The sequence below is a fragment of the Brachyhypopomus gauderio genome, chromosome 3, assembly GCF_052324685.1.
Source record: "Brachyhypopomus gauderio isolate BG-103 chromosome 3, BGAUD_0.2, whole genome shotgun sequence".
Lineage (NCBI taxonomy): Eukaryota > Metazoa > Chordata > Actinopteri > Gymnotiformes > Hypopomidae > Brachyhypopomus > Brachyhypopomus gauderio.
The window spans coordinates 5290278-5433336 of NC_135213.1; the positions used below are offsets into that span (position 1 = coordinate 5290278).

General features: G+C 41.0%; 5 protein-coding genes, 2 long non-coding RNA genes and 3 pseudogenes across 21 annotated transcripts; 6 read left to right on the forward strand and 4 right to left on the reverse strand.

Annotated features, from left to right (window-relative positions):
• The first annotated feature begins 10114 nt into the window (after window positions 1–10114).
• Window positions 10115–18480, forward strand: LOC143510067 (deoxynucleoside triphosphate triphosphohydrolase SAMHD1-like). Of its 3 annotated transcripts, none has more exons than XR_013129876.1 (13): window positions 10115–10168; window positions 11201–11361; window positions 11449–11564; window positions 11725–11786; window positions 12133–12273; window positions 12410–12501; window positions 12627–12723; window positions 12887–12978; window positions 13414–13523; window positions 13692–13837; window positions 16664–16738; window positions 16901–17028; window positions 17183–17319. XR_013129876.1 is itself a non-coding variant. In XM_076999066.1 (13 exons), the coding sequence occupies exons 1-13, from the start codon at window positions 10148–10150 to the stop codon at window positions 17318–17320; spliced, it is 1356 nt and encodes a 451-aa protein (XP_076855181.1). In that variant the 5' UTR covers window positions 10115–10147; the 3' UTR covers window positions 17321–18480. The 3 variants fall into 3 exon arrangements, 2 of the variants coding, with proteins under 2 accessions (XP_076855181.1, XP_076855183.1); XM_076999066.1 differs by having other exon boundaries at window positions 16924–17028; window positions 17183–18480; XM_076999068.1 differs by lacking the exons at window positions 16664–16738; window positions 16901–17028; window positions 17183–17319 and adding an exon at window positions 14494–15683.
• A 2324-nt stretch (window positions 18481–20804) lies between these two features.
• On the reverse strand, window positions 20805–26041 carry LOC143510068 (uncharacterized). 5 transcript variants are annotated; one of them, XM_076999071.1, is made up of 7 exons: window positions 25218–26041; window positions 23995–24088; window positions 23752–23839; window positions 22478–22591; window positions 21663–21989; window positions 21373–21489; window positions 20805–21303 (listed from the first exon to the last, which is right to left on the reverse strand). In XM_076999071.1, exons 1-5 carry the CDS (start codon window positions 25249–25251, stop codon window positions 21942–21944), a joined length of 378 nt encoding a protein of 125 aa, XP_076855186.1. In that variant the 5' UTR covers window positions 25252–26041; the 3' UTR covers window positions 20805–21303; window positions 21373–21489; window positions 21663–21941. The 5 variants fall into 5 exon arrangements, 4 of the variants coding, with proteins under 4 accessions (XP_076855186.1, XP_076855187.1, XP_076855185.1 ...); XM_076999072.1 differs by having other exon boundaries at window positions 21373–21509; XM_076999070.1 differs by having other exon boundaries at window positions 21373–21550.
• Window positions 26042–35784: 9743 nt separating this feature from the next.
• Window positions 35785–40867, reverse strand: LOC143510085 (uncharacterized). 4 transcript variants are annotated; one of them, XR_013129888.1, is made up of 6 exons: window positions 40441–40867; window positions 40165–40267; window positions 39488–39684; window positions 38410–39142; window positions 37716–37819; window positions 35785–37581 (listed from the first exon to the last, which is right to left on the reverse strand). It is a non-coding gene; the product is annotated as an uncharacterized LOC143510085 (long non-coding RNA). The 4 variants fall into 4 exon arrangements; XR_013129887.1 differs by having other exon boundaries at window positions 38152–39142; XR_013129886.1 differs by having other exon boundaries at window positions 37716–39142.
• Window positions 40868–40874: 7 nt separating this feature from the next.
• Window positions 40875–53408, forward strand: LOC143510081 (uncharacterized; annotated as a pseudogene). Its single transcript, XR_013129881.1, has 6 exons — window positions 40875–41124; window positions 46364–46420; window positions 48381–48429; window positions 48907–49718; window positions 51639–51710; window positions 51783–53408. The product of XR_013129881.1 is annotated as an uncharacterized LOC143510081 (transcript).
• On the reverse strand, window positions 51823–52866 carry LOC143510084 (toll-like receptor 4; annotated as a pseudogene).
• Window positions 53409–62279: 8871 nt separating the features above from the next.
• Window positions 62280–82585, forward strand: LOC143510077 (uncharacterized). 2 transcript variants are annotated; one of them, XM_076999084.1, is made up of 3 exons: window positions 62280–62537; window positions 73462–74668; window positions 81579–82585. In XM_076999084.1, exon 2 carries the CDS (start codon window positions 73542–73544, stop codon window positions 74652–74654), a length of 1113 nt encoding a protein of 370 aa, XP_076855199.1. In that variant the 5' UTR covers window positions 62280–62537; window positions 73462–73541; the 3' UTR covers window positions 74655–74668; window positions 81579–82585. The 2 variants fall into 2 exon arrangements, with proteins under 2 accessions (XP_076855199.1, XP_076855198.1); XM_076999083.1 differs by lacking the exon at window positions 81579–82585 and adding an exon at window positions 76291–78359.
• Window positions 82586–88662: 6077 nt separating this feature from the next.
• LOC143509602 (toll-like receptor 4) lies at window positions 88663–89248 on the reverse strand (annotated as a pseudogene).
• A 15617-nt stretch (window positions 89249–104865) lies between these two features.
• Window positions 104866–107426, forward strand: LOC143509603 (uncharacterized). The gene is made up of 7 exons (XM_076998459.1): window positions 104866–105217; window positions 105317–105545; window positions 105640–105820; window positions 106191–106343; window positions 106454–106680; window positions 106779–106906; window positions 107005–107426. Exons 1-7 carry the CDS (start codon window positions 104872–104874, stop codon window positions 107424–107426), a joined length of 1686 nt encoding a protein of 561 aa, XP_076854574.1. The 5' UTR covers window positions 104866–104871.
• A 7864-nt stretch (window positions 107427–115290) lies between these two features.
• Window positions 115291–128626, forward strand: LOC143510075 (uncharacterized). 3 transcript variants are annotated; one of them, XM_076999081.1, is made up of 3 exons: window positions 115291–115568; window positions 122548–122607; window positions 125704–128626. In XM_076999081.1, the coding sequence occupies exon 3, from the start codon at window positions 125786–125788 to the stop codon at window positions 126986–126988; it is 1203 nt and encodes a 400-aa protein (XP_076855196.1). In that variant the 5' UTR covers window positions 115291–115568; window positions 122548–122607; window positions 125704–125785; the 3' UTR covers window positions 126989–128626. The 3 variants fall into 3 exon arrangements, with proteins under 3 accessions (XP_076855196.1, XP_076855197.1, XP_076855195.1); XM_076999082.1 differs by lacking the exon at window positions 122548–122607 and having other exon boundaries at window positions 125704–127013; window positions 127427–128626; XM_076999080.1 differs by lacking the exon at window positions 122548–122607.
• A 147-nt stretch (window positions 128627–128773) lies between these two features.
• Window positions 128774–134756, forward strand: LOC143510088 (uncharacterized). Of its 2 annotated transcripts, none has more exons than XR_013129893.1 (5): window positions 128774–128979; window positions 132756–132845; window positions 132954–133038; window positions 133456–133612; window positions 133949–134756. It is a non-coding gene; the product is annotated as an uncharacterized LOC143510088 (long non-coding RNA). The 2 variants fall into 2 exon arrangements; XR_013129894.1 differs by having other exon boundaries at window positions 133485–133612.
• The last annotated feature ends 8303 nt before the right edge of the window (window positions 134757–143059 follow it).

Below are 143059 nucleotides of genomic sequence, written 5' to 3' on the forward strand. Positions count from 1 at the left end.
CCCTTTCTATTTACACTATACACCACAGACTTCCAGTACAGGTCAGACCTTTGCCACCTACAGAAGTACTCGGACGACACTGCAGTAGTCGGGTGCATCATGGACGGACAGGACGGAGAATACAGGGATGTTGTTAACAGCTTTGTAGAGTGGACTGCAAAGAACCATCTACTCTTCAATGTAGATAAGACCAAGGAGATGGTGGTGGATTTCAGCAAAAGGGGGTCACAAATCAGTCCCATCAACATCATGGGTCGGAATGTCGAGTGAGTGGATACCTACAAATACCTGGGTGTCCTGCTCGACAATAAACTGGACTGGAAGGTTAACACAGAGGCCGTGTATAAGAAAGGGATGAGCAGGCTATACTTTCTCAGAAGGCTCAGATCATTCAATGTGTGTAACAAGATGCTGGAAATCTTTTATCAGTCTGTTGTTGCGAGTGCACTTTTCTATGTTGCAGTTTGTTGGGGAGGCAGCATCAGGAAAGCGGAGGAGAAAAGACTAAACAGGCTGATCAAGAAGGCGGGTTCTGTTCTTGGCTACCAATTGGATGGTTTCGAGGTGGTGGTTAACAACCGGTCACAGAGCAAGCTCACAGATATACTGGACAATAATACACACCCCCTCCATGGGCTGCTGGTCGGACAGCAGAGCACCTTCAGCAACAGACTCCGACAGCTCAGGTGTAGAAAGGAGAGGTACAGGAGATCGTTTGTACCAACAGCGGTCACACTGCATAACACACACAGTGCCAGGACACCAACAGACACCAATAACTCTCTGAATAATTGAGCACAAGCTGGACACTTTAAACTTGGACACTTTACACTTTTGACACTTTTGAAGGACTGAGCATGGGCTGGACACTTTAAACACTTAAACTTGGAAAAAAAATTTAATTTATGATACGGTTATTATTTTATTACTTTATTTTATTTTGTATTTTATTATTATTATCATTCTCTTTAATCTTAAGTTTGTATAGTGTATTTTGTTTTTGATTGTACTGGAGTTGCTGCAATATGTGAATTTCCCACCGGGATTAAATAAACTTCTTTCTTTCTATCTATCTATCTATCTATCTATCTATCTATCTATCTATCTATCTATCTATCTATCTACAGGCATGAAAATGGGTCAGGGGTTAAAAAGGTGAGAAACCGGGGGGCGGGGCATGTGACGTCATGGGGATACGGCGACGGGGCGTTGACATGTGACGTCATGGGTATACTGCGACGGGGGGGGGGGGGGGGGGGGGGCTGCTGGTGTACGGGGAGACAGCGACAGGTGATGCCAAATATTACGGAGCTCGTAAGGTGACGTCATGTAAAAAATATAATACCTTCCTTGGGCAGTCAGTTCGCAAACATCCCTGGGATCTGCTTGCTTTGCTGTGAAAAAATAAACTTTGTTGCCGCGTGTGAAAGGCGACGTTAGTATCTCGTTCCCACGCGTTAATAAGTCGTGGCCACGCGTTATTTATTTATTTTTTACATGATGTCACCTTACGGGCTCCGTAAAATATAGTAAAATCCTTTTTGACTGTCATGTCAATGGATTCAAACGCAATCCGTAAACGCAAGAAGCCGCTTTCGCCATTCCGGATGGCTCAGTCAAAACCATTACGTCTTAATGAACCAATACATACATCAGCGGCGAAAATTATTGTAAAAATACCAGGTTTACGTGTTTTTATTTTCTAACATGAGCTAAAGCACAGGGTAGACTCAAACGACAAGAGTTTACAACTTCATCTTCAACCTATTCAGCCCTGGTGCGAATGTGATCCTCACACGTCCCTGGATTCACCAGTTACAACTACAGACACACTAGCAAAAAATCTTGTTTCTTATTTTATGTCACCGTTAACTACACGGGGTTGACGCGAACTTAAATAGGTAGATAGATGGGCCTATTATCACAAGAGCTTGTGGTTAGATCTGACAGTGTTCAACGCTGTAGCGAACGGCAGTAACTTTGTTTTACCGCAAAATATGAAAACGATTGAAACCATTAATGACCCAATTAAATCCACCCAATTAAAAATGTACGATCTGGTAAATGTAGTGGTAAATGTACGATGTGGTAAATGTAGTGGTAAATGTACGATCTGGTAAATGTAGTGGTAAATGTACGATCTGGTAAATGTAGTGGTAAGTGTACGATCTGGTAAATGTAGTGGTAAGTGTACGATCTGGTAAATGTAGTGGTAAATGTTCGCTCTTCTGACTTGTCCGCGGTGTAGCACTAGGTCCTGCTTCTCGTCCCGCTTAGCAGTAAATGAATAACATGAATGAAGAACGTTGGTATGATTGAAACGCTATTTGGCCTCTATGATGGTTCTGGGCGGAAACTGCTGGCCACTGTCATTGAAATAGCCAATTTCGGAAGTGCTCTGTTTGCTAATTAAGTCAATATGATAATTAAAATATAATCTCCCGACCCCCCCCCCCCCCCCCCCCCAACAAAAAACTCATCGGATCTACACGATTCACGTAGGTCACCCTTTTCAACTTCAAAACGGCGAATTTCGCCGAAAGGTGACAGATTTTCATGCCTGTATCTATCTATCTATCTATCTATCTATCTATCTATCTATCTATCTATCTATCTATCTAATCACTGTTTTTACTGGCCGTATTTTTACTGACAAGGTTGTCTCTGACAATGGTGATCCCTGATTTCTGTATAGTACATATATGCAGAGTTGTATAGTACCGAAGTAGAACTACTTCACTACTGTACTTAAGTACTAAAATGCTGTATCTGTACTTTACTGGAGTATTATTTTTTCTCTTACTTCCACTTTTACTTCACTACATATTTTCGAACAGTTTAATATTTTTACTCTGATACATTTTTTACGTGCTGTATAGTTACTCGTTACAATTATAAACATGTTAGCTGGCGCTGTCTCTGGGTCTTATGAAAAAACTGCACATGCTCCGGTCGTGTCTCGTTTACTCTGCTGCTGTCTTCACTGAACACTTGAACTTCGTAATCTAGGTTCACTTGACACGTCATGACTGCCGCAAGGGTCCGCGCAGCAAAAATGACGCAATCGCGGTGGCTCCACCCATGCGTGTTGCCAGTTACAAGGTGGAATTCATGCACTTGTACGGCACTTTGAAGGTCCATTTTCAGTATTTTCCAGCACCTTCAGCTTAATTTACATATTTATACAAATACACATATACTCGAAATTATTACAAATAATTCACTTTTTTTCATTAAAAGAGATGGTACTGTGTTTGGTAACTGCAGAAGAGCAGCATAAGTGCTGCATAATAAGCTTGTTGCCGTTTTAATGTACATATATTGGCACCTTCCACACCTTCAACATTGAGTGATCAAGGCGGTGAGGGTGAGGAAGGAGACCACCCTGGCCCTACCTAGAGACAGTGTTTGCATTTGCTGGAGTGAAACTAAATTCCTATAGGATGAAAAATTCACCTTCGAACTTGAAGAAACACATCAATGTAAGTTATAAATATAACACATGATGTCACGCCGAGTTGTGTTTTTAGCAACAGTAAGCCGTGTCTCTTTTCGTGCTGACTAATCATATGTCCATTTTTATAGTGTAGTGCAGGGGTGCCCACACCTTTTCAGCTTGCGAGCTTATAAGATGACCAAGTCAAAATGATGTACGTACAATAAAAATGCAAAACAAATGTATTTCTTCTATATTATCATTATTTGTTATTATTATTACTATTTAATTTTGTGTACTCTTTCTTTCCTTTTCCTTTTAGGAAAAAAACAGGTATTTTCTTCATTTATATTTATATTTATAAAGTATTTAAAATATCGCTAATTGTAGCGAGTACGGCACTCATTTTTATACCCTTTGTTGTATTTAGTTTAAATAAATTGGAGGCTAGCTACGCAGCAAGCTAACGAGTTAACACGGTTTAACGCGCATGCGTAGGGTGTCAAAAGTTCAGACATCCGATTGGCTACCCAGTATGTCAATCAAAAGACAACCCTCAGTGCAGATGGAGTATAGCCTGTCATTCATCTCTTTTTGTCATTCATCCCCTATTTTTAATGTCATGTGATCTACCCACACTTCCTTCGCGATCGACCAGTAGATCGCGATTGACGTATTAGGCACCCCTGGTGTAGTGTTTTTATAGGGTAAGGGCATTTATTGAGAGTAAACACAGGGCAGTAAGCTCTCCCTTAGAACCTGACGGACGGATTTTATGTCCAAAATACACCTAGTTTTCTCAGCTAAATTAAGGCGAACTTGTACTTCTGCATCAAACCTACGACGTAAGCAGGACATAAGTTATGATTTTTGTGTACGAAGTGTTAAGCTCAGTTTTTAACTTGCTACTTGTTTGTACATACAGAACACTTTGACATGTTTGTGATATATAGTGATATATAAAAACAATTGATAATCAAACGTTCTTTAATTAATTCAAAACACAATACTTGTACTTTTTACTTTCAGTACTTGAGTAATACATTTTTGAATAAACTACTTGCAATACTTAAGTACAAAAAATCCTGAATACTTCTGTACTTCTACTTAAGTAAAGTTTTTAAAGAACACTTCAACTTTTTTGATAGAGTACTTGTACTTTTACTCAAGTATGGGTCTCTAATACTTTATACAACACTGCATATATGTACTATACTATATATACTATATAATGTTATATAATGGCATTTTATTAGAAAACATAATTTACAAAACAGTTATTATTGTTTTATATTTGTTACTTAGCATGTGTATTGGATCATACTGACCTATGCCACTTTTGATAGCAATGAGACATTTTCTTTTTTTTAATGATGAGCAAATGCAACGGGAAGGCAAGACAACTAGGGAAAGGGAAAGCACATGGTAACATTACAACTAAACGCACTATGAAAACGCAAAGGGGAGAACCATCATACTACAAGGGGAGCAGAGACTAAAGGGAGAGAGAGACTAAATAACAAAACCAGGCTACGGATGAATAACTAAACCAGACTACAGAAAAACGTAACTAGAGTTAAACATAGCGAGGGGAAACTAACAACACAACACACACTTTAAACGAGTCAGACTACACAGAGCAGGGAGAAGGGCAATGAGGAGAAAACATAAAACCACAATCAAAACTAGATACAAGACAGAGAACATGAACAGACCAGTGGGGAACCGTCAGGGCCCTCTACGCCCTCTCAGAGGGCCTAAAAATATACTTCAAACATAAATATCCAATTTTATTTTATCTACTTACAGTTTGACAATCGACATCTAAACAATTACAAAAATATAAACAAATAAATTATTCACCCGTGTCTATTCAATCTGTGTTGGAAGGTGAGGGGTTAAGTGGAAGCCTGTGAGCCTGTGTCTCCCCCTATCAGGACTGTGATGCCCGCTGTTCGTTTACAGAGGGCCTGGCAGTTATAATTCAGCGCAATACCAATTTCAAATGACGGTAAAATTGACCAATTATATCTTCCCACTTAGTGGGCGGGCTTAACTGTATGATAATTTCCGCCCGCTTTGGCGACGCTAGCTGTCGTTAGCGTACCACCGCTAGCTAGTTTCGATTCATTCATTTGATGCCCTTGTGCGCGTTGTTTACATATTCAGATGTGAACCTTATTTTTTTGGAACCTTATTTTGCTTAAGAAGTTATCTAGTACAGATGTTATTGTTTATTGCGTTTCTAAAGCTGTACTATCATCTCATTTGTTTCTTTATTGCACTTAATTAGGAGAGGAAACAAATTTTTTTTCGGGGGAGAGGGATGGTAGCGAGCCCAGGTTTAATGGTCACGGTTCGCTACTGGAACAGACAGAACAATAAGCAGAGAACCATGAAAGAGCAGAGGGTAGTGATGGGTCGTACTGTGCTGAGGCTTCGGAGCATGTGCCGAGAAAACCAGGAAGCCTTTCGTGAAGCGCGTATTGAGGCTTGCTTGCTTCAAGTGACGTCACAGATGACATGTGAAGCCTCACCGTTTCAGGAAGTGGTTCGAGTACTGGCGGGATTTCTGAGCATATTTAAAGTGCCATGAGTCCCAGAAATATATGGGTGTTAGTTCTGGAGTTTTGCAAATTGATCTGTGACAGATTTTTTTTTCTTCATGGAGCCTGCTAAGAGGAGAAGGATTTCCCCTGTGTGGCAACACTTTGACCAGATTTCTCTCTTCATTGCTTATTGAACAGTGGGGAATAAAATCTAAAATCACAAGTCTAGTTACTGATGGTGCATCTAATATGATTGCCTGTGGAAAAGAGCTGAAGCTGCGTCATGCTGTGTGCATTGTGCATTGCTCACACCTTAAATCTGATTGTTAAAAAGGCTCTTGAACAAACCCTAGTGCTGGCCACCATCCGTTCAAAAGCAAGGAAGCTGGTGGGCTATTTCAGAAGCAGCACAACTGCTAAAGTTAGTAACATAATTTTTGTTCTAATTTGTTACACATTGATTTGAATTGCTACATATGTAATGTTGTTTTGTATCTAAATGAGAAGCTGGATCTTGTTCAAGAGCACATGGGAAAACAAAAGAAGAAACTTATTCAAGAAGTAGAAACCAGGTGGAACAGCACTTTTCAAATGTTGGAGCAATTGGAAGAACTCAGGGAGCCTGTGGGGGCAGCTTTGGCCGGCTTACAAACTGATAATACTGCACTGACCTCTGAGGAGTACAATCATGTCTCTGAATGCCTGTCTATACTGTCTCCTTTTCATGAGGCCACTTTGGAGTTGTCAGAAGAAAAACGGGTATCTGGCTCCAAAGTGGTGCCTTTGTTAAAAATGATTGAGAACATGCTCCAGAAAGAGGCAGCAAAGACAACAGGCCCAGTAGTTAAGGAACTGGGCGAGCATCTCATCATGCTACTTAAGGAAAAGGCCTACAAATGTTATAGCATGAGCATTTTTTCACTGGCAACACCCTAGGTATAAGACACTCAGCTTATTTAGCCCAACCAAGGCAGAAGAAGCAGTTAAATGACTTACTTCTGAATTTGCAAATATAATAGGGCCTGCACAACCACTGTCATCTCCAGCTGCAGCTTCAACTTCACATGATACTGCATCTGAAAGACCTGGTAAGTTTGTATTTTGGATTAAGAACTAATTTTGCAGTTATGACATTATTGATATAGTTAATTTTTGCTTCTCAGGTAACAAGCTGGTGTCATTTTGATGCATTGTTGATGGAGTCCAGAACAACTCATAATGTCACTGCTGATGCCACAGTTGAAGTGCAGAGTCCTCTCGAGGACTGGGAGAGGTAGAGGGGCATATATCCACACCTTTATAGGCTTGCTGTGGGATATTTGTGCACCCCTGCATCCTCAGTACCATGTGAAAGGATTTTTTCAAAAGCTGGAGAGGTCCTATCAAAAAAGAGAAACCGCCTGAGTCCAAGCACAGTGGAAAAAATAAAATAAAAATGAATAATATCCATCACACCAGTATTCACAAGCACAATCCAATAAAAACACCACTAAAATTTAAACATGAATAGACATATATTACTTTTACCCACCTAACAAAAATCATATATGAAATTATGAATGAATGAATGGATGGATGAATTAACTACACAAAATCATGTTAAGATGTTTTTATTTCTATTTTTGGCAGTGATTATTCCATGTTAACACTTGCATGGGAGGCAGGGGTCATCACATCAGTTGAAATGACAATAATAGTTTTGACCAGCAGGGGGGTTTGTGTGCAAATGAAGCCTCGAGAAATGAACCTTTTCTCGAACCAATTTGATGGAAAGCGTCAGGGCTTCACAAGGTTTCATCAGCCCATCACTAGCAGAGGGCGAGGAGGGACTCACGTACAATGACCAACGAGGGTAGACAGGGCAGGGGAAACTAAATACAAAAAAACCAGGGAAGTAAACGTGACACAGGTGGAAACACTGAGGACGGGGGCGTGGCAGACAGAAGGGAAAACCAAGAAACGGGGAAGCTAGGCGGGACAAAGGAGGAGGGCGGAACTGGACGTGACAACAATAATAACTGTTTTGTGAATTGTGTTTTCAAATAAAATGCGACATGTTTAAATTGATGTCCACAAGCTCAGTCTTTATTGTCTATCGTTTTGCATGCTTCCATCCAAGATGATTGCATGCAAGCACCTACAAACACCTGGGAGATGTTCTGGCTTGCCGGTGGATGTGCTGATGCCGGGGTTGGATGTGCTATTTCCGCAAGAGGATGTGCTGATGCTAGCTCCTACCTGAGGCTCACCATCTACACTGAAGGGACTGTGACTACTTGGCCGGGGAACAAGGACCTTAACTTTAACTGTAGAACCATCCTGCGCACCACGGACTTGTGCTAGTGGGCCGCCCAATGGAGGATGGGTTCCCTTTTGAGTCTTGGTCCTTCCGAGGTTTCTTCCTAATCCCCACCATCATAGGAAGTTTTTCCTTGCCACTGTCGCATTTGGCTTGCTCATTAGGGATCTGGACCCATACGATTGTACAGCTGCTTTGTGACAACATGTGTTGTGAAAAGTGCTATATAAATAAATTTGACTTTGACTTTGACTAAAGTAGGGATATATTATTATCATTTTTGCCTATGGTTCTGCATAGGTGTAAACATTAACATTTTAGTAAGAGATGTATGGGCCCTGTGTGGGCCCGTTTGGGCACCTGCCCGTGTATGGGCCCCTGCTCACATGTCTGACATGATGAATTGAAAGCATTAATGCACAGTTTGGGAGAATGTGTACATTCACAGAGACATCCACCCAACGTCTGCAGCAGATCTGGCACAATAGGGCAGATCTGGTGTGGGTGAGTATAGGTAGGGAAATGTGCAGATGAACCCTATAATTAGGCATGTTTATTTGTCTTTGTGTGTATGTTTGGGTCACTCTTTATTCTGGTTAGAATATGATTAGTCATATTGGTTTTGGTGGGTTTCGGTAGGGCAGTGTGTAGGTGAACCCTGTAGGTAGGCGTGTGAATGTGGAGCAGTGTTTAGGTGACCCCTAGATCTAGGCATGTGTCTGTGTGATCATGAGTGTGTGATTTTATGTTTTTTTGTGTAAATGATTTTATAACTGGTGGGTCAAAAATGACCCTAAGACATTATTTTGTACCATCGAGAGACTGTAGGAAAAGTCTCAGCAGTTAAATGTGGTGGCGGATCATTAAGGGTTAAAGCATCATTGATAAAAATGTACACAGCTCATGTGTCAGTGATTAGCATGTGTCTCTGGCAGGCTAATCTATAGCAGCATAACTAAAGGGAGGGGTTCAGAGGTGACCAGTCATGAGGGCTCACTGAGACATTGCTTTCCAGTGAAGTCATTGTCACAAAGACTTTAGTGTTCCAAAAATAATATAACAGGTGTGCTGTAATAAAAATGCGTGGTGGCCACTAATTGAATGCTGCAGACTTTCTGCAATGTTACGAGAAAAAACTAAAATATTCATAAAGAATAAAGAGGCAATGGTTGCACATCATGAGTTTTATTCTCCATGACAACAGAGAAACAAGAACGAAGAGGCAACAAAGCAAAGAGCAAGAGCTCATGAAGAGCAATTAACAAAAGTGAAAAGTAAGTTATACTAAGTCTTCTTCTTAAAGTGCAGCTTGCGACGAAGGCGCGTTGTCCTCAGGGAATGTGCAGCACTGGACTGCACAATCTGTAGGAAAATAAAGGGGTGCACACAGACAATTAACAGGTGTCAATAATCTGGTGATTCGGACCAGGGAAGTGGCTTAGTGCAAGGAGGCGTGTGCAGTGTACATGTGCAAGTGGGTACACATGCCCTCTGGTGGCCGACCCACCGTGACACATGTATGAAGGTTATTTCTTCAATTAGATTGGAGGTTTGAAACTCAATTAAGCTGTTTTATTTTAGGGGTTTAGTGAGGATGGGTCATTTTTAACCCTTAGGATACGGGGTGTATAAGACAACACGAGGATTAAGTACTGTGGACACTTTTCAACTCCTGAGTTATGATGACAGCAACACCAACATGACACCAAATGCCAAATACACCTCCGTAACTGGAAAGACCAGTTGGTCTGTTTTTATGCAAATTCACAGCTGATGGACACTATAAAAATGACAGCGTCAGTCACTGTCATGCATGTTATTTCCTGAGTGTGTGGGCAGAACTTTGAAAGCAGCAGGAGGACAATGGCAGTGGTACACAAGCAGGTAAGATGATCTGAACCACTGACTAAAGGTAAGATGATGAAAACCACTGACTGAAGGTAAGATGATCTGAACCACTGACTGAAGGTAAGATGATGAAAACCACTGACTGAATGCAAGGTGATCTGAACCACCTACATGAAGGTAAGGTGATGTGAACCACTGACTGAAGATTGAAAAGAATTGTACCTTTTCTTGCCATCTTAATATGCAGTGGAAGGATATTTCTTTGACACCCAGACTACAGAATTTCCACTAGGGTTGCCGCATCTTATTCTGCTGACAACTGCATTTAAGCAGTTGTCTTTGGCTCATTTTGAACATTAATTTAAGTTTGCACAGTGTTGGGTGGTGTATATTTGTGCAGCAGAAATTTTTTAAGTCAGTGGGTGTTTTTTTGTTGAATTCCCATGTGCTCTGGATGTGTGTGTCCACACTGCATGGATGGGTTAAAAGTGAAGGACAACTTCTGATCTGAATATAAAATCACAAATTGGCTTAATCTTAAATAATGATTTCAAAGCTGTATGGACAGAATAATAACATTTCATACCATGTTAATACAACACTGGATGGTAAAATCACACAACACAATACATGACAAAAACAACAAAAAAGAAACCCAAAAAGAAATCCATGGTGTCTAGAAAATGAAGATAAATAAATCCAGAAACACCTTGACATCACAAAGTATATGTCTTTAGTGTGATGGGCAGGGAGTGCGAAATAAAAAGGAAGCGATCACGTCAAGTCTCAGAGGAAAAGGATGGTTTATTGAGAAAAGTGCACGAACCAAAACCCGTGACGCAATCCAAATCAAGGATATAATGACCAGCAGTCAACTGGTACAAAGACAAGACAAGCAAACAAACAAGAAAAACATAGAAAAATAAACGACCCTCAGGTGAGATGGATCGCAGGCACCGCCCACCTGAGGGACGAACACAACTCAACCACAAGACAACTGCCGCTGTAGACGGAGGCGACTGGTAGGGGGCCCACCGTACTGTGACATATAGAGTCTCTTCATTGCAGGTCTTCAATGATTCCGTCCATGGCCACATTGAGCTGCATCCTCTGCTGGTGAAGATCGTTGATACTCCAGAGTTTCAGCGATTAAGAAACATCAAACAACTTGGAGCAGGATATTATGTCTTTCCAGGAGCTTCTCACAACCGCTTTGAACATTCAATTGGGTATGTACAACACTTCACAATGTTGAGTTTCAAATATTTCATCACTACTTGGTCATTTTAATAATATGTTGTGTACATTTTGGATAGAGTGGCGCACCTTGCTGGTAAGCTGGTTCAAAGACTGAGATCTTGTCAAGAGGAATTACGCATAGATGACAAAGACGAACTCTGTGTTCAGATCGCAGGATTATGTCATGATCTAGGTGAGATATTACTTAAAATTTTTCTCAGAAACAGAGTGGTACATGCCCATGCCCATAGAAACTGCTGATCTATTTCATATTCACATACAGTTATTTTGGATTTAATTAATATATGTGTCAAATATTACACACGTTTCCAATGAGATTTTCTATTACCAAGGTCACGGTCCATTTTCACATGTATTTGAGAGGTTGATGAAGAAATTACCTTATCAATGGCAGGTATATACTGTATATGAATCTATACATGGCACGTAGTGTATATGACAGCTTTTATTGTCATATGGACAATATTACTTCCAGCAATAATATAATTACAAATGTGTATATATATATATATATATATATATATATATATATATATATATATATATATATATATATATATATATATATATATATATATTTGTAATTATATTATTGCTGGAAGTAATATTGTCCATATGACAATAAAAGCTGTCATATACACATATACATATATATATATATAATCAGATAGGATTATGGTATTTAATAAACTCATCACAAAATTCTGAACATGTGTATGTCTTTATGTTTTGCTTGACAGCATGAAGGCGCATCAGTGAGGATGTTTTATCATCTCATCACAAGACATGGGATTAGGGCAGAAATGGAAAATAAATACAAATTTGAAAATCAAGATTTTAAATTCATCAGGGAGCTGATTAATCCACCTGCCCCAAAAGATGTGAGTGCTGTGCCATATTTTTACACACACACACACACACACACACACACACACACACACACACACACACACACACACACACACACACACACACACACACACACACAATCAATTCACTTCAATTACTCTTCTCCAGAGGGCAGGCAGACCCGATAAGTTGTTCTTGTATGAGATTGTGGCCAACAAAACAACAGGCATTGATGTTGCCAAAATGGACTGTTTCGCTAGGTGAGTTTTAACTGGGACTATGTCATCATCATTCAGAGTGTGAGTGAAATGCTTCATTTTTGTTGTTAACCATTAAAAGTTTGCTTTAAAAGTTTTGGATCATAATTGTATTTCCCCCTCTCCAGAGACTGCCACCACCTTGGTATGAAATGCAGCTTCTCCCACGAACGTTATTTGATGTTTGTGCGTGTTTGCGATGGGCATCTCTGCATGAGAGACAAGGTCTTCACAACTTTTAGATTGATTGAGTTTCAAAATCACAATGATTTTTCTAGTCTGTTGACTGAAAGCTATATCTTGTCAGTGCCTTGTGTGTACAGTACATGTTAGTTAATAAGATGCAGTAAGTTAATAAGATGCAGTAACCACTTTTCTTCCCATTTAGGAAGCACGGAACATGTTCAATCTTTTCCATACTCGCAATTATCTTTACAACAACATCTACCATCACCCAGTCAAAAAAGCAATAGAACTCATGTGAGTTCAATAAGAACATCAATGTAAATTAATAAAGTTATTAGTATTGGATTCTGTGAATATGCTTACACTGTCTAATATACTGTATATTATAACCTTTAGAACAGCTCCTGTCAGAATTACCACCCACTTTTGATCATCTACATTAACCAAATAAGTGTATTGTGTAATGGTGATATCACATCATAGTGGTATCACCTCTCCAAGTTATACATGTGCAAAATAATGTAATCTATATACAGTACGTTGTTAAGGCACTGATATCACAAATATCTCATTTTTTGGAAATTACACATGTATTGTTATGAAAATGTTTAGCTATTCACACTTTCTTCAAAGGGAAGTGAAGACAGGTATGTGGTTTAGTATAAAGCAGTGGTAGGCCAGCCCTCCATGAATTCTTGCTTCTGATATCTTTCCCTTTGAACTGTACAGGATAGTGGATGCACTCTTTAGTTGTTATGAGGAACAACCTGACATAAATAGATTGCACATTAATTTCATTGAAGCGGTGAATAACATGGAGTTCTACACAAAGCTTACAGGTTCCTTCAAATTTATATGTCCACACAATCATTTACAAATGAGCTATTTAACTTTCCATAACAACAGATAATAATTATAATATTATGTTTCACTTATTATTAACTGAAAATGTATTATATATTATACCAGAGATGACCTAAAATAATGAAAACCTTTGTGTGTTCTAGATGACACCTTTCAACCACCACTGCCTACCACATCCAATGAAAACTTTCAGAGAATCATTGAGCGTATACACAACCGTGAGCTTTACCGTTGTATTGGGGAAAAAGTGTTTCCAAGTAAAGAGGATGCCGAAAACAACAGCCAGCAAGTAAGGATTTCATTTTCTCAAAAATAGCTGATTCGCTCATTTCGCTGTCAATCAAAAAGGGATTCAGCATCAGACAGATCATCCAATCATCATGCAGAAGCTGAGCATCTAGGCCAGCCGAGGCCAGCCCACTGCCCCATAGACCCCCAGAGACGCTGAGCGTACGATGGGCGGGACAAAGCCCAGAATTTATTCAATGGCTCGTCTCGTTTCGCTGCACTCTTTGCTTCGCTATTGAACTCTGTAGACGCTCAGCGTCCACACCGTTTAAAGCACTGTGAAGCTGCGGGACTGAGTTAGAGGAAAGCCGCGTCGTTACCAGTGATAAGAAGCTGATTCTGAACAAACGTTGAGCGCGTTGTAGCGCATATTTAGTCAATGACATGTACACACAACAGTATACAGTTGTGATCAAATTTATTCAACCCCCAATGCTGCGAAGGGTTTTATGGAATTCAGTGCACATTTGTAATTGTGTTCATAATGAAATCTTACAAGGACTTGTTAAAGAACTAAATGCAACTAAGATAGCATCAATTTTTTTTGTCATAAAGTATTAAATGGCCTTTTTGTGATTTCTTCATTGACACAATTATTCAACCCCTTTACGACTACCACTCCTAAGAACAGAGGTTCATTCCAGTGTTTTCCATCAGGTATTGAAAACATCTGTGGATGTCAACGAGCAGCAATCAAGCATGATAAGCACCAATTAGGCAGATTTAAAAGGACTGTGATACTCAGCTCCTTCTAGACATCTACTGGTGTGTTTCCAAGCATGGTGAAGGCAAGAGAATGGTCCCAGAAGACAAGAGAAGAGGTTATTGCTCTTCACAAGAATGGCAATGGATATAAAAAGATTGCGAAGTTGTTAAATATTCCAAGAGACACTATCGGAAGTATCATTCGCAAGTTCAAGTTAAAGGGCACAGTGGAAACGTTACCTGGTCGTGGCAGAAAGAAGATCATGACCGCGACTGCTGTGCGCTACCTGAAGCGTAATGTGGAGAAAAATCCCCGCGTGACTGCTAAGGAACTGAAAAAAGACCTGTCAGATGTGGGCACTGAAGTTTCAGCTCAGACAATAAGGCGCGCACTGCATAACGAAGACCTCCATGCCAGAACGCCCAGACGCACCCCCTTGCTGACTCCAAAGAACAAGAAAAGTCGACTGCAGTATGCCAAAAGTCATGTGGACAAGCCACAAAGGTTTTGGAACAGTGTACTGTGGTCAGATGAAACTAAATTAGAACTGTTTGGGACAATGGACCAGCGCTATGTTTGGAGAAGGAAGAACCAGGCTTATGAACAAAAGAACACCTTGCCTACTGTGAAGCATGGCGGGGGGTCAATTATGCTTTGGGGCTGTTTTGCTTCTAATGGTACAGGAAAGCTTCAACGTGTGCAGGGTACCATGAATTCCCTTCAGTACCAGGAGATCTTGGAGGAAAATGTGATGGAGTCAGTCACAAACCTGCGGCTTGGGAGACGTTGGACCTTCCAACAGGACAATGATCCGAAGCACACATCCAAGTCCACTAGAGCATGGTTGAACATGAAAGGCTGGAACATTCTAGAGTGGCCATCGCAATCACCAGACTTAAATCCAATTGAGAACCTCTGGTGGGACCTAAAGAAGGCAGTTGCAGTGCGCAAGCCTAAGAATGTGACTGAACTGGAGGCTTTTGCCCATGAAGAATGGGCTAAGATACCCATAGGTCGCTGCAAGACACTTGTGTCAAGCTATGCTTCACGCTTGAAAGCTGTCATAACTGGAAAAGGATGTTGTACTAAGTACTAAAAAATAATGTCACTAGGGGGTTGAATAAAACTGATAATGATGTGAGCACAGTAAAGACATTTGTCGTTATTCCATCATAAATATTATGTTATGTTTGTCTAATTTATAAGTGCCTCTTTGATATAATTGTAAATAAGATGACTGAAATGATCAAAATCAATGTCAAACCGGCCAAAACACTTTATTTCAGTGGGGGTTGAATAAATTTGATCACAACTGTATGTTTGATCACTTTTACATTTTAGGGGAAGCTGAGCTTCCTTTGCAGTCTTAAGGCTAATATATACTTGCTGTTAACTACGCGTTCGCGTACGCATCATGGCTGCTTCGCGTATCCTGCGTCTGTTTGGCGCGTAGGTCTTGCACGTCCTCCAATAGTTAACGCGACTTATACGCGAACGTTGTCTACGCGAGCGCATGGGCAAACAGCAAGTATGTTTCCAGCCTTAAGCTGGAAACATACTTGCTGTTAACTACGCGTTCGCGTACGCATCATGGCTGCTTCGCGTATCCTGCGTCGGTTTGGCGCGTAGGTCTTGCACGTCCTCCAAAAGTTAACGCGACGCGTACGCGAGGTGCAATACACACAAAACAGCTAGGGGCAGTGTAGCCGCTAACCAGCGTTCTGCCCTCTAGTGGACGCCTCCAGTTTCACGCGTTGCACATAGGCTAGTATGTTCTCAGTAACGTTCACAACGCAGCCGGTTGTGTACGCGAACGCATGGGCAAACAGCAAGTATGTTTCCACCTTTAGAGCAATCGCCACTGGATTGCACTATCCCTGCAAATGAAGGGTCGGTGTGACTGGCCTTATAATGGCAATGTAGAAAGCCTTATTCTTTTAAAGACGTTTTCCCATGATAAAGAGGCCATATAATTCAAACCATGATATTTAGATCTTTTTCAATGATAAAAACATCGAGAACGTATTTTGGGTATTAAACACGCACACAGTGAAGTGAGACTCTAGACCACGACGAGCAGCACATACTCATGTTGTGTTTGTTTTCCACCTACCAACAAAGACTATACTGGAAACCATCAACAACGTGAACAGTGCACTGGACACACCTGTCAGTGAACAGGAATTTCATGCTGAGGTGGGCAACTATAAGACATGAATTTGGACAGACTGAAGCAGACTAAGATTTTATCTTGTCACTTTAAACTTGCACAGTTTAAAGCTCAACAAATCGAGCTAAAATGTAGCATGAATGATTAAAATTATCAATTTGAAAAAAATTATGAAAAATATTTTACAGGGTTCTTGTCTATATAATTGCAGTTCATTACTCTCGACTATGGGATGAACACAAGTAATCCAATTAAATTTCTCTGGTTCTATACAAAAGACCAAAGAAATATAGTGAGAAGAATGAATCCTGATCAGGTAAAATACAAACAAAGCACTTTCATTGAATTCAGCTAAAGCTTGAACGTTCTTTTTTTAATCAAAGTTTATCCAGTGACCAGCATTTAGGAACAATATGGAGATGCCCATAATTGTCTGAATTAAATTTGAAATCCTCTTTAAATCCCTTCAGGTTTCTTACCTCCTCCCCCAAAGGTTTTCCGAGACCAAAGCCATGCTCTTCTGCAAAACAGAAAACGCAGAAGTTATAAGACATGCGAGGGATCATGTCAGTCATTTGTGGGCACCATGGCAGGATGAAGCAGCTTAACCAAGCTCTCATTAAAGCATATAAGGAGACAAGAATTTTTAATTGCATATAAATAATGATTTGAAGTCATGCATATTAATCTTCCACTGACAATCTTGTATGCAATTGTGTTTGGGTCAGTGTAGGGTCAGGTTTACATAATAATAATAAATGTTTGTAAATAGTTGGTAAGCTTTATATATGATATAAATTTTACTTTAAGAAAAGAAACTAGTGTAAAGTAGACATGTGTGCCACTGTTTATAACAGAAAAGGCTGTTTCGCTCTTACCTGTTTTATGAAGGTTTATGGATAAGGGAACAATAGATTTTTGATTAAGCATTGTCAAACCATTTAAATTCATGTCAATAGAAGCCATGTAAAATCATGTTATCCATTATTAAATATTGATTGATTTAATGTTCACTGTGTTGACGATTTGTCGAGTTTGATGATTGTACGATTGTTGTAAGTAATGCAGCTGTGGTTTGTTTTGGTATTTTTCATTTTATTTCAGTTTGTTTCGGTCAACAGTCCAGGTCCTACAGGTTAAGCTGCAGTGAAGTCAGGTGTAGGGTAAATGCCCCATTAAGCTCACCCAAATATAAAATTTGATATATTTAAGGCAAAAGTCATTCTGTTTAGCAGGAGATGTTAAGTTAAAATGAAATATTAATCTCTCATGTAACAATGTTAATTTTAATGTTAATAGTTTTACAATTTATAATAAAGTTATTTAAAAAAGTCAAAAGTCTGAGGTACATTCTGAACCCTTTAAAACACCCCTGTTCCAAATAAGCTCACAAGAATATTTTACATTTAAAATTATTGTTAATGTAAATCATTTTGATAATTTTTATTTGAAATTGAATTTAAACATGGAAAGTCTGTAAAAAATTGTCACGGTCACAGCTTCGGACCCTTCCCTATGGGCGTGTCACTACGTTGTCTGCATGCTGTTATGTCAATATTAGTAGTTCTGTGGGTGTGGGTTGTCTGTGAGCATGTTCGTAGTCGCACCTGTGCCTTGTCTCGAGATCACGAGGGTTTGTATTAATCACCTATTTAATGTGCGTTCGAGCAAGGTCTTGTGCTCGTCTTTGTCTAAGGTTTCATGCCAGTGTGAGTGTTTCTGTACTGTGCTTGCACTACCGTATTGAAGCTACGTGTTTTGTGTCAGTAAAGTTCTGTTTGCACCGTTTCCGTTTTCGTCGTGTCTGCTCCTCCACACGTCACAAAAATAAGATATTGTTAATTATTTGACCCTAATTAACACAGAAAACTGACAATGAGAGTAAACGCCCCTATTAAGTTCACCCAAATCTAAAATTTGACATATTCAAAACAAAAGTAATTTTGTTTAGCAGATGTTAAGTTAAAATGAAATATTAATCTCTCGTGTAACAATGTTAATTTTATTGTTAATAGTTTTATAATTTATAACAAAGTTTTAAAGTACAAAAGTCTGAGGTGTGCTTAACACTAGAAGCGCCGCGCCTCATTTACATACTTATACCTAGAAGCGCGGAGGGCCGGTCATCTGACCGCTTTCACCACCTCCTACTAGCGCCGTGTTGTTTTCACCTACTTAAAGCACGCCTCGGGCGGTCAAAAGACCGCTGAGTCTTTACACAGGGGAGCTGGTACTGACACATAATTAACACTAGATGGCATTTTGCACAAAAAGAAGAATGAGCCGCCCAAACAAAATATTGTTAATGGTGACATTTGCACATAACGTTAATATGTTAACAAATTAATGTGACTAAACCTTTTAGAATCAGTGCCTTGTGACCTTGTTCTCAGTAGCTTCCCCATTGTCAGTTTTGTTTAGTTTCATATTGCATTTCCTGGTTTGTGCGAATATGTAAATGCAAAATATTGTTTCAGTTTTGTTTCTTGGTTAGTGTAATAGTTTGCTTGGTTAGTGTAATAGTTTGCTTGGATAGTGTAATAGTTTGCTTATTTGTCTGTTTGTTATTCTGTTGGCATATATGTCACTAGATTATCATGTTCGTTCGCCACACCACTAACCCACTGGCCCGCACCCCCACTGTGAAGCGTTCACGTCTTTTGTCTTGCTAATGCTACAGACTGCGCTGCAGCCTTGCACCCCCACATCCACAGAAAGCTTGTTCGATACTCAAAGTAGCAAAGTGAAGCCCGCAGACCGAGCCAAAGCAAGTTTATTTGTATACTCAATTAATGTTACGCCATTTCAAGTTTTAATGTCTAAAAGTTGTGTATGTTAGTGAATTGCAGGCTATGGTGAACATAACAAATCTACAAATAAATGTCTATAATGTTTTGTGTTAGACAAACAACAAAAAGGCACAAATAGGCAAAATTAATTACAAAAATATCATTATAAAAGGTAGGCTATGTACCTTTGCATAACAAAATGCAAAATTATTAAAATGATACTTTTGATTGCTTCACAAATATAGTTGCCTCTCTCCTCACGTCCTAACAACCATAGTTGCGTCCGAAATCGCGTACTTAAGCAGTACGTTCTAGATTTCGGTGCAGTACGTTCTTCCCAACCGTCAAAGCAGTACGTTATTTAAGTACGAGATTGGTCAGTATGCATCCAACTTCGGACATACTACGTCCGCCATCTTACCTGTCACATGACCTATGACGTTACGCTACTAAATTAAAAGCCCCATTTGACAGTTTTCTAGTTTATGGTCTGTTCGCGATTTACATTAGATTTGCTTCATTTACATTTACATTTGCTTCATTTACATTTACTTCATTTACATTTCATTTTACATTTACCTCGTCAAGACAGTTCTTGCGATGGTATTCTCTGCAAGACGGCGTCGAGTAGTAGCTCGGAGAAGATTCCTCAGGAATTTGATCATTTACCTCAGGAGAAATGTAAGTACCGCTATCGTCTTTAGCAATCGTAGCCGGCACTTACTTCATACATATTTGTGCTATATTACTGATTGGACAGCACAAATCAATGACATCTTAATAATAAGATGATTAAAAATACAGCTTCAAGTTATATTTCTAGACCAGAGGTCACTAACAGGCGGACCGCGGTCCGGATCATACCTGTCAAGTGTCCCGTTTTGGCCGGGACAGTCCCGTATTTTACTGCTCTGTCCCGGCGTCATCCCGTATTTTTATTTGTCCCGTATTTCCGATATCTCACGCCGAAAAAAATATCCAGTTTATTTACCTCAGATCCCCATATATGATTCAATACGTTACTAGTTCGCTAGCTCTGGCGCCATCCACTGGCGATATAACACTTAATCTGTGTCCATTTTACGCCCCCCTTAACTCTGCAAATTTCTATTTCCATGGTCCGCAACCAACGGACCCAAATGCCATCCCATCCGGACCCAGAATAAATTGTTTAAAATATTTTTTAATTTTGACGGGAGAATTAATTTTAAACCGGAGCATTTATTTCAGCGCTATTGAAAAAAACACTCCGTTACAAGTGTTACGTTCGCCACCTAAGCCCCCAAGGTCGCCGCCGCCACGATTAGCCCTGTTAGTGGAGCTAGAGTTAGTGGAGCTTCGAGCGTAGTGGTAAATATCTGGTTTGAATACCGCGGAGCAAAAAACATTCTTTGTGCTCATGATTATGAAATAATGTATAGTCAAACCACTTTCACAAAAATATTTATTCAATTAATTTATTTTACAGTAAATAAAAAACCAAATTCTAATTGGATCAAATAAATAAAGTATTATTATATTAATAATTAATTAAACTATGTGCATTGATTTACAGGATGGGAGCCTGACGTATTGTCACCTCAATACAGCTGTGCCCGTCTTGCAGCTGTATTTCGGTGGTGGAGACCTCAGGGCAGATTTCAGACTCTCCCGTGAGACCATCACCTCACTCAGTAATGCACTGAGGCAGGAGACTGATCATGGGTGGAGCAGGGACATCGAGCTGTTGGTGTTCCTTTACTGGCTGGCACACGCAGCATCCTATCGTGTGGTCTCCCGAGCGTTCGCCATCCCAAGATCTACTGTGTGTGACATTGTGCACAGAATGAGCAAAGCAGTCAGTGGCATTTTGAAGAGGGTCATCATGTTACCTGCTGGTGATGAACTGGATGTGGTAGGAGCAGGATTTGCCCAGTTGGCTGGATCGGCGTCCTTCAAAGTGGCAGTTGGTGCCATCGACGGGTGCCACATCAGAATAAAACCCCCATCTGCCAATGCACAGTGCTACCTGAACAGGAAGCTTTTTTATTCTGTGCAGCTGCAAGCGATCTGTGACCATCAGGGAAGGTTTATTGACATTTTTGTGGGTTACCCTGGGTCTGTACATGACGCACGGGTGCTGAAGAACAGCCCTATATACAATTAGAGGGCCTATACCCACCTAGAGGAAGGTGCATCCTTGGTGATGGGGGTTATCCGTGCATCAGCGCACCAATCCAGCTCCTGACCCCTTATCGAGAGCCTGTGCAGAACCCTGTACAGGCTCGTTTCAACAGCAGACTCTCTCGGGCCAGGAACATAATTGAAAGAACATTTGGAATGCTGAAGACCCGCTGGCGATCCATTTTCTTTAAAGCCCTTGAGGTGAGCCCTGTCTTCGCACCCGAGGTTGTGGCATGCTGCGCTGTGCTCCACAACCTCTGCATTGCTCACGGCGACATCATAGACCCAGATGTTCCAGAGGCTGATGACACTGACCCACCAGAGCCTGTCGGCACAGAACAAACATCAGGGGAAGATGCACGAGAGATTCTGGCTGCAGCTGTCTCAGCACCACAACATTGTGTTTTAGCTCTGCACGAGCATGATTATATTTAGGCCTTTCTCTTTGAGTGTTTAAAACATCGCTTTAAAACCCAACGGCTCTTTTAAGAGCCACCCACACTTTCGCCAAAAGAGTTTCCATATTCTAATTGTACATGCGGCACGACGACCAATACAGTTTGTAATTTCCATTTGGCGCCTGCATTCAGTAGGCCAGCATTTCTGAATTAATCATTATTTTTACATTATTTTTATCAAGTTTTCAATGAATTTTTTAGATATTCATTGGCTGTAATCATCAACATTAACAAAAATAAACACTTGAAATAGATCACCTTGTTTGTGATGAATCTATATAATATATGCGTTTCGTTTTTTTGTATTTAATTACTGAAATTGATTAACTTTTTGATATAATTTACTGAGATGCACCTGTATTAGTTTCTCTATCTCCCTGCTGTAGGCTGACTCATCCCCACCAGAGATTAGACTAGTGATGGTGGTATCAGCAAACCTCAAGAGTTTGGCTGCTTCACGGAGGCACAGCTGTTTGTGTAGAAGGAGAAGAGCAGGGGAGAAAGGACAGGGCTTTGTGTGGAGTGAGCCCTGATGGTCCGGGAGTCAGACACGTTTTCCAACTTTCAAACGCTGATTTATGTTGATTTGATGCCAAATTAAAATCATTCCAAATTGTACTCAGACTTGTTGGGTGTAAATGATGTATTACCTTTAGGTTATGAATATCATTTAGCATTAAAGTTTAAACAGAAAGCTTGCTCCATCGATACATTCAAAAGATCTATGAGAATTTCTACTCAGTGTGGCTACTGATCAGAAGACTAAAACTTGTTTAATTAATGAAGTTGTTTGGGACAAAAAGATCACACACATACTTTATGCATACGATTGAAAACTATGCCCTACCTATAGTATACCTATAGTATAAGACTTGTATAAGACACAAAATCTAAACATATTTAAATTAAATCTACAACCTAACTATTTCTAGTTGCAAATGTATTACTGTCATCATTCTCACAATATATAATAACACCAAAAGACTTGAAAGCTGATATACAACTATTTATTTTTTAGCTAAAATCTCCAATACATTTAAAAATCTTTCCTCTCTCTCTTGCCTCCCTATCCCTCCTTTCCTCTCTTATTCTAGCTTCTGCATCTCTCTTCTCTTCTCGTGCTATTGTTTCCCTCTCTCTTCTTTCCTCTCTTTTCAGCCTCTCTCCATCTTCTTTCCTCCCTCTCCTCAGCCTCTCTCCATCTTCTTTCCTCCCTCTCCTCAGCCTCTCTCTGTCTTCTCTCGTCTCTTTCCTCAGCCTCTCTCTCCCTCTCATTTTCCCTCTCTTCCAACTCCCTCAAATAGTCCATTAAATTCCCCCGCCTCTTCTTGGCAAGGGGTTCCTTTACAGAGGGCAGTGGCTCAACAGCAGCACCCTGGCCAGATGAGGCAATAAGGGTGGGTGGACTAATTGATGGCCTCCCTCCTATTGCCTCATCCATGGCAGCATACCATTTCCAGGATGCTGCTGTTGCTACACCACCCTCTGTACTCACCCCAGTGGGGGGGCACTTCAGTTCCTACAAAATTCATAAAAACACGGAAGAGGGAACGGGGGACAACACCTTGTATTATAACTAAACCTTCACTGAATTATTTTAATCTGATAAACTATCAGGAAGAGACTTACCTTATATTTTTGCTTAAGGTTCTCCCACTTTTTTTTTACATAAAGTGGAGAGATTGCCTTTGGCAATTTTTTCTCCAAGACGAAGGCTCTGCAAGATAATAGACATAACTGTTAACTACAGTAAAATGCATACACTGTCTTTTAAAACTGTTAATACTATATCTCTATTACATACAGCCTTTTGTAATTAATAGTGTACATGACCTGTAATGCAGATGTATTAATTTAACCAAAGTTACTTACTCAAAACCTCGTACTGCTGCATTTCTTTTACCGGTGAAGAGATGCGCATTGGCCACCCTCCACCGGATAAGGTCCCTGGTGTCTTCATCGGTCCCTGCAATAATAAACTTTAGCTTTAAAATTGATGGTTACTGTATCAGTGTAGCAAAGTTACAAAAATCAATAATCACAAAGCTAGATATATTTTTATAGTATAGAATATGGTAAGAATAGGTTAGCCTTTCAATAGTATTACTAAAAAGGTGAGGTGAATGCACGAACGTCGTTATATCAGTATGACAAACAACCAAGGTTTAAAATAAAAGAAAATGAACATAAAGGAATTCGACCTGCAAACCACTTGTAAACCAGATTAAGCTAGTCATGTCTTAAAATCATTGCGAGCAAAATGGTCTAAAATTGACGGATGCGCTTCAGATTTGTTGCGAGTTAATCGGTACAATTAGTATTAGCTTGACGGGTCAACTAGCGAGCTAACAACAGGCATGAAAATGTACGATCTGGTAAATGTAGAGGTAAATGTACGATCTGGTAAATGTAGAGGTAAATGTACGATCTGGTAAATGTAGTGGTAAATGTTCGCTCTTCTGCCGTGTCCCCGGTGTAGACAGCACTAGGTCCTGCGCCACAACACGAATGAAGAACGTTCGTATTTGGCCTCTATGATGATGTATCCGGGCAGAAATGGCCGATTTCGGAAGTGCTGTTTACTTAAGTCAATATGATTTTATATAAAAATATCTCCCCACCCCCAAAAAACTCCTCGGATCTACACGATTCACGTAGGTCACCCTTTTCAACTTCAAAACGGCGAATGTCGCCGAAAGGTGACAGATTTTCATGCCTGTAACAATATTACATCAGCTTGGACTCGCTGATGGTCATAAACACTAAAAAAATACAGAAATCCACAGCTCCATTCGGATATTCGCATATGCATATAAATCTAACAAAACCGACATTAATACCGCACATTTTTCGCGTTATCGGATATATGAGTTAATCGGTATTATCTAGCTCGGGTTAACTAGCGAGCTAACAAGATTACCTCAGCTTGGACTCGCTAGCTGTGTTAATAAAAAATTTAAAAACTATATATATGTAATCTAACAAATTGTATTTTTCATTCTCAGTGACACTACTTGTAATGTCACTTGGGTTGCACTTGGTTTGCACATCGTCATATTTTTTAAATGTTTTATTTTGTGTTTGTATCTACTTACACTTGTAAATTGCTGGCTCGCCGCTTTCCGCCATTTTATTTTTCTAACTTCGAACACCTCCGCTGCTCCAGTTGCATCATGGGATAGGACAGTGTGCTGCAATCACATACTTAAAAATGGCTGCCGATGCAGTACGTCATCCGGGTACGTTTCGCGTACTGGTTTAATGCATACTGTGGTTTCGGACGTACTAGGTTGCTCGCGTACTGCTTCTCGCGTACTATATAGTACTGTAGTACTCGGTTTCGGACGGACCGCATGTCACCAGTTGTTTGAAGATGGAGGTTCACAAGCAGCATTATCACCATTCGGCGATTGTAACGGAGCTCGTGCTGCGTAGCGAGGAGACAGACACAAATGCTGAGATGAGCGAGATTTATTAAAGGGAATACCATAATCGTCGTCAGATAACCAGTCCGGGTCGATAACGGGAGGGCAGTCCGAATAACAGGCAAAGACAGGCATATTAAACACAAGGAAACACAACCAGGCAGGGAGACACAGAGAACCAGAATAAACGGGCGAAACACAAAAGCACGGGATCAGACAATGACACAGGGGCGTGGCACTTAACAAGGGAATCACGAGACAAACGAGCGGGCGGGATGAACAGACGCGGAACACAGACACGAGGGAGTTCGGAGTGACTGCTACGGGAGGGGGGCATGGTCATACGTGACAGCGATTTACATTTATATTTATATACTTATATTGCATAAGTTTCGTTCCCCACCTAAAATTAAGTTCCATTTATTTAGTGAATTGTGAACTTGAGAAAAAACCTCTGTCGCTGTGGTTAATGTTCATGCACTGTTTGAACCGGCCTGCTTTCATCTTTCCCTAGATAGGGAATGGCGTTCAACATATATTTAGTTTCAACATCAGCGGCCACCCAGAACTTAATCCCAAATTTATCGTGTTTATTGGTCATGTACTGAGTGAAACGACAACGAGCTTTAGTTGGGAACAGTTGCTCATCAACAGTTATGTTCTCACCAGGTGTGTAAGAAGCAATACTGTTTTTCACAAATTTATCAAATATCTCCCGAGATCATAGCAAATGTATCAGTCACAAGGCGGGCAGCCCTTGTGCTCTTGTCATCAAAGCGCAGATAGCGCATGATATCTGAATGTCTGTCAAGACATTGTCTCTTTGAAAATGGGATTTCCCAAGTCAGCAGACCAGTATTTCATGCTTTTACCGGCTGTTATACCTCTCAAATAAATGAGACCCACAAATGCTGTCAGTTCGTCAGCTGTTAGTTTGAACTGAACATTATTTCGTTCAGCCTCTGCCTCTGTGTCAAACACAGTAAGCTGGTCAGTGGACTTTTAATTTTATTCTTGGCATAACACGTAGGCCCTGGGGTTTCTCTCACAATATTGCACTCTTGTGCTCTACCCCGAGGTTTGCCAGCAGTTTGTTCAAGCCATACCGTACCGTCTTTGGCCTGAAATGAGTCACCACCACACAGTTTCAGAGTCCGATTACAAACCGAGGAGTCACTCAAACTACGTTGCTGTTCGATCACCCAAACCGAGATTTCAAGCAAACTACGTTGCTGTTTGATCGCCCAAGCAATTTTCACTCCAACTGTGTAGCCGCCCGACGAATTTATAGTTCACGTTGCCTCATGAATGCTATTGTGAATAAAGTGTTCATATCAGCACCGCCCATGCTATCATCTCAGTTTTACATTGCTTGCAAAGTTATGCATTTACATACGTAACTTGCATTCTAATTCATTCATTTGTAATGCCAGTGTGTCAAAAGCAGCCATACATAATGTATGTATCTAACAGCTAGCCCTGGCGAAGAGAAAGTAAAGGTGGTTTTACTTTGGTTTGTGAGGGAGAGTTCCCGCGGGGACGAGGAGGTCGTGTGGAGCATCGGTCACGGAAATGACGCTCCTCGCCGCAGTAGAGGCAGAGTCCTTCACGCATGCGACGAGCCCTCTCCTGTGGAGTGAGTGGAGACCAGCCCAGCTGCATAGCCTCGGGGTTGTCACGATGTCTTTCTCCTGAGAACCGAGACGACGGGTTGGAGGGAGTGGACGGCTGTGCACCTACTAACATGGGACTGTGAGTAGTGAGCAGTTTATCCACGTTAACTGCTGCTTGTATGAACTCGGAAAGTATTTGTTCTTCTCCACGACAGGCTAGCTCAACCTGCAGATCCGTTCTCAGACCGTGGCGGAATACAGTCTTCAGGGCGGTCTCACTCCAGCCGCTACCAGCAGCCAGCGTGCGGAACTCTCGGGCGTAATCCGCCGCGCTGCATCTCCTCTGCATCTCCTCTGTTTGATCTCACACAACTGGGTGCCGACATCGCACCCAGCAGCCGGGTGGTCGAAGACGGATCGGAGTAGCTCCGAGAAGCTGCGTTCGGAATCAGGGAGGGATCTCCACTGCTCCAAAGGGCAGTAGCCCAAACACCTGCTTCTCCGGTCAGTTAGGATAGCATACAGTCCACCTTTTGTAGATCCGTCTGGAACTGGACCGGGTGGTATGTAAAGTACATTGAGCATTGCATTAGTAAGTTTTGGCAACGCTCCGGAGAGCCATCATACCAATCCGGCACGGCCACCGGGATGTTAGCGGCGAGCACAGTAGCAGTCACGGGAACAGGCGTCTCAGGGCTGGGACTTCGGACGCTCTGCTGCATGGTATCGGAAAGGGCACAGAGCGCATCCTCTTGCTTGCAGGCTGTCTCGGTGAGTTGTCGAATGTGCTCCGTCATAGCCGCGATAGTGGCTTCTTGGTGAGCCAGGTGAGCCTGGGTTTCCACAGGATCCATGTTGAAGGCGAAGTATTCTGTAACGAATAGAGCACGCAGAGAGAGATCCTGATGCGGAAATGATTTGTTTTTATTGATGCAATGCTGTACAGTGAGCCGCACAGACAATGCAGCGGTGTTATGCTGGTGTAGGGCTGCAGCGGAGTAGTGGTGGTCAGGATGGTCCAGGGTCGTGAGGCGAGAGCAGAGTCCGAGAAGGTACCAGGGATCAGGCGGGAGACGTGGTCTGGGGAACAAGCAGAGTTCGGTGCACAGAGAGACAGTCAGGAATAAAGGCTTGGTACGCGACAACATGGAGGCAATACTTTGCAACCAGGAAGTGTGGTTCTGGTGCTTAAGTACGTATGGAATGTGGGCGTGGTGGTGTAACAGGTGAACTTGATTATGTCATCGGCTATTCCTGACAGTTGTAGGTAAGTAAGTGAAATGTGTGGTGACATGGATTTTCATCCACTTGTAGGTGGCTACAGTCATCTTTCTCTGACAGACATTATTTGAACTATAATTCCAAAACATATCAAGTCTACCTCCTTTGTACTAATTTTGGATTTTTTTCTCACTGCAAAAGGTGACATGATTATTGGTCAAAATAGTTAAAGTTCAGATTTCTCTGAAAGGGTCTTTTCTTCTCCATCTGAGTCAATGGATCAACATAGCACACACTATCACCCATCCCCCCGTCTACCTAGAAATGGCTGCATGACAAAGGATGGCCTCATGGGATGCAAAATACCTCAGCACTGACTTTGGCAGGCTCAGGTAGAAATGTAGTAATGTTAGTAATGTTTTTTTTTTTTCTAAAAAAGATAAGTGGGTTTAAAATAACAATTTTTGAAAAAAATTACCAAATTAATTGTGTTGATCCACATCAAACAAGGTCATGCAAAAGTCTGTAAGCTGGTCCTGAGTGTGTCTGCCCATCCCCCAGCTGCATTGTTGTGCAGGGGACATGCATAAGGTGAGAGAGGCAGTCACGGCTGAGAGCAGAAGCTACAGAGGACATGATGTAAGTTTAGAAAAATACAATAAAGTTGAAATGTTATCACCAGAGCACTCACATACAATTATCCACTCAGTCTGCCACTCCCTCATTTGGGGAGAAAGCTACACTATTGTGGCTATTCCCCACTTTAGACAATTTAGACAATTTTTAATCATGGAGGGGTCTGAAATTTTCATCTTAGGTGCATGTCCTCACTGTATTTGAATATTTTATTGTCTGAGTGAAAGAGAAAAAAAATGGGGTCACTAAAGTGGGAATAGCCACAATACTGTAGCTTTCTCCCTAAATGAGGGACTGGCAGACTGGTTAGATAGTTGTATGTGAATGCTCTGTTGACACCACTCATGAACAATTGTGCAAGTGTGAGATGTGTCGACTGCTACAGATACACGTGTGGCAAATGTACCAGGGAGATACACTGGCAGTGCCAGGCATGTTCTGACAGACTGCTTAGTGACTGCTGAAGTGCTAGTCACACAAGAAGGACATGCCACTCACACACACATATACACACACACACACACACACACACACACAGCCCTGCACTGCAGCCTATTGTAAATATGTGTGGAATTGTTTTATTCCTTGTATTTTTTGTATAATTTTTATGGCAATAATAAAAAGCATGGAACATAAAAAAGCATGGAAACATAACAGTTGTTCTTTTATATGTTTCTCATGCTGAAATTTCAGTCCTCCTGACTTAGACACAAATGCTTCTGGTCATTACTCACAGTTGTACCTGGCTGTAAAATTTCTAATTCTCTATTTAAAATATTAAAAAATAATTTATTGTTTGTGCTTTGTTGCTCAGATAAAACTAAACTAAATACAATATATATAACCTTTATATTATAAAATACAATACAATGAATAGAACTAACTAGAAACTAAATTGCCAAACTCAATGGAAAACAACAATTAGTTGTGAGCTTAGGCATGCCCCCTCCTGTGGTGCGCCAATAATGGCCTTATTTACAAAACAAAAGTGCCTGCTCGCAGCTGATAATAGGGTGTTAGCTAAAATCCTTCAGCTCTCTGGGTTCCAATGGTAGAAGTGTTGAAAGACCCTTCTCTGGGCTTTCTAGTGTTAAAGAGACAGTACACATATTTCTGGCCGTTACATGCTTTGTGCTCTGCGTGATGTCTGCGCTTGCAAACTAGCCGCATATGTATTGCTGTTTCTCTTATTTCATCTCCTTATTTATTTTAAATTATATTTAGAATTCTTGAACCATTTAAAAGGTTTCTTGCAGTTAATTTTTTTCATGTTTGACCAAAGTTGTGAACCTATTGTTTTTGTAAGTTTTCAACACATCCCTAGTCAATATGGGGGGGAAGGGGGGTGTAGGGGGGGCGCAAAAATATTCTCATCTACTAAAGGGGGGCACGGCAGAAAAAGTTTGGGAACCACTACATTATATCATCGTTGTGTGTTAAAGTAATGTGAGTCGTTATGCCTCGCTGGTCTCGCACCGTCTGCGTTGGCGCAGTTAGACTGCGAGCTAGTTCCGTCAATAAATCAGCCTCTCTCCAGCAATTGTGTCCGTCTCCTGATTCACAATCATTACAGAATGTCTTGAACATATAACAATCGAAACATGTAACGTCTACTCCGCCCCAACGTATGTGAGGTCTTCATGTTTCCCTTAGTTTAGTTTTTTAGTTGAATCTCCATAGCGTTCCCCTGATCTCACTGCCCATTATTAGTCCGGATCAGCTGTTTATGTTTAACTCCTTGATGTGTTTGGTTTATATTCCTGTGTGCCCAGTCTTTCCTTGTAAGTCAATTTGGTTCATTTACTGTTGCGGGTGTTTGGATGTTCTGTTCCCTGTGTTTATCAGATCTGCCCTTGGTTTTTCTCCTTGATTGTTGTATGTTCAGCGTTTGGTCTATTCTATTAGATCTGTTCCTAGTTGTTTTCTTCATCATCCTATGTTTGGTTTTTGTGCTCTTTATTGAGTCTTCTCGGTATTGTCTCCTGATCGTTCTTTAGTAAGTTTTGTTACATTCGCCAGGTCTGTTTTGCGTTAGTCCGGTTAATTGTATTTTCCATTTTGAATGCGTTTGTTTGTTTACTGTTTGTGTTATAACCCGTTTGTCTTTTGTGTATTCTCTGTTGTGTCCGAGAGGTGTTAATCTATTAGTCTGTGTGCTATTATTCACCCAAGGATTTTTATAATTGCATTAGCAGTGTTTAGTTGTCTGGAAATTAAATATGTGTATGTAAATGTAATGCCTTGCCGTTCAAGAGCGATTCGAGCTGATCTGGTTAGGAGACAGGAGGTAACTCCTGCTCCTTCCAATAAACCTGACTCTCAGCAGCATTTGTGTCCTTCTCCTAGTTCTCGTTCATTACACATTACTTGGTAGCAACTAATTCACTGAAAATACATACCACTTTGCATTTATACAGTATGAATTACACTGTATTGTGATTGCATTATGATTCTCCCCCTGGCTATATCTCCAATAGCCATGAGTTTCCCTCCTTTTATGCCCATAGCAGCCAAGGACACAGAGGTATTCTTTGCAGAAAGAGATGGTGCATTGTCATACATGAAGATGATTTTGTTTGCTCCGAAAGGCATGGTTCTTCTTTTTGTACCATGGCAGAAAGTGGTCAGTCAGAAACTATATACTTTGCCACGGTCATTTTCACACCTTCAGTGACCCTAAAAGGAGCTTACAAGATCTCCACCCATCATTCCGGCCCAAAACATGACTCTGCCACCTCCTTGCTGACGTCCCAGCCTTGTTGGGACCTGGTGTCCATCCACCAACCATCCACTACTCCATTCTTCTGAACCATCCAGGGTTGCATGACATTCATCCATAAACGAAACTGTTTGGAAATTAGTCTTCATGTATGTCTTGGCCCACTGCAACCGTTTCTGCTTGTGAGCACTGGTTAGGGGGCCCAATAGTAGGTTTACACACCACAAGCCTTTGAAGGATCCTACACCTTGAGGTTCACTGGTTAGGGGGCCCAATAGTAGGTTTACGCACTGGTTCAAATGAAGTTTATTGGTCACATGCATGGTCATGCTTTGTACAGCTCAGCAGTGAAATGCCTTGTAGACTGTCCATTCACATTGTAGGGAGAAAGAAATGGGGGGGGGGGTGCAGCATTATCAACAAAAATAGAATAGACTTTAAATTTGAAAAATATAATAGTGCAAAAATATACAACGTATGCCAGGCATACTCAACAAAATTTGTCCGCGGTCCAATTTTGGCAGATCCCTGTGACCCGAGGTCCGGTGCGGGCGGGGGTGGCGAACGTAAGTTGTTGAGCGAGGGGGGGGAGTGGCGAACGTAAGTTGTTGACCGGGTTTCCATCCAAACCTTTCGAAAAAATAATGCGCAATTTCCAAGTTTCGGCAGAAATAAATGCGAATTAAGCCTTGTTTCCATTCATTACAGTTATGCGAATAAACTTTAGATCACGTGAGAGGACGCCAAACAATAGTGGTTTTACGTCCATCTGGCAGTTACGCATTTTTGCACGTTGAGGTTTTGAAACATTTTTTTCTTTTTCTTTTCTATACATGGAGAAGTTAAATTCAATTTTTGCTCTCTCCAGAACTGTTTTTGTATGCATTTGTCATCTTTACATCGCGATCATGTACAGAACCACATGACTTGAGGCATGATACATCATCGTTTATGCGAAAAACCCTTTTCCATCCAGTTTTTCCGAATTTTGGTGATGCGATAGTCTAACTTTTCCACCTCCTCCTAGCGTAAAAATCTTTTTGCGATATTTGGAGCTTTTTTCGAATTTTGGTTTGGTTTGGTTTTGGTTTGGCTTTTTCCATCCAGCTTTTTTCATGCGCATTTTCAAAATGCGCAAAAACTCGGTGGATGGAAAACCCTCTATAGATCAGAGGTAAATAAACTAGATTTTTTTGCTGCGTGAGAAATCGGATGTGTGGCGTGAGAGCGTGTGAAGACGGTCAAATGCGTGTGTCTCACGCTCAATGCGTGAGGGTTGGCAACCCTGGGTTCTGTATCTGAACTCAGGTAAGAGAGCCTATCTCTGTCACCATCATAATATCCAGTTCTATCTCAGCATGGATTGTGATTTTGAAGACATCTACATCGAGAAAAAAATATATTGACAAAAGTGGAGCGAGTTTTCAGCTATGGGGGCATCATTCTACGGCCTCATCGTGCACAAATGACATGCAGACTTTTGGCCAGTTTGGTCTTTTGCAAATGCAATGCAGAATAGTTTACTGAAATGTAAACGTTGCAGATTCCGGTTAATTGTTCAGTTCTTATATTTGTTTGTCTTGTGTCACTCACACATGGACACACATGTTCTCTAAGAAACCAGATAAGAGAAGAGAGGGAAAAATGCCGTTATGGTTCTTTGTATTGTACTGTGAAAATATCAGCACTTTTTATCAGGGGTGGAAAATAACTAATTACATTTACTCACATTACTGTAATTGAGTACTTTTTATGGGTAATTTGAAATTTTAGGAGTAGTTTTTAAATATGTAATTTTTACTTTTACTCGAGTAAATTTTGACCCAAGTAGTTTTACTTCACTACATTTGAACGCCCTCACATTACTGAGTAAAAAAATATTTATGGTGAAAAATTAAATTTAAACCTCTGAGTCCCAGAACGGAAAGTCAATTGCATGGCCTTGCCTTGCGCATGCCCTTTCCATTGTCTCATAATCAGGTCGTAATCTGGTGCACTTTTTTCTAAAAGGATGAGATTGTTCCATCTTTAAATCTTCTATCTATCAGGTTCTGTGGGATTCTGTGGACATTTTATTGTGAAAAGTGGAATCCTGTGGGCACTGAATTTTGAATAGTTGGATCCTGTGAGCATTTTAAATAGTGGAATCCTGTGCGCATTTTGTTTTATTTTGAGATGTGGGATCCTGTGGTCATTTTATATTTTATTTTGAGTTGTGACAACCTGTGGGCATTTTATTGTGAATAGTGGGATCCGGTAGGCACTGTATTTTGAATAGTTGGATCCTGTGAGCACTTACTTTTAAATTGTGGGATCCTATGAGCATTTTTTTATTTTTGATGTGGGATCCTGTGGGCATTTTATTGTGAGTAGTGGAATCCTGTTGCATTTTAGTTTGATTTGTGGCATCTTGTGGGCACTTAATTTTGTGTGCATTTTGTTTTTTTTGAATAATTTGTCATTTAAATTACTTTATTCTTATCATAGTGTTGTCCGTTGGACAATAGGACTGAAAATTGTTTGCACTTTATGGTACAGGTTGTGACTGTCCTTGTGCTGTGAGGAAGTATGTTCCTGAGCCCAGCTGATCTTTTTGCAAGTGTGGATGTGCACTTAAATACACTTTGAAATCGATTAAAACAACTTGTGCTGAATTTGGTTCATGATTCATCCATGCATTAAATAACTGAAAGTAACTAAGTAACTTTTACTCAAATTACATTTTAAATGAAGTAATTTTGTACTTTTACTCGAGTAAATTTTGAGATGGGTAATTTTACTTTTACTCTGAGTAGATTTTAGGCAAAGTAAAGATACTTTTATTCAATTACAATTTTTCAGTACTCTTTCCACCTCTGCTTTTTATTTGAACATGGAGTTCTACTTCTGACTTTTTCACAGAATATTTATTTCTGGAAAATTGTAGTTTAAAGTATGAATATTTTTGCAGCTAAGTTTAAAAAATGGAACTGTGCAATAAAGAGGTGTAATTTTGTTCTCCATAGAAGAACTGAGATTACAACTCCTCAAACACACGCGCATGCGCACACAAGCACACACACATTTAATCTCTCCCCCCTTTTTTAAACACACACACACACACACACACACTAGATACCCAGTCTTCACTGTAAATATACTGATCCTTGTTGATGCTGTTTGTGTTTTAGAATAGTTGGTTTTAAATAAATGTATCATTTAATTTCACCAAATTGTTTGTGTTGATGTCATTCAAAAATGGTTGTTGCCAAAACAGTTAAATCCTTCAGATACCAAACCATTAATTACCTTTAGTTGATAACTAAAGTTGTGGTTCTGGTATAATTCGAATATGAGACTGATTCAAAATTAATGAGACTGATTAATAATAATTAAGGTAAAACACATATCTACTTTAAAGGATTAGTAGATGAAACCACTACACCAGTATAATGAACATATACACAATTTTCTGTATTCTGGTGGTTTTTACTTTACAACTTTGGACAGATCCTGAAGGTAGTACCACAAAGAGTGGAGATGGGTACAGTAAACAACAAACAATATCACTTTAGTTAAGTATTTGGCATATTAATGGGTCGTGAATGTCCAAATGATTTGTTCATTATTTTGTACCATGCTTCTTTGTACCACAACGTCTTGATACTTTTTTTCCAAAATAAACTTTTTATTTTCAGATCAACTACAACCTCTCAGTCTTCAGGCCAAGAAGTATGTAATATTCTTTCATAGATGCCCCATCACAGATAATTTATATAGTTTGTTGTAATACAAATTGCTTTCTGTACCACAGAATACTGCTAGAACACAAGAAATGGACCGTCCAGAGCAGCTCAATCTACACAGCTTCTATAAGTATGTTTAAATATATTTGTTCATTTTTAAATCAAATGTAGTTATTGCTAATTCATTTAATCTAGTTAATTGTACTCAAATATCAAGCACATTTGTTTTCCTCTTCACAGTGAGTATACCAGTATCTATGCACCAATTGTCATTGATAGCAGTTCGGAGTCTGAGGCAGTTGTGGAATCAGAAGACAGGTAACTGGTGTTGAACACTTTTAATGACTATTCATTGTAATTATATCTTTGAAGAAAAATACTTTACATATATACAGTACATGTACTAACAAGGAACTAACGTATGTGCACTACTGGCTTAATTTTTTACTATGTCAGATTGCATTCATTGTTTTTTAAATGATTCAAAATGTACATGAAATGTGTGATTTAACCATAATTTTAAAGTTTGGCATATTACTATTATGCAAAATACTATATAATTTGATGAAGCTTGGACAGGTTATAAGTTGGACCATCCAAAAAGGTGGGCTCCCTCCTGAGTCTTGGTCCTTGCAAGGTTACTTCCTTATTCCAACCAGGGAGTTTTTCTTTGCTGCTTTCACCATTAGTTTATGATTATGGTTCAGGACCAAACCGTGTGATATTCGTGACAATTAGTCTGTGGCAATTGCTATCCATGATCAGCCATTTTTTGCCCTTTCTTATTTTAGTGAAAGTGAGCCAATTAACCATTTGTGATTTTCACAAAGTGGAATTTGTCCTCCACATTTAATAATCTTACAAGAAGAATTACAATTTCTAATGGATTATTTAATCAAGCTTCATACTCAGCTCAGTAGGAATTGTTAATGTCATTGTTGTAAATAAGACTAATATAAACTTCAGTTTCTGAGAAGCTTTAAGAATAAAGCTTTAAACAGCTTTGGAGTACTTGAAAATTGCTTCATTATATACTTGAAATTACAATACATTTTCTCAAGAAGAGAAGTTCTAACTTCTTCATCTGGTATGTCTTCAATAGGAGCGTCAATGCATTTCACTTTACCAATGAGGTATTGGAAAAGATCTGGGGAAAGACACAGGTCCTGGACCACTATGGACACTGCAATCATTACTTCTACATGGAAGTATTCATCTTTTTCTGCAACTAAAGATGACAATATTTCAGCAATATGATACATTTATATTTTGTAACATGACTACTATGTGTATGTAATCGGCTAAATTTTACCTTGACTATTGAATTCAAGATATTTTGTAGAGCCTCTGTCTTCAAAGACTCTGCGTGTCCTCATGGAATCCATTAACAGTGTCAGAAATTCACGTTTAGGTCCCCCTGTGCCTATACCCTCTTCTGTCTGCCCAGTGTCATCAGAGAATTTTACCATCATGTCATGAGATGGATTATATGTGGATCTCTTAAACCCTTGAATGGCTCCATCCCACACATTTGTTCTGTTAATGTTGAATCTGCTGCATGATGTTGTATCTTTGTTTAGTGATAGATTTTACACCACATCAGAGGCTTGCTGTAAATTAATCAGACAGTCAAGGCATGAGTTCATGCATGTTTTCATATTAACATGAATTTTAAAAATGAACTAAGTAATTGGTTGACTTTTTTTTAAGTTCGATTCCCAGCTAGGCCATGACTGAAGTGCTGTTGTGCAAGGTACTTAACCCCAACAGCTCCCCAGCTGACAGGACTAGGGCTGCCCATGCACTGCTCTGGGCTAGTGTGTGCTCACAGCCCCCTAGTGTTCACTAGTAAGTGTGTGTGTGTGTGTGTGTGTGTGTGTGTGTGTGTGTGTGTGTGTGTGTGTGTGTGTGTTGTCACTACACAGATGCGTTAATGAAAGTATATTTTTAAAGTTCTGTTTTGACAATGAAATTTGAAAAATTTATAGCAACTATCATTTCTGTGCATGATCTTCATGAATTAGATATCCAGTGCTTCATCTGTGAGTGAGCTAAAGAGATGCATAGATAAACACTCCAGCCTGCTACAGACAGCAGGACGCTTCCACTTCATGAAGACACTGGAACACAAGGAGAGAGTCATCCATGATTACATTCAGTGATGTTTCATCTACAGCAACCATTTCTCCATTCAGAGGTATGTGTATTTTGAGTTATGTGTATATACAATGTGTGACATAGGTATGATACGTACAACTTTGATGTGCTTAGCTGAGTTTTCCTTGTGGTATGTACAGCGTTACAGTCAAGTTGGAAGTATTTTATTTTCTCTATATTCCGTTTATGCCAAGTACACACCTGTGTATAAGTAAGAGGTGTTTATTGTACAGTAACTTCAAAGCACTAAAAAACTTAAAAAACACTTTCAAAAGACACTTCAAAACATTTATCCAACATTCAGGTCTGGTTGTCAAAAGAATACTGATGAAATTAGTAAATACAAAACCATAGTGTCAATTGTCTATCTATAAACCAAATTATACTAACATAAGTAATCTTTTTTTCTAGATTTAAGGAGGGACTAGCAACACTTGATGTAATCAATGCCCTAGAACAGCATCCATCACTCTTCAAGCCTTTCATGTGTTATTCTGGGACCAAGCTGACTGCAGATGCTGTAGAAAACTCACTGGTGAAGCTCAGTGTTCCTGGAAGCACCAAGTGACTAGAGGAGACAAGAGTCCTTGGCTACTGGAGAGATTTCCTGCTATATGCAGAAGGTATTGAATATTAGACTGTTGCATATGAAAGGTCTCCAAAGAAATGGACAGAGATCCATAATTTTATTATTTGAGGAACTGTCTGGCAGTTTTGTTCCTTGCTTGGAGTGAATAGGTGACATGGTCTAAGGTGGAAATAACTTCCAGAGAACACTGCAAGACACCCACCATAAATGAGTGATTTTGAAGGTTGCCTTTCCCTTCAGGATGTGCTGATGTTTGGAACAGGGTTAAAGGAAATTCCACCTGCAGCAATACAGCCACAGCTAACATTTGATTGGAGCTCACGTTTTCCTTAGGCAAGTACCTGTGCAAATACCATCAAAATCCCAATCTCACAAAGCTATGAGGATTTTCAAGAAGCCATGAACTATGGAATGCAGAAGTCCCCTGGATTTTGTCTTCTGTAAAGGCAAACTCTAAGGAAAACCAAGGTTCACTTTAGGCTTTAATTGTTCACATTTTAAAAATATATCTTATTGTTCTCTGTATCTATACGTGAATACATGCCTCCATTTGTTTTGACTGTGTTCGACAATAGGATGCTTTTCATTTTTGAAAATTGTATATACAATTAATATTAAAGCGTCTGGTTTTTTATCTTTATTTTATGGAATTGAGAAATGTAGAGGTGTATATAAAATTTTATTTATTTTCATTTTTGATCATATTCATTAATCTTTTTTATGGAATTGCTAAATGCACTTGTAAATATGTTGATTTGTGTTGGAGAGAACTGCAAAACTAAGACTGCAGTGTGAGTGTTCCAGAACTTTGTATTCATCGAGTTATTTTTGCAGGACATCCAAAAAAGTGTATTGTAGCAAACACGTGTTCATAGCTGCCATTGAATAGATGACTCTCTTTTAAATCACTGAAAAGATCCATCCAAAATTGAGTCCTAGAGATAAAAATGATGAAATTCCATTAGATTTTGTACAATAGAATTGGAAATGTGTTCAGTTAACATCTTAAGCAAGACATTTATAACTCATCATGACATGGGCACATTGAGGTGAATATGTTATGAAAAAGATTGGACCCATATGTTTTTAATCCATGTCTAGCAAAAATATTTAAGTAATCGAGTGAATAAAATGTCATAAAAGAGCACCTACAAATAACATGATTAATTCGCACAGTTTTTTGTTATAATAATGCAAAGTTCAGGTGACACAATTAGCAGCAAACGTCAACAATGTCAAGTACAGTCTGTTGAACTGAATATTATACCATTTTGGCTTACCTGTGTTTTCTTATGTGTGACCACCAGCTTTCAATGCGTTGATTTGAAACTGAGGATCCATACATATGACTTTGAGCTCCTGCAAATTCATCCACATGGCTGGATCTTAATGTACAGTGAATGGCAGCCATGACTCCATTCTCTGTTCCACAATCTGTGTGGAGGCGCATTGGAAGTACTCCAAACTCTGATAAACACTACATAGAATTTTGAGCAATGATCATTGTTAGAGCTTCCACACTTGAGCCACATAACGTTCCTTGAAAAAACCATTGATACAGCCACTGATAGCCACACCATATGGAACAATTGGTGAGATCAATATCAACATTATTAATTAGTCATTAATTGAATCTAACTATTGTAAATTTTATACATCATTGGATTCAATTAATACACCAGGCAGTTATCGCAGCAGCATAACATTGCAAAATGTAATGCTACACTTTATACTATTTTACATGTCAAATGGACAAAGAACATGTTCTAATTTGGTATAAGCGTCACCTGTTAGTTCTTATTTGTACTTTTTAATTATAATCTTGGAAATAGGTTGAATATTCTATCACCAAAAATGTAAATTCTAATATAAATTTCAGATAAGACTGCTATGATATTTTTTTAATGTCAAAACAAAACATGCAATATTAATAAGTAGTATTCAGGAGAAAACCTACCAGTTTCTTGAAAGGTTCTTAAAACCTGAATATTTCCACCACAAGAAGCACAAAATGAGGCAATACAACTCAAAAGGATTCCACAAAATGGACAAAACATGACCTAGGTAGACAAAAATAAAAAAAAATAGGATTTTTATCAGGCTTTTAAATGTTGCGCTATGTACATCAAAGCAAAAATACACAAGTAAGAATGGAGAGCACGAATAAACTAGTTATTCATTCTGTGTCATATAGCTATAGCTTACCCGTGATGATATCGGAGTAATCACTTACTTTTCACATCGCTGCTTTTTAATAGTTCCCCCAGAAACATTTCCGTTTTGTTGTTGTGGCTGGTTTTGGAGCATTTCTGAATTTGCAGCGTACGCGTCGTCATTTTTATGCATTTGCTTTTCGTACTTGCAGCGCGTTTTGCTTTTGCAACGCGATGGGCTTTCATGGCCACCGTAGATTAGCGACAACTCTACCGACTTTTTGTGGTAAATACAAATGCGTCTTCAGTGTAATACAAAATAAATCACTATTTAACTCACACAGTCTCAGTCAGTCACTCAAAACATATTTAGGGTATTTTACTCATTTTTCTCTCCCACAACGTTATTCTTTTACATCTTATATTATGCAAATTAGGCGATGACTCCATTTTGTGACTTATAGGACAGCCAATCGCGATTTTCCTTACTGAGGAGTTGGCAACGCTGCTCTTACAGACAGAGAAGAGACTTTGATGAATCCACGTACGCAGCAGTCGGTGCGTGCTGGAAAGTTAAAAAGATTGAGTATTAATCTTTTTTACACGAGCATTGCTCAAAATCAGTACCAGCGTTGGTATCGATCCGCCCACCTCTACCTACATTACAGACCACAGGTTTCCTTATTCTCAATATCAGCATCGGACGTTTAGTGGATTTGCGCCTATTGTCTCCTGTTTGGAAGTGTTGGGCTACTGGTTGACCTGTAAGTACTTAACTTAGTAATACGTACCACTAACACCTTTTAACCAAATCTTAACCACACTATTTTGTTCGTCCTGTTACCTCACGGTTGAATCTCGTGTCAGCTGGGCGTACACTGCAATTTTTGGCCCATTTTCAGCCGATTTTTCACTCGTGCTACTATTTTTGCGATCGGGCCGAGTTTCGGCTCAATCGCGTGTCGTGCATCGTATAGTTTACACAGGTAAACGAGGAGCGATTCACACCTCACGACCAACTCCCGATCAGAAATCGCAGCGTCGCAAGAATATCAAACATGTTTGAGATTCAAATCGCTCCTCGTGAGAGTATCGCACTGTTGAAGCAGTTCCACGAGCCGACTCTCGACACGAGCCGATTTAGTCGTACAGTTTGAGCTGGAGCTGAGTACACGATTTAAAATATCGTACAGTGTACGCCCAGTGGAAAATTCTACGTGTTAAACTGTTTTTATAATGGATGTTGTAGCGCTAACTAACCCAGCCAGATAACGTAGCTACTTATTTGCTACTATACGAATATTATTCTGTTTGGTTCTTTTGTTTAGTAGATCAGTGGTTCCTGTTAAGCTGGGCGTACACTGTGCGATTTTTGGCCCATTTTCAGCCGATTTTTCACTCGTGCGACTATTTTTCGATCGGGCCGAGTTTCTGCTCAATCGCGTGTCGTGCATCGTATAGTTTCAGGTAAACGAGGAGCGATTCACACCTCACGACCAACTCCCGATCAGAAATCGCAGCGTCGCAAGAATATCAAACATGTTTGAAATTCAAATCGCTCCTCGTGAGATCGCATGAGAGCGTCGGGTCGTATAGTGTGAGTATATGAATCGTGAGCTGTGAACTTTTAAACCCTGCGATTTAGTCGTACAGTTTGAGCTGGAGCTGAGTACACGATTTAAAATATCGTACAGTGTACGCCCAGCTTTACAAATATAAAAGCTTATGTTGCGATTTGGTCTCCTCCCTATCGCAGCATGTTCGTTTTAACAGGGTTCGTACGGTCATGAAAAACCTGGAAAAGTCATGGAATTTGAAAATAGCAATTTCCAGGCCTGGATAAGTTTTGGAAAAATAAAAAATACTCAAATGTTTTGGAAATTTGCTTGACACAATAAATGTATGTCGTTCCGATAACCGGAAGAAAAAAAAAATATATATAATATAGCCATTTTCTTTCATTGTGCGGACCACTAATAATAATAATAATAATAATAATCTTTATTTGTATAGCACCTTTCATACATACATGTAACTCAAAGTGCTTTACAGTATAAATAAAAGAAACATTAAAAGGATATAAGACAAAGACAAAAAGAAAATGTTAAAAGAAATTAAAGATAAAAATATTAAAATAACATAAAAAGTAAAAAGTGAAGTAAGATAATAAAAAGTAAAGTAAATAAGATAAAACTATTAAGACAGAGTTTCTTAACTAAAAGCGGATCTAAACAGGAATGTTTTGAGACTGCTCTTAAAACTATGCAGGGATGAAATGCCTCTGAGCTCTTCAGGAAGAGAATTCCAGAGCTTTGGGCCATAGTGGCTAAAAGCACCCTCGCCAATCTTTAATCGGCTTTTAGGAATCACCAGTAGATTACTGTTTGAAGACCTGAGAGACCTGACTGGAACATATCTAACCATCATTTCACTTAGGTAAAGAGGGGCAAGACCATGAAGACATTTAAAAACCATGACTAGAACCTTAAAATCTATTCTAAAGCTGACAGGTAACCAGTGCAGTGAGTGGAGTGCAGGTGTAATATGATCTCTCTTTCTCCTGCGGGTCAGAACCCTTGCAGCCGCGTTCTGAACTCGCTGTAGGTGCGAAATAGAGCTCTTTGGAAGAGCAGATAGAACAGCGTTACAATAATCTAGCCTTGATGTGATAAATGCATGGACAAGTTTTTCACTGTCAGCAGGAGAGAGCATATCTCGGACCTTAGCGATGTTTCGAAGATGAAAGTAAGCTGTCTTGCATGTAGTCATGATGTGTGATTTGAAGCTGAGCTCATTATCAAAGGTGACGCCCAGGTTCTTAACACATTGTCTGGCTTTCAGATTCATTTGACTTAAATAAGTTTGGACATCATTCCTTTGTGAATCACTGCCAAGAACAAGAACCTCTGTCTTCTGTTTATTTAACTGCAGAAAATTGTCAGACATCCATGTCTGTATATCATCTATGCAGTCAAACAGTGAGCAAATTGATTTTAGGGCTTTAGGTTCTAGCGAAATATAAAGTTGAGTGTCATCTGCATATTGATGATAACTAATACCATGTTTATTAATGATGTGTGGTAACGGAAGCATATATAGGTTGAATAGTAACGGCCCAAGAATTGATCCTTGGGGGACGCCACAAGTTATTTTTTGACGTCTGGAGGAAGAGGTACCTAATGCTACATAGTAATCACGCCCAGTTAGGTACGATCTAAACCAGTCTAAGACTAAGCCACTAAGGCCTACCCAGCTCTGTAGTCGATCAAGAAGTATTTCATGATCAACGGTGTCAAAAGCGGCGCTTAAATCTAGCAGAAAAAGGACTGAGAGTTTGCCTGCATCCTTATTCAATCTCAAGTCATTTACTACCTTAACTAGGGCTGTTTCAGTGCTGTGGAGAGCTCTGAAACCAGATTGAAAAGTGTCATTTATTTGATTTACTTTGACATAGTCATTCAACTGAATTGACACTACTTTTTCAATGATTTTGCTAAGAAAGGAAAGGTTAGATATAGGTCGATAATTATTAAGAATTGTGGGATCAAGATTTCTGTTCTTTAATAGTGGTTTAACCATTGCAGTTTTAAAAATTTTAGGGAATTCACCCAATTGCAGAGACTGATTAACAATCGTTAGAACTTCATTTGCTAATGAGCTCAGAACCTGCTTGAAAAAGCTTGTTGGTAAAGGGTCCAGTTCACAAGTAGAGGATTTTAGTGATGAAATCACATCAAGTAGTGTTACCATGTCAACTTCTTGGAAATAAGACATATTAAAGTTAAGCTGAGTAACTGATATAAGGGTTGATGGTCTATTAGTGCTTGTTGCTATGTTCTGCCTTATACTAGTAATCTTGTCCCTAAAAAATATAGCAAACTCCTCACATTTTTCAACTGAAACAGTCTCAGGGAAGCCACAGGAGGTGGGGTTTACTAGCTGATCTATGCTTCTGAACAAGACAGCTGAGTTATTATTGGATGAATTGATTAAGGTAGAGAAATAGTTTTTCCTTGTTGATTTCACTTCACTGTTGTAATTCTGCAATGTTGTTTTATAAATATCAAAATGTACTTGCAATTTTGACTTTCGCCAACGTCTCTCAGCCTGCCTACAATCTTGCCTAAATTTTACAATAGATGGAGTGTTTCTCCAGGGCATCTTAATTTTACCAGAGATTATTTTAGTTACCTTTGGTGCCACAGCATCAATACAGTTCCTAACTCTGTGTGTGAATGTTTCAACTAGCTCATTCCCATTTTCTGAGAGGGGAGGGAGGGACTGTATCATGTCTGTGAAGGCCACGGCACTGCCAGCACTGAGATAACGCTTGGTTATTGTACGCTTTTCACTGAGTGTTCTAGTAGATAATGACATGTTGAAAAATACACCAAAATGGTCAGAGATTGCAACATCAGTAATTTCAGTATTATTAACCTCTATACGTTTAGAAATGACCAAATCTAAAATGTGGCCATGCTTATGAGTTGGGCCTGATACATGCTGTATGAGATCAAAAGAGTTAAGCATCCTCATGAATTCTGAAGTGATTGGATTTGTGGATATATCCATGTGAATATTAAAATCCCCAGCAATTAAAACATAATCAAAATCAATTAAAATCCTTGAAAGCATTTCTTCAAAATCTTCAAGAAAATCTGCATGTAGTCTGGGAGGATGATGGATAACAATCAAAAGAACTGAATAAGTAACTTCACACGTTAGTTCACTGCGTTAGCGGCGGACTCCAAGCGGAGCTGTAGATTGTACTTTGATGTAAATCACGTAATGCTGGTAAATGCCGATTAAACAATGGCTGCTTCAGTTGGACAAATACAAGCTGTGGCTTGAGAAAGACAAGGACACGGGGCGTGCAAAATGTGCACTGTGTGGTTAACCAATCGGTTAATGATGGGGTTAGAGACTGAAAAGTCCGTCGTTAAGCGCGACCCTAGATTTAGATACGCTTTAATCGTAAATACAGTATAGAAAAAAACTAACAATGTTCTCGTGCGTACAACGCGAGAAAGAGCGATCGCGTTGCCGAGATGGACTGCGGTCGAGGCTGTGCTGCCTCAGCTTATCGTACACAACACACCACTACACTCCACACCACTCCACTACACCCCACAGTGTTGCCACTGCTCCTCCGCGCACCACGCGAAATAAAAAAAAAGTTGGTCGTAACTCCGGTTTATATTGATATTGAAAATACGGTAAATGTTTATTTTTTCAATTAAACCACGTGGCTTGTCATTAATTTATGATATACTGTGGAATTTTGGCCTGTATTTTTTCTTATTTTTCATGTCTACACATATGTTTAGAGAATGTATAGTCATTAAAATTTCCCTCAAAGTCATGGAAATTAATTGTCAAAAAAGTGTATGAACCCTGTTTTAACCTTTTATTACAACCAAGTTAAAAATACAGAGATCTCTGGAGAGTACACAACAAAAGCATAAACTACTCTACTCTGTGGTATTCGTATGGTTTTGTGTGTAGGTCTGAAAACAGACTGTTTTCACCTCTTCTTTATAGTAGAAGGGGGAGTATCGCCCCCACCCTTTCTGATGTGTGATTGAATCTCCCAATGTCTGAAAACTTGTCTGCGTGTTTCTCAAAATAGATTACATGTCAGTCACTCTGCCCCCCCCCCCCGTGAACTTGATTTGACCTTTCTACTGTTTTGCACTTGTACTCCGCCTTCGTCTCACAGATGCTGACGACCTGTTTTCAACTTAAAACATATTCTTTGAACTTGCACAGGTGTTGACACATTCTGTGGAACAACAGATACGCTGTAAAACTGACATGGCATTTAATAAGAAATGGCACGGAGATCTATGTTGAGGAACAGTTTGAATAAAGTAGATGTGTTCGATTTACACCACATGTGCATGTTTTTCTTTACCTGTTTTTTATGTGCATATTTTACTTTTTATGTCAATTTTAATGATTGTGAAGTGTGGAATTTTAAAATTATTTTATTATCATTTTCAGTCCAACAGAAATGTTGAAGTTGTCTTAACTGTGAGACATTTGAGATCTTCTGAAGCGGTGAGTTATATTTTAAAAATGCGACTGATGAATTTCTCAGTAAAATCCATATAAATAAGCAACAGTTTAAAGTAGGGGTGAGCTGCAATAGTCGCTGATTCGACTATAGTCGACTATACCCCCTAGTCGACTTTGAACGTCATAGTCGAATGTACCATTCTAACTCCATGGGGGTGCCCAAGAATGCAGCTAAGCATTAGTTGTTACATGAAATGTCTTTGTTTTTGTTATATATAGCCTTTTGTCAAATAAAATCATCCTAATTTCTGTTAATAAATAATAAAAAATGATGTTTGCGCATTAACAAAAAATCCTTAGTTGAATACACCCCTAGTTTAAAGCACACACACGGCCTACAGGTAGCCTGTAGGCCCAATTGTACCTTTTGGATTTGAATACATAATGCAGCCTTGTTTGTTTTTAGGTCTTTGAACAGGCTCCCAATCTCATTACACACACAGGCTGGGTTATACATCCTTTAACACAGTATTAACACAGTATCTCCCAATCTCATTACACACACAGGCTGGGTTATATATCCTTTAACACAATATTAACACAGTATCTCCCAATCTCATTTTACACACACAGGCTGGGTTATACATCCTTTAACACAATATTAACACAGTATCTCCCAATCTCATTATACCCACATAGACAGAGTTATAGACCCTTCTGAACAGGAAAATAACTCTGCTATGGCGTATAATAGTGCCAAATCTCACACAACATACATACACAACATATTCCGCAAATATACTATTTGCAAGCAAACATCACACAATTTTCAAATGAAAACCATGACTTACAACTATTGCATTTTGTATTTGTAAATTCATATGTGAGCAAATGCACAGCAACTTTCTATTACATCACACTACACTTACAAATACATACATACCAAAAATGTCCTTTGTGGATCATGTGACTTTGCACACTTTTAGCAGGAGTGCTTTCTAAAGAGGCCAACATAATTCTTACCTTCAATCTACCTGGAAACATGGCACATTGAGTAATCGTGTGCACAGGTGAATTTGTGATATGTTGGTGCTGCCCATAGATTAATTCTCTGATGAACAATAATTTAAAAGATCAAATCACACTGCTGGAACTCATAAGGAGCTTCAACAGACCAAAGCAGCTCTGCAGCACCATGAGGGAGAAAGGAAGGAAAAGAACAACTTTGAAAATAAAGTTGATGAGCCCTACAAAATAAAAGTCCCTATAGACTGGCATATAGAGTGGCACTGAACCAGAGAGAGACACGTAATCATAACATAGACAAGTGTTTTCATTTTAGTGAAGTAATGAAGCCTAGCGCTGTCTCCTGATTTTGAACATGGGTTAAAGGTCTCCGTCACCATGACGGATTTCCGTCATTTGAATTTTTTGGGTGAAAAATCTGTCAAATCATAATAATAAACCACACGCTGTCTGTTTTGAGGCTGAAATGTGATCCTCTCACTGGTGCTCATCAGCGCTGGATGGATGACGGCGGTGTCATTTGATTGACTTAAATTATTATTGAATTAATCATGCCCACATGCCTGTTTTTAACATTTTGTGTCTGTGTTAACAAAATCTTTAGGTTACAGCATTTTCTCAGAATATCAATAGAAATTTAGTTTTTTATTTATTTTCACCATAGTGATTACCTGACTTATTTATTAATTAATGTACAGATTAATCATTAAATATTCATTCATTCATTTTAAATATTATAATGTCATTTCCATACTATAAATTGACTACATTTCTAATTTTATTTGAATTTGTAGTGAAATATAGAAGTTATGGTTATTTATATTGAAGAATCTCTCCACCGATCACAGACTTTTCTTCATTTAGCTTTAATACAGCTGGAGAAAAAAGGCGCATTTTTCTTCCATTTAAAATGTCTTAACTTTCTTATTTATAACCAATTTTAACATGGATGGTGTTGTTCTGTTTGTATTTAAAGGCTCTATCCAGTGGTGTGATTTAAATTGCCATTTACCTACTTAAAGCAGGTAATCTAACTGCTTATGTTTTTGCGATAGTGAATCTGATAAAACCAAGAGAGCTTCATACCTTTTTAAAACTCACCAGGATTCACTAAATTTGACTTGATCTTTAAATAATTTTCTGGAGGAACCCCCGGATAACTCCATTATATAAATATTTGTGTACATTTATTGCTCAGGTGTTGCATTTTGTCTCTTCATAGATTCTCTCCTCTCCTTACACAGGCTGTTTAGATTAATATACTTTATAAATGTGTGTATTGTGTAGAATTAGGCAAAAGAGGCTGTGTCCCAACTACACCACATTTTCAGTAATTGATGGCATTGTCTTTTGCCAGGAAAAATTCAGTCAAATGAACATTTCTTGCTTTAACCCATGTTTTAGAATGATTGTCTTTAGCATTATGCAGAGCCCAAACAGTTCTTTGTCATGATTGTTTCATCTTCATCTAACAATGAATTTGCTATGTCTTTTTCCTCTAGGAATTAATGCTGTCCACTTTCCTAAACACACAAACTACATAAACACATTGATCTATGAGGAGTATGTCAGACTGCTGGAAGCAGTAAACATGGAAAAGGAGAAAAGGTACCACTGCTTAGATTGTGGAAAGAGTTTTACTAACCACAGTCATCTCAAGAAACACCATCGCATTCACACAGGAGAGAAGCCATATCACTGCTCAGAGTGTGGGAAGAGTTTTACTGAACAGGGTCATCTCAAACAACACCATCGCATTCACACAGGAGAGAAGCCATATCACTGCTCAGTGTGTTGGAAGAGTTTTAGTACACAGACTAGTCTCAAAAAACACCAGCACATTCACACAGGAGAGAAGCCATATCACTGCTCGGAGTGTGGGAAGAGTTTTACTCAACAAAGTAATCTTCAACTGCACCAGCGCATTCACACAGGAGAGAGGCCATATCACTGCTCAGAGTGTGGGAAGAGTTTTAATCAACAGAGTAGTCTCAAAAATCACCAGCGCATTCACACAGGAGAGAGGCCGTATCACTGCTCGGAGTGTGGGAAGAGTTTTACTCAACAGAGTCCTCTTCAACGTCACCAGCGCATTCACACAGGAGAGAAGCCATATCACTGCTCGGAGTGTGGGAAGAGTTTTACTGAACAGCGTAATCTTCAACTGCACCAGCGCATTCACACGAGAAGAAGCCATATCACTGCTCAGAGTGTGGGAAGAGTTTTACTCAACAGAGTCATCTTCAATGGCACCAGCGCATTCACACAGGAGTGTGCTCTGGAGAATGAACCCCTCCAAATTAACCTGCTATAGGTACCATGCTAAACCAACTTTTAATCTCTGATTATTTCAACAGTAACTCAGTTGCTTTAACTTGTGTGGCATCCTACTGATTTCCCCTGTACTGCAGAAGTATTGGGATAATTATTTAGCACAGTTATCAGACTTCACTGTTGCAGTCTTTTATCCAGTGTGCTAGTGTTTAGTTCCAGGTACCATAATCACCTTTTGCACAACAAGTTTCAATTTGACTTGTCTATCTAGGTATTACCCTTTTACCTGCCCACACTTGCCAGACATAATGTCCTGGCACATTAGCTAAGCCAGATTGTACTGAAGCTGACTGTTTTTTTCCCCCTTTTGAACTAGTCTATAGGTATGCTTAGACAAACCATGGCTTTCCTAAAGCAGAATACTTGTCCATCTTTGGTTGTTCAGCTCCTTCAGATGCTTAAACCAGGTTGAAAGCATATTGACAAACCTAAAGGACTCCTTTGAAGAGACCCCTACCGTTCCAGGTCTAGTTTTTAAAATGTTCCTTCTATGTCAGCAGCAGGCTACCCTAGAAGTACATAAGGAAAAATAGACTTCTTAAACAGGACACTGCTAAGTTCTGAAGTTGAAAGCCTTCGCCACTACCTTCAACTGACCACTCATGCGCTGAATGATGTGCTCACCGAAAGTGAACATCACATGGGCTTAACAGAAACTGCCCACCTCCAAAAAAAGAGTGAGCTTGCCCGTGTAAGAGTTCAAGACTTTCTTGCGACTAGGTCTGGCACCCCTAGACATTCTACATTAGATACTGTGGAAAGCCAACATAGTCAGCACTCCACAGGTGTTGATACACCTGTTGTACATCCTAAGGCCCTGGCTCCAATCCCCATGAATAATCTTAGGTTAGATGTAACTAGCTCTTTCTCAGAGTATCCATATGATACTACTGACTGTTCCACTTCTGAAGCTCAAAGTGAAGCCTCTGTGGAGGATCACCTTCCTAGAGCAGATGCCCCGTCTGTGTCCATTTGCTACGTGTCGGCAGAGCCCTCTTTCTCATCCCTAGCTTCTGCCCCCTTACTCTTGTGTAACAACGAGAGTAAAACTAATCCTGCTATTTCCAGCCCTGTTTATTCTCTGCATGATGTCCAGACCAGGGACAACGCGTCAGTTACAGCAGCTAGGAAGCCTTACTTAAATGCTGAGCATCATTCCACTGACCCACGCACAGGCTAGGAGAGTGATGTACATGCTCTAGCTTTTTCCTCAAGGAGAAATGCAGGTATTTCTCAACTTGAGATGTGCAAAGGCTCACTGTTGCCCCCTATGGACAGAGACCAGGAAGGTAGAAAGCATGCTGGTGACCATTACAGTACAGCCCCTGTCCCCTCCCATTTGAGCGTGTGTTTATGTCGTCTACGTCTAGACGTCTGCATCTATGTAGCTGGGTGTGGTTGTGTCCGAGTGTGTTCATCAGTCTCACCTGTGCCTCTTCTCGTCATCACTCGGGGATTATGTGGTCTGTCTATTTAATGTGCATTCGCGCAGTGTCCCGTGCTCGTCTTTGTTTGAGTCTCCAACACTTAATGTTTACATGTTTTACGTGCGCTGTCTGCGCCATCTGTGTTACAATTAAAGTGAAGTTTGTGCGTAATCGCTGGACTCGTGCGTGCCTTGTCCTTCGCCCTGCGCCTAGCGTTACATTATCAAGGTTTCTTTCTCTTGATCTCAATAAAGAATCAGTTGACATGGTCACCTTGGCTTGTGTGTTGGTCATTAGCAGTTCACTCGGATTCTTTAAATTTCTGTGAAGATGTATGATGAATCGTGTTGTTAAAAGCACCATACAAATAATTTTGAATGAGATTATTGAAGTTTTATGAAAGTTAAAACCTTAGTGAAAACCTTGGATGTCTTCACTACTTACATCTCTTCCCTGAATTACGTCCTTTCCAGATTGGGTTCCAGAGCTGCTCTCAGTTTGTGCCAGAAGCTCTGGGTGTCCTGTGGTGATCTGGGCCAACTGAGGTATGTGTGTTACTTAACTAGACTTCTCATCCTGTAGTATGGAGATAACTGATGTGTTGGAATATCTTCCAGGAACACCAGGATGAGGGCATCATTTTTTTCATCAAACAGGTGGAAACTTGCCACCTGGATCTCTCTGGAACATCACTGGCTGGAAGTCCCTGCTCCAGCCCTGCTCTCCCTAAACAACCTGCCATCTGAGGAAGTGATAGAGGAATGAACTGATCAGGGTCAGAAGAACCAAGAGATGAATGGAGATGAATAATAAAAACTCCATCAACAGTACAGGAGTTTATATCAAGATCTATGAGTCGACTACCTCTGAGATTGGATGGGTAGCTGCATGTGAACTGATCAACATTTACAACTTGCGTATCATTGTTGGTGATTGTCCAGATAATGAATCAGGTATTGTCACATTCACACGAAAAATCATTTACTTGTATTTCCAAATAGGATAATTTTGGAAGGGATTCAATCACAGTCTCATTAATAACACTTATTGAATTTCTTCTAATCCACAAGCATTGTAATTCGCTGAGGTTTGCCAGAATGTGTGTCCAGTGTTTGCATCCTTACTTGAATCATCATGAGACTACTGACTTTTGTAATTGGTATAAATATTTCTGCTGATAGTGACTTTAATTCGTTCTTGCTGAGATCTAGTCTCCACAAGTTTGGTGTATATGTAAAGGTGTCAGGATGGATAGAGTGAATATTGAGATTTCCAGCAAAGAACATTTTTTAAGATTTCAGACCTTGCAAAAAGTTTGAAGGAATATTTCTCATTCCTTCGTTACCCTGGCTAAAACTTTTTAAACAATATAAAGACTTAAAAAATAAAAAGGGTGGTTGTCTGAGTCTGTTCTGGTTTGAGTATGATATGTCATTGTTGTTTAAGAGCAGTGACTTCAGATTTGAGACCTGAGAAGACAGATGATCTAATTGAAGTTTGAGTGATCTTGTTTGATTGCAGATCCAGGTGGGTCAGATTCTGTAATCCTTTAAATGCTCCTGGCTCTAGATTTTTTATTTGGTTGTCTTGTAAAAGTAAACATTGAAGGGAAAGCAAACACTCAAAATCACCTGCGTGGATTAAATTTAGTTTGCTGTGAAACAACTCTAGAGAGAAATATTCTTTTAAAGTAAATCTACCTTAGCCAATATGGAGCCTCTTCAGATTAGATAATTGTTTGAAAAGACAAAAATCTCAAAATGAAAATAAGTTGGAAAAGCATCCTGAAAACACAACTTGTGAAATATTTAATCGACTTTTGTTTACTTAAAATATGATCTCATCATTCTATAACAGGGGTCGGCAACCTTTGAGACACGGAGTGCCAACTTTAACATGTCTAGTCAATGAGTGTGCCGAGTGGCGAACGTAAGTTGTTGAGGGGGGGTGTGTAAATGAACACAATTATATTGCAATTATATTATATAGCGATCGATCGCCAAGTATAAACGCCTCCGCTTAGCAGAGCGTTGAGGAGTGATTTCGATGTCGCATGCCACTGATTATGCCTCCGCGTGCCAAAGGTTGCCGACCCCTGTTCTATAACTTCATTTGCTCAATTTGTTTGCTGAGTTCAGATGTTCTTTAGAAGAGTCCAAAATGTGCTTAAAACCTTGTGTAAATGTTAAACTAACTGTAAAATGTAGCAAATTTGTCTAATAAAATTCAGCTAAAATGTGGAACATATGTATGGATTTTCATTAATGAAAGTGTTAAATAATATAAAATAAAAGACAAACAATGACAAGAAAATGCATTCCAGACAGTGGAAAACTTCCTGGTTCGATCCATGATCCATGAGGGCAAAAATACAAAATCCAAAAGTGACAGCAAAACTCCATTCAACAAACCTGCGACATGGCGATACAGTTTGTTTCACTCTTGTGCGCTCGGCACAGTGCTGACGCACCAGTGTCGTTCGTCCCATCACTACTAACCACTGGGCATAGATTATAAAATGGCATAGTTATTTGAACTGCAGACTTAACTAAGTTTTAGTTAAAACCTTCTCTGTTTTGTGTTCAACTTTTGTTTAGATAGTCTTCATCAAGATTTGTATATACAAAGTTCTCTTTGCTGTGCATGCAACAACCTCTCTTCTTTATCTGATTAAATTGACAACTGATATAGTGTTCCCCAGGCTCAGACACACCACATTAATTTTTAGTTATTAAGCCAGCTCCATTACCCTTTGTTCTGACCATGTTGGAATAAACCAGCTGAGCTCATTAACATACAGCCGCGCTGCTCTACTGTTTAAAGTCGGCGCCATATTAGTTGCATTGTTCTCCATAAGAGAACAGACTACAACTCCCACCTTATCAAACACACACGCACATTCGCACACAAGCACACGCACACATTTACTCCCCCCCCCTTTTTTTTTTTTTACTTACACACACACACACTAGATACCCAGTCTTCACTGTAAATATACTGATCCTTGTTGATGCTGTTTGTGTTTTAGAATAGTTGGTTTTAAATAAATGTATCATTTAATTTCACCAAATTGTTTGTGTTGATCTCATTCATGGGTGTCGGTGCCTTCGCCCTGACCCCTCCCGAGTATGAGTTCGGGAGCGGTGAGTCCGGAGAGGATGAGAGTCTCTCACACCCCCCCCCCCCTGTTCATTTGGAGGAAGAGAGCGAGGCCAGCTGCTTCCCCTCCGTTTCCGCAGCTTCCCAGACGTCAGAAGAGGAGAGGGTCAGCAGCCCGTCGTCGGTATACTCAGAACCGAGCGAGGAGGAGGACAGCGCCTCTGGGTGTTCGGGGGACACTGTTCACTCCAGGAAGGAGGTTCCTCGGTCCCCCTCAACGGTGACCAGCGTGGACCGTTCCTGCTGCACGGCCGCGGAGGAACCGATGTCCGTGGGGCGGAGCGTCTCCGAGTCGGAGGAGGAGATGGAGACGTCAAGAGGTGAAGCGCCGGTAACTCCGGGAGCGCGAGAGGGTCTCGGCGTAGCCAGAGGTCCGAGGTGGGGGTTCTGCACGCCCTTGGAGACGCCGTGGATACCCGTCAGCATGCGGCACGGAGTCCGGCCTCCGGGAGCGTCCAAAAAGGTGGCCGAAGCTCCCTGAGGGAGGCCACCGGGCGCACGGCCGATGGGAAAATCAAGCATTGCAACGCGCACTCGGAGTGCGGCTCCGAGGACCAGAGAGACTCCGCCGCCTGTTCCGTCTGCCTCGCCGGTGTCCCCATGAGGGGTCGTGCCACCAATAGCGCTGTGGCAGGCAGCCAGAATGTTATCGTGGCTGCCTGTGCCTGTTTGTCTGTCTATTCCCGTGTTTCTCCCAAACCCCTTTTTCCCGCACCTGTGCCTTGTCTCGAGATCACGAGGGTGTGTGTTAATCACCAATTTAGTGTGCGTTCGCGCAATGTCTTGTGCTCGTCTTTGTATAAAGTTTCGTGCCTGTGTGAGTGTGTCTGTTTACGCTTGCCCTCCGCACGGAGCTTACACGTGTGTTTGTTGTCATTAAACGTTTCATGTCGCATTGTTCGACTGTGCCTCCTCCTTCCAGCGTCACAGCACCAATTGTCATTGATAGCAGTTCGGAGTCTGAGGCAGTTGTGGAATCAGAAGACAGGTAACTGGTGTTGAACACTTTTATTGACTATTCATTGTAATTATATATTTGAAGAAAAATACTTAACATATACAGTGGGGAAAATAAGTATTTAGTCAGTCACCAATTGTGCAAGTTCTCCCACTTAAAAAGATGAGGCTGGTAATTGACAATCATAGGTAGACCTCAACTATGTGAGACAAAATTAAAAAAAAAAATTGAGAAAATCATTTTGTCTGACTTTCAAAGAATTTATTTGCAAATAATGGTGGAAAATAAGTATTTGGTCACCTACAAACAAGCAAGATTTCTGGCTGTCACAGACCTGTAACTTCCTTTTTAAGAAGCTCCTCTTTCCCCCACTCATTACCTGTATTAATTTACTATGTCAGATTGCATACATTGATTTTAAAATGATTCAAAATGTACAATAAATGTGTGATTTAACCATCATTTCAAAGTATGGCATATTACTATTATGCAAAATACTATATAATTTGATGAAGCTTGGACAGGTTATAAGTTGGACCGTCCAAAAAGGTGGGCTCCCTCTTGAGTCTTGGTCCTTGAAAGGTTACTTCCTTATTCCACCCAGGGAGTTTTTCTTTGCTGCTTTCACCATTAGTTTATGATTATGGTTCAGGACCAAACCATGTGATATTCGTGACAATTAGTCTGTGGCAATTGCTATCCATGATCAGCCATTTTTTGCCCTTTCTTGTTTTAGTGAAAGTGAGCCAATTAACCATTTGTGATTTTCACAAAGTGGAATTTGTCCTCCGCATTTAATAATATTACAATTTCTAATGGATTATTTAATCAAGGTGCATACTCAGCTCAGTAGGAATTATTACTGTCATTGTTGTAAATAAGACTAATATAAACTTCAGTTTCTGAGAAGCTCTCAGAATAAAGTAGCTTTGGAGTACTTGAAAACTGCTTCATTATAATAATACTTGAAATTAAAATACATTACTTCAAGAAGAGAATTTCTAACTTCTTCATCTGGTATGTCTTCTATAGGAGCTTCAATGCACTTCACTTTACAAATGAGGTATTGGAAAAGGTCTGGGGAAATACACTGAGGCCCTGGGCCATCATGGACTATGGACACTGCAATCATTACTCCTACATGGAAGTATTCATATTCTTCTGCAGCTAAAGATGACAATATTTCAGCAATATGATACATTTATATTTTTTAACATGACAAAATTTTACCTTGACTATTGAATTCAAGATATATACTCTGTCTTCAAAGACTCTGCGTGTCCTTATGGAATCCATTAACAGTGTCAGAAATTCACGTTTTGGTCCCCCTGTGTCCATACCCTCTTTTGTCTGCCGAGTGTCATCAGAGAATTTTACCATCATGTCATGAGATGGATTATATGTGGATCTCTTAAACCCTTGAATGGCTCCATCCCACACATTTGCTGTTAATGTTGAATCTGCTGCATGATGTTGTATCTATGTTTAGTGATAGATTTTACACCACATCAGAGGCTTGCTGTAAATTAATCAGACAGTCAAGGCATGAGTTCATGTATGTTTTCATATTACCATGAATTTAAAAAATGAATTAAGTAATCGGTTGACTTTTTTAAGTTCGATTCCCAGCTAGGCCATGACTGAAGTGCTGTTGTGCAAGGTACTTAACACCAACAGCTCCCCAGCTGACAGGACTAGGGCTGCCCACTAGAGGTCTGCGCGGGACTGCTTTTTTAACACCGCTCCCGCTTATTTTAATCCCGCACCCGCCCTCCACATACACATTTCTGTCGCCCCCCGCCCGCAATCCTAATATGAATTGAATTAATTAAATCTAGTACTTTAAAATTTCTTATGTACTTATTAAAACAGCAATATATTGATGGATCGCGCTGTCCCATTTCTTACCACAGTCCAAACACATGCCGTCAGGTGACGTACACCAACACTTTCTGACATCTATCACAACAAGCAAATGGTAGACGATTTCCATCTCCATTAATTACAATGGAATACATCAGACTTTCCTGTAGTTGGTTTAATTGTGGTGTATTCGCCTGTTTTAGTTGAATTTTCCACACACTTTCCACCTGGTTGACCGTCTACAGTCTCTGCCATTTCGGTATCAAAATGACGCACACTTCATGTTCACGTGATCAGTTGCTTAGCCAATATTTTGAATTAGTTTATTGCTTACTTACTGAATGATTAGTTGTTTTCGTCATGTTCCTTATGCATGGAAATCATTGCGTTGTTGTTATTATTATAATTTTCTAGACTATTTATTAATTTGCGGGATTTTTCTACATGTAGCCTATATGTGGTCCCGCTCCCGCATCGCCTGGACTAATTAAACTCCCGCTCCCGCCAATAACAATTAAATTCTGTCCCGCGCCGCAAGATATTCTGACGGGTCCAGCGGGATTACCGCGGGAGTGCAGACCTCTACTGCCCACTGCTCTGGGCTAGTGTGTGCTCACAGCCCCCTAGTGTTCACTAGTGTGTGTGTGTGTGTGTGTGTGTGTGTGTGTGTGTGTGTGTGTGTGTGTGTGTGTGTGTGTGTGTGTGTTCTCACTACACAGATGAGTTAATGAAAGTATATTTTTAAAGTTCTGTTTTGACAATTAAATTTGAAAAAATTATAGCAACTATCATTTCTGTGCATGATTTTCATGAATTAGATATCCAGTGCTTCATCTGTGAGTGAGCTATAGAGATGCAGTGGCGGACTGGGGAGGAAAATTGGCCCGGGAGTTCCTGACAGACTGGCCCACTATATATAAAAAAATAAAGGGAACACTTAAACAACACAATGTAAATCCAAGTCATCCACACTTCGTGTTCAGATAGGAAGCAACACTGATTGTGAATCAATTTCATCTGCTCTTGTGCAAATGGAACAGACAACAGGTATATACATATATACAGGGGCGGATTGGCATACATTGCTACCGGGGATTTCCCCGGTGGGCCGATGGGTTGGTGGGCCGCCGGCCGCCGGTGGTTTAACTCAGCCCGTGGAGGAGCCACTGCCGCGCACTGCGGCCCCGGCCCGTAGTCACGCTGCTGTTTAACGGTGTTATTACCTCCTCCGTCCCAGTCAGGCAAACCTGCGCGGCCGCGGACTGAGCCTGTAAACACGGACCGGGCCGCAGACTGGGCCAGCTGATGCGGGCTGACGGTATGCAGCGGAGTTAAAAAATAAAAAAAAAACCAACTTGTCCCAGAAAATCCGGGCCGGACTACGAAAACATACAGCAGTTTAAATTGTAGATAACATGTTATTTTAAATGATAATTTAAAATAATTTTAAATCATATTATTGCTGGAATTAATATTGTCCAAATGACAACAACACGTGCCATGTATAGATTCGTATACAGTATACACACAATATATATATATATATATATATATATATATATATATATATATATATATATATATATATATATATATATATATATATAGTGGTCTGTCAGGACCTCCCGGGCCACTTTTTCTCCCCAGTTCGCCCCTGCATATATATATATGTGTGTGTGTGTGTGTGTGTGTGTGTGTGTGTGTATACTGTATATGAATCTATACATGGCACGTAGTGTATATGCGTTTATTGTCATATGGACAATATTAATTCCAGCAATAATATGATTACAAAGCCACATAGTGGCTTTTAAATAGTCCATCATAAGACCACCGAACAAGTTGTTTTACACAAAGTGCATCCTAAAGAACAACCTACAACTCTAACGTGGGTATTTCTTCCTCTTACCCATTTGGTGGTTAGTTTTAATCTAAGAATTTCAATAGCTTAAAAAAACAGTGCGCAGTGCTCTGGAACCTTTAAGACCGCCACTTGCGTCCGTGTTAACCGTGTTAAGGTCATTTGTACATGGTGCCTTAGACGTTGCAGAGGCGACAGCAGTACATTTAAAATAACATGTTATCTACAATTTAAACTGCTGTATGTTTTCGTAGTCCGGCCCGGATTTTCTGCGACAAGTTGTTTTTTTTCTGATCTCCGCTGCATACCGTCAGCCCGCATCAGCTGGCCCAGTCCGCGGCCCGGTTCAACTCGTTCATGTGTTTACAGGATCAGTCCGCGGCCTCGCTGAGCAGGTTACAGTCTGACTGGAGCGGGGGAGGTAATAACACCGTTAAACAGCAGCGTGACTACGGGCCGGGGCCGCAGTGCGCGGCAATGGCTCCTCCACGGGATGAGTTAAACCACCGGGGGCCCACCGGCCCACTAACCCATCGGCCCACTGGGGAAATCCCCGGTAGCAATGTATGCCAGTCCGCCCCTGACTTGCACAACACTGGAACAGCCTTACCCAATAAATATTATAGCGGTAAATATACACAAAAACAACTGTTGATAAAGTTGTATTTATTAAAAATAAAGTACAACAATTATTGATCATCCACGACTGATTGGAGGTTCGTTCAGGTATCTGTTCAGTCCAGCTCTGTTCAGACCAACGAAGCTGCTGATGCCATATAACTCTCCCTTCACGTTTCTGACGGATCCATAAAAACGTCGTAAAAGCTGATTCATTTCATTTTGTTGATAATACTAAAATCGACTGCAATGTCGTTGCTCTTTAACCAGGATGTAAATACATTAAGAGCCCAGGACGTTTGTTTTAACCCAAGAACCCTTTTCCTTTTTGAAAAATTATGAACTATGTATTAAATGACTGCTATAAGTTCCCTGAACACAAAAATATCCACTTTTTCAGTTTTAACCCTTCATTCCCTAATTTAGAATCTGGGCCAAATTTGACCCATTGGGATTTAGGCCTATCAATTCAATGAATTGCAATAACAAACACTGTCAATACAAACTATTTTTAAATTTAGGAAAATAATCAGTCTACCTCACAAATACATTTAATAATGTTTTTTTGCATTATTTGTTGCACATTAGAAGTGAATTTCAAATATACAAATACATTTTGGCCAATGGAAACGGGAACACAAGGCCCTGGAAAAAACGATTTGGGTATTTGCTTATCCAAAAATATGCTCTGCTGGCAGAGGAACACATACTATACATTGTGGTAGTCTTTGAAACAATTTCTCTTTTTGTTGATGCAGAGAGGAACTGCACATTTTTCACAGTTCAGTTGTGAGGTCCTTGCACACAGCACATCGACAGCGATTTTCCTCTTTGACAGGCCAATGGGCAATTTGGTCAAAACGAACATCTGCATTCCGATAAACTCAAACAAATCTTGGTGGTGGCGGGGAACATGGGCCAGGAGTTGATGGCCTACCCTGTCCTCTTGCTGTTCCAACTTCAACCAAGCAATGAGCTACAAAACCCTGAAACTTGTGAAGTTTGAGTATGGTTTGATCCACTGATTCCCTGTGCCAGCAGAGGTGTCAACTCCAGGTTCAGAAAGTAAAAGTCCTCACCAGGATTTTGCTCAAGCTTACTAGATTTTCTAATTAGCAATCCAGGTAGAATTAGTGGAATCAACACAATCCAGGAAGCCTGAGCAAAATCTTGGTGAGGACGTTTACTTTCTGAACCTGGAATTGACACCTCTGTGTGCCTTACAGTCATGCTGGTAAAGAAGCCATGCATTGATTACCGCAACAGACAAGAAATGCCAGAAGAGCATCATGTACCATCGACGGGTCCTGATGGGAAATTTACAGCGTGCAAGTTGTGCATCCAGCACTGGACGAGTTGGACAAGTCACTGTCTTGAGAAGAAGATACACCACCATCTCTTTCATGCGGTTGAAACAACTCATCAGAATTGCTATCACTGTCAAATTCAGGGCCAAAGTCACTAACATCAGCTTCAAGATGCTCTAATTACTTGTAAGTTTTGTAAGTTGCTCTAATGTCACTGTAAGTTTTACAGTGAACTTTTGCTTTCTGTCTTGAAAAGGGAGCGGCCATACTCCCTAAAAATAAAGAGGTATTTACTTTCTTAGTCTCTGCCCCTGTACTACCATGGTAACTTACTAAAACATATAAAAAATACATTTATTTCAAGGCTTTAGCCAAATACAAGACTGTCACAATGTTGTATCTACAAAGGACCAATACACCCAGAGGGTCATATTTGACCCATCGTTTTTTGAGCTAGCTAATATTCACCAATTTATCCTAAAACAATACAAAACTTACTTCTAAGCATTCTACAAGCTATTACTAAACAGATTAACAAAAATAATATTTTTTTTACCAACCTCTGATTTGCTGAGAAGCCAAATTAGTTACCTAGGTTTGCAGCTCAACAAAACAGCATGTGGCTAGCCGTCTTGTCACTGACACTGTAACTAACTGCAGTTCAATATTCACTCCATAGGTGTCACTATACAGGGGTCAGAAGTGGCACTCTGGGCTTTTGAGGTTATATTTTATTTTTTTTCAATGTTTGCTCATTTTGGATGGTAGCAATTACCCACAAACCAAATTTGCCCCCTGGGTTCTCCAGGGTTAACTTCGTTTCTCTGTATTTCCAGCTCATCCAAATCATTGTTTGTAAGTGTGACAAACCTTGGCTCATTGGATGAATGAGGCTGGTCATTTATAGCTTCATCCTCCAGTTTCAGATCGAAACAAATGCTTTCGAAGCCAATAGATTTAACGAACTCCCTGTAATTCATTTTGATAATGTTGCTGCTTGTTTGTAGTTGCGCTGTTTGGCTTGTAAACGCTGCTTCGTTGCCAGGTTACCTGTATGTGGTGGAGTAATATATGGAGAGCTTCGGTTACAGTGCTATAACGTGTAATATTGGCACTCCGAGATCGCATCTCAGCCAATCACATTGTAGGGTCGGAACTAACTGTGGTATAATAACAAATATTAACAGTTGTTTTTCTCTCCCACAACGTTATTCTTTTACAGCTTCAAAAACACGCGTGATGCAAATTAGGCGATGACGCCATTTTGTGACTTTTAGGACAGCCAATAGCGACTTTCCTTACTGAGGAGTTGGCAACGCTGCTCTTACAGACAGAGAAGAGACTTTGATGAATCCACGTACGCAGCATTCGGTGCGTGTGGGAGAGTTAAAAAGATTGAGTATTAATCTTTTTACACGAGTATTGCTCCAAATCAATACCAGCGTTGGTATCGATATTTGGATCGATCCGCCCACCTCTACCTACCATCACCATCGGACATTACAGACCACAGGTTTCCTTATTCTCAATATCAGCATCGGGCGTTTAGTGGAGTTGCGCCTATTGTCGTGTTGGTGTTTGGAAGTGTTTGACTACTGGTTTACCTGTAAGTACTTAACTTAGTAATACGTTTTTATAATGGATGTTCTAGCGCTAACTAACCCAGCCAGATAACGTAGCTACTTATTTGATACTATACGAATATAATTCTGTTTGGTTCTTTTGTTTAGTAGCTCAAAGCGTATATGCTAGTTATATTGTACGGTTTTATTACAGTAGCGTTAACGTACGATTTAATTGATTTTATGCTGCCCATGTTAAAAGTGAATGACTGTAACTTAGTTGACTTCAAGTGTAATAACGATTATCACTGATGGTATGAAACAAAAGATATAATAGAGATTCTTTCAAGAAACATCCTAATACAAATCATAAAACCACAATGGTTTGTCAAATGGCCCATATCTTCTAAAGTAAAAGAGACTCATTTCAAAATACTAAATAAGATATATCCTGTAGTCATGTTTCTTGAAAGAAGATTTAAACTTGATGTGGATTCATGTGCCTTTTGAAAATCAGATGAATTCCAGAAGCATTTGTTTTTGTATGGACACTAGAAACTGGATTAATCTTAAACTTAACATTCTTTTTGATACCATTTTACTTTATGTGGAAAATTTAAGTTCAGATTTCTCTGATGCCATAAATGTAGTCATACTTTTAGCAAAAATACCACATTCACTACAGCAGGGGTCACCAACGTGTTGCCCGCGGGCACCATGTCGCCCGCGAGGACGTTATGAGTCGCCCGCGGGCTTGTTTTAAAAACAGCTCACTATATTGCCATGCACCAAAGCGCTGCATCGTTTATGTTTTTGCTGCTATTAGCGATTGTCCGAGGTTGCTAGCGGTCTTCCCGCTAGCAACTGACACGCGCACATGAACCCAACCCCCCCCCCCCCCCCCCCCCCCCCCCCCCCCCGCTCAACAACTTTCGTTCGCCACCCCCCCCCCCCCCCCCCCCCCCCCGCTCAACTTTCTTTCTGGTAGCCCTCTGCAATAATTGGTATCCAAGAAGTAGCTCCCAACTTCAAAAAGGTTGGTGACCCCTGCACTACAGTAAGTGGAGTGGTTAATTAAAAGTCTTCTTTTCTCTTTATGAATGAAGTAAATTCATATTACTCTTCATTAAGTAGATTAAAAAACTTGAAAAATGCAAGAATCATCTCTCACCGATTTCTCTAGTAATTTCTCTAGAACTAATCTATAGTTCTAATCTCATTATATGGCTTTGCTCCTCTGTTTTATGTATGTACTGTATGAGTATATGCATATGTGTATTATTGTTATTATTTGTCTACTGTCAATGTGTCATTATTTTGCCAGCACAAGAATAATCAAACACCTAACATATGAACCAAACACTAACAGAAATAGCTGGGTGGACAAGGCTAAATAAAAGCAAAGACAACAAGCAAAATCACTAGAGAAACCAGTCACACAAAGTACATCTAATAGGGAATACAAAATACAAGGAGTACATACAGACTAGTATTACAGACACAAAAGACCAAGATACCAAATCGCATACAAACAAGAGACTAAACACAAGACTTAAATACACTAACCAACCAAGGGACTCAACAAGACACAGCAGAAAGCAATAACGAGGGGGCAGGGGAGTGAAGACAGACACAACTAGGACATTTCAAAATAAAAGACAAACAGAAGACATGACAGACAGGAGGGAGGCAGGACTGACAGTTAACGTATGTGCAGCCGCTTTACGTGAATGTCACCTCCTCACAGGTGGATTGCTAAATTGCCAGTCATGTTGAGTGTGAGTGAAGCTTTTGTTGAATCAGCGCTTAATGTCATGAAAATTTCAGGATGCATGGTTTGAAATGACTTTTAGTCTTTTGAATTTGTATTGTATTAACATCATTTTTGATAACATATTCAGGGGTAAATGCTGCCAGGTGCAGTCCTTAAATTTGAGGAAGTTGATCCTAGAAAGTCATTTAAAGGTCATTGAATTTGGTTTAGGTGAAATCATATATATATTAGGGTTGGGCATAGATTATTTTTTAAAATCTAGATTAATCTCACTGAAATCTTGAAATTAATCTAGATTAAAATGGCTCATATGCGTGCTACCCAAGTAATGACTAAAAGTCAGTCTTTGAGATAGAGTTTCTTAATACAGAGGGTGCAGTAGACCATGGGATCATCTCCTGTTTCCAAAATGCATCAATGACTGCTTGAGAAAGCTGTTCTACTTTGATACTTGAAGAAAAACATGCTCAATGAAATGTACTCGTGTTCAACGGTTTATTCAGTTAAACATGAAAATAGTACTGTATGCCTACATAGAGAGAATTTGTAAGCCTACATACTGTACATTAAAAGGGGCTGATAACATGTTTATTCAGCTAAACATGAGATTTGAAATGTAAGCCAACATTTAGTACATTTAACCTGTTTTCATTGGCGGTGACTCGTCCCGTGGGCTGCATCAGTGCTTGACACAGCGTCAGCAGCATTAGCAAACGGGTGCTTTGCGTTTAAATGGTACTTCAGACTGGTAAAACTCCTACAATAAACTAATTCCGTGTTGCATAAGCTGCAAACAACTTTAGTCTTGTCAATTTCTCCATTAGGAAACTTACTAAAAATGAATTTTCCATGAAGCAAACCTGGCGACTTCGTGGTTGCATCTATGTAAGCATACGTGCTATTTGTGTGGGTGGTAATTCACAGGTTTGAAAACTCGTTCTCGCCCCCTACTGTGCAATTTGGTTAGGAATACAACAGAGCTAAACTATCAAGGTGAATGTCATCAGTTTGCTTACCTATTTCCTATTTTGACTCCTATTTAGTGGAGTGCTCAACTTATCGTACACAGCACTCCACTGTGCTGCTACTGCTCCTCCGCGCACCGCACAAAAAAAAAAGTTGGTCATAACTCCGGTCCGTTAAGCGGGGACTCACTGTACTGCCAAAACTAGGGGTGTCACGATTTCGATATTTAATCGAAATCGATCGAAATTATGTCGCACTACGCGAAGTAAAGCCTGGTTTATGCTTGACGCGTCGCGAGCAGCACGAGGGTCCGCGCGCCAAAAATGACGTAATCGCGGTGGCTGCACCCATGTGCGAGGCTGGCGATTCGCGAGGTCACACACCTCTAGAATTTTGTAATTTCGCATGCGCCGCACTTCCGCGAAATAAACAAAGTCATGTTTGCTGGGCTCATACACCTTCACAAGGTGGAATGAAAGCACTTGTACGTCACTTTCAAGGTCCATTTAAATAATTCCCAGCACGTTAAACTGAATTAAGTAAAATATTTATACACATACTCAAAATGATTCGAAATAATTTGCTTTTTCATCACATTATTTAATGGTTGTTTATTTTCAAATCGCCCAATCTTAACGTCTTCACGTTCTCATGTTTTGCCCTGGAATTACAAGAGGCTCGTATTTGTTAACGTAATACAAGAGAACTGTTCAGTCAGAAAGCTAATTGTTGTGAAACGAAGTCGTTACAATTTCAAGCATTTTTAAGTACTTTAGCCTAAATTCCAGCACTTTTCAAACCTGGGGGGTGTTCCAAGAAGCGGGTTAAGCGAGAAAACCGGGTAAGTTAACTGAGAGTTCACGGAAACTCGAGGTTTTCCATTCCAGAAACCGAGCTTGGAGAGAACCGGAGTCAGTTACTATAGCAACTTATGCTCTGAAGCTAACCTGCTCGCTGGCAGGTTAACTTGGACTTGACCCAGAGTTACAAACACGTCATCATGACGTGTCCTTTCCTCGAAGATCATGTGGATATTGAAACTCGCTGAGTTCTTTGTCGGGAACGCCTTATAAAACCCTGAATAGACATAGGCCTACTATCATTTTCGGATTATTTTTTTAATGAACGTTATCGTTTTTCAGCACAATCCAATACTTCCATCAATAAAATTATTAAGCGTCACATTTCAAATATTACACATCGCGGATCAGCCCTAAATTCTCTCCAGATTGTTATATATCGGTCTTCGTTTTTTGCTAGTGGAAGTTTTCTTTATAGTGTAGGAGATGCGGAATCTGTCAGCAAAGCTACTGTATGTCAGTCTGTCCGAAAACTATGTCCGGCATTAAAATGACTAGTGCCCGGTTTTGTGGTGTTTCCTGGGCTTAAGCCAGTTATGGACATCAAAGAGGAATTCCACAGCATCATTGGTTTGTCTTTAATTCACACTGACAATAAAGAAATTAAGCAAAGGAGAGGCAATATATAACGATCTTCATTCCATTTACATTTTAAGGATTTCCTAGAGTGATTGGCTGTATTGATGGAACCTACGTATGCTACCTATTCCAGCACCATTAGAACATGAAAATTCATCCATAGCATTAATGTACAGGTACTAACCTTTATAATCCTTAATGAATACTTATCTTTAATGGTAACAAAAATAACGTAGCTATTGTAACTGACCGTTCTTCCCATCAAGATCATATGTGATGCTTCTCACCTCGTCACAAATGTTGAAGCCAGATGGCCAGGATCCGTGTATGATTCCACACTGTAACAAATCTGAACAGAGTAGGCCTGCGGTAGTTTTGCTAGTTGTTCACATGCAGTGTAATAGTTAAATCATTGCAAACCCTAGTGTGATTATAGGACACTATGACGGCCTCCTTCATGGAGCCTGCCTGTCCTATAGGCCTACCTTATGACTCCCTATTCAGATCCTGCACCTGGACCACAGTCCCGCTACAATCAGGCCCACAGCAAAACCAGGGCAAGAATTTAAATCCTCGAGGCCAGGTTCCAGTTCCTGAAGGGGCTCAGAGTAACCCCTGATAGGGCGTGCCACATAATAATGGCATATGTGGTATTACACAACATTGCAACCATCCAGGAAGAGCGACAGCCTACCATCTCTGACATGCCCACAGACGAGGAACCTTACATGCATGTAGGTGACAACAGAGATGGTGGAGTTGTCAGAGACTCCATCTGCAATCACTGCTTTCCACATTAAATCATGTACCACCACCCACCCCACCATCCACCCTGTAACCTTTTAATATACATTACAGTCAAATTCACTGTTATGTTTCATTATTTCATTTTTCCTGTAAATAAATATATTTTATAATATATTAAGAATAAGATATAGTTATGTACAGCCATACCACTTTGTACAATATTCTTATACTTCATTTTTATCTGATGCCATGTGTGTTTCACACCACTCAGATTAGACCTGGAATTAGTAAGTATTCAATAAAAAAAATTTTAAAACTCAATACAGTATTATAAAGGTGGAGAAAATAATAATATAATCGCACCCTTCTGCTAAATATAAAAATATCATTTTCACTCACGCATTAACTCTGTTGGCAATTTTTTGACATGCTGACTGCCTTTCTCTAGCAGCTACCGCAGTATTACATTTACGTTTAATAATATCTAAATATTCTGCATATGCAGTCATTAATACTTCAAGCTACAGTGGTGTGAAATACGATGTTCGGCTGATTTTCGCATTTAAGTCCATGATAAATCCTATTTATCTGCGTTCCATTAAGAATGCCTTTCATAGTTACGCGTGAACGCGCTTCTGTCTGGGTCAACCTACTCAAGAGTTGAGCGACCCTGATTACTTTAACTCCGATCCGCCGTTTTGGAACCGAAAACTCTGAGTATGTCAGATCGGGGTAAGACAACTCCGAGTTCAGGGTTAAGTTTAGAGTTTGTTAAACCCGCTTCTTGGAATACCCCCCTGGAACACAATGCAACATTAATATTTGTCAGGTAAATGTTCCTTCTCCTGTTTTTGAGGGGTGTTTATTTATACTACCACATATCCTTTCGGACAACACTGCAAAGAATGTGACGCGCCAAATGCCTTTGCCATTTGCGCAAGTTCACGCATTTATTTTATGTTGCACATTGCTGTTTTAATAGTGTACATTGCTGCTACCAAAAAAACCACTAGATTGCAGGTACCCTCTGTGACCTCTCATTTTTGTTATTATTAATAGTTTGTTTTCGTTTTTTTTCCACTGAGAACAAGATTGTTACATTTATCTCAATTAAATTATTTTAATTTGACCATTAGTGCCTAATGTGGTGTATTACAGATCAATTGTATCACTTTAATTCACTTATATCAAACCCACCTTTTGTAAATATTGTAAATTTGATTATTCAAACCAATGACTGACCATAGACTAATCTAAAACTGGCATAGGCCTCTCTGCTGTAAATCGAGAATCGAATCGTGACCCTAAAATCGAAAATGCAATCGAATCGAGGATTTAGAGAATCGTGACACCCCTAGCCAAAACGGTGTAAACAAACAACATATTTCACAATTATACTATTTGAAAGCAAACATAACATGATTTGAATTTACAAGTTGCGTTTTTCATTTGAGAAATGCTTTAGTCGCATACAAACACAACGTGATTATCAAATGAAAACCACGACTTACAAATAAAATGTGCTAGTTGTAAATTCATATGTAACTTTAAAACAAATGCAGAGCAACTTACTAATACATCACACTACACGTACAAATACGTATGTAAAAAAATTGTGAATAATGAGACTTTTTGCGCACTTTTAGCAGGAGCGCTTTCTAAAGAGGCCAACATCATTTTTACCTTCAGTCTACCTGGAAACATGGCACATTGAGTAATCGTGTGCACAGGTGAATTTGTGATATGTTGGTGCTGCCCATAGATTAATTCTCTGATGCACAATAATTTAAAAGATCAAATCACACTGCTGGAACTCATAAGGAGCTTCAACAGACCAAAGCAGCTCTGCAGCACCATGAGAGAGAAAGGAAGGAAAAGAACAACTTTGAAAATAAAGTTGATGAGCCCTACAAAATAAAAGTCCATATATATGCACATAGAGTAGCACTGAACCAAACAGGGAGAGACTCGTATCACAAAATAGACAAGTGTTTTCATTTTTTTATTTATTTATTATTTTTTATTAAATGGCCCACCTCCAACCCCCCCCCCCCCCCCCCCCCCCCCCCCCATCTTTGGAGGACAACTTTGTTTTTATATCAAGTAATGGATCAAATAATAACAATTCTGTATAATATAGTGTGAAGTGATAATTATTGGGATTAGGTGGACCATGAGAGGATAGAGTATAGAAAAGGGGAAAAGAAAAGAGGGGGAGAGAGAGAATAAAAAGGGAAAAGACAGAAGGCCGGGAAGAAAAAATAAATAAATAAATAAATTATATATATATATATACACACACACATACATATACATACATATATTCAAATATATACATATACATACACACACACGTACACATATATATGTATAAAAAAATAAAAAAGTAAAAAAACAAGCAGCTCAAATGACCACTGCAAAGAAGAGCAGAAAGTGTACCCAAAACATATGGCACAAATGACTGATGTATATCAATCAATCAATCAAATTTTATTTATATAGCGCTTTTTACAACAGTTGTTGTCACAAAGCAGCTTTACAAGTGCCGAGTCCTTGCTCCCAGTGAGCAAGCCAAGGGCGACAGTGGCAAGGAAAAACTCCCTAGTTTTTTGCATGAGGAAGAAACCTTGAGAGGAACCAAGACTCAGGGGGGGAACCCATCCTCCTCTGGCCGACACCGGTCACCATGACAACAACAAAAATTTAGACAGAAAGAAGAGAAAGAAAAGGGAAAAGATGTAATAATGTCCATCATGGTGTAGGCATCCGGTTAGGGCGTACTCACACTAGGCTCTGCGATCCGGGCCCGGGCACGGTTGCCTGCCGAAGCACGGTTCGTTTGGCTAGTGTGAGCGCTACAACCGTGCCCGGGCCCGGATCAGTTAACCGTGCTCGGGCCCGCTTTGAAGAGGTGGGCCAGGGCACGATTCATGTGGACTCGGGCACGGTTCGCTTCTAGTGTGAGCGCTATCCGTGTCCGGGCCCGCTTGGTGCCTCGTCTGATTGGTTCATTTCGCTGGAACTCAAACATGACATCAGTGATGCGACGCTCACATTAAACAGTCATAGCGGCAAAGCGATTAGCAGACAATCGTTGTGTTAAATGATCGATAAATCTGTGCTTGCACCGTGTTTCTGCACTCCCAAAACGACTCCAAAAATACAATAAAAAGAGAATCATGAGCTCTATAGTGTTGTGCGAGCGCGCTTTTTTTCCAAATAAAGCGGCGTTGTGATGACGTAAGCGTGCTCGGGCCGGGTTGCTGAAGCGAGTGTGAGTGCAGGCCAGACGGGGAGTGGGGAGGGGGGATAACCGGGCCCCAGCACGGATCCAGCAAACCGTGCCTAGTGTGAGTACGCCCTTAGGCAGGAGGTGGCTGGCCTAGGCTGGATCGCTTGTCTCTCCTCATCTCATTTTTCCTCGAGCAGGCGGGCAGCCATGTGGAGAAAATAAAACAGGGAAAATTAGCTCTGTATGAGGACATATACAGGACAGATTAAATTTAACACATTTCTGGAGTGTGGCAGCAACTCCGGCATTAAGTTAAACTATTACAGCCTAGCTAAAAAAGGCAGAACCAGAAGGTAACATAGGCTTGGGGGCATTCTGAGACAATGGCATCCATCCACTGCACTGTCAACAAACTTGAGTGACCTCGAGCAGTGACAGGACGACAGCACCAGCGCCCCAGTCTACCATAAAACCCTTCGCCTGTGAACCCCTGGATCTGTACCTTTATCTAAGGGGGGATATTAATTATCAAACGCTAAACTAAATAAGTGGGTTTTCAACCTAGACTTAAAGATTGTGACTGTGTCAGAGTCCCGGACGCATTTAGGAAGATCATTCCAAAGCTCTGGGGCCTTACAAGAAAAGGCTCTTCCCCCTGCTGTTACCTTGTTAATTTTTGGAACTAATAAAAGGCCAGCACCCTGTGATCTTAGTGGACGTGGGGGTTCATAATAGGAAATAAGTTCCTGAAGGTATTCAGGAGCAAGTCTGTGCAATGCTTTATAAGTTAATAAAAGAATTTTAAAGTCAATACGGAAATTAACTGGGAGCCAATGCAGGGCTGATAGGACTGGACTGATATGCTGAAATTTTCTAGTTCTGGTCAGAACCCTGGCTGCGGCATTTTGAACTATTTGAAGTTTATTTAAATTTCTATTTGAGCATCCTGACAGTATGGGAGGTATTTCCTGCCAATAATAAAACTAAAATGAAAACACTAAAATGAAAATGAAAATACCGTTTTGCCATTTCTTTTTCCATACATGTGTGAAAATATTATGACAAAATTAAAAATAAAATGAAATCACTTAATTTGCAATTTAATTTTTCACTCGAGCACGGGTCATATGTGACAAATATAAAATGAAAATTAAAAAGGAGGATTGGCGCTACCTGCTGGTGATTTTCTTTTTCATTTTCCACTTTTCATTTTCGTTTTCAACTTCACCAGCATGCAAATACATGTAAATGAACAGTAGGCGGAGCTACAACTACAGTACCTCCCGTGAAATCCAGAGAGGGCAGCACACAGCGACATGGCTGACGTTTTACTAGAAACGGCAAATGAGATTGTGAGGTTGGCGAATTGCCAGATTATATATTGCTTAGATGTGAAGTAATCTTGCAGGTTAATAGTGTTGTATGTCGGAATATATGTGTGTCTGTTTTGTCTATCTGTGTATGTGTGTGTGCATACAATACATTGCAGTCTTGAAAGTGGGTGAACAAATCGTTGGATGAGTGCAGAAAGAGAAAAGGAGAGGGAGAGGGAGAAGGTGACATGTAAACTGAAAGTGCATATACAACAAAAAAAAAAGAATAAACAACTAGGAATTATGAAGGAAAACACTAATTAGACCGGCATTAGTTATTTTATCTTAGGCATGTCTTATTGTTCTAGGAGATAAGTGATAGATCAAACGAGTTGGGATAAAGGCGTCTGTGTTGATACAGTTCACCTGTTTAGAACAGCCATGGTGTTGTGTTTGTGTCGCGGTAAAGTTGACCGTTCACGTAGAGTTTGTCCACTGAGATTACAGCCCGGGAACCTGCTTGAATGAAACTCTTGCGGATGGGAAACAAGACCTTGCGTCGCTCCAGGATTTCTTTGGGGAACTGGTCGTTAATGCTGAAGTTGGTTCCTTTCAGCTCCCGGCCGCGGCTCTTTAGCAGTTCTTTGTGCTTGTAATGTTCAAACTTGGCCACGATCGGTCTGGGTCTCCGCGCATCCGGCCGTTTCCCTCCCAGGCGGTGAACGCGGTGAAAACTGATGTTTTTGACGGTCGCCTCTGAGATTTTTAAGGGGGGTTTGTAAATAAACTAAATATTTTTGTAAATGTTTTTACCGTGGTCTCCGTCAGCCTTCTCTAGAATACCTGCAAATATTAAATTGTCTCTCATACTGCGAGACTGGAGATCGATGACCGTTTCTTTGATTTTTTTGTTTTCTTCCGAGAGTCGGGGTCATTCCCTCGGTGAGCGACTTCACCGACTCTCTAAGAACCGTGTTTTCTGCAGCGAGTGCTTCCACTTGCTGCTGGCTGAACTCCACCGACTCTCGCAACGCTTGAAACTCTTGGTGGAGAATTTCCACCAGCGCCAGGCGCGCGTCGAACCTGGACAGTTTGGTGTTAATAGACTCCAGAATATCGGCCGTGTTACAGGTGTGTGGGGAAGCCGCTCCTGGGGAAGCTTCGGCACGGCTCCTCTTGGTGGATGGCATCTTCTCTGGTTTGCTCATGATAATTCTATCAAAGCAATTGTCAATATACGTAAATATATTGTCCAAATTTTTGCGGTGCTCCAGAGTGGTTGCGTTCGTTGATACCTATTAAGTAAAAGGAAAAACAAACACCTAGAGATTATTATTATATATATATATATATTTTAGGTTGTCTTAAATTAAGTTAGCGGGTAATAAAGATATTGATAAGTTTGTTAGCAGCGGCCTGCCGCCATGTTCAAAAGCTTCATGTCATGATTGTTTCATCTTCATCTCACAATGAATTTGCAATGTCCTTTTCCTCTAGGAATTAATGCTGTCCATTTTCCTAAACACATAAACACATTTATCTGTGAGGAGTATGACAGACTGTTGAAATCAGTAAACATGGAAAAGGAAAAAAGCTACCACTGCTTAAAGTGTGGAAAGAGTTTTACTTCACACAGTCATCTCCAGCGACACCAGCGCATTCACACAGGAAAGAAGCCATATCACTGCTCAGAGTGTGGGAAGAGTTTTTCTGATCGGAGTAGTCTTCAAACTCACCAGCGCATTCACACAGGAGAGAAGCCATATCATTGCTCAGAGTGTTGGAAGAGTTTTACTGCACAGAGTACTCTCAAAAATCACCAGCGCATTCACACAGGAGAGAAGCCATATCACTGCTCAGACTGTGGAAAGAGTTTTACTCAACAGACTAATCTCAAAAATCACCAGCGGATTCACACAGGAGAGAAGCCATATCACTGCTCAGAGTGTGGGAAGAGTTTTATTAAACAAAGTAGTCTCAAAAAACACCAGCGCATTCACACAGGAGAGAAGCCATATCACTGCTCAGAGTGTGACAAGAGTGTTACTGATCAGAGTAATCTTCAACTGCACAAGTGCATTCACACAGGAGATAAGCCATATCACTGCTCAGATTGTGGGAAGAGTTTTACTAGACAGAATTATCTTGAACAGCACCAGCGCATTCACACAGGAGAGAAGCCATATCTCTGCTCAGAGTGTGGGAAGAGTTTTACTGAACAGAGTACTCTTCAACAGCACCAGCGCATTCACACAGGAGAGAAGCCATATCACTGCTCAGAGTGTGGGAGGAGTTTTACTGCACGGAGTACTCTCAAAAATCACCAGCGGATTCACACAGGAGAGAAGCCATATCACTGCTCAGACTGTGGAAAGAGTTTTACTCAACAGAGTCATCTTCAACTGCACCAGCGCATTCACACAGGGGAGAAGCCATATCACTGCTCAGTGTGTGGGAAGAGTTTTTCTGAACAGAGAATTCTTCAACTGCACCAGCGCATTCACACAGGAGAGAAGCCATATCAATGCTCAGAGTGTGGGAAGAGTTTTGCTAGACAGAGAAGTCTCCAGCAACACCAGCACATTCACACAGGAGAGAAGCCATATCAATGCTCAGAGTGTGGGAAGAGTTTTACTAGACAGAGAAGTCTCCAGCGACACCAGCACATTCACACAAGAATGAAGCCATAACACTGCTCAGTGTGGTAAGTCAGAAACTTCTATCTACAGTTCTAGCTTACTGTACATTTTCTGCTTTGCACTAATACTGCACTGTATTAGTACCGAATGAAACATGTTGGACAGACTATATGTCTGCAGTAAACAGTAGTGGGAGACTGTGAGCACAGACGTTTGAACGTTTCCTCATCAGTCATGAATGATTTTAGTTTACTTATGTTTTCACTCTTCATGGCCAGCAGGAGTATTCACATGCATCAGTGTCCCTGCTTGGCTAAGAATGATATCAGTTTGTTAGTGTAAATATGGATCGGCACATAAGAGATAGTACTTGGTAATTGGAACATGACAAACAATACCGGATAACAATACAGAGGGGAATATATGAAAGACCACATATACAAATATGCCCCGTACCCCCAAAAACGTTTTGGTACCTTTGGGGCTTCTAGCAGGGTTCGTACGGTCATGAAAAACCTGGAAAAGTTATGGAATTTGAAAATAGCAATTTCCAGGCCTGGATAAGTTTTGGAAAAATAAAAAATACTCAAATGTTTTGGAAAAGTCATGGAAATTTGCTTGACACAATAAATGTATGTTGTTCTGATAACCGGAAGAAAAAATTAATAAATATAATATAGCCATTTTTTTTCATTGTGCGGACCGCTAACGTAACTTCACACATTAGTTCACTGCGTTAGCGTCGGACTCCAAGCGGAGCTGTAGATTGTACTTTGATGTAAATCAGCGTAATGCTGGTAAATGCCGATTAAACAATGACTGCTTCAGTTGGACAAATACAAGCTATGGCTTGTGAAAGACAAGGACACGGGGCGTGCAAAATGTGCACGGTTAACGATGGGGTTAGAGACTGAAAAGTCCGTCATAAAGCAGTTTTCGTCGTTAAGCGCGACCCTAGATTTAGATACGTTTTGATCGTAAACACAGTATAGAAAAAAAACTAACGATGTCCTCGTGCGTACAACGCGAGAAAGAGCGATCGTGTTGCCGAGATGGGCTGCAGTGGAGCCTGTGCTGCCTCAGCTTATCGTACACAACACTCCACAACACTCCACTGTGCTGCCACTGCTCCTCCGTGCACGCGCGAAAAAAAAAAAAAAAGTAGGTCGTAACTCCGGTTTATATTGATATTGAAAATACGGTAAATGTTTATTTTTTCAATTAAACCACGTGGCTTGTCATTAATTTATGATATACTGTGGAATTTTGGCCTGGATTTTTTCTTATTTTTCATGTCTACACATATGTTTAGAGAATGTATAGTCATTAAAATTTGCCTCAAAGTCATGGAAAAGTCATGGAAAAGTCATGGAAATTGATTGTCAAAAAAGTGTATGAACCCTGTTCTAGGGGTGCCACCATGGGCACATGAGCCAGAACAGGTCCTATTTACCACTGTATTGATGTAGACACTTGTTAGCAGGTCGGGGCTGCATTGTACAGCCACAGACACTCGTACGCTGGTCTTTGATGTACACTGTACCGCTACAGATTTGGAGCAGCGAACTGTAGGCTTGTACTGAACAGCCATATTAACGTACGTCCTTGTAGCAGGTCTCTTGGTAGTAGTAGGGCTGTGGTAACCTTCTTGCTGCCTGTGCTGAGACGTCCTCTCTGTGTGCTCTAGGTGGAAAATGAACTACCTCGGGAGCAGAGAATGCACCAAATTCAAAATCAACAGTGGATCCACTCTTGCCAAATCGTGCTCTAAGAAGTTCAAACAACCCATCAAGGGTGTTCATTTCCTCTGTCGGATGAGACAAGGACAAATGAAAAAAAATTGTCTGCTATGGAGAATAAACCCCTCCAAATTATCCTCCTCATTGAACTCGTGGGAGGGACAAATCGAGGAGGGTAGCTCAAAAGGTTCACCATCCTTAACCTGTTTAATCAAGTCCTCAAACAAGATACACATTGGAAGATAACTGTAATTCTGTTCCTGATAATGCCTCACCTTGTAAGGCTCCCTCGCTGTGTCCTATATGGTGGATTATTCTGTGACATGGAGGGTTTTGTGCAATCAGGAAGCAGACACAGTCTCTGAGGTGATTGGTTGTTTTAAAAAAATAGGTTTTACTTTGACCCTACGGGGTTGCACACAAATTGACAGTAGACACACGAACAGCATGAGCACAATGAGGCATGGTAACACTAACGGAACTAACACACTAACACAGATATGACCAACTAATCATTAGACATAAAGACAAGACAACAGACTTGACCAGCAACCTGACATATAACAGAACACTAAAATTAGATAACAAACTACACAAACGGACATCTACAGACACGAGAAGCCATGAACAAAACAGAAGTATAGAAAGATTAACCGAAACTGACTTCCCATACACAACAGACTGCACAAGACCACAAACGATCACCATAATTTTTACTTTCACAATAAGTTTCACTATAATATGCACCATCACCTTACAATAACCCACAAAGACTGAACACCAACGATTAAATACCAGAACTAAATTACAAATGAGACACGGCTGAAGGGGAAGTAACATGGGGCGTGACTGAACAGACTAAAAAGCAATACATGATTGACAGGGAGGCGGGGCTAGACATGACACCTCCTTAAAATCTCAGCTTCACCTCTATTACGTGACCTACAGAAAGCATGGACTACACTTGCTTGCAAAGTGAACATACAAGTTACTGTGTGTTTTGAATTCCTGTAAAATATTAGGCCTGAAATTTCAATGTGTTTCAATAATTTAATTAATTTTTAATATGTGACTAAAGCTGATGTGAAATGTGCATAAATGTTTTAACTGGGACTCCATGGAAACCATGGTGGTGTTTTTGACTCTTCTGAAAGTCTGTAAATGCTCTAGAGACAGATTAAAAACAATACTACACAAACAGACCTTTTAGTGTTTTGTTTTGTTTTTTTTAGTTTGTTACACTCACATCACGCTTGAATGTCTTGAACATATAACAATCAAAACATGTAACGTCTACTCCGCCCCAACCTATGTGAGGTCTTCATGTTTCCCTTAATTTCGTTTTTTAGTTGAATCTCCATAGCGTTCCCCTGTCACGCCCCTTGATCTCACTGCCCATTATTAGTCCGGATCAGCTGTTTATGTTTAACTCCTTAATGTGTTTGGTTTATATTCCTGTGTGCCCAGTCTTTCCTTGTAAGTCAATTTGGTTCATTTACTGTTGCGGGTGTTTGGATGTTCTGTTCCCTGTGTTTATCAGATCTGCCCTTGGTTTTTCTCCTTGATTGTTGTATGTTCAGCGTTTGGTCTATTCTATTAGATCTGTTCCTAGTTGTTTTCTTCATCATCCTATGTTTGGTTTTTGTGCTCTTTATTGAGTCTTCTCGGTATTGTCTCCTGATCGTTCTTTAGTAAGTTTTGTTACATTCGCCAGGTCTGTTTTGCGTTAGTCCGGTTAATTGTATTTTCCATTTTTAATGCGTTTGTTTGTTTACTGTTATAACCCATTTGTCTTTTGTGTATTCTCTGTTGTGTCCGAGAGGTGTTAATCTATTAGTCTGTGTGCTATTATTCACCCAAGGATTTTTATCATTGCATTAGCAGTGTTTAATTGTCTGGAAATTAAATGTGTGTATGTAAATGTAATGCCTTGCCGTTCAAGAGCGATTCGAGCTGATCTGGTTAGGAGACAGGAGGTAACTCCTGCTCCTTCCAATAAACCTGACTCAGCAGCATTTGTGTCCTTCTCCTAGTTCTCGTTCATTACACATTACTTGGTAGTAGGGCTGCACAATTAATCGTATTTTTATCGTTATCGCGATGTGAAGTTTCACGATAAACACATCGAAAGAGCCACGATAACTCCTTGAATAACAGCAAACTCAAATTGCATTATCCTCGTCCAGCAATAGAGGGAGCTATTCGCGCTGCAGACTATGATGACGTGACGTAAGTAGGCAAGAGGCAGAGTGAGGTGAACAGTTCATCAGACACGCGATTTGGTTTAAGCCTGGTTTACACTTGACGCGGCGCGAGGGTCCGCGAGGCAAAAATACCGTAATCGCGTTGGCTTCGCCTGTGCGCGATGGCCTCGCGCACTGTCGATTCACGAGGTCGTGCACCTCTCGAATTTTGTAACTTCGCGTGCGTCGCGCTGCAGCGCAATGAACATAGTCATGTTTGCAGGGTTCATACACCTTTATGAGGTGGAATTAAAGCACTTGTATGTCACTTTCAAGGTCCATTTCAATAATTTGAATAATTTTTTTTTTTATCACATTATTTAATGGTGGTTTATTTCCAAAACTCCCAATCTTAACGCCTTCACGTTCTCTCACGTTTTGTCCTGGAATTACAAGAGCAACATTAAAATTGGTCAGGTAAATGTTCATTCCCCTGTATTTGAGGAGTGTTTTTTTTTATACTACTAGGCCTACATATCGTTTTGGACAACACTGCAAAGATTGTGACATGGTAAGATTAAATGCTTCCGCTGTTCGCGGAGGTTCACGAGAGGTGTGCAGAGTCGCGCACTACGGTCACTCGTGAAAGTATAAACCTAGATTGAATCTATTGTTGAATAAACCTGCAAAATATTTGGAATTATTCTGGATTCATTACACAGTAAAAAACAAAACAAATTAACGTGCTGCTGTTCAGAGAGACACTACATTTCTGTATTTGAATCTTAATTTATCGTGGTTCACATCGATATCGGGATATCCAACAATGTTATCGCACATCGCAATTCTAGTCCATATCGTGCACCCCTACTTGGTAGAAACTAATTCACTGAAAATACATACCACTTTGCATTTATACAGTATGAATTACACTGTATTGTGATTGCATTATGATTCTCCCCCTGGCTATATCTCCAGTAGCCTACATTGACTTTGATCCATTCAAAGAAACTCGTCAAACTGGTCACACCTCATGAGTTTCCCTCCTTTTATGCCCATAGCAGCCAATGACACAGAGGTATTCTTTGCAGAAAGAGATGGTGCATTGTCATGCATGAAGATGATTTTGTTTGCTCCGAAAGGCATGGTTCTTCTTTTTGTACCATGGGAGAAAGTGGTCAGTCAGAAACACTATATACTTTGCCGAGGGACCCTAAAAGGAGCTTACAAGATCTCCACCCATCATTCCGGCCCAAAACATGACTCTGCCACCTCCTTGCTGACGTCCCAGCCTTGTTGGGACCTGGTGTCCATCCACCAACCATCCACTACTCCATTCTTCTGGACCATCCAGGGTTGCACGACATTCATCAGTAAACAAAACTGTTTGGAAATTAGTCTTCATGTATGTCTTGGCCCACTGCAACCGTTTCTGCTTATGAGCACTGATTAGGGGGCCCAATAGTAGGTTTACGCACCACAAGCCTTTGAAGGATCCTACACCTTGAGCTTCACTGGTTAGGGGGCCCAAAAGTAGGTTTACGCACTGGTTCAAATGAAGTTTATTGGTCACATGCATGGTCATACTTTGTACAGCTCAGCAGTACAGAAATATGGGGGAGCAGCATTATCAACAAAAATAGAATAGACTTTAAATTTGAAAAATATAATATAGTGCAAAAATATACAACGTATGCAGTGTAAAATATAATGTGCAATGTAAATGTGCAATTTACACGTCATTATACCACAGTTAGTTCCGACCCTACAATGTGATTGGCTGAGAGGCGATCTAGGAGTGCCGATATTACATGTTATAGCACTGTAACCGAAGCTCTCCATGTATTACTCCGCCACAAACAGGTAACCTAGCAACGAAGCAGCGTTTACAAGCCAAACAGCGCAACTACAAACAAGCAGCAACATTATCAAAATGAATTACAGGGAGTTCGTTAAATCTATTGGCTTCGAAAGCATTTGTTTCGATCTGAAACTGGAGGATGAAGCTATAAATGACCAGCCTGATTCCTCCAATGAGCCAAGGTTTGTCACGCTTACAAACAATGATTTGGATGAGCTGGAAATTCAGAGAAACGAAGTTAATACCGTAAAACAAACGTCCTGGGCTCTTAATATATTTACATCCTGGTTAAAAAGCAATGACATTGCAGTCGATTTTAGTATTATCAACAAAAATGAAATGAATCAGCTTTTACGCCGTTTTTATGGATCCGTCAGAAACGTGAAGGGAGAGTTATATAGCATCAGCAGCTTTGTTGGTTTAAGAGCTGGACTGAACAGATACCTGAACGAACATCCGATCAGCCGTGGATGGACAATAATTGTTGTACTTTATTTTTAATAAATTCAACTTTATCAATAGTTGTTTTTGTGTATATTTACCTCTATAATATTTATTGGGTAAGGCTATTCCAGTGTTGTGTAAGTTTAGCAGCGAGCCATTGAATGGAACTATTTTAACTGGCGGAGTATTTTACCAAACAGGTCGTATTTTCTCATCCTCTTTTACTCAAAATCTTTCAATAAACAGCGATAATGGAACTGTGGTATAATCGCAATAATACACTCGAGGTTCGTGCTATAACGGGTAATATCGGCACTGCTGTGCTGATCTACGGCACTCGGCCTGCGGCCTCGTGCCTACGACCGCAGCACAGCAGTGCCGATATTACCCGTTATAGCACTCCCTCTCGTGTATTATTGCGTCATTGTCCATGTTCAAAAATGGCCTTAAGACTCACTTATTTCAATTAGCATATAATTGAGCTTCTGCACCATGATTTATTTTTACTGATGTTTATTTACTTTAATTTCTTTTTTGTATGGTTTTTATGTTCTTGCTTTATGTACAGTGACCTTGGGTGGCTTGAAAGGCGCTTTTAAATAAAATGTTTATTATTATTATAATTAAAAAATGCATTAAATTAAATTAAATTGTTCATTAGTGCGAGTATGTATTAATGTCTGGAGTTCAGGGCACGGATGGCCTGTGGGAAAAAGCTCCTCCTCATTCTCTCTGTGTTTGTCCTCAGAGCGCGATAGCATCTTCCTGACGGCAACAGAGAGAAGAGTCCATTGTTGGAGTGACTTGGGTCCATCACAATCTTTCTGGCCTTGGTCCAGCATCGGTTGGTGTAAATGTTCTGCAGGTCAGGCAGCTCTGCTGGGATGATGCATTCAGCTGAACGTACCACCCTCTGTAGAGTTCGTCTGTCCTGCTGGGTGCTGTTACCAAGCCAGGCTGTGATGTTCCCAGTCAGGATGCTTTCTATGGTTTTTTCAGTACCTTGGAGGGCAGTCTGAAGTTCCTTAAGTGTCACGACTGGTTAGGTGCCCAAAAGTCCCAAAGGCAGCACAAGCCTTTAAAGGATCCTACACCTTGAGGTTTGCAGGACTCCAGAGGCACCAGCAGCTTCAAATACCTGTTTGATGGTTTGTAATGGCATTTCAGCAGCTGCTCTCCTAATCCGATGAACTTGCCTGACAGAAACCTTCCTCATTCTGCCTTTATCTGCACAAACCCATCTGTGAATCAGCCACAAATCTCATCACAGTGCAGTGATCACACTTACGTTTTCATGAAACATCTAATGTTTTCATACCTTGCATTGCACTGTTTAACGCTTTTCAGCAGCAGAGAGATCCTTTTTCTTTCCCGTACTGCTTGAAACCTGTGGCCTGCTTAATAATGTGGAACATCATTCTTAAGTGGTTTTCCTTTAATTGGGCTCACCTGGCAAACTAATTATCACAGATGTCTGAGATTGATTTCAGTGATTCAAATAGCCCTGAGATACAATACCATCTGTGAGTTTAATTGTTTTGAAACAAAAAAAAATTATCTATGACACTTCTATCCAATTTGCATGATAATTTGGAACATGGTGTATTGTTTTTCTGAGTGAGAATAATGCTGCAAACCTGATGGTAGTGATGGCAAACCGAGGCTTTCTGAAGCACTGAAGCCTTTTTCCTAACTGTATCGAAAAAAGTTTAATTAGTCGGAGCTTCATAACACAGTGGACATTAGCGGCATCTCTTAAAACTGTTAAAACCAAAAGCTCTTAAAACCAGTACATTAACATGACATTTGAGGTTTAAATAAAAAAACAACTGATGAAACAAATGGCAGGATACTTTGATGTCTGGATAATTTAATGTAATATATTAAAAGACATTGTAATCAGTGTTGTATAAAGTATTAGAGACCCATACTTGAGTAAAAGTACAAGTACTCTATCAAAAAATCGACTTGAGTAGAAGTGGAAGTGTTCTTTAAAAACTTTACTTAAGTAGAAGTACAGAAGTATTCAGCATTTTTTGTACTTAAGTATTGCAAGTAGTTTATTCTAAAATGTATTACTCAAGTACTGAAAGTAAAAAGTACAAGTATTGTGTTTTGAATTAATTAAAGAAAGCCGTTAAAGTTTGATTATCAATTGTTTTTATATATCACTTACAAATCAAAGATGTCAAAGACCACAAATACAAGTGTTCTGTATGTACAAACAAGTAGCAACTTAAAAAACTGGGCTTAACACTTCGTACACAAAAAACAGATAACCTATGATGCAGAAGTACAAGTTGGCCTTAATTTAGCTGAGAAAACGAGGTGTATTTTGGACGTAAAATCCGTTCGTCGGATTCTAAGGGTGAGCCTACTGCCCTGCATTTACCCTCAATAAATGCCCTTACCCTATAAAAACACTACACTATAAAAAATGGGCACATGATTAGTTAGCATGAAAAGAGAGCCAGCTTACTGCTGTTAAAAACACAACTCAGCGTGACATGACCTTTATGATTGCCAGCTAATGTTAAGTGAATACTGCAGCGCGTCATGAACATAATTAGGTTAGTTAGCTAAGATATCTAACCTAACTAGCACTTACTGACAGCTAAAGCTGGTGTGTCTTCTGTGCGTTATATTTATAACTTACATTGATGTTTCTTCAAGTTCGAAGGTGAATTTTTGAAGGCCAACATTTCACCCTCTTTAGGGAGGCAGAGATGGTACTTCATCCTATAGGAATTTACTTTCACTCCAGCAAAGGCAAACACTGTCTCTAGGTAGGGCCAGGGTGGTCTCCTTCCTCACCCTCACCACCACAATCACTCGATGTTGAAGATGTGGAAGGTGCCAATATATGTACATTAAAACGCCAACAAGCTTATTATGCAGCACTTATGCTGCTCTTCTGCTGTTACCAAATGGTACCATCTCTTTTAATGAGATAAAAAGCGAATTATTTGGAATAATTTCGAGTATATGTGTATTTGTATAAATATGTAAATTAAGCTGAAGGTGAAAATGGACCTTCAAAGTGCCATACAAGTGCATGAATTCCACCTTGTAACTTCGCATGCACAAAAATCGAGAGGTGCACGACGTGGCGACGCGACCGCACGTGAGGTCAACGCACATGGGCGGAGCCACCGCGATTGCGTCATTTTTGCCACGCGGACCCTTGCGGCAGTCACGACGTGTCAAGTGAACCTAGATTACGAAGTTCAAGTGTTCAGTGAAAGCAGCAGCAGAGTAAACGAGACACGACCGTAGCATGCGCAGTTTTCTCATAAAACAGCCTGATCGCTTGACCCGGTGACAGCGCCAGCTAACATGTTTATAAATGTAACGAGTAACTATACAGCACATAAAAAAATGTATCGGAGTAAAAGTATTAAACTGATGGAAAATATGTAGTGAAGTAAAAGTGGAAGTAGGAGAAAAAAATAATACTCCAGTAAAGTACAGATACAGCATTTTAGTACTTAAGTAGAGTAGTGAAGTAGTTCTACTTCGTTACTGTACAACTCTGATTGTAATATATTTTGAATTAATATATAACACCCTCAGAATGTATCTGTCAGGAATGTCACCTGATAGCCATTAAGGACTCAGCTGTTCCTCATCACCACGCCCACATTCCAGGCATTCATATACACCGTCAATACAACACCTCGTCGCGAAGTATTGCCAACTATGTTGCGTACCGAGCGTTATCATACTCTGCTGTTTCTCATGTGTACCGACCTCTGCCTGTTCCCTCGACCCTGTCTCCTGCCCAGCCCTCAGGTACCGTATGGACTCTGCCTTCTCGTTACGACCCCGGACCGGATAGACCACTCCAAACAAACGGCATTAGATCAACTCCGTTTATGCATTAACATCTTGCATTCTCTGGTTGTATCTATCTGCCAAATAAAGAGCACTGCACTTTTGCACGAGGATCCCTCTCTGTCTCCTCCATTCGTTACAGTATCTTGATAAGGCACACTGGAGAAACTACATTTATAGCTCTAATTGCACATTGTTGCTTGTTTCCCTTCACCACGTTATTATAGATTATATTATTCACTTATAAAACTATATTATTCACTATTATTCACATCCTACCAAGCTGGGCTTGTATCACTAGTCCATTGCCTATTTTTCCATAGGTAAGGCTCATGTAGATTTGCTACATGGGTTATATGAAGGAAAGAATTGTATGAAGGAACTTTATGGAGAGAAGGTGCTTGTATAGGGGCAATGGTCACATTATTTAATGGATGTGGATATGCACATTTGTATAATTCAGTTTTTATTTAGGAATAAATTTTTTTCCACTGTGCTGGGGTTCAGTTGGTTTCTTTTTTTAGTCACAACTTCTCCAACCTTTGAAAATCTCCGTTCACATGGGACAAAAGAGGCCAGTGTGCATAAAAACTCCAGTGCGAGACAATAAAGGTGGGGATAAACATTTTTCTGTGATGCCCAGAATCTCAAGGGATCCTCAGTCCTTGGTAATAGTGGATCACTGGGGTACCTCTGAACCTCAACAGTGGAATCTGCAGTTGCATTTCTCACTCTCCTGGTTTCTACCACATGGCTGTCCAATAAATCCCACAGCCCTTCACCTGAAAGGACATTTTCACGACTACATTTTCACGACAAAGTTATAAGAAACAACAAAGTGTCACAGGGAGTACAGTACCTGTGCTAGGTGTAGTACTGGATGAGGCAACTGTTGCTTCTACCTGTGGCTGACTGGTGGCAGTTTTTGAATCCTTATTACATGACGCTCCTTGTTTCATAGGAAGACACCCTTTCATTTAGCAGTCTCAACAGGTTGCTGCACAATTTTACTGCCTTTTCATTTTGTGCATGTGACTGCCTTGTATTTAAGTCTAAGCATTTGAATGAGGGGAATGACTTTGGATCCTGACACTCCACCATCTATAACACCATCTAGGTTAAAATAAAATTAAAAGAAAATTGCATATATTTGCAAAAACAGATTGAAGAAGTGGAGATGTTTTATAATTGCACTGCAAATGTCTTCATAAGGAAGTGAACTTGGGGGCCGTGTCACAATAGATAATGATATGAAAATGGGGTGAAGTTCCCAGTAACCCTGTTAGACTATTGAAATGCACAAGACATGTTTTTTTCTTGTTTATGACACAAATAGGCACTCAAGTTATGCAATAAAAGTTCTTGAAGCAGTTTTGTAACATTTTCCACACAAGCTCACCTGGGAAGGTAAGTGTGCCATATTTGTCAATTGTGATTTTCACCCCAATGGAAATGTATCATCCATATTTACCCATCTGTGTAGTGAGAACACACATACACTAGTGATCACTAGGGGGTTGTGGTACACACATGCCCAGAGCGGTGGGCAGCCCTAGCCTGGCACCCAGGGAGCATTTGGGGTTAGGTACCTTCCTCAAGGGCACTTCAGTCATGGCCTCAGGCCTGTGGAACCGAACACATAACACTCCAGTCACCAGTTCCCTAACCACCAGACCACGACAGCCTTAGGAAATGAAAGAATATGAATGTAGGTGTTGTGAGCTTTAAACAGCTCTAGAAAGAGATCCAGACATGTGAAGTGAAGGCAGAAGCGTGAAACCGTCATGTAAAGGTAATACTGATTAACAGCATTGTTCGAAAGACATGGATTATTATTGTCACACTACAGAGGCCCCTGCTAGCCGCCTCCGTCAGCAGTGGAAGTAGTTCATGTTTGTTGTAGAATTGTGTTCATCCCTCAGGTTGGCATGGCCCATGATGGAACGTTAGGGTTGTTTGTCTCTCTATGTACCAGTTGACTGCTGGTTATTGTATCCCTAACTTATTAGTTCATGGGTTTTGAATTTGTGCAATTTATCCATTAAATTACACAGGTCAACAGCATTTTTGGGGCCAAAGATATTTCAACGAATTTAGGGTAACTTTGGGGTGCTGATTCTGAATATGTCATCAGTTTTGCCAGATTGGCTCAAGTTTTTGAGATTTTTCGTGAAATGTGTAAAAAAAACACACTATGTGTGGTGCCCAAGACTTGTCTTGGTCCCCAAGCATAACCCCAAAATAGGCCAAATACACTTTTTTTATGAAGTCTGTTATGTTTCTTCTATGTTTTTGCAGTGTATATTCACCACAAATGTAACAGAATGTGTCTGGATCGTTATTACAACTTCTTCTTGTGCTATAAATGCTATATGCTAATGCTATATAAGTGCTATAAATAAGATACCAAAAATCTCAAAAACTTGAGCCAATCTGGCAAAACTGATAGCATATTCAGAATCAGCACCCCAAAAATACCCCAAATTCATTAAAATATTTTGGGCACCAGTAAATTTTTTTTTTTTTGTTGACCTGTGTTATCTATTTTCCCTGAGATTGGCTAGATTGCTCCCTTTTTTATTTGTATTCCTCGTCCATCACAATTAAAACATTAGCATAATTAAAACATAAAATATATATATATTTTTAATTATACTTAAAAAAAAACACACATTTCCCTCAAAACAAAATAAAACAAAAAAGTGGACATTTGTGGTTCAGTGGGGTTCAAGAGTAAAGTGTCATTGGGTCAACAGTGGGCATTTCCCTCTAATTGATTGAACATTAATCCAAGATGTTAACGGTGTGGAGGAAACACTGAGCCACACAGCAAGCTCTTAAACAGTGAGCTGTGACGTCTATGGTACTATGATTAGAGCACAGATCTCACCTGAGCTGTGAAGTCTATGGTATTATGAACATGAAAAACATTGACTCTTCAGCTGACATGATCACTCATCTGCATGTGCCACCTACTCTCCAGATGAGATTCCTGGTTGCCATAGAGACTTTAGTGAAGAGCGCATCACCACATCATTAATCTCTCCTGCACAACTGTGTTTAGATGTTTCCTCTGTTTACTAGAACTACCAAATGGATCTCACTGAATAATCTGAGCACCTCTGCTAAATGTTAGGTTAGTCATTTCATAAGTCTTACAAACTACAATTGCTAATTTAACACCTTAATTAAAAGTAAAAAGTAACTTTATTCATTATGTGTTCATTTGTCATTCAGTGCTGAACAAAGGAGGATTGGTTCCCTTCCTGACTCTTTATCAAGGTTTCTTTCTCTTGATCTCAATAAATAATCAGTTGACATAGTCACCTTGGCTTGTGTGTTGGTCATTAGCAGTTCACTCGGATTCTTTACATTTCTGTGAAGATTTATGATGAATGGTGTTGTTAAAAACACCATACAAATAATTTTGAATGAGATTATTGAAGTTTTATGAAAGTTAAAACCTTAGTGAAAAACTTAATGTCTTCACTACTTACATCTCTTCCCTGAATTACGTCCTTCTTTCCAGATTGGGTTCCAGAGCTCAGGGTCGGCGCCACGGGGGGGCGAATGGGGGCGTTGCCCCCTCAGGCGAGGTGTCCCGCCCCCTCAATGTAAATAATAAGACCTTACGTTCGCCAAACCCCCCCCCCCACTCATCAACTTAACATTCGCCGCCGCCATAGCTCAACAACTTTGAACGCCGAAATTTTCTGACGCCCCCTCACTGTATATGTTCTGGCGCCGGCCCTGCCAGAGCTGCTCTCAGTTTGTGCCAGAAGCTCTGGGTGTCCTGTGGTGATCTGGGCCAACTGAGGTATGTGTGTTTCTTAACTAGACTTCTCATCCTGTAGTATGGAGATAACTGATGTGTTGGAATATCCTCCAGGAACACCAGGATGAGGACATCATTTTTCTCATCAAACAGGTGGAAACTTGCCACCTGGTTCTCTCTGGAACATCACTGGCTGGAAGTCCCTGCTCCAGCCCTGCTCTCCCTAAACAACCTGCCATCTGAGGAAGTGATAGAGGAATGAACTGAGCAGGGTCAGAAGAACCAAGAGATGAATGGAGATGAATAATAAAAACTCCACATCAACAGTACAGGAGTTTATATCAAGATCTATGAGTCGACTACCTCTGAGACTGGATGGGTAGCTGCATGTGAACTGATCAACATTTACAACTTGCGTATCATTGTTGGTGATTGTCCAGATAATGAATCAGGTATTGTCACATTCACATGAAAAATCATTTACTTGTATATCCAAATAGGATAACTTTGGAAGGGATTCAATCACAGTCTCATTAATAACACTTATTAAATTTCTTCAATGGTTTGCCAGAATGTGTGTCCAGTGTTTGCATCCTTACTTGAATCATCATGAGACTACTGAGTTTTGTAATTGGTATAAATATTTCTGCTGATAGTGACTTTAATTCGTTCTTGCTGAGATCTAGTCTCCACAAGTTTGGTGTATATGTAAAGGTGTCAGGATGGATAGAGTGAATATTGAGATTTCCAGCAAAGAACATTTTTTAAGATTTCAGACCTTGCAAAAAGTTTGAAGGAATATTTCTCATTCCTTCGTTACCCTGGCTAAAACTTTTTAAACAATATAAAGACTTAAAAAATAAAAAGGGTGGTTGTCTGAGTCTGTTCTGGTTTGAGTATGATATGTCATTGTTGTTTAAGGGCAGTGACTTCAGATTTGTGAGACCTGAGAAGACAGATGATCTAATTGAAGTTTGAGTGATCTTGTTTGATTGCAGATCCAGGTGGGTCAGATTCTGTAATCCTTTAAATGCTCCTGGCTCTAGATTTTTTATTTGGTTGTCTTGTAAAAGTAAACATTGAAGGCATTGCAAACACTCAAAATCACCTGCGTGGATTAAATTTAGTTTGCTGTGAAACAACTCTAAATATGCTAGATTAGGGAGACCCTGTTACGGTGACAGTCCCGGACCCTTCCCTGTGGGCGTGCTGCTACATTGTCTGCGTGTCGTTATGTCCATGTATGTACTTCCGTGGGTGTGGGTTGTTCGTGAGCGTGTTCGTAGTCTCACCTGTGCCTTGTCTCGAGATCACGAGGGTTTGTGTTAATCACCTATTTAATGTGCGTTCGCGCAGTGTCTTGTGCTCGTCTTTGTCTAAAGTTTCGTGTCTGTGTGAGTGGCTGTTTGACGCTCTCATCCTCCGCACGGAGCTCACGTCAGTGTTCCAAATAAACGTTGTATGTTCACCCTTAAACGTCGTGGTGCCTGCCTCCTCCACCCGCCGTTACAGACCCTTCATGAAATATCCTTTTAAAGTAAACAATCTACCTTAGCCAATATGGAGCCTCTTCAGATTATATAATTGTTTGAAAAGACAAAAATCTCAAAATGAAAATAAGTTGGAAAAGCATCCTGAAAACACAACTTGTGAAATATTTAATCGACTTTTGTTTACTTAAAATATGATCTCATCATTTTATAACTTAATTTGCTCAATTTGTTTGCTGAGTTCAGATGTTCTTTAGAAGAGTCCAAAATGTGCTTAAAACCTTGTGTAAATGTTAAACTAACTGTAAAATGTAGCAAATTTGTCTAATAAAATTCAGCTAAAATGTGGAACATATGTATGGATTTTCATTAATGAAAGTGTTAAATAATATAAAATAAAAGACAAACAATGACAAGAAAATGCATTCCAGACAGTGGAAAACTTCCTGGTTCGATCCATGATCCATGAGGGCAAAAATACAAAATCCAAAAGTGACAGCAAAACTCCATTCAACAAACCTGCGACATGGCAATACAGTTTGTTTCACTCTTGTGCGCTTGGAACAGTGCTGACGCACCAGTGTCGTTCGTCCCATCACTACTAACCACTGGGCATAGTTTATAAAATGGCATAGTTATTTGAACTGCAGACTTAACTAAGTTTTAGTTCAAACCTTCTCTGTTTTGTGTTCAACTTTTGTTTAGATAGTCTTCATCAAGATTTGTATATACAAAGTTCTCTTTGCTGTGCATGCAACAACCTCTCTTCTTTATCTGATTAAATTGACAACTGATATAGTCTTCCCCAGGCTCAGACACACCACATTAATTTTTAGTTATTAAGCCAGCTCCATTACCCTTTGTTCCAGGGGCGGACTGGGGAGAAAAAGTGGCCCGGGAGTTCCTGACAGACTGGCCCACTATATATATATATATATATAGTGTGTGTGTGTGTGTGTGTGTGTGTGTGTGTGTGTATACTGTATATGAATCTATGGCACGTAGTGTATATGTCAGCTTTTATTGTCATATGGACAATATTACTTCCAGCAATAATATGATTACAAAGCCACATAGTGGCATATCAAAATAACTAACAAACTTAACAACTTGACCCTGACAAAATACAGGGGAAAAACAACTGGAAAGCTACTGAAACCTACATTGTTCACTCAGTGAGTAAAACCTCTACAGCTTTTCTTTTTTCTCTCTCAGCTTTTCAGTGCCACCTTTACGTTTGGTAGTTTGTTTAGACCAGGGGTGCCCACACCTTTTCAGTTTCTTATAAGATGACCTAGTCAAAATGATCTACCTACAATAAAAACAAATGTATTTCTTCTATATTATAATTATATTATATTATTTAAGTTATTATTACTATTTAATAGTATTACTATTAATAATAGTATTGCTATTTAATAGTGTATTAAACCAAGGACCCAATCAAGGTCCAGGACCCCTTATATTTTATACGACATCTTCACTTTTTTGATAGAAATGCCTTCTCTCTCGTTACATTCATCCATCTCTGATTAGTTTTTCGGGTTTGTTGTTCCTGCTGTCAGCGCTAATCTCGCGAGAACTGACACTCAGGCTACTGCAGGTTGACACTCTCGCGAGGCTAGCGACATAATTCCTTTTGGAGAGGCACTTGAATGCTTTAAAAAAAATTATATTATATCATAATGATTGTAACATGGTCAAGTCAAGTCAAATTTATTTATATAGCGCTTTTTACAACACATCACAAAGCAGCTTTACAATTGTATGGGTCCAGATCCCTAATGAGAGAAAGAGACGACAGTAGCGAGGAAAAACTCCCTATGATGGTGGGGATTAGGAAGAAACCTCGGGAGAACCAAGACTCAAAAGGGAATCCATCCTTCATCCTCTGCCCGCTAGCAGAAGTCTGTATTTATAATCCAAATATAGTTCTATAGTTATAATTCTAATTCCAGGCCAAGCAATCACAGTCCCTTCAGTGCAGATGGTGAACCTCAGATAGGAGTTGGCATCAGCACGTCCTCTGTGGCAATGGCACATCCAAACAAAATGAATAAGTTCATAAAATGTGTTTTTTATTATTATTAATATTATTGTGAAATGCCATAATATTATTTATAATCTCTCTAGGGCACAGGTTCGTTTACTACCCTTTCTGTAACGTACTAATCAGGCAGACAAGGATCCAAGTATGGATAATAGCCGTCTTTATTGAAACAATGATCACAGAGCTATCAAACAGGTGAGGGTGACATCTAGTTGCAGGCTCCATTGAATCCCCTGTGGTTCTTTGGCCTAAAGAGAGAGAGGAGAAAAAGACAGGAGAAAATGATTATTATGAGTATTGATATGATATATGAATTTGAATTTGTTGCACATCCTTGGTTGTTTTTTATACGTGTAATGAGTGTATACGTATCCAGTAAGTGTTCTCTAATACTGTGTATTCACCCACTGTGGGATATGTATATGGGTAGACAAAACTGAGTTGTCATGTGTGAGGAGTAAACTTACATCACTCTGCAGGCACATTTTGAGGCAGACCAGTTCATCAGAACCAAACAGGGCAAGACCAGGCTGAGAGCAGATGCTGTTCCCACCATTTTTGTGCATCGCCCCGCACTCAGAAAGAGGAAGCCCCTGCACAATACGGAATGACAGAAAGAAGAAACAGTTAAAAGATGGTCATCTTGGAAGCAAGAGCCAATCCAGAAAGGTGAACAACTCCAGTAGCCAAGCTTCAAAATCCAGCAACCCCAAAACAGCTCCAAATAATAGAATACAAGTCTAGTATGGTTACATATGATTACATATATCATACTGTACTATAACATTTTAGTATGTTGCATTCCTCTTTAGTCTTGTAAGATTCATTGATCAAAACTGCCACCCTAGTTTCAACTTACCTTGTGTTTTCTATATGTTCTCTATATGGTTCTGGTCAGGGGCGATTTTAGGATCTGGTCTTTAGGGGTGCCCAGCCCCCAGTGCTCACAGAGGCACAATACCAAAGTATTGCGCAGGTGCAGAGCAAGGTTTTTGCATAATATAATATTTAAAAAATGTGTTGAGCCAGGGGGTGCTGAGCAACTTCACGGTGGTGCTCTAGCACCACTAAAAATACCCTAGCCTCGCCCCTGGTTCTGGTTCAGAAGGACTAGGCAGGGGACGAGGTCTAGGAGGAGAGCAGAGGTCGGTACACGGGGAAGGCAGTAAGACGGAGAGACCGCTCGGTCCGTGGCATGGCACCAATACTTCACAAGAAGAGTCAGGGGGAAGATTAAATAGTTGCGATGGGGAGCCACGATGAGCGGCAGGTGAACCGCATCTACACGGAGATCATGTGCGGTTCCTCACACTTTCACTTCAGCGCTTGAACCATTTTCGCCATATACTCTTCTTTCTCGTCTCCTTCCCTTCGCCGGGGCAGGATGAGATTTCTGTTGTATTGGCGGAGCTTTTCTCTTGGTTCTGTTGGACGCTGCTCTCCTGGCTCCTGAAGAGCACATTGTTCTTTAAACTTTTCCACCATCGTACCAGCGTGCACTTCTCTTTTTTTGCAGGCGCTGTAACCACCATTTGCTCCATCTTCAGGCGGTATGAAGCCTTCTCTCTCGTCAGCTCTTCTAGCTCTCTCTTCCTTTCCTCCCTCATCCTGTTCCTTTCTTGCTCTGTTTCCAACTTCATCTTCTCCACCTCTTTCTGACATTCCGTCATTCTCTTTCTCTCCGTCTCCAACTCTCGCTGCCTCACCATCTCCCTTTCTTCGAGCTCCCTCTTCATCATTTCATTCTCCTTCATCTTTTCCACATGTTTGTCCACCTTTTGCCTGAGGTTTTCTATCTCCCTCAGTCTCGCATTTTCAGTTATTTGGTGGAAGCGGATCTCGTGCCTGAGCCTGATCTTATCCAGATCTTCCCCCAGTGTGTAGTCAGCCGTCCTCATCTCCTTTAAACACTCCTCCATTTGCTTCCTGTCCTCTTCAATCTCCCTCTTTTCGTCCTGCAGGGTTTTGCACTCCTCCTCTAGTTCCTTCTGTCTGCTCATCATTTCTTCACCCTCTCTTGTCCACTTCCTTTCTATCTCCTCATATTCACTGACCAACTGTCTGTTTTTTAATTTCTCCCTCTCGATTTGATCTGTGGCTTTCTTTATCGGGGACAATAAATCCTTAATCGTGTTGCACATGACGTCCTCTACACTTAGCATGTCACCCTTTCTTTGTTCCTGTCCACTTGTCAGATTTACACTTGCCATCTCTTTCATTATCTTCTTTCTTATTCCACTGTCCACTACTGTATTAATATGTTCAGCTGTGATTTCTCCTCTCTCTCTACAAATATCACACTGGTGTCGACTGCCTTGACGTACGGCCTTATATACGTTCGGTTTTGTTGTGTTATGTTGTTACTATAGAAACGGAATTCTACTAATTAACAACATCATGTATTGTGACGTAATTTAGAATATTCAATTCACAACATCAAAGTAAAAAAAAAAAACATACCGCGGTTATTAGGGGGTGTCGCGAGACGGAACTCCGCGAGATTTTCTGAGGGGTAAAATACGGTAGTTTCCCGGCCAAAACGGGAGACTTGACAGGTACGGATTTGGGATTAAAAGAAGCAGCTTCTTTTTCTTCCTCAAAACAGAAAATCAGGCCAGCACTATTGACTACAGTTGAATTTAAAAACAAGGGTAAAATCAAACTATTAAAAATAAGTTTAAAGAATTTATTTCCAGATGTATGTCCAGAAGTGGTGGACGCGAGACTGGGAGAGTCTCTAGACCAGGGGTAATCAATAAAATCTTTCCGCGGTCCATTTTTGGCAGATAGCCCAGACCTTAGGTCCGGGTCCACGGTGGCGAACGAAAGTTGTTGAGCGGGGGGAGGGGGGGGGGGTGGCGAACGTAACACTCGTCTGAAAATAAATTCTCCGGTTTAAAATATAGTCTCCCGTTAAAAAATTTTTGGCATTTGGGTCCGTATCCAGTTAATCAGGAATGTGATTGGGTCCGGACAGGACGGCGTTCGGGTCCGGATCCGGACCGCGGTCCGCCATTTGGTGATACCTGCTGTAGACCCTTAGACTGCTCCATCTTTATGGCAATGTGGACAGGGAGATATAATGAATGTGGCATTAGTATGGACGAGGTTTCCCCAGTTCCTGACTACTTGTATTAATAAGTGACACAGCTGCTGTATGTTTTCGTAGTCCAGCCCGGATTTTCTGGGACAAGCTGTTTTTTTTTCTGATCTCCGCTGCATACCGTCAGCCCGCATCAGCTGGCCCAGTCCGCGGCCCGGTCCAACTCGTTCATGTGTTTACAGGCTCAGTCCGCGTCCGCGCAGGTTAGTCTGACTGGAGCGGGGGAGGTGATAACACCGTTAAACAGCAGCGTGACTACGGGCCGGGGCCGCAGTGCGCGGCAGTGGCTCCTCCACGGGCCGAGTTAAACCACCGGCGGCCCACTAACCCATCGGCCCACCGGGGAAATCCCCGGTAGTAATGTATGCCAGTCCGCCCCTGCTTTGTTCTGACCACGTTGGAATAAACTAGCTGAGCTCATTAACACAGTCGTGCTGATCTACTGTTTAAAGTCGGTGCCATTTTAGTTGCTTTGTTCTCCATAAGAGAACTGAGACTACAACTCCCGCCTCATCAAACACACACGCGCATGCGCACACAAGCACACGCACACATTTACTCCCCCCCCTTTTTTTACTTACACACACACACTAGATAACCAGTCTTCACTGTAAATATACTGATCCTTGTTAATGCTGTTTGTGTTTTAGAATAGTTGGTTTTAAATGAATGTATCATTTAATTTCACCAAATTGTTTGTGTTGATGTCATTCAAAAGTGGTTGTTGCCAAAACAGTTAAATCCTTCAGATACCAAACCATTAATTACCTTTAGTTGATAACTAAAGTTGTGGTTCTGGTATAATTAGAATATGAGACTGATTCAAAATTAATGAGACTGATTAATAATTAAGGTAAAACACATTATATCTACTTTAAAGGATTAGTAGGTGAAACCCCTACACCAGTATAATGAACATATACACATTTTTCTGTATTCTGGTGGTTTTTACTTTACAGCTTTGGACAGATCCTGAAGGTAGTACCACAAAGAGTGGAGATGGGTACAGTAAACAACAAACAATATCACTTTAGTGAAGTATTTGGCATATTAATGGGTCATGAATGTCCAAATGATTTGTTTGTTTTTTTGTACCATGCTTCTTTGTACCACAACATCTTGATACTTTTTTCCAAAATAAACTTTTTATTTTCAGGTCATCTACAACCTCTCAATCTTCAGGCCAAGAAGTATGTAATATTCTTTCATAGATGCCCCATTCATTTTTCGTAGTACAGCCCGGATTTTCTGGGTCATTTTGAAGGGTGCATTCCGTGAACTGTCTGCCTCGATCCGGTAACTTTCAAGCCTACTAATTATAAGTTATGAAGAAATCTGTCTGCGTTGAACCAATTAATTGAACAAATAATTCTATAAAAGACATTTTTAAACACAAAATCCACATTCCTAAATCACATAAGAGCTCTCCTTTTTAGCTATGCCTTTCCATGTCTCCCATAAAGCTAGTTATACTTTCGTGAGTGACCGTAGCACGCGACTCCGCACACCTCGCGCACGTCACATTTTTTGCAGTGTCCTCCTGAAACGATATGTGGTAGTATAAAGAAACACCCCTCAAAAACAGGGGAAGGAACATTTACCTGACCAATTTTAATGTTGCAACGTGTTTCAGATTTGAAAAGTGCTGGAATTTAAGCTAAAGTACTTGAAAATGCACTTAAAATGCACTTCTGCACTTAAAACACTTATAAAACACATGTAAATAATTTAAAAGTAATTTATGTATATACGAATTGGCTTGTTTTTTGACATTTGTGCGCCTAAGCGTTGGGCTTTGTGTGCGATCCGGTGACATTGTTGTCCTCAGTGACCCTGTGTCTCATGCCGCTGTTTGCGTTCCGGCATCGTTTGATTTACAAATTAAGCACTGGGTGTAATAGTAATGTTGGTGTTTAGTGTACTCAAGCAGCCCAGCCCACTTTCACAAATGGCGACACACCTGAGCAACTCTAGTGATATGGCAGTGTTGTAGAGACCAAGAATGGCACGATGAACACTATTCTGACTAATGGCTAAGCACATTATGATGTTGCCACCACGCACCCCAGGGACACTGACGACGGCTCAGTGTCTTATCATGTGCCTTTCCCTGTGCCTTGTTTTAGTAAAGTTGTAAAGGAACTTTACAACCACTGCTGCTACATTAATATTTATTTTATTGCTGTACCTTTGGGTAAGAGAGTAATGTAATTTCAATCATTTGTATGTCCTGTACATATTCAGAACTGTCAATTAAACTATTCAAGAAAAATCTAAAAAGATTGTTCTAAGACTTAAATTATTCATGTGGGATAATAAAGAAAAACATACATTTTGGTCAATAACATGTGAGTGTTTTTCTTGGCATCTGTTAAATTAATTAAAATCTGGAAGTTCTGTTTACTGGGAGCAAAAACAGTCCGAGTTTCGAACGTAACATGGGTGTGGCTTTGGACTTGAGAAGAGGGTGGAGTTGGATGTGGGCAGGGTTGGATGTCCAACTCCGCCTTCCTGCAGGCTGCAGCGAGAGGCTTCTCGCCCCGGCCCGTAGTCACGCTGCTGTTTAACGGTGCCTATTACCTCCCCCGCTCCAGTCAGACTAACCTGCTCAGCGCGGTGTTCTGAAAATCTGTGCTACCCCTCGAGCTGTCCTACCTTGGGCTACTGCGCATGCTAAGTTTACGTCACTGTCAGCGTAGCCCAGAATTTTGCGCTGCCAGCTGTTTTTGTCTTGGAATAACGGTGAGTATTGCCCATTTATCGTATTTAATCATATTGCAATGTAAATCTTTTTGCATTTTATTGTGTTTTTTCGACAATTGTTAAATATGTTTGTGAATATCCTAGGAAAGACCTCGTAAATATTACTATTTGCTCGAGTGTTTCCAACAAGTGGAGGTTTCAAATGTCTGTTTTAGCCTCGCCGTGCTCGATTTTATCCATCTGTTCATTCCAGTGTCCTACACTAAACTGGTTTTAGTTGATTGACCTTAAAACGAGCACTTCTTAACGCTTAACATTCGTTCAGTTTGGCTATTTTATATTTCTGAAGCAATTTTCCTAAATACAAGTAAATAACCATGTAACGTTCATGACATTTGCGCTGTCATTTCTACAACGCTCAGTTGTGTACAATGGAGGAAAAGTGGGACACCATGCACCAGTTTCTGCTAAAGGGATCATACCCAAAGACCTTTAATAAATCAGAGGCAAAACCTCCGAAGATATGCCTCCAAGTTTTAAATTAAAGGTCAGTAAAGTTATATCATATGTTAGTCCGCAAATGTCCAGCGTTAATATTGTAGGTTGGATAGTTTCATAGACTGTTAACCTTATAACAGGGATGTCAAAGTCAAATACACCGAGGGCCAAAAAAACAAATTTGCTACAAGCCGAGGGCCGGACTGGTTCAATGTTTATTAAAAGATATTAAAATGATTGCACATAGCCTATTGAACCAAGACCTAACACAGTGTATATTATTTAATGCTTAAATGAATAAAGCAATATTTTCTTATTTTCAAGTGAAAATATTTTTCAACAAGCAAACATGAATAAAGTAAAGGTTTGAAAAGTGCTGGAATTTAAGTTAAAGTACTTGAAAATGCTTGAAATTGTAACTACTTCGTTTCACAACAAATAACTATCTGACTGAACAGTTCTCTTGTATCTTGTAATTCCAGGACGAAACATGAGAGAACGTGAAGACGTTAATATTGGGCGTTTTGAAAATAAACAACCATTAAATAATGTGAATAAAAAGCGAATTATTTCGAATCATTTCGAATATATGTATAAATATTTAACTTAATTAAGTTTAACGTGCTGGGAAATATTGAAATGAACCTTGAAAGTGACGTACAAGTGCTTTAATTCCACCTTATAAAGATGTATGAACCCTGCAAACATGACTGTTCATTGCGCTGAGGCGCGGCGCGCGCAAAGTACAAAATTCGAGAGATGCACGACCTCGCGAATCGACAGCGCGCGAGACGCTCGCGCACGAGCTGAGCCACTGCGATTACGTTATTTTCGCCGCGCTGACCGCTTGTGCGCGCTGCAGTGACTTCGCGGGCTACCGTTGCATTGTGGGGAATGTAGTGTTTGTGCGTGCAAAACACCAGCGGGTGGCTGTGGCCTGCGGGCCGGTTCTAATAGTAATTAAATATCGTCCAGGGGGCCATAGATAATCAATTCGCGGGCCGGATCTGCCCCGCGGGCCTTGACTTTGACATATGTGCCTTATAACAATGTGCTTCCAGCACTAACACTGTAGGTAGGACAGACTATATTATATTTTACAGACTATATTACCTTATCAAAAAAATATGCTTAAACTATGAATCTTTGTGTGGTTTCTTTTACATTTTAGAAGGAGACCTCTTTTTTGAAGGCAGCAGAAAGGCCATTAAAACAATGGAGGAGGCCAGGGGGTATGGGTATGGTTTTTGTGGTTATTTTATTTTATAATTTATAGAAAGTGTCATAATATCTTAACAAATGTATGTCTTTAGGTCTTGGAATGTGACAGGTGTCAGAAAGTGGGGAAACCACTGACTTGCACAACCACTGCAGTGTATCAAGGTAAGTGCATTCACTAATGTGCAGAAAAGCGGTCAGTAGAAATATATGAAATGTATATATATATGTCACGTATGGCCTCGCCCCCTCCCTTAGCCGTCACTCCGGGTTCCCTCGTGTCTGTGTTCCTTGCCTGTTTATCCCACCCTGCTCGTTTGTCTCCGTGATTCCTCGTTTGTTACCACGCCCCCGTATCATTGCCATCACCTGTTCCCTGTTTAAAGTTCTGTGTATATATATAGTCCCTGAGTGTCCCTTGTCCCTCGTTGGTTGTTTTGGATGTTTGATTGCTCGTGGTGTGTTACTGTTTATACTATCGCCTGTTTCTCGTGTTCCCTGTTTCTCCCTGCCTTGTTCGCCTTTCCGTGTTCATTATGCCCGTTTATGCATGTTACTCTGACTGCCCTCCCGTTATGAACCCGGACTGGTTATCTGACGATGATTACGGTATTCCCTTGAATAAATCTCGCTCTTCTCAGCAATTGTGTCCATCCTCTCGCTCCGCAGCGCGAGCTACGTTACAATTTTTTATATATTGGTAGGTGCCTGCTGTTTGGGAGCTAATTGGGATGCACCTTACTGGGCCCTTGCCCAAAACGACTGATGGATTTCTGTACATTTTAATCATAACTGATTACGGTTTTACTAACTTGATAAATTCATCAAGTGTTTTAATATATATTATTTTTCATTCAGTTTGCAGAATCTTTCCTTTTGACAGGAGACATCAGCAAACTGCAGACGACACAAGTAGCTATGAAGAGTGCACGCATGGAGATAGCATGTTCTTTGCTTGAATGTTGAGGTGATTTTTATAGTAATTACATTTACTGTTTTTTACTGCATTTATTGTTGCTGAGTGATTTATTAAAAACTTCATTAGGAAGATTAGACATTGAGATGGTGGTCCATGTTGACATGGTTGCATCATGCAATTTCCACATATTTCCCACCTGGCACCACCACCAATTTTCCACTTTGTGATATTTGATTTAAACATTACCTGAAGCTGCAGAACAATATCTGCAAAATGTTATGCATCGCACTGTTTTAAAAAGACTGTGACGGGCAGGTGTGAGCAACAAAAAGGAAGCGATCACGCCAAGTCTCAGGGAAAAAGGGTGGTTTAATATAAAGTGTGCAAACCTAAAACCCGTGCAATAGATCCAAATCAAGGATATAATGACCAGCGGTCAACTGGTACAAAGACAAGGCATATATAGACAGACAAACGACCATCAGGTGGGAACGGATCACGGGCTCCGCCCACCTGAGGGGCGTACACGACGTCACAAAACAACAACAACACAGCCGCTGTGGACGGAGCCGGCCGGTAGGGGGCCGCCTCACCGTGACAGACCCCCCCACCAAGCCGCACTCCCCTCCACTGGGTGTGTGGCACACAGCGGCTGCACAACAACACGAAGGGGCAGGAAGGCAAGGACAGGCAGGGACACACCTCCTGCAGTCCACGAGCTGAAACACAAAACACATAAAACATTACTCAGCTCACCTCCCCGGGCGGGACCCTGGACCGACCGGGCCGTTAACAACACATAACCACGCCCCAGTCGGTCACAGGGCCCTCACGCCCTAACCGGCGTTTAGCCAGAGAGCCCCAAGGGTGTGCGGACGAGGAGCTACGACTCCTTTGTCGTCCTTAGTGTGTGCGTGTGTGCAGGTTACCTCCCCGAGGCGTGGCTACTTCACCTCCTGGACCTACCTCCTCCCAGAGCTGACCCCTGCCTTCTGCTAGGGGTCACCCCAGCCTCCTGGGGGAGCCAACCCCTCCCGGGGTCCCTCATCACAAGGTGGACTCCTCCACCCAACCCAGGAGCGCCAGAGACCGAGGCCCAGAGCGCCCCCGACGCGGGCTAGGGAGCAGCCCCAAGGGCCTCCTGGTCACCCCGGGCAGGAGGGAGGATCTCCATCCCCAGCAGGAGCTTTTCAGACCGGAGCCCCATGGTCCCCAAACATCCGGGGGCCCCAGCCCTCTAGGGAGGGGCTCTTCACGACCGGGCTCCGGTCACCCCACAACACAAGGGGGCTCCTGCCAGGTGGAGACCCCCACAAGGTCCAGGAACACCACGACACCGCCAAGGGGAAGCACCTGCACAGAAACAGCACTCACACACACACACACACACACACCCCAACACCAACATAGAACACAAACGCGCCCTACCCTATTCAGGGCCTCCCTCGGGAGAGACGCCCTCCGTGCCACACCCCATGGCACGGGACCACAGCCGGTCCCCCCCCAAACACACATTTAAGGGGAGGAGCATGTGTGGAATTACATTTAACAGTTGACATCACGCTAGGACAAAACACACACGCAAATACTAGACAAACAAAAAACGGTGTACAAACAGACAGACGGAACCCATCACATGCGCGCTCTGTTTACACACACACACAGTGACGCGCGCCGCTCAGAGCCGCAGTCGCTCCCCACATTAAACACACGACACACGGGGAGCGAGGCGACAGTGACGAGCGGCAACCGCGTCACACATAAAACATTCAACATAGAACAGAACGAGCACGCACACTGGTCCACACGTCCGTCACCCGTACACACATACAAAACACACACGAGAGTCCACCAGGCAGACACCCTGGTGTTCGCCGTGCCACATACACACAAGCGCACGGCGAAACTCCCGCAACATACAACGGACACGAAGAGCTGTCTCAGGGCAGACTGCCCTGGTCCTCGCCGTGCTACACACACACACACACACAAAACACAAAAGCACGGCGGAGCTCTTCAAACAAAACACCACGCAGACAAACACTTACCACGAGACATGACCACGAACGAAGGAGAAAGAAAAAGAGACTCGGCGGCTTCCGAAGGGTGGCTGGTCATTCTGTGACGGGCAGGTGTGAGCAACAAAAAGGAAGCGATCACGCCAAGTCTCAGGGAAAAAGGGTGGTTTAATATAAAGTGTGCAAACCTAAAACCCGTGCAATAGATCCAAATCAAGGATATAATGACCAGCGGTCAACTGGTACAAAGACAAGGCATATATAGACAGACAAACGACCATCAGGTGGGAACGGATCACGGGCTCCGCCCACCTGAGGGGCGTACACGACGTCACAAAACAACAACAACACAGCCGCTGTGGACGGAGGCGGCCGGTAGGGGGCCGCCTCACCGTGACAAAGACCCGCTATTCTCATAGCTATTCTCAGGTACATGAGTGAACTGGTCTTGATGACAAATCATATTTATCCAGGCAATTTTTTTTATAGGCAATGCAGTGGATTACTGCATAATCTGCTCCATGTTAGAAGGTGATGCTGACGACAAGAACATAACAGAAATGGTACAACTACCGATGCAGTACAGAAATTTTAACAGCCCAACGCTGAGAGACCAAGACTGCAGTGTATATTTTTAATGTTCACAGTTTTATTATAGAATAATTTGCAATAACTATCATAATGTATAATTTAAATTTGTTTTGCTCCAGTGCATTGTTTCAATAATGACTTGTGATTTTATTTTCAGGTGCAGTGTGAGCTGTGCAATAGATGGGCACACTTTGACTGTGCGCATTACGACCACAAAAAAACAGAAGTTATTTTTGCCAAAAATGTTCATAGAAAAATATATAGCTTCATTTAGACTCATTACACTTGTGGCAGCACAAAGGGATGTACAATGTGCTTTTTAATAAAAATATATATATATATTTTTATTTATGGTCTTTCTTGTTGTCAAATTCAGAATATTTTAATTAAATATTTTCTTTAAAAACAATTCTGATGTCTGTTTGCTTAATATTTACAATATGAAGTTTAATTTTAGTTTGATTTGTTGATTCTGTTTCTAAGACATTCCTTAACTTTTATTGCTGGACGCACGTTCTGATAAGGTAATGTAGCCTATAAAATGATCGTACGTACAGTATTAATGGTAGAAGCACGTTCGGATAAGGTAATATAGCCTATAATATGATCGTACCTACAGTATTAATGCTGGACGCACGTTCTGATGAGGTAATATAGCCTATAAAATGATCATACCTACAGTATTAATGAGGGACGCACGTTCTGATGAGGTAATATAGCCTATAAAATGATCATACCTACAGTATTAATGCTGTACACACGTTCTGAATGTAGCCTATAAAATGATCGTACCTACAGTATTAATGCTGTACGCACGTTCTGATAAGGTAATGTAGCCTATAAAATGATCGTACCTACAGTATTAATGGTAGAAGCATGTTTGGATAAGGTAATGTAGCCTATAAAATGATCGTACCTACAGTATTAATGGTAGAAGCATGTTCGGATAAGGTAATGTAGCCTATAATATGATCATACCTACAATATTAATGGTACAAGCACGTTCATATAAGGTAATATAGCCTATTAAATGATCGTACATACAGTATTAATGGTAGAAGCACGTTCAGATAAGGTCATATAGCCTATAAAATGATCGTACGTACAGCTACTACTGCGGTAATACATTTTGACACGGTAGCAAGAATCGATAGATACGTCTATAATTTTGCGCTACGGGTGTGCGCTGACAGTGACGTAAACTTAGCATGCGCATGCGCAGTAGCCCAAGGTAGGACAGCTCGAGGGGTAGCACAGATTTTCAGAACACCGGCCGCGGACTGAGCCTGTAAACACATGAACGAGTTGGACCGGGCCACGGACTGGGCCAGCTGATGCGGGCTGACGGTATGCAGCGGAAACCAGAAAAAAAAACAACTTGTCCCAGAAAATCCGAGCTGTACTACGAAAACATACAGCAGTTTAAATTGTAGATAACATGTTATTTTAAATGTACTGCTGTCGCCTCTGCAACGTCTAAGGCACCATGTACAAATTACCTTAACACCGGTTAACACAGACGCAAGTTGCGGTCTTATGTTACGTTTGGAATAGGCAAGAGTGACGCAAGTGCAGAATGAAAAGATTTAATAAGACAACAACTAGACAAGGCTTTAGAGAACTTAAATATAGTGACAGAATATGTTTGGCGCAGCACATGAATGCTTTAAAAAAAAAAAATTGAAAACTCGCGGGTTTAGTATCGATAGTGGGAGCAAACCTGGAACCAGAGATGGATTTAACGAGAGAAGGATTTAACGAGAGTCCTGCCAAAAAAGCTAAGCGTATCTGTAAGTACCACACGATGAATGGGACAGGGAGTTTACATTCCTAAAGAGGAGCATGAAGGGTCACAGCTACTCCTTCTGTAAGATATGTAGCTGTGATTTTAGTGTCTCTCACGGGGGAAGGAACGATGTCCGTCAACATGAACAATCTGCCAAGCACAAAAGCGGGCTAAAGGCACAGAAATATGCCCAGGACATGTCCCCATTTATAATTAGAAATACCACAGAGGCAGACAAAGTCATAAATGCAGAGGTTAAAATGGCAATGCTGTGTGCGAAAAACAACGTTGCTTTCGCCTTCTGTGACGACTTTAACAAGTGTGTAGCAGAGATGTTCCCGGACTCTGCTATCGCAAGAAAATACTCAGCAGGAAAAACCAAGGCTACCCAACTCATCAAAGGTAAGTTGAGCTAAATTAAGTATATTGTGTATGCCTATTTGATAATGCCCCTTTATTGTGGGCTAATTGTTAGCTAATTAGTGGGGACTCACTCAACAGGTGCCATAGCAGCAGAACTAGATGATGAGTTGGCCAAAACATGCCGATCTCAACCATTTTCACTTATGTGCGACGAATCGAACAACAGAAAAACAGACAATCAATTCGTCATCCTGGCTAGACTCTACGATGAAGCCACTCTTCAGGTCACTACAAGATTCATGGAGATGCCTGTATGCAACGTAGGAAATGCAGAAAATCTGTATGAAAAACTGAGTGAAGCACTAAGGTAGAGGAACTACACTGGGTGTAGTAGTTTGCATTTATTTATGATCTTAGGTTTTGTCTGAGACCTTTTGTGACATTTTTTCCGTTTTCAATAGAAAAAGAGGCATTCCATGGGAGAACCTGATAGCCTTTAACTCTGATAATGCAAGTGTCATGAAAGGCAGGCACAACTCCGTTATCAGCAGACTGAAGACCAGCCAGCCCCATGTCCAGGACCTTGGTTGTATCTGCCACCTAGTACAGTTAGCCACTGGTTGTGGCATCAAAGCAGCCCAGGTACCAGTGGAAGACATCTTGGTGGGGATATACACCCACTTTGATAAAAGGTAAATGCATATAAATTAAATAGGCCTGGTATTTTTCTAGGCCTGTAGTTGATAGTTTTGCAATCATTTTTCTATCTTTCAGTGCCAAAAGATGTGAAATCTACAAAGAGTTTGTAGATTTCACTGATTTAGATCACCTGAAGCTCCTCAGGTAGCCTACTGCAGCACCAGATGGCTTAGTCTGTTAACCTGCATCCAGAGAGTGTTGAACCAGTGGGATGCACTACAGGTAAGGATGGTAACTCCAGCAGGTATATGCACACTTTACTATTTTTCCATTTTACCCATGAAGTGCCAGCCTGTGTCCATATGTCCTGTAGGCCTACTTTAACAGTCATGAGGAGGTGGAGAGGAGTGCCAAAGTGCGTGATCTGGCAAGCCATCTGCGTGATCCCGTCGTGAAGACCTACTTCATGTTCCTCAGTTCTGCCCTTAAGCCTTTATCTGACTTTAATATTGCCTTCCAGATGGGTGTCAGTGATAATGAATGAGTTAATAATACTAATTTATAATTAAATATTATTGTGGTTATTGTAGCATTTTTATTTTACTGTTTTGTTGTGATCAATGGTATTTTCTGCAGTCAGAAGGAGTACAAATTCATAGGCTTGAAGAGGAGATGTGCAGGCTGATCAAGAGGATCCTGGGGTGCCTCATACCAGCCAGGGCCATCGTGGGTGGACCTCTCAGGGAGGTGGAGTATGGAGCAGGACATCAGCTGGCTGATGAAGAGCTGTTTATTGGAGCAGACACAAAGGCCTTCATGAAAAGCACAGCGCTCCCTGTGTCAGCTGAGAAAAAAATCTTTCAGTGAGTATAATACCTAGCAGTTATGTAGTTATGATATAATCTTTTGATAGTATGAGAGAATAGGCTGTCATGTTTTTTTTACTCTTATGCTCTTGTAGATCTGTGAGAAGATTCTATGAAGCAGTGCTTCAGAAGATGTTCTCCTCCTTTCCGCTTGACCATCCACTCCTGAAGGACATGAAAGTGCTGGACCCTGCTGCTCGCCTCGACATTACTCCAGCGACAGGTAGATGTTAGTCAATTCCCCATTGACAGAATGAGTGAATTGATGAATTGCATGGGTTAGCACTGCAATGTTTAGTCAACACTTGTTTTACTTTACAGTGGAAAGGTTAGGGGCCCTGTTCCCTCAGTTGCACTTGAGTGAGGATAGGCTGAGAGAGGAACTCATTGACTACCAGGTGACAGATAGCAAGCAACTCCCACAAGAAGACAAAATAGATAGATTCTGGGGCCTGGTAGGGAAGGATGTGAGGTTCAGTGAGCTGCCAAGACTAATGAAGGCTTTACTATGCATTCCCCACAGCAATGCCAGTTCTGAAAGGGTGTTTAGTATGGTGAGAAAGATTGTTACAGAGAATAGGATGTCATTAGACAACAGCACTGTTTGTGCTTTACTCTCATGTAAAATCAACCACTCTGGCCCAGCCCACAAATACACTCTGTCCAAAAAAGTGTTAAAGGATGCAAAGTCTGCAACAAATCTGTATAACAGGTCAGTGAATGCCAGAGAGCCACATGAGTGAATATGAGAAATTAAAAGAAAATGTGTAATGAAAATAAAATCTAGGGAAATAGTTATAATGGTTCTGTGTTAGTATGTTGCACAGACATTTTTTTTGTTACCTTTTTAAGCATTGAATGTGACACTGACACTGTGAATATATGTTCTATAAAACCTTTTTCCCAGAAAACTAATAAAAATCAAATGAAATTAAAAAAGAAAATAAAATCTAAATGTTTCACTTAAAGATAATAAATGTGTATATAAACTGAAACTATGTAAAATAAACAAATCTGCTTCAGTTCTCTTTGGTGTTTTCATTTAGGCTGTATTATAGGAATTGCATACGTAGGAATGTCCACAGCATTTCTAGGCAAAGCATTAAAGTTATGAAGTTATTTAATAAAGTACATTTGAAGTTATTATTATTATTTTATTCATTTTTAGTTCAAAACATATTTGGGGAGTTTTTTCTTCACTTTTTTCCACTCCAAAGATGTTTTCGTGTCTCCTACAGCCTCATTGCGGCTATATGCAAATAACCGATTATGCAAATTAGGCGATGACGTCATATACGGGAAATATCAAGTTTTGTATTTTAAAATACGGGACAGGTATGCAATAGGTTAACAGGCTAACAATGAAGTTCACGAAACACAATGCATACAAACAAGCATACATGGGACAACACTACACTACGACTCCAAACAGAAATCTAGAACAAAGGAGAAACTAGAAACGAGGGCTAAACAGAAAACGACCGACAGCGAGGCTAAACATACACAGGGGAGGGTGAAACAAGGGACAGGTGGACCGCTAAGGAGGGGGCGTGGTAAGCAAACGGGGACTACGAAAACCAGGAAACAAGGTGGAGCTAAGGAGGACCACACCGGACTGGTGTGGAGGGCGGAGCCAGATGTTACATCTTAAAGGTTCCAGAGCACTGCGCACTGTTTTTTTAAGCTATTGAAATTCTTAGATTAAAACTAACCACCACAAATAGGTGAAGAAATACCCACGTTAGAGTTGTAGGTCGTTCTTTAGGATGCACTTTGTGTAAAACAACTTGTTTGGTGGTCTTATGATGGACTATTTAAAAGCCACTATGTGGCTTTGTAATCATATTATTGCTGGAATTAATATTGTCCATATGACAATAAACGCAGTCATATACACTACGTGCCATGTATAGATTCATATACAGTATACACACACAAACACACACACACACACACACACACATATATATATATATATATATATAACTCCCGGGCCAATTTTCCTCCCCAGTCCACCCCTGGTAACTGGTGTTGAACACTTTTAATGACTATTCATTGTAATTATATCTTTGAAGAAAAATACTTAACATATATACAGTACATGTACTAACAAGGAACTAACGTATGTGCATTACTGGCTTAATTTTTTACTATGTCAGATTGCATACATTGATTTTAAAATGATTCAAAATGTACATGAAATGTGTGATTTAACCATAATTTCAAAGTTTGGCATATTACTATTATGCAAAATACTATATAATTTGATGAAGCTTGGACAGGTTATAAGTTGGACCGTCCAAAAAGTTGGGCTCCCTCCTGAGTCTTGGTCCTTGAAAGGTTACTTCCTTATTCCACCCAGGGAGTTTTTCTTTGCTGCTTTCACCATTAGTTTATGATTATGGTTCAGGACCAAACCATGTGATATTCGTGACAATTAGTCTGTGGCAATTGCTATCCATGATCAGCCATTTTTTGCCCTTTCTTGTTTTAGTGAAAGTGAGCCAATTAACAATTTGTGATTTTCACAAAGTGGAATTTGTCCTCCGCATAAAATAAAGTCAACCAATTACTTAGTTCATTTTTAAAATTCATGTTAATATGAAAACATGCATGAACTCATGCCTTGACTGTCTGATTAATTTACAGCAAGCCTCTGATGTGTTGTAAAATCTATCACTAAACATAGATACAACATCATGCAGCAGATTCAACATTAACAGAACAAATGTGTGGGATGGAGCCATTCAAGGGTTTAAGAGATCCACATATAATCCATCTCATGACATGATGGTAAAATTCTCTGATCACACAGAGAGGACAGACAGAAGAGGGTATGGACACAGGGGGACCTAAACGTGAATTTCTGACACTGTTAATGGATTCCATAAGGACACGCAGAGTCCATAGTCTACTATGTGTATGTAATCGGCTAAATTTTACCTTGACTATTGAATTCAAGATATTTTGTAGAGCCTCTGTCTTCAAAGACTCAGCGTGAATTAGTTTATTGCTTACTTACTGAATGATTAGTTGTTTTCGTCATGTTCCTTATTCATGGAAATCATTGCGTTGTTATTATTTTAATTTTCTAGACTATTTATTAATTTGCGGGATTTTTCTACATGTATATGTGGTCCCGCTCCCGCATCGCCTGGACTAATTAAACTCCAGCTCCCGCCAATAACAATTAAATTCTGTCCCGCGCCGCAAGATATTCTGACGGGTCCCACAGAATTACCGCGGAAGTGCAGACCTCTACTGCCCACTGCTCTGGGCTAGTGTGTGCTCACAGCCCCTTAGTGTTCACTAGTGAGTGTGTGTGTCTTCTCACTACACCAGGGGTCACCAACGGGCACCATGTCGCCCGCAAGGACGTCACGAGTCGCCCGCGGGCTTGTTTTAAAAATACCCCGCCCATTCGTTAGATTGATGCGAATTCATCTGGTAGCCCTCCGCAATAATTGGTCTCCAAGAAGTAGCTCCCAGTTCCAAAAGGTTGGTGACCCCTGGTCTACAATTTACATTAACACGGTTAACACGGACGCAAGTGGCGGTAGTAAAGGCCCCAGAGCACTGCGCACTCTGGTTTTTTTTTTTTCAATAATTTCAATATCTTTTCAATGGTCCATCATAAGACCACCAAACAAGTTGTATTACACAAAGTGCATCCTAAATAACAATCTACAACTTTTATATAGTTGTTATTTAGGATGCACTTTGTGTAATACAACTTGTAATACAACGGGCAGTCATGGTCTGATTGTAGGGAACTGGTGTCACGATGACAGCTCCGGACCCTTCCCTGTGGGCGTGTCATGACGTCGTCTGCGTGCTGTTATGTCCATGTTTGTACTTCCGTGGGTGTGGGTTGTTTGTGAGCGTGTTCGTTTGTTACACCTGTGCCTTGTCTCGAGGTCACGTGGGTCTGTGTAACTCACCTATTTAATGTGCGTTCGCGCAGTGTCGTGTGCTCGTCTTTGTCTAAAGTTCATGCCTGTGCAAGCATATGCGTTAGCGTGCTTGAACCGTATGTGCTGGGCTTTTCGTGTGTGCGTTAATAAACGTTGTGTGTTGCACCTTGAGACGCTCGTCGTGCCTCCTTTCTGCGAGCGTCACAGAAAGACGAGCCACCATTATGCCAGAATACACGTCGGCACGCAAGAAGGGTAAGAAGAAGGCTAAGCGACGTCACGTCTCTTCCCCTGCGCGTCGCTCCGAGGTACCAGACCCGGAGCAGGAGATGCAGCAGGACCCCGTCTGTGCGTGTCTACTGCGCCAAGTTCAGGCGGCCGAGGACGAGGAGGAAGCGGAATACTTCCGACGGGCCGCGAGCAGGGTATGGAGCGAGAGGCACGGAGCTCCGTCCCTGGCATACCCTGCAGAAGGGACCTTCCCCCCAGCGGACCTGGAGGAGACTGAACCGTTTATGGTAGGGGTAGGCGCCTTTGGCCTCACTCCCCCCGAAGATGAGTTCGGGAGTGAGGACTCCGGAGAGTCTGAGAGTGAGGATGAGAGCAGCTGCCCTTCCCTCACGTCTGTGGCTTCCCCGATGTCGGACGAGGAGAGGGAGACCAGTCCCACGCCATCGGTCTACTCCGCGCCGACGGTGTACTATGGCGAAGAGAAGGAAGACACCAGCCCTCCGCCGTCGGAGTGGTCGGAGTACACCGAGCACTCCGATGAAGAGGAGAAGGAGGTCACCAGCCCCCCTCCGTCGTGGTGCGCAGCACCGTCAGAAGAGGAGGAGAGTCTCCGGTCGGCGAGTTCGCTCCTGACGGTGTACAAAGGGGGTGGGAGCGGACCGGACAGTCCGTCCGCATCAGTGAGTGGGGATTCCGATGAGAGGGAGCCCATGGAGCACTCACGGTGCGAGACCCCCGCCCCGTCGATGGACTGGAGCGTAGCCGAGGAGGGAGAGTCGGCGATGGACACCACCCCCGATACCGGAGCCAGGGGAAGCCAGCCTGGCACCATCGGGGCCTCCTACGGGGGTTACCCGGAGTGGGGGAATGGGCGCCGGCAGGCTTATGGGGCGGCAAGCACTTACTGCAAACCTGGTGGAGGGAGCCGCGGACCCGGGAGAACGGTTGCCGCGAGACCCACCGGTAGTGCTGCCTCCAAGCGGGCTACCAATCGCGCTGCACCTCGCGCGCCCACCAGAGGGACTGCTCCCAAGCGGGCTACTGGTCGCGCTACACCTCGCGCGTCCACCAGAGGGACTGCTCCCAAGCAGGCTACTGGTCGCGCTACACCCAGCGCGTCCGCCAGCCGCGCGGCTCTCGGCGGTGAGCGGGCGGAACAGGCGGGAGGAGTACCGCCGCCTGCGGCATCTCCAGCCCCCGGGGCTTTCTCGCCGCTACAGGCGTCGCACAAGGCGGGAGGCCTGGTTCCGGGGATGAATGTGTGTGTGCCTATATGTTTGTCTATTCCCCTGTGTCTCCCTAATTTCCTTTTCCCGTTCGTTCCTCTTGTGTTTCATGTGCCAGTGTGTGTGTTTGTCAGCGTGCCATTGTTTAATGTTTTCTCCCCTGTCTTCCCAGGGAGGGTGTGCTAGAGCTGTTCGCGGCGGTTCCCGCCGTCGGGGGTGACGGCTCTCGGAGGCTCGTGATCCCGGCGGCTCCGGACCTGCCCCGTCGGTGTTGGTTCGGGGCTTCCCAGCTGCGCGGGACACTCCGGGAGTAGCGAGCCCCTGGCGGAGGGTTCTGTCACGGTGACAGCTCCGGACCCTTCCCTATGGGCGTGTCATGACGTCGTCTGCGTGCTGTTATGTCCATGTTTGTACTTCCGTGGGTGTGGGTTGTTTGTGAGCGTGTTCGTTTGTTACACCTGTGCCTTGTCTCGAGGTCACGTGGGTCTGTGTAACTCACCTATTTAATGTGCGTTCGCGCAGTGTCGTGTGCTCGTCTTTGTCTAAAGTTCATGCCTGTGCAAGCATATGCGTTAGCGTGCTTGCACCGTATGTGCTGGGCTTTTCGTGTGTGCGTTAATAAACGTTGTGTGTTGCACCTTGAGACGCTTGTCGTGCCTCCTTTCTGCGAGCGTCACAACTGGTCTTGTGACCGGAGGGTCGTGGGTTTGATTCCCAGGCTTGAGGCCATGACTGAGGTGCCCTTAAGCAAGGCACCTAACCCCAACTGCTCCCCGAGCTAGGGCTGCCCACCGCTCTGGGCACGTGTGCACCACAGCCCCCTAGTAATCACTAGTGTGTGAGTGTGTGTGTGTGTGTGTGTGTTCTAACTGCACAGATGGATAAAAAGTGGAAGTATTATTGGGTATTTCTACCTTGCACCAATTTGTGGTGGTCAGTCTTTGTCTAATTATGTCAATAGCTTTTAAATGGTGCATCATAAGATCATAAAACAAGCTCTTATATATTAAGCACAATCCTAAGCAACAACCTATAAGTCAGATATGGGTATTTCCATTTCTACCTCTTACCTAATAGTGATGGTGAGTTTTTATCTTTTAATTTCAATAGCTTTTAAACGGTCCATCAGAACAGCACCAAACAAGTTGTATTACATTAAGCCCATGATGATTTTATGAACAGCACCTGTAAATACCCATGTCTGAGTTGTAGGTTGTTGTTTATGATGCACTTTGTGTAATACAACTTCTTAGGTGGTCTTCTGATTGACCATTTAAAAGCTATTGAAATAATAAGACAACAACCGAGTACTACAAATTGGTGCAAGGTACAAATACCCATGTAAGAGTTGTAGGTTGTTGTTGTTTAGGATGCACTTAATACAGTATATAACTACTTGTTCTTCCCCATGACTGTGTAGCATACAGAACTAGACTGAGACTAGTTTTAGTTAATTAGCTATTTAATATTGTCTTCAATATTGATATATTGACAATATTCAAATTTTCTGAAATATATCAATATACGTGCAACGAATGAGTATAATACACAAGTTTCACCCTTTGAATGGAATTACTGAAATAAATAATATACCAATATCTGTGTAACGTGGTGGGAGTCAGGGTTGGACACAATCGCGATAAAGAGCTGGCACTTACTTTAAAGGAGCTAGTCTCCTTTAAATGAACCGCGCGCATACGGAGAGTGCGCGACTAACGAGGCATACCGAGAACACACTTCACAGAAACACGAAGGAATATATAAGGACCACAGCGATTATGAAAGGAAAACACGTTTATATAAGTATGAATGCTGAAATAATACAAAGCACAGAAAACACGGCAGAGACTAAAGTAAACGAGCACTACAAAACATGACAACACCGGACCATACACAAGGGAACACCACTGTTGGTTGGTTTCACGTTCGTGTATTCAGAATTTGGTGCCTTAGACGTTGCAGAGGTGACAGCAGTTATTTTAAATAGGATGTTATCTACAATTTAAAATACGCCTATTCCCGATGTAAAATACGGCTATTCCTGAGTTGTAGGTGGTTGTTTATGTTGCTAGAAATAGAATTTGCATATTTTGGCACTTTTGCTATAACTGTCTTAAAGCTATTGAAGAACGAATTCTGAACATGGGAACGTGAAACCAACTTTATCGCAGTATTTGACGCAATGTGCACGAAATCTCTGCACGCGCCTTACCACCTTCAAATAAATATTTAATTATTAAACTAGTATGTGGTTCCAGTCCGGTCATGTTGTCTATAACAATATACGTTCCAATGTCTAGGCTACAATCAGAGTAGAACTGCACTCCCGTGCAAACAAATACCACGATGAATAACATATCAGTAACTTTCGGGGCACACAAATGGGTCAAGTTAAAAAATCAAAATCAAGTTCGGCTCCGAATCCGATTTTTAATTTAGCTATATTTGTTTGGATCATCAAATAAAAAACTGAAAAATACAAGCCTGGTTTGTTTTTTTGTTTTTATATTCAAAACGAAAAACAAAATAATGAACTGTTTTTTTGATTTTCCGATTTTGATTTTCAGTTGAATATCAAATGAACGAATGATACACGGATTATTCGCACGCGTCGTCATTTTGATGCATTTGCTTTTCGTACTTGCAGCGCGTTTTGCTTTTGCAATGCGATGGGCTTTCATGGCCACCGTAGATTTGCGACAAATCTACCAACTTTTTGTGGTAAATATAAATGCGTCTTCCGTGTAATACAAAATAAATCTCTAAATTTATCTCATACAGTACCAGTCAGTCACTCTAACATATTTTGTTTTTTTTTTTCTCTCCCACAACTTTTACAGCTTATATTATGCAAATTAAGCGATGGCGCCATTTTGTGACTTTTAGGACAGCCAATAGCGACTTTCCTTACTGAGGAGTTGGCAACGCTGCTCTTACAGACAGACATAGTTGCCAGGTTCGCGGTTTTCACGCCCAAATTGGGCTTGTTTGAAAATCTAGCCGCGGGTAAAAATTCTGGGGTCGCGGGGTGCGGTTTTTTGAGCTACTTTTGAGTTGAGCCACCGCGGGAGTTACAAGTCAACACTAAGAATCGATCGCGATATAATACTTAATTTGTCTCCATTTTAAACACTCGCCACCCCCCCGTCGACAACTTTGGGCTTTGGGCTAGTTTAGACTTCTGAGGGGCGGGTTTTACACTGACTTTGTGCGGGATAGTTTTGTAGGACCTGGCAACCCTGCAGAGAGGAGACTTTGATGAATCCACGTACGCAGCAGTCAGTGCGTGCGGGAGAGTTTAAAAGATTGAGTATTAATCTTTTTACACGAGCATTGCTCAAAATTAGTACCAGCGTTGGTATCGATATTTGGATCGATCCGCCCACCTCTACCTACCGTCACCATCGGACATTACAGACCACAGGTTTCCTTATTCTCAATATCAGCATCGGGCGTTTAGTGGAGTTGCGCCTATTGTCTCCTGTTTGGAAGTGTTGGGACTACTGGTTGACCTGTAAGTACTTAACTTAGTAATACGTACCACTAACACCTTTTAACCAAATCTTAACCACACTATTTTGTTCGTTCCGTTACCTCACGGTTGAATCTCGTGTCTTGACTAAGTTGGTGGAAAATTCAACGTGTTAAACTGTTTTTACAATGGATGTCTAGCGCGAACTAGCCAGATAACACTGCGGTCACGCCATCTGCACTTCGCAAAAGCTCGGTCGTGCTATCGACATTGAAAACTCACTTACGCGCATACATGCGGTATTACGGTAGCGCTTTGGGAAACGACGCAGCATGAAATCTAAGTGCTGATATTGAAAACCCATGAATTGATGTTCTGAACCTTAATTAAATATATCTAAAAATGCTCATAATTTGCTTTTCAGTTATTTTAACTGTTGGGCATTTTAAGTCATGATACCAAACTCAAATAAGAAGATGGCAAAAGCCTGCTAAATGGTGATTTGGTTGCTTATTTTCACTATTTGGAGCTCTATAAAATACACAAATCAAATAGTTATCAAACCAGTCCAGTATCATTCCTGTAATTTACAAGTGTTTTACTGTAGAATTTTTGAATAACAAGATTGCAAACTCCTGATATATGACGATTCGGTTGCTTTTATTTACTATTTGGGGCTCTGTAAAATACAAAAATCAAATTGTTATCAAATTACTCCACCATATTCTTAAAGAACACTTCCTAGTGTATCACTCCTGTGATTTGCAAGTGTTTTTACTGTAGCATTTTGAAATAACATGATGGCAAAATCCTGATGCATGACAATTTGGTTGCTTATTTTCACTATTTGGGGCTCTATTAAATACACATATCAAAAGTACACTTATTAATATATAATTCCTGTGATTTACAAGTGTTTTTACTGTAGCATTTTGAAATAACATAACCTAGCCACTAGGGTGCACACACCAGTGTATTTTAGTGCCGGTCCCAAGCCCGGATAAATAGGGAGGGTTGCGTCAGGAAGGGTATCCGGTGTAAAAACTGCGCCAAATCAAATGATGCGGATCAAAAATAGATATTCCATACCGGATCGGTCGAGGCCCGGGTTAACAACGACCGCCACTGGTGCTGTTGTCCAACAGGGCATTAGTGGACTACTGTCGGGACAAGGAGGAGAGGGGGGAAGAGGGTTCTGAAGCTGAAGGAGAGGAGGCAGAGCAGGAAGGTGGAGGTTAGAGTTGGTACGTTGAATGTGGGCTCTATGACAGGTAAAGGGAGAGAACTAGCTGATGCGATGGAGAGGAGGAAGTGTGTACAGGAGACCAAGTGGAAGGGGAGCAAGGCCAGGAGCATTGGTGGTGGATTCAAACTCTTCTATCATGGTGTAGACAGGAAGAGAAATGGAGTAGGGGTAATCCTGAAGGATGAGTTTAGTAAGAGTGTAGTGGAGGTAAAGCGAGTAAGTGACCGGGTGATCTGTGTAAAGTTAGAGATTGATAGGGTGATGATGAATGTCATCAGTGCTTATGCTCCTCAGGTAGGTTGTGATATGGAGGAGAAAGAAGAATTCTGGAGAGAGTTATATGAAGTTGTTTTGCAGGTTCCTAAAGAAGAGAGAGTGGTTATTGGAGCAGATTTAAATGGACATGTTGGTGGAGGGAACAGTGGTGATGAGGAGGTGTTGGGTAGATATGTTGTTAATGAAAGGAATACGGAAGGACAAATGGTGGTAGATTTTGCTAAAAGGATAAAGATGGCTGTAGTTAACACACGGAAAGTATAGGAGTGGGGGAAGATGCACACAGGTCGATTATATCCTCTGTAGGAGATGAAAGCTGAAAGAGGTTAGTGATTGCAAGGTGTTACCAGGGGAGAGTGTAGCTAAACAGCATAGGATGGTGATATGTAGGATGGTTTTGGAGGTGAAGAAGAGAAAGAGAGTGAGAGCGGAACCTAAGATCAGGTGGTGGAAGTTAAAGGATGAGGACTGCGGTGTAAAATTCAGGGATGAGGTGAGGCAGGTACTGGGTAATGGTGGTGGAGTTCTGGATACCTGGGATGAGACTTCAAATGCAGTGAGGGATGTGTCTAGGAGGGTACTTGGTGTGACCTCAGGAAGATAGACAAGGAGTCGTGGTGGTGGAATGAGGTGGTGAAAGTTTGAGAGGAAAGCGGTTGGGATTTTCAGCGAGATGAAGAAAGTAGACAGAGGTACAAGGAGATGTGTCGTAAGGCAAAGAGAGCAGTGGCAGAAGCTATAGAGAAGGCATATAGCAAGCTTTATGAGAAGTTGGACACTAAGGAAGGGGAAAAGGATCTGTACAAATTGGCCAGACAGAGAAACTGTGATGGGAAGGATGTGCAGCAAGTTAGGATGATAAAGGATAAAGGTGGAAATGTGTTGTCTGGTGAGGAGAGTGTCTTGTGAAGGTGGAGGGAGTATTTTGAGGAACTGATTAATCAAGAGAATGAAAGGGAAAGAAGGTTAGAAGAGGTAGAGGTTGTGAATCAGGAAGTGCCCCAAGTGAGCAAGGAGGAAGTAAGGGCTGCAATTCGGAGAATGAAGTGTGGTAAGCAGACCCTCCAGAAAGTCGCGATGTTGCGATTTGCAACTTCAACGCAACTTCAAGCAAACCCCGCGAATTCAGGGCGGTGTTGCAACTTCAGCCAATCACCGCAACTTTCCCGCAAATTTGACAAATCACTGATGTCGTCTTGATGTGACGTCGACAAACTCCCGCCTTACTTCTGTATATACGTTCAAGAGGAGCAGACTGAAAGCAGCATGAGCAACGAAAATAACGGCAAAAAGACCGGGAAAAGCAGTATCCCGGTACACTACATGAAAGCGGGGATAAACTGTCCAGATCCGACCCGCGAATTGATTATCTATGCCCCCCTGGATAATATTTAATTACTATTAGAACCGGCCCGCAGGCCACAGACGCCCGATGGTGTTTTGCACGCACAAACACTACATTTCCCACAATGCAACGGTAGCCCGCGAAGTCACTGCAGCGCACGCAAGCGGCAGGGGTCTGAAATAAAGTTTATAAGTTTAAACTTTAAACTGAGATAAAGTTTAAAGTCAGAGATAAAGTTTATTTATCCATATCTATGAGTTACTAGTTCGCTCTGGCGCCAACCACTGGCGATCGATCTCGATATAATACTTAATTTGTGTCCATTTTACAGGCCGCCCGGTAACAACTTAGGTTCGCTAACCCCGCCCCCCGTCAACAATTAATGTTCGCCACCCCCTCCAGGCTCAAATCTCACTCCAAGCGATCTTGAAAAGTTGGCAACCCTGAATAAATAGGTAAATAGATAATTAAAATGGACTACTAAATAGAGGAAACCATACAACATTTACTCCCTATTGCAATGTACTCACAAAAAAGCAAAAACACACCGCAACTTCCATCGCAATTTTTTTGAAAAACACCCGCAACATCAAACATTTTAGCCCGCAAAAATCACAAAAAAGGCCTGCGAAATCCTGGTGGGACTGGGTAAGGCAGTTGACCAGATGATATTCCTGTGGAGGCATGGAAATGTTTAGGAGAGACAGCAGTGGAGTTTTTGACTGGGTTATTTAACAGAATCTTGGAAGGTCAGAAGATGCCTGAGGAGTGGAGACGAAGCATAATGGTGCAGATTTTCAAGAATAAGGGCGACGTTTAGAGCTGTAGTAATTACAGGGAAATAAAGTTGATCAGTCACACCCTGGAAATCTGGGAAAGAGTAGTGGAAGCTAGGCTTAGAGGAGAGGTAGAGATCTGTGAGCAGCAGTATGGTTTCATGCCAGCTAAGTGCACCACAGATGCTATGTTTGCTTTGAGTGTTAATGGAGATGTATAGGGAAGGACAGAAGAAGTTACATTGTGTGTTTGTTGACTTGGAGAAAGCTTATGATCAAGTCCCGAGACAGGAGCTGTGGTATTGTATGAGGAAGTCAGGAGTAGCAGAAAAGTATGTGAGGGTGGTGCAGGATATGTATGAGAACAGTGTGACAGCAGTGAGATGTGCGGTAGGAATGACAGACGGGTTTAAAGTGGGGGTAGGACTACATCAGGGATCAGCCCTGAGTCCCTTCCTGTTCGCAATTGTCATGGACAGACTGACCGACGAGGTTAGGCAGGAGTCCCCTTGGACTATGATGTTTGCTGATGGCATTGTGATCTGTAGTGAGAGTAGGGAGCAGGTGGAGGTGAGCTTGGAAAGATGGAGATATGCTTTGGAGAGCAGGGGAATGAAAGTGAGCAGGAGTAAAGCAGAGTACATGTGTGTAAATGAGAGGGCAGACAGTGGATATGTACAGTTACCAAATTATCAAGGAGTTGATTTGGCGAAGGTTGAAGAGTTTACCTACTTAGGGTCGAGGATACAGAGTAATGGAGGAAGTGAAAGAGAGGTAAAGAAGAGAGTGCAGGCAGGGTGGGGTGGATGGCATAAAGTGCCTGGGGTGATCTGTGATAGAAGGGTGTCGGCTAGAACGAAAGGAAAGATCTATAGGACAGTAGTGAGACCTGCTATGTTGTATGGACTGGAGACAGTGGCACTGACAAAGAGACAGGTGAGGGAGATGGAGGTGTCTGAGATGAAGATGTTGAGATTCTCATTTGGAGTGACGAGGAAGGATAGGATCAGAAACTAGTTTATTAGAGGATCAGCACATGTAGCATGTTTTGGATATAAAGTTAGAGAAGCGAGATTGAGATGGTTTGGACATTTACAGAGGAGGGAGGAGAGGTATATTGGTAGGAGGGTCTTGAGGGTGGAACTTCTAGGCAAGAGGAGGAGAGGTAGACCTAAGAGGAGGTTTATGGATGCAGTGGTAGAGGATATGAGAGTGGCTGGTGTGTCAGTGGAGGACACTCAGGACAGGGCCAGATGGAGGAGTTTGATCCGCTGTGTCGACCCCTAAACGGGAATTGCTAAAAGTAGTAGTAGTCGTGGAGGGATTGTTCGGACGACAGAAAAGCCATTTGTACAAGTACTAAACATTAATGACAATCACTGGATTACAGCAAGCAACATTTTCTGTGGGCCAAACGAGGTCTGCATTTATGACAGTTTGAATGCATCAATTAATAAGACCACGCATCAAATGCTGTCTTGGATGCTTCGTCCAAAAGCACCCTATTTCCTCCTCAGGAGACCCGCTGTGCAAATTCAGCAGTCGGGTAGCCACTGTGGACTTTATGCACTGGCCTTTGCTACAGTTTTATGTGAAGGAGTCAGACCGTACGAGTGCCATTTTGAGGAGAAAAAACTAAGGCGAAGACTCTACAGAGCAATGATGGATAAAAGAGCTCCTGTCTTTCCCTTCATAAAAACAGCCAAAACCTGAGGGAGAAACAGACAAAGTGGAAGTTTACTGTGTCCATGTTTGCCATCATGTTATTCCAAAATGCTACAGTAAAAACACTTGTACATCACAGGAATGATACACTAGGATGTGTACTTCAAGAATGTGGTAGAGGAATTTGATAATTTGATTTTTGTATTTTATTGAGCTCCAAACAGTGAATAAAAGCAACCAAATCGTCATGCATCAGGAGTTTGCCAGCCTCTTATTCCAAAATGCTACAGTAAAAACACTTGTACATCACAACAATGATACAGTAGTAAGTGTACTTCAAGAATGTAGTGGAGTAGTTTAATAACAATTTGAAATGTGTATTTAATAGAGCCCCAAATAGTGAAAATAAGGAACCGAATCGTCATGCATCAGGATTTTGCCATCATGTTATTTCAAAATGCTACAGTGCAAACACTTGCAAATCACAGTAATGATACACTAGGAAGTGTACTTTAAGAATATGGTGGAGTAATTTGATAACAATTTGATATGTGTATTTAATAGAGCCCCAAATAATAAAAATAAGCAACCGAATCGTCATGTATCAGGATTTTGCCATCATGTTATTTCAAAATGCTACAGTAAAAATACTTGCAAATCACAGGAGTGATACACTAGGAAGTATACTTCAAGAATATATTGGAGTAGTTTGATAAGAATTTGTTTTGTGTATTTTATAGAGCCCCAAATAGTAAATAAAAGCAACCAAATCACCATTTAACATGATTTTGCCATCATGTTATTCCAAAATGCTACAGTAAAAACACGTGTAAGTCACAGGAATGATACATTAGTAAGTGTACTTCAAAGACGTAGTGGAGTAATTTGATAACAATTTGATTTGTGTATTTTATAGAGCCCCAAATATTGAAAATAAGCAAATGAATCGTCATGTATCAGGAGTTTGCTATCACGTTATTCCAAAATGCTACAGTAAAAAGACTTGTAAATCACTGGAATGATACATTAGTAAGTGTCCTTCAAGAATGTAGTGGAGTAATTTGATAACAATTTGATTTGTGTATTTTATTGAGCTCCAAATATTTAAAATAAACAACCGAATCGTCATGTATCAGGAGTTTGCCATGATGTTATTCCAAAATGCTACAGTAAAAGCACTTGCAAATCACAGTAATAATACACTAGGAAGTGTTCTTCAAGAATATAGTGGACTGGTTTGATAACAATTTGATTTGTGTATTTAATAGAGCCCCAAATATTGAAAATAAGCAAATGAATCGTCATGTATCAGGAGTTTGCTATCACGTTATTCCAAAATGCTACAGTAAAAACACTTGCAAATCACAGGAATGATACATTAGGAAGTGTTCTTCAAGAATGTAGTGGACTGGTTTGATAACAATTTGATTTGTGTATTTTATAGAGCTCCAAATTGTGAAAATAAGCAACCAAATCGCCATTTAGCAGGCTTTTGCCATCTTCATATTTGAGTTTGGTATCAAAAGCAAATTATGAGCATTTTTAGATATATTTAATTAAGGTTCAGAACATCAATTCATGGGTTTTAATATCTGCACTTAGATTTCATCCATTTTCTTTACCTGTTTTTATGTGCATATTTTATTTTTTATGTCAATTTGAATGATTGTGAAGTGTGGAATTTTTAAATTATTTTATTCTAATCATTTTCAGTCCAACAGAAATGTTGAAAAACTTGTCTTAACAGTGAGACATTTGAGATCTTCTGAAGTGGTGAGTTATATTTTAAACATGCGACTGATAAATTTCTCAGTAAAATTCATATAAATAAGCAACAGTTTAAAGCACACACACACACCATACAGGTAGCCAGTAGGCCCAATTGTACCTTTTGGATTTGAATACATAATGCAGCCTAGTTTGTTTTTGGGTCTTTGAACAGCCTCCTAATCTCATTACACACACAGGCTGGGTTATAGACCCTTCTGAACAGGACAGTAACTCTGCTATGGAGTTGTAATGCTGCCAAATCATTGTAAACAAACAGAACATATTCCGCAAATGTACTAGTTGCCAGCAAACATAACGTAATTTTCAAATGAAAAATGCAACTTACAAATTCAAAATGCTTTAGTTGCATACAAACACAACGTAATTATCAAATGAAAACCACGACTTAAAAATTCAAAATGCGATAGTTGTAAATTCATATGTGACTTTCAAGCAAATGGACAGCAACTTTCTAATACATCACACTACACATACAAATACGTACGTACCAAAAATGTCCTTTGTGGATCATGACTTTTTGCACACTTTTAGCAGGAGCATTTTCTAAAGAGGCCAACATAATTCTCACCTTCAGTCTACCTGGAAACGTGGCACATTGAGTAATCGTGTGCACAGGTGAATTTTCTGTGATTTGTTGGTGCTGCCCATAGATTAATTCTCTGATGCACAATATTTTAAAAGATCAAATCACACTGCTGGAACTCATAAGGAGCATCAACAGACCCAAGCAGCTCTACAGCACCATGAGAGAGAAAGGAAGGAAAAGAACAACTTTGAAAATAAAGTTGATGAGCCCTACAAAATAAAAGTCCCTATAGACTGGCATATAGAGTGGCACTGAACCAGAGAGAGACACGTAATCACAACATAGACAAGTGTTTTCATTTTAGTGAAGTAATGAAGCCTAGCACGGTCTCCTGATGGGCTTAAGCATGATTGTCTTTAGAACATGGGTTAAAGTTCTCCGTCACCACCACGGATTTCCGTCATTTGAATTTTTTGGGCGAAAAATCTGTCAAATCATAATAATAAACCACACACCCGCGCTTGCTTTCTGTTTTGAGGCCGAAATATGATCCTCTCACTGGTGCTCATCAGCGCTAGATGGATGACAGCGGTGTCAACTATAATCGTAATACTTGTAATTCTTTTAAACTTTATTTGCATAATTAATCATCTTAGAGTGGTCCTGTATCCAATCATTTTAATAACAGTAATTAATAAATAAATTATTATTGAATGAATCATGCCCACATGCCTGTTTTTAACATTTTGTGTCTGTGTTAACAAAATCTTTAGGTTACAGCATTTTCTTAGAATATTAATAGAAATTTAGTTTTTTTTTTTTACCATAATGATTACCTGACTCAGCCCCGTCGACAGGGAGGGACAGCCAGGTCTGTTGTCCCGGGCCCCAGCGCCAGGGGGGCCCATCAAAGAGCCCAGCAATTTATTTTTATTTAAAGTCTATAATTTTAAATAATCTTGAAATCTTTCATTACTATGAATTTCTGTACTCAAAATAAGCTCAATGGCTAAAATATGTTTTTTTTTTTTACCTATCTGCATATTTTCCATTAAGTGCATACACCCCCACCTCCCACTGAAAAATGGTTTGATCCAGCACCGACTGTAGCCGGCTGGTACCCGCCCAACAGCGGGAAATACAGTGGTGGATAGTTAAAGTAAACAGAAATCTGTAGCGCAGAAAAGAAAGGAAAAACATTTACCTGACAAATTTTAATGTTGCATTGTGTTCCAGGTTTGAAAAGTGCTGGAATTTAGGCTAAAGTACTTGAAAATGCTTGAAATTGTAACTACTTCGTTTCACAACAAATAGCTGTCTGACTGAACAGTTCCTGTATTACGTTAACAAATATGAGCCTCTTGTAATTCCAGGACAAAACATGAGAGAACGTGAAGACGTTAAGATTGGGTGTTTTGAAAATAAACAACCATTAAATAATGTGATAAAAAGCGAATTATTTCGAATCATTTCGAGTATACGTATAGATATTTAACTTAATTTAAAAATGTTTTAAAAAAAAAGTTTAACGTGCTGGGAAATATTGAAATGCCGCGACGCGTCAAGTATAAACCAGTAAGCTGTCAGAAACAGCTTTTATGTGTGGCTATATTATATACTGCTACAGAGGAAATTCAAATGACGTAAGCGGGGGGGGGGGGGGGGGGGGGGCACATGAAACTTTCGGGCCCCAGCAAGACCTGTCAACGGGCCTGACCTGACTTATTTATTAATTAATGTAAAGATGAATCATTAAATATTCATTCATTCATTTTGAATATTATAATGTCATATCCATACTATAAATTGACTACATTTCGAATTTTATTTGAATTTGTGGTGAAATATAGAAGTTATGGTTATTTATATTATATTAAACTTTTCTTCATTTAGCTTTAATACAGTTGGAGAAAAAAGGCGCATTTTTCTTATTTATAGGCGCAACTTTCTTATTTATAACAAATTTTAACATGGATGGTGTTGTTCTGTTTGTATTTAAAGGCTCTATCCAGTGGTGTGATTTAAATTGCCGTTTTTGAACTTTACATTTTTTTTATTGCCTACTTAAAGCAGGTAATCTAACTGCTTGTTTTTGCGATAGTGAATTTGATAAAACCAAGAGAGCTTCATACCTTTTTAAAACTCACCAGGATTCACTAAATTTGACTTGATCTTTACATAATTTTCTGGAGGAGAACCCCCAGATAACTCCATTATATAAATATTTATGTACATTTATTGCTCAGGTGTTGCATTTTGTCCCTTCATAGATTCTCTCCTCTCCTTACACAGGCTATTTAGATTAATATACTTTATAAATGTGTGTATTGTGTAGAATTGGGCAAAAGAGGCTGTCTCCCAACTACACCACATTTTCAGTAATTGCTGGCATTGTCTTTTGCCAGGAATATTTTTCAGTCAAATAAAAATTTCTTGCTTTAACCCATGCTTTAGAATGAATGTCTTTAGCAATATGCAGAGCCCAAACAGTTCTTTGTCGTGATTGTTTCATCTTCATCTAACAATGAATTTGCAATGTCTTTTTCCTCTAGGAATTAATGCTGTCCACTTTCCTAAACACATAAACTACTTAAACACATTGATCTATGAGGAGTATGTCAGACTGCTGAAAGCATGGAAAAGGAGAAAAGGTACCACTGCTTAGATTGTGGAAAGAGTTTTACTAAACACAGTCATCTCAAAAAACACCATCGCATTCACACAGGAGAAAAGCCATACCACTGCTCAGAGTGTGGAAAGAGTTTTATTGAACAGAGTAATCTCAAAAAACACCAGCGCATTCACACAGGAGAAAAGCCATATCACTGCTCAGAGTGTGGAAAGAGTTTTATTGAACAGAGTAATCTCAAAAAACACCATCGCATTCACACAGGAGAGAAGCCATATCACTGCTCAGAGTGTGGGAAGAGTTTTACTACACAGACTAATCTCAAAAAACACCAGCGCATTCACACAGGAGAGAAGCCATATCACTGCTCGGAGTGTGGGAAGAGTTTTACTCAACAGAGTATTCTTCAACTGCACCAGCGCATTCACACAGGAGAGAAGCCATATCACTGCTCAGAGTGTGGGAAGAGTTTTACTGAACGGAGTAATCTTCAACGGCACCAGCACATTCACACAGGAGAGAAACCATATCACTGCTCAGAGTGTGGGAAGAGTTTTCCTGAACAGAGAAGTCTTCAACGGCACCAGCGCATTCACACAGGAGAGAAGCCATATCACTGCTCAGAGTGTGGGAAGAGTTTTACTAGACAGAGTAATCTTCAACTGCACCAGCACATTCACACAGGAGAGAAGCCATATCACTGCTCAGAGTGTGGGAAGAGTTTTACTCAACAGAGTAGTCTCAAAAAACACCAGGTCATTCACACAGGAGAGAAGCCTTATCACTGCTCAGAGTGTGGGAAGAGTTTTACTCAACAGAGTAGTCTCAAAAATCACCAGCGCATTCACACAGGAGAGAAGCCATATCACTGCTCGGAGTGTGGGAAGAGTTTTACTCAACAGAGTAATCTTCAACTGCACCAGCGCATTCACAAAGGAGAGAAGCCATATCACTGCTCGGAGTGTGGGAAGAGTTTTACTCAACAGAGTAATCTCAACGAACACCAGCGCATTCACACAGGAGAGAAGCCATATCACTGCTCAGAGTGTGGGAAGAGTTTTACTCAACAGAGTAATCTTCAACTGCACCAGCGCATTCATAAAGGAGAGAAGCCATATCACTGCTCGGAGTGTGGGAAGAGTTTTACTCAACAGAGTCATCTTCAACGGCACCAGCGCTTTCACACAGGAGTGTGCTCTGGAGAATAAACCCCTCCAAATTATCCTGCTATAGGTACCATACTAAACCAACTTTTAATCTCTGACTACTTCAACAGTAACTCAGTTACTTTAACTTGTGTGGCATCCCACTGATTTCCCCTGTACTGCAGAAGTATTGGGATAACTATTTAGTACAGTTATCAGACTTCACTGTTGCAGTCTTTTATCCAGTGGCTAGTGTTTAGTTACAGGTACCATCACCTTTTGCACAACTCTTTTTACCCCAAGTTTCAATTTGGCTTGTCTACCTAGTTATTACCCTTTTACCTGCCCACACTTGCCAGACACAATGTCCTGGCACATTAGCTAAGCCAGATTGTACTGAAGCTGACTTGTTTTTTTCCCTTTTTGAACTAGTCTATAGGTACGCTTAGACTAACCATGGCTTTCCTAAAGCAGAATACTTGTCCATCTTTGGTTGTTCAGCTCCTTCAGATGCTTGAACCAGGTTGAAAGGATGTTGACAAACCTCTAAAGGACTCCTTTGAAGAGACCCCTACCGTTCCAGGTCTAGTTTTTAAAATGTTCCTTCTATGTCAGCAGCAGGCTAGCTTAGAAGAACGTAAGGAAAAATAGACTTGTTAAACAGGACACTGCTAACCTCAGTTCTGAGGTTGACGGCCTTCGCCACTACCTTTAACTTACTCTCTTTCTCATCCCTAGCTTCTGCTCCCTTACTCTTGAGTAACAAAGAGAGTAAAACTAATCCTGCTATTTCCGGCCCTCCTTATTCTCTGCATGATGTCCAGACCAGGGACAACGCGTCAGGTACAGCAGCTAGGAAGCCTTACTTAAATGCTGAGCATCATTCCACTGACCCATGCACAGGCTAGGAGAGTGATGTACATGACCAGGGACATCTCATTAGGTACAGCAGATAGGAAGCCTTGTATGAATGCTGAGCATCATTCCACTGATCCACGCACATGGTCGTACAGTGACTTAAATGCTCCAGCTCTTTTTTCAAGGAGAAATGCATATGCATATATTTCTAAATTTGAGATGCATAAAGGCTCATTACTGCCACCTAGGCACAGACAGGCAGGAGGCAGTAAGCATCCTATTGACCATGAGTTACACTTGGATAGTGAAGGTCCACCTACCTATTCTAATAGACATGTCCTTGAACATTTCCCTCGTTTAAAGCTGCTAGATTCACTAGCCAAAGACATGGAGCCATTGGAAGGTGGGATAGCCATAGATAAGGATCAGTCAGTGGACCTCTAGCCTGAGCCAGGGGGGGGAGGCAAAACTGACATTATATGAAGTTACATGTAACCCTTTAGCCTGTAGGCATGTAGCTATTTGTCCAGATCTCTGACCTTTTAAAAGGGAGATGTTCCTGGCTTCATCTCTGCCCACATGTCTGCATTTTCAATGCAGTAGGTTCTTTACTAAGGGGGGTGTACCCGGCGTTACCTCCTAACTTCTATACAACCTATTACTCCTCACACAGATATTCTACTCTCTTCTTCCCTACTAGCATAGCAATATATTTTTGGGACGCTGTTTGCCATTTTCATGTTTTCACAAATGCTCACAGAATATAGGTAAGCACATCTGTATGGTGTGACTTTTGTGTCTAAAATTGCACAGAAGCAAAAGTAAATCTGCAGGCAAAATTCTTAGCATCAAGAGCAGAAATTATATGTTGTGAATGCAAAACAGAAAAAATATATCAAATGTATATTTTAAAAATATAATTGGTTACTTGAAATTTGTCTTCTTTTGCATTTTGACAGTTTTTGGTTCCGTTGTTTTTTTTTTGTCTGCTTCAATTTTTGCTGCTGAGTTTTGAACACATTTCACGTGTGGGAGGGTCTTGGATGAAGGCGTTCCTCTGCAATCTCCATTGGTCACTGATTCGGGACTGACACAGAGCTCTGAAACCGCCTCTTGGACCAAGCCACGCCCACCCCACCAGCTTCCCAGCGTTTTCAAACATGGCGGAAAGCGGGGGTTCTGTTTCACAGCAGCAGGTAAACTGAGTTTTATCATTAAAGTTTATACAAAGGTTCTAATTAATTGCTAAATGGTCTGTAGTATGCTCAAATGTATCATTTATTTTCACCAGATTGTCTGTGTTGATCTCATTCAAAAGTGGTTGTTTTTTGCCAAAACCTCCAAAGAATTCACAGTTAAATCCTTCAGATACCAAACCATTAATTACCTTTAGTTGATAACTAAATGTTGTGGTTCTGGTATGATTAGAATATGAGACTGATTCTAAATTAATGAGACTGATTAATAATTAAAGTAAAACAAATTATATATACTTTAAAGGATTAGTAGGTGAAACCCCTACACTCCTCATTGATCTCGTGGGAGGGACAAATCGAGGAGGGTAGCTCAAATGGTTCACCACCTTTAACCTGATTAATCAAGTCCTCAGACAAGATACGCATTGGAAGATAACCGTAACCCTCTTCCTGATAATCCCTCACCTCGTAAGGCTCCCTTGCTGTCTTTAATGGTGGATTATTCTGTGACGTGGCCGGTGTTGCGAAATCAGGAAGCGGACACAGTCTCTGAGGGGATTGGATTTTTAACAAATGGGTTTTACTTTGAACTTATGGGGTTGCACACAAATTGACAGTAGACACACGAACAGCACGAGCACAATGAGACATGATAACACTAACGGAACTAACAGCCTAACACAGATTAGACATAAAGACAACAGACTCGACCAGCAATCTGACATATAACAGAACACTAAAACTTGTATAACAAACTACACCAACGGACATCTACAGACACGAGAAGCCATGAACAAAACAGAAATATTAAAAGATTAACCAAATCTGCCTTCCAATACACAACAGACTGCACAAGACCACAAACGATCACCATAATTTTTACTTTCACAATAAGTTTCACTATAATATGCACAATCACCTTACAATAACCCACAAAGACTGAACACCAACAATTAAATACCAGAACTACATTACAAATGAGACACAACTGAAGGGGAAGTAACATGGGGCGTGACTGAACAGACTAAAAAGCCATACATGATTGACTGGGAGGCGGGGCTAGATATGACACCCTCCTTAAAATCTCAGCATCACCTCTATTACATGACCTACAGACAGCATGGACTATACTTGCTTGCAAAGTGAACATACAAGTTAATGTGTGTTTTGGATTCCTGTAAAATATTAGGCCTGAAATTTCAATGTGTTTCAATAATTTAATAATTTTTTTATATGTGACTAAAGCTGATGTGAAATGTGCATAAATGTTTTAACTGGGACTCCATGGAAACCATGGTGGTGTTTTTGACTCTTCTGAAAGTCTGTAAATGCTCTAGAGACGTATTAAAAACAATACTACACAAACAGACTTTTTAGTGTTTTTTGTCTTTAGTTTGTTACACTCATGCTTGAATGTCTTGAACATATAACAATCGAAACATTACTTGGTAGCAACTAATTCACTGAAAATAAATACCACTTTGCATTTATACAGTATGAATTACACTGTATTGTGATTGCATCATGATACTTCCCCTGGCTATATCTCCAGTAGCCTACATTGACTTTGATCTACACCAGGGGTGGGCAATACATTTTTACAAGGGGCCACATGAGAAACCTGAATTGTGTCAGAGGGCCACACAAATAAAAATGACGTCATTACGGTGGCCCCGCCCACCTCGCACGAACTTCCGCAAACGGTGGAGGCGTTTATACTTGCCGCTTCACATTCTGTGTAGTGTTCTCCGAAACAATGTGTGTTAGTATAAAGAAACACCCCTCAAAAACAATGGAAGGAACATTTACCTGACCAATTTTAATGTTGCTTTTTGTTTCAGATTTGAAAAGTGCTGGAATTTAGGCTAAACACTTGAAAATGTTTGAAATTGTAACTACTTCGTTTCACAACAAATAGCCATCTGAATGAACAGTTTTCTTGTATTACATTAACAAATACGAGCCTCTTGTAATTCCAGGACGAAACATGGGAGAATGTGAAGACTTTAAACAACCATTAAATAATGTGATAAAAAAGTGAATTATTTTGAATCATTTCGAGTATATGTATAAATATTTAACTTAATTAAGTTTAATGTGCTGGGAAATATTGAAATGGACCTTGAAAGTGACGTACAAATGCTTTAATTCCACCTTATAAAGGTGTATGAACCCTGCAAACATGACTTTGTCCATCGCGCTGAGGCGCGGCGTGCACGCGAAGTTACAAAATTCGAGAGGTGCACGACCTCGCGAATCAACAGCGCGTGAGGCCCTCGCGCACGGGCAGAGCAACCGCGATTACGTAATTTTCGCCGCGTGGACCCCCGCGATGTTCGCGCCGCGTCGGTTTAAACCTAGCTTTAAAGCACTTCTACGGCACTTTCAAGGTCCATTTCAATATTTCCCAGCTGACTCAGGTTCCCTCTAAGCTCGGTTTCTGGAACGGAAAACCCTAAGTTTTCGTTAACTCTGAGTTTACTTACCCTGTTTCATCACTGAATCCGCTTTCTGGAATACCCCCTGTTCATTTGTTGTGAATCGAAATACACTTACAATTTCAAGCATGTTCAAGTACTTTAGCCAACATTCCAGCACTTTTCAAACCTGGAACACAATTCACAATTATAATTTGTCACGTAAATGTTCCGCCGTTCGCGGAGGTTCGTGCAAGGGGTGCGGAGTCGCGTGCTACGTTCTCTCGCGAAAGTATACATTTTGCCTTAACTTGTCGCTGATCACCTACAGTGTTTCTTGCACAGCTCACACACAAGCACGTACATCCACACGGAATTAACAAAAACGTAGTGCTTTCAAAATAAAAGCATCACAGTTGTATTGCACGCACGACATAGATATTTGTTAAATTTATGATTGACCTCTCGTGGGCCGGACAGGGACGCACAACGGGCCGGATGTGGCCCGCGGGCCGTGGTTTGCCCAGGTCTGATCTACACTGTAAAAAAATCCTAATTTTATAGAAAATAACTGTAAATTTAAAATGTATTTAAACTTTCTTCCCAATTGTATAAAAAACCTGTAAAATTACAGACATCTGTAATTTAACAACATATGTTATTTTAATTTATATTATATTTTAAGTATAATGTTAATAATTACAAGTTACATGCATTTTTATTTTTTTAAAGAAAAATATACTATTAATTTATATGGAATCTTTCTGCTTTCTTATCTGCAATTAAACATGCGGTTTGTTATATAAAAGGTTTGTCCATTAAAAAACAAAAATCCTTGTTATTTTAATAAAAATCTTATTGACTTTTACTGTTAGCTGCCACAAAAGGTTGTTTATTCCGTGAGTTTTCAGCATATTTGCCATTATTCTGTGAATAACCAACATGACGGAAGGCTTGGAAATGAATGATGTATTGCTTGACTGCTGACCCTAAGGCAACACCAGTACAATAGTTTATTTTTTTCTTTGCAAAAGCACAGCCAACAAAAATACACTGAACTCCTCTTCCTTTTAACTAAAAGTTTTGGTGAAAATGCACACAAAAATAGCCAATAAACTATTTAGCTTGTTGAAAGCTCTTAAAATTCACATTCTAACATTCACATTTACTCTGTCTACTCAAAATTGGCAATTTTGGAGATGAGGCTCCGCATCCTTGGATTAACAACATACTGCCGTGCCTTTTCTTTTCGTGTGACTTTGGTCCCTTGATCTGGATTGATTTTGAAGATGCATCTGTTGGAAAAACATTCATTTAAATGTAACACAACTTAAATATAAATATTTTTACTTTCTATAGTTGCTACGTTACCACGCTGAAATTCAGGAAATTGGCCAATGGCAACTGTTCGCGCCTCTCTTGGTCAAGTTTGAAAATACGTCCGTTTCAGTGAGTGAATTGGCGATGGACATTACATTCACTCAGTCTAGAGCTACGGTGGCTAGTTAGCTACCTGGATTATTTTACATCTGCCTGTCAAATTATTCTTTTGAGCAGACTATCGTTGGATGATTCCACAAAATAAGATGGAAACGGGGCACAGAGCAAGAAATTTTAAGTGAAGCATTATTGGTGACATCAGGTAAGAAAACATTCTTGATTTATGTAACCTAACCTTAGCTAGTTAGCCTAGTCTGAAAACATATTTCACTTTGTGTTTCATTTAATAAATGTAAACAATAAAATATTAATATCAAATTTTCAGATGCGTTAAAAACTTCAGTCACTGTTAAAGAACACTATATGCGGTATATCAAGTCTTTGTTAAAGGGTTAATTGAAATTTAGCTCGCAGCTAAATCTGGCAACCTAGTGTACTCAAATTCTGTCTAAAGGTGAGGTGAACCTTGAAATAGTTGTCGAGCATTTCTCTGAGGTAGCATTAAGTATAATTTGCTAGGAACGTATCGAACCTTTTCTGTCGCTGATTAGAAATTGATTAATAGACACATTAAACGATGTACACATCAATGTGCTTACTGGTTTAGCTTTCTCCATAGGCCACTGATTTGGTGTCGGCATTTTGTAGTTGTAATGCTTTGGGGAGTGGATATCGAGTCTCCACTCCAACCCGGATAGAAGGGAGCTTTGCAACCGAGTTCAGGGGATGAGTCGTGGAGCACAGGGAGGAGGCCGGAAACAAACGTCTTGTAGATGGTAAGAAGCTTGGTTTATTTCACACAGTCTGAGTTCCAGCTCTACGGGACCATCCATACATTAATGAAGACCGTTACAAGCTCTCTTGCGTTACTCACATTGAATATCTCTTGCGTTACTCACATTGAAAAAAAAAAAAAACTTATTTTCCACCATTATTTGCAAATAAATTCTTTAAAAGTCAGACAAAATGATTTTCTCAATTTTTTCACATTTTGTCTCTCATAGTTGAGGTCTACCTATGATGTCAATTACCGGCCTCTCTCATCTTTTTAAGTGGGAGAACTTGCACAATTGGTGACTGACTAAATACTTATTTTCCCCACTGTACATCAGATCTAAAACCTCGATGCTTCCCTGCAAAGCCAAAAATGGACCAATTCCTCCCTACATGATGGCAATGGTCAAAGCCCCATCCAAACCTCGAGTACTTTGAACTTTGAAGTACGGCTCGGCTTAAAACGCCATGCTTAAAGTCTCATGGAAAACAAGCTTCAAGACCTGTTCTGGCTGTCCAGACACCAGAGTCCCTAGCAGTCTTCAAATGTGGATTGAAGACTCATCTGTAGAATAGACTAAAACACTTGTCATAGTACTTTCCGTTTTATGATATAGTACCTATGGTGAATTTGCATTTCTTGTAGGTAACCATTTTAATTCCTGTAGTTTTGCAATATTCAACCTATGTTTTTGTGTACTTCTAGGTATTTGCATTGATTCCTGTAGTGTAGTAGTATTCTGGTTAGAGTGTATCTTGAATTCTGACCTATCTACTGTACTATTTAGAATTAATTCTGTGAACAGATGGCAAAGCACTCAGGATTAGCGCGTCTGCTAAATGCCCTACATGTAAATGATAGAGTGTATCTTTCATTTCACATCAGTGTTGTTTGTAGTTGTGTTCAAGCTAATGATATTGGTGATGGAGAAAGGATTTAAATGATTAAAAGTGATGATAGAGGACATTGAGGTGCTCAACATTGGTATAATATACTTTTTCATTTGCATAAAATAACTTTGCGATTTGCATTGCACATTTGAGTTTGTCCTGAAGTCATGAAGAATATGGACAGGAAAAATCTTACGGTATTTCTTTGGAGAACTTTTTGTGCTGTCACTTTATTGAAAGTGCTTAATTGTAATAACTCGGGGGGAAAAGTTGTAAAATAAAGGTATTTCTCTGCAAAACTATTGGTGCTGTCACTTTATTAAAAGCAGCCGATCCCAGCACACACCCCCGAGCACGCAACCACTCCCACAGTCACAATCACCAGTGTATTAAAACACCTGTTCCGTATTACTTTGCTCTTCTTAAGCCCGAAGGTCGTCGGTCCAGTGCTGCACATTGCGTCTCTGGATCTGGCAAGCTTTCTCTCTTCCCGTGTTTGCGCTACGAGCATTACTGAAGCGTCTCTGTTAAGTGAACACGCTACGAACTGCCTGTGGGCGGGGGTTTTATTTCTCACCGCACTGCACCAGTCACCTTACATGTTCAGGGCCAAAGGGAAAGTATTAGTTTTTTTATCCTCCCTTCCACACATTATCCTCTCATGTTAGGTCTCCCATGGTTCAAGCTACACAACCCTGTCATCGACTGGTCCACGGGTAGGCTGCTGAAGTGGTTGGTGCCCCTTCAGGGCACCAGGTCGCCCCCCCGTGTGTTCGCGCAGTCCACCAGCGTGGAGAGCCCTAATATCAGTACCACTCCGGCCATTCCAGCCCAGTATCGAGAGCTAGCGGAGGTTTTCAGCGCTGTCAAGGCCACCCAGTTACCACCCCACCGACCCTGGGGCTGTCATATCACCCTCAAGGCAAGTACTACGCCACCTCGTGGCCGAGTCTATCCACTGTCTCAGGAGGAAGAGCGGGTTATGACTCAGTATATAAAGGAGGCTCTCGCTCAGGGCTATATAACTCCCTCCACCTCTCCCACCTTAGCCAGCGTCTTCTTTGTAAAAAAAGAAGGACGGGGGTCTGAGGCCATGTGTAGACTATCGGGGGCTCAATTCCCTCTTAGTGAACATTGCCTACCTGCTGCCGCTAGTGCCATCGGCACTGGAGCAGTTAAGGTCGGATAAAGTCTTCACTAAACTGGATCTATGCAGGGCCTACAACCTTATTCGCGTACGCGAGGGTAATGAATGGAAGACGGCGTTTAGTACCTCTATGGGTCACTATGGGTATCGTGTCTTGCCTTATGGCTTGGCCTCTGCTCCGTCGTTCTTCCAGGCGTTCATTAACGAGGTCTTAAGGGAGTATTTGAATAGATGCGTGGTCGCTTACATCGACGACATCCTGATCTATTCACCCTCCAACATGTGCGTGATGTACGGGCTGTCCTGGGCACGCTCTTGCGCAATCGTTTATATTGCAAGCTGGAAAAGTACGAGTTCCATCTCAGTGAGGTGAACTTCCTGGGTTACACCATCAGGCCAGGCTCCGTGCACATGCAGCACAGGAAGGTGGAGGCGGTCGTGAAATGGATGCAGCCTCACACATGGCGCGAGCTACAGAGGTTTCTGGGCTTCGCGAATTTCTATAGGTGGTTCATTCGCGCGTATAGCCAGATCGCAGAGCCCCTTACCGATATGCTGAGAGGCGGAGGTACCAAGCTTCGCTGGACAGAGAGATCTACGAGAGCGTTCAACCAGCTGAAGCAAGTGTTTGTCGACGCGCCGGTTTTACATCAACCGGATCCTAACCATCCCTTCATAGTGGAGGTAGACGCTTCGAACGTGGGAGTAGGCGCGGTGCTTTCCCAGCGGCCGAAGGAGCATAGCTCCCTCCGCCCCATAGCCTTCTACTCCAAGAAACTCACCGCTGCCGAACGTAACTACGGGGTGGGAGACCGTGAGTTATTGGTGATGCGCAAGGCATTCGGTGAGTGGCGTCATTGGCTAGAGGGAGCTAAGCATCTGTTATCCGTGCTTACGGACCACAAGAACCTGGAATACATCAGGACCACGAAACGGATGAACGCCCGTCAAGCCAGGTGGTCTCTGTTTTTCTCTCGTTTCAAGTTCCAGGTGACGTACCGGCCAGGAGAGAGGAACCAGCGTGCGGATGTGTTGTCTAGGTCCTTCCCTGGCAGCACGGAGTCTACGAGCGATAGATCGGGAGATCGAGGCAGCGAACCCGCATCCAGGTTGCCCGCCGCACCGTAAATACGTCCCCCCGTGCATCATAGCAGCCTCATCAGCTGGGCTCATACACCTGTGGGGAAGGGGCACCCAGGGGTGTCTAAGACAGCCCAGTTGCTGGGAGCTCGCTACTGGTGGCCAGGGCTGCACAGGGACGTACTGCAGCAGGTGGCGTCCTGCGCTGTGTGCGCGCATTGCAAGGTGCCACACACTCCTCCTGCGGGTAAGCTTCTCCCTCTCCCTCCACCCAAGTAACCGTGGACACACATCGCTCTGGACTTCGTCACGGATGGTGGTAATCGACCGGTTCTCGAAGATGGTTCGCTTTCTTCCCCTGCGGGGCATGCCCACTGCATGGGAGACTGCGGATCTCCTGTTTCGGCACATATTCCGGCAGTTCGGTCTGCCTGAGGATATTGTGTCGGACAGGGGATCGCAGTTCACCTCACGTGTGTGGCGGGAGTTCCTGTCTAAGCTCAACATCACGGTTAGCCTAACCTCTGGTTACCATCTGCAGGCTAACGGACAAGTGGAGCGCACGAACCAGGAGGTGGAAAAGTTCCTGCACGCGTACTGCAGCGAGCACGCGGACACATGGTGCGCCCTTCTGCCCTGGGCCAAGTACGCACAGAACTCCCTCACTCATTCCAGCACGGCGAGGACACCGTTCGAGTGCGTGCTCAGTCGCCAGCTGCCGCTCTATCCTTGGAACACCGCCTCCTCGGACCAGCCCATCCTCGAGGAGTGGTGTAAGAGAAGCGAGCGGGTGTGGGAGGACACCCATCAGCGGCTGAACGAGGCGATCAGGCGGTTCAAGAGGAAAGCTGACTGTCGAAGGGGAGAGACCCCATCTTATCAGGTAGGGGATAAGGTGTGGGTCTCCACCGGAGACGGGCGCCTGGGCAAGAGAGGTAAACTGGGGAAGAAATATGCAGGCCGGTACGTCATCTTGAGGCGCATAAACCCAGTCACCTATCGCATCAGTCTGCCCGAAGACAGACGTGTGTCACGTGCGTTTCATGTGTCCGCTCTCAAGCCATACAGAGAGGGTACCTTGGAGGAGGCCTTGACATCTCTCGGCCGCCCTCGCCGCTGCAGTTGTCGGACGGACCCGCGTACCTCGTGGAGAGGTTACTGGACTCGCGGCGCAGAAGAGCTGGTCTGCAGTACCTGGTGGACTGGGTCGGATACGGACCGGAGGAGCGTTCATGGATACCGGCCTCTCAAGTGGTAGACCCCTCCCTTATCGCCGACTTCCACAGGGAGCATCCAGACTGGCCAGCTCCGCGGCGACGGGGAAGACCACGTGGAGGTCGACGGGAGGGGTACTTGGGGGAGGGCTCGGTCATGGTGAGGGGGCCGGGTCGCCACAGGAGGGCGCGCATCCCGGCCAGCAGCCAATCCCAGCACACACCCTCGAGCACGCAACCACTCCCACAGTCACAATCACCAGTGTATTGAAACACCTGTTCCGTATTACTTTGCTCTTCTTAAGCCCGAAGGTCGTCCGGTCCAGTGCTGCACATTGCCGCTACGAGCATCTCTGGATCCGGCGAGCTTTCTCTCTTCCCGTGTTTGCGCTACGAGCATTACTGAAGCGTCTGTTAAGTGAACACACTACGAGCATTACTAAAGCATCGCTGTGTGTGTGAACACGCTACGAGCAGTACTAAGGCTTCGCTGTCGTTGCTGCCCTACGAGTATTACTGGATTGAGTCATGGAGAATAAACATCCTTCTGTTTCACCTACATCTCCGGCTTCCTCTGTCCCGACGCCTTCGGTGTCACAGTAATGATATTTCTCAGCAAAAATATTAGTGCTGTCACTTTATTAAAAGTGCTAAATCATAATAATCCAGGAAAAATCTGTAAAATAACGGTATTTATCTGCAGAATGTTTAATGAATTTTTCTGTAAATTTATTGTTTTTCCACTTAATTTAAATCAGGGTTTTTCACTTTAAAATTAAAAGTTTTTGCTATGGGGAATTTTTTTGCATGCACACAGACTGTTGTCCTGTTCGTGAGAATAATCTGTGGTCATATTTTTTTGTCTCCTCCCAATGTTCTCTATGTTTTTCTTTGCCTGTGAAGGTGGCGCGTCTGCATTTGTACGCTGCGTTACGCTGCCGCCGCTCTGGTTTTCTGGTGCTTTAACACTGGGCCCTGGGCAAGAAAGCATTTCATCTTGTACTTGTACAATGTATGACCAATAAAATCTGAATCTGGCAGCAGCGGCTGCCAAACAAAACACTGTATAAATAAATTTTTGCCCTTTTACAGACACCGCTATCTTCATTTTCCGCCATTTCCATCAAAACAAATCACGCTGCCTTAAACCTGTGCGTCAGTTATACCAGTCCGTGTAAAACAATGATACCGGAGCTGCGCAGTAGTACAAAGCGGGATTTTAAACATTTAAAATAGATGGTGACATAAATTAAACGAAGCCTCGAGGCAGAGAATTTGCCTCAAGTATTTTTTGTAATCAAATTACTCGAGTTACTCGAAGAATCGTTTCAGCTCTACTAGTGTGTGTAAGTGCTGTATTAGAACTTGTCGTTATTTCTTGTTAGTTTTGATACGGTCGCGAAGAGAAATCTATGGTTATTTTTGTTGTTTTCTATTAGTGTCGAATAATATGAGGCTCTAGCTTTTATTAGGGCATGTTTATATTTGACTATGGCGTCTTTCCATGGTCACATCGAACTCAAGCCACATAAGGACAAATCGTTCGATGTTCTTTTGTGGTGGAAAGAACACCAAGACGATTTCCCCAACCTGGCAACATTTACCCGAAGTGTCCTCTCAATCCAGCGCTGCGAGTGAGACATTTTTCCTCCGCTGGTTTTGTGATCCAAGAGCGCAGAACGCAGCTCAAACCTGGGACTGTGGACGATATACTGTTCCTGCACAGTAACCTAGGGTAGATTTGTGAACCTATGTGATTTTATTTAGTTGTTATACTGGCATTTGTTCCCTCTCGTTTTGCATTGTGTTATGACACCGGTTGGCTACATACATTTTCTTGCGTTTTACCAGTTGCTACTTTTAGATAGGAATACTGTTAATGCACAGCAACCTTAGATTTTATTTTATGTTGTACTGACGTTTTTTCCAGAGGCGAATTGAAAAATAAAGTGCTCTATAGGAATACTTTAGATTTGTGTGATTTTTCACGGGCACGGGTGGGTAACGGGTGGAATATTAACGGGTCTGGGCGGGTACGGATTTAACTTTGAAATAGCCACGGGTTCGCGGGTGGGTGGGTGCTGTACTCTGCGGAAATGGGTGGGTGCAGGTCTCTGGCTCAAACCCCCTTTATGTGGTTGTGACACTCAAAATGAAACGATGACGTAGCCCACTGAATCCGAGGCCTTGTTTGTCATCAGTCATGTGATTTTTACGGTACTGACAAACGCCTCGAACCGGGGCTTCATCTGGCATGCCCCTTTTTGCTCGATACAGGCTCCGAGGCATCGCTTCAAATGTTACATCACTAATGATCACACATGGGCTGTGTTCGAAATAGTCTACTACATACTACTGGCATACTGATCGGCGAAACATACCCGGATGACTTACTACTTCCGCAAAATATTTCAGTATGCGAACAGAGCTATCTTCGTGATGTACTGCATCCCATCATGCAACGCTACGTTCACGTGACCCCGTAGTGTGCTTTGCTTTTGTCGCATACTGGAAACTGTACTGCATACTACTACGAGGACCAGTATGCAGTATCCAGTATGTACTGAGTCCAGTATGCAGTATCCAGTATGTAGTAGTCTATTTCAAACACAGCCACGGTCTTCAGTTACTGTCCTCAGCGAGCAGCGGGTGCTGCCGTGAGCCCCGCCCACAACACTCACAATGCAGTCTGACAGTCATAGCAGACCCACACCGGTCCACAGCCACGCTGCAAATGAACTGCGCATTAGGGGTGGGCGGATCGATATTTATATCGATGGTATCGATACAAAGGTGAGGATCGGTATCGGATCAATACCACGGCGAAAATATCGATTATTTTGCTGCAGTTTAGAGGTCTGCGCGGGACTGCTTTTTTAATCCCGCTCCCGCTTGTTTTAATCCCGCTCCCGCCCACTCCCGCCAAAAAATCGCTTGTTTTAGTCCCGCTCCCGCCCGCACCGGCCAAAAAATCGCTTGTTTTAATCCCACACCCGCCCGCCACATACACATTTCTGTCGCCCCTGCCCGCAATCCTAATATTGAATTAATTAGATTTAATACTGGAAATTTTCTTATGTATTTATTAAAACAGCAATATAGCGATGGATCGCGCTGTCCCATTTCTTACTACAGTCCAAACACATGCCGTCAGGTGACGTACACCAACACTTTCTGATATCAATCACAACAAGCCGTTTTCCCTCTCCATTAATTACAATGGAATATGACTTCCATTCATCAGACTTTCCTGTAGTTGGCTTAATTGTGGTGTATTCGCCTGTCTTAATTGAATTTTCCACAGCTGAAACTGGTTGACCGTCTACAGCAGGGGTCAGCAACCTATGGCACGCGTGCCACCATTGGCACGAGGCATAATCACTGGCACGCGACACGCTGGACCAGCATCAGCAAAGATATACACTGTAAAAAAAAAAAACAGTTTTTTTACAGGTTTTTCCCAATAAATTTTCGTTTTTTCCTGTATTTTAAAATGACAGGGAAAGTGTATTACAATTACCAGAACAAACTGTTTATTTAAAAATGTCATGTGATTTAACAAGAAAAATCTGAATAAATTAAATACATTATAAATCTGTTTTTTAACTATTCTTAGATAATAATTTTAACTAAACAAACTGTAAAAAGAAAGTAATATTGATTAATCTTATTGAGACAAAGTAATAGAATCTTCTGGAATTAATTTCAAGGAAATATTACAAGACAACATTGATGCATGTTTTAATTTATGTTTTGACATGTTAAATATGTGATTTTCATGTTATAAAAGTGAGTAAAAAGTAAAATGTTCTTGACTGTGATTTATTTTTATATTTATAACATACATAAAGAGTTAAGGGGTTCCAGATCCATCTCATTTTCAATCCACTATTAAATATGCACTGTATCTGTATCACTGTATCTACACTGTAAACCCGGATTAGGTTTTAATAAATTATTTTAGTAATCATTAATTATTATTTCATGTTTCGTAAAAAATATTGCCATTACTAAATAAAACTAGTTATCATTATTGAGCTGAAATAGGCATTGCAATGATCATGTTAAGTAAAGATAACTGAATATGTTAAGTTTATGATTGGTAGGGGTGGGGCCTGTTTGAATCGGACCACTGCACAATGTGCATGAAGAGTTGTTCTGGTTGTGCATATTGTTTGAAGAACCTTTCGTTATCACCTCGTTGCAGCCCAAATGTATGAGTTTTGAAATCAGTGTTTCTTCAAATGAGTATTTGCAACGTTGTCAGCTTTCAGTGCATGTAACTTATTTAGTTAACGCGTAATATATTCTTATCGGTTCATATAGCGCTAGAACATGTGTCTGGCATTCCTGTCCGATCATAGTTTAACTATAACCGTAGCGTTGAAATGTGTGTTCTGACGGTTCGGAGTTTATGGCTTATTTTAACTATTAATGTTATATATATTTTATATTGAAGCGTCGGTCAAATGGGGGACGGCGCTACTTCCCATGAGTCCCTGCGACTCCGGTATTGTTCTCTGTTAATGTGATGTCTATGCATGTGTTGATTGATTGTGTACTTGATTATGTGCGTTACTTGGTTTAAGTCCCCCTTCATCAATTTATGTAGTTGTACTGTGTGAATTATTCTATGCCATGTTTGTGTAGTGTTGTCGTGTTATTGCCGTTCCCTCATGTTTTGTGTCTAAATTAAGTCTCTTCTGCGTGATCGTGGGGTCTGGCGTGATTATGTTGTTGAGGCAGTTTGAATTAAAAAAGTCGTGTGCTGTGGTGGATCTGTTTGCTACCTCTCCTTCCTACACCACACTGCAATATTGTTATAATTGAATGAACTAGAGTAAAGACTACATTCAATTTTAGGAATATTTCCTGTAAAATGACAGTGTTGTATGTTGTGTTATAATCACAGTTTTTTTACAGTTTATGTATGTTTTTAAATTTACAGTACTTATCTGTTTTTTTACATAAACTGTAAAAAAACGGTAATTTTCTGGAAACAGGGGCGCCAGAAAATTGCCGTTTTTTTACAGTTTATGTATGTTTTTAAATTTACAGTACGTATCTGTTTTTTTACAGTAATTTTCTGGCGCCCCCATTTCCAGTTTTTTTACACT

Excerpts from the sequence above, each read along its gene's own strand:
- LOC143510067 (XM_076999066.1), top strand. The coding sequence starts at position 10,148 with ATGGCAGTGGTACACAAGCAG. Across the intron at positions 12,502-12,626 it reads AAAATGGACTGTTTCGCTAG|AGACTGCCACCACCTTGGTA; the intron begins GTGAGTTTTAAC and ends CCCCCTCTCCAG. Across the intron at positions 16,739-16,923 it reads AACAGGAATTTCATGCTGAG|TTCATTACTCTCGACTATGG; the intron begins GTGGGCAACTAT and ends ATATAATTGCAG.
- LOC143510068 (XM_076999069.1), bottom strand. The coding sequence starts at position 25,251 with ATGGCGGAAAGCGGCGAGCCAGCAATTTACAAGT. Across the intron at positions 24,089-25,217 it reads CGAGCCAGCAATTTACAAGT|GGACCGATGAAGACACCAGG; the intron begins GTAAGTAGATAC and ends TTATTATTGCAG. Across the intron at positions 23,840-23,994 it reads GCAGCAGTACGAGGTTTTGA|AGCCTTCGTCTTGGAGAAAA; the intron begins GTAAGTAACTTT and ends ATTATCTTGCAG.
- LOC143510077 (XM_076999084.1), top strand. The coding sequence starts at position 73,542 with ATGGAAAAGGAAAAAAGCTACCACTGCTTAAAGTGTGGAAAGAGTTTT.
- LOC143509603 (XM_076998459.1), top strand. The coding sequence starts at position 104,872 with ATGAAGGGTCACAGCTACTCCTTCTGTAAGATATGTAGCTGTGATTTT. Across the intron at positions 105,546-105,639 it reads AAACTGAGTGAAGCACTAAG|AAAAAGAGGCATTCCATGGG; the intron begins GTAGAGGAACTA and ends CGTTTTCAATAG. Across the intron at positions 106,907-107,004 it reads CGACATTACTCCAGCGACAG|TGGAAAGGTTAGGGGCCCTG; the intron begins GTAGATGTTAGT and ends TTTACTTTACAG.
- LOC143510075 (XM_076999081.1), top strand. The coding sequence starts at position 125,786 with ATGGAAAAGGAGAAAAGGTACCACTGCTTAGATTGTGGAAAGAGTTTT.